The sequence below is a fragment of the Hydra viridissima genome, unplaced genomic scaffold (assembly GCF_058129835.1).
Source record: "Hydra viridissima isolate aposymbiotic clone 2 unplaced genomic scaffold, HvirCarnegie_v1 scaffold_10, whole genome shotgun sequence".
Lineage (NCBI taxonomy): Eukaryota > Metazoa > Cnidaria > Hydrozoa > Anthoathecata > Hydridae > Hydra > Hydra viridissima.
Window position 1 is genome coordinate 11,835,001 of NW_028324309.1, and position 117,913 is coordinate 11,952,913.

The 117,913-nt window shown below is 30.3% G+C and overlaps 13 protein-coding genes across 28 annotated transcripts in view; 8 read left to right on the forward strand and 5 right to left on the reverse strand.

Annotated features, from left to right (window-relative positions):
- Window positions 1-6,329, reverse strand: part of LOC145180877 (adenylate kinase isoenzyme 5-like) — a 15,289-nt gene extending 8,960 nt beyond the window's left edge. Inside the window, exons 1-13 of the mRNA XM_090099704.1 lie at window positions 6,197-6,329; window positions 5,487-5,856; window positions 5,155-5,318; window positions 4,940-5,053; window positions 4,658-4,843; window positions 4,464-4,572; window positions 4,197-4,360; window positions 3,998-4,111; window positions 1,614-1,799; window positions 1,429-1,498; window positions 1,133-1,300; window positions 857-1,020; window positions 650-760 (exon numbers count right to left, since the gene is read on the reverse strand). Coding sequence (XP_089955830.1) covers window positions 650-760; window positions 857-1,020; window positions 1,133-1,300; window positions 1,429-1,498; window positions 1,614-1,799; window positions 3,998-4,111; window positions 4,197-4,360; window positions 4,464-4,572; window positions 4,658-4,843; window positions 4,940-5,053; window positions 5,155-5,318; window positions 5,487-5,856; window positions 6,197-6,283 — 2,007 coding nt within the window. The 5' untranslated portion in view covers window positions 6,284-6,329. The remainder of the gene's footprint in view (window positions 1-649; window positions 761-856; window positions 1,021-1,132; window positions 1,301-1,428; window positions 1,499-1,613; window positions 1,800-3,997; window positions 4,112-4,196; window positions 4,361-4,463; window positions 4,573-4,657; window positions 4,844-4,939; window positions 5,054-5,154; window positions 5,319-5,486; window positions 5,857-6,196) is intronic.
- Window positions 6,330-15,489: 9,160 nt separating this feature from the next.
- LOC149883135 (uncharacterized) lies at window positions 15,490-16,362 on the forward strand. Its single transcript, XM_090101018.1, has one exon. The coding sequence runs from the start codon at window positions 15,490-15,492 to the stop codon at window positions 16,360-16,362; it is 873 nt and encodes a 290-aa protein (XP_089957144.1).
- A 10,317-nt stretch (window positions 16,363-26,679) lies between these two features.
- Window positions 26,680-30,739, forward strand: LOC145181106 (vesicle transport protein SEC20-like). 3 transcript variants are annotated; one of them, XM_090099921.1, is made up of 4 exons: window positions 26,680-26,817; window positions 27,122-27,291; window positions 27,475-28,143; window positions 29,355-30,739. In XM_090099921.1, exons 3-4 carry the CDS (start codon window positions 27,545-27,547, stop codon window positions 29,392-29,394), a joined length of 639 nt encoding a protein of 212 aa, XP_089956047.1. In that variant the 5' UTR covers window positions 26,680-26,817; window positions 27,122-27,291; window positions 27,475-27,544; the 3' UTR covers window positions 29,395-30,739. The 3 variants fall into 3 exon arrangements, with proteins under 3 accessions (XP_089956047.1, XP_089956046.1, XP_089956045.1); XM_090099920.1 differs by lacking the exon at window positions 29,355-30,739 and having other exon boundaries at window positions 27,475-28,266; XM_090099919.1 differs by lacking the exon at window positions 26,680-26,817 and having other exon boundaries at window positions 27,251-27,367.
- A 205-nt stretch (window positions 30,740-30,944) lies between these two features.
- On the forward strand, window positions 30,945-33,357 carry LOC145181776 (uncharacterized). 2 transcript variants are annotated; one of them, XM_090099914.1, is made up of 2 exons: window positions 30,945-31,721; window positions 31,910-33,357. In XM_090099914.1, the coding sequence occupies exons 1-2, from the start codon at window positions 31,070-31,072 to the stop codon at window positions 33,241-33,243; spliced, it is 1,986 nt and encodes a 661-aa protein (XP_089956040.1). In that variant the 5' UTR covers window positions 30,945-31,069; the 3' UTR covers window positions 33,244-33,357. The 2 variants fall into 2 exon arrangements, with proteins under 2 accessions (XP_089956040.1, XP_079913064.2); XM_080056938.2 differs by having other exon boundaries at window positions 30,950-31,721; window positions 31,853-33,357.
- Window positions 33,358-33,738: 381 nt separating this feature from the next.
- Window positions 33,739-43,376, forward strand: LOC145181924 (dol-P-Man:Man(7)GlcNAc(2)-PP-Dol alpha-1,6-mannosyltransferase-like). Of its 5 annotated transcripts, none has more exons than XM_090099915.1 (10): window positions 33,766-33,929; window positions 38,589-40,241; window positions 40,499-40,631; window positions 40,811-40,972; window positions 41,071-41,265; window positions 41,368-41,471; window positions 41,621-41,853; window positions 42,725-42,894; window positions 42,982-43,060; window positions 43,145-43,376. In XM_090099915.1, the coding sequence occupies exons 3-10, from the start codon at window positions 40,583-40,585 to the stop codon at window positions 43,359-43,361; spliced, it is 1,209 nt and encodes a 402-aa protein (XP_089956041.1). In that variant the 5' UTR covers window positions 33,766-33,929; window positions 38,589-40,241; window positions 40,499-40,582; the 3' UTR covers window positions 43,362-43,376. The 5 variants fall into 5 exon arrangements, with proteins under 5 accessions (XP_079913247.2, XP_089956042.1, XP_089956041.1 ...); XM_090099917.1 differs by having other exon boundaries at window positions 40,499-40,627; XM_090099918.1 differs by having other exon boundaries at window positions 33,778-33,929; window positions 39,550-40,241; window positions 40,499-40,627.
- A 9,460-nt stretch (window positions 43,377-52,836) lies between these two features.
- Window positions 52,837-55,702, forward strand: LOC145181464 (endosomal/lysosomal proton channel TMEM175-like). 4 transcript variants are annotated; one of them, XM_090065429.1, is made up of 3 exons: window positions 52,837-52,934; window positions 53,250-54,263; window positions 54,924-55,702. In XM_090065429.1, exons 2-3 carry the CDS (start codon window positions 53,260-53,262, stop codon window positions 54,931-54,933), a joined length of 1,014 nt encoding a protein of 337 aa, XP_089921555.1. In that variant the 5' UTR covers window positions 52,837-52,934; window positions 53,250-53,259; the 3' UTR covers window positions 54,934-55,702. The 4 variants fall into 4 exon arrangements, with proteins under 4 accessions (XP_089921555.1, XP_089921553.1, XP_089921552.1 ...); XM_090065427.1 differs by lacking the exon at window positions 54,924-55,702 and having other exon boundaries at window positions 52,839-52,934; window positions 53,250-54,919; XM_090065426.1 differs by lacking the exon at window positions 54,924-55,702 and having other exon boundaries at window positions 52,845-53,139; window positions 53,250-54,919.
- Window positions 55,703-58,809: 3,107 nt separating this feature from the next.
- Window positions 58,810-65,833, reverse strand: LOC145180851 (SCY1-like protein 2). 2 transcript variants are annotated; one of them, XM_090100361.1, is made up of 19 exons: window positions 65,337-65,833; window positions 65,021-65,178; window positions 64,525-64,624; window positions 64,377-64,421; window positions 63,951-64,082; window positions 63,528-63,755; window positions 62,905-63,021; window positions 62,650-62,775; window positions 62,194-62,370; window positions 61,916-62,038; window positions 61,586-61,699; window positions 61,302-61,434; window positions 61,068-61,186; window positions 60,835-60,935; window positions 60,581-60,669; window positions 60,331-60,362; window positions 60,021-60,240; window positions 59,481-59,609; window positions 58,810-59,280 (listed from the first exon to the last, which is right to left on the reverse strand). In XM_090100361.1, exons 1-19 carry the CDS (start codon window positions 65,499-65,501, stop codon window positions 58,955-58,957), a joined length of 2,634 nt encoding a protein of 877 aa, XP_089956487.1. In that variant the 5' UTR covers window positions 65,502-65,833; the 3' UTR covers window positions 58,810-58,954. The 2 variants fall into 2 exon arrangements, with proteins under 2 accessions (XP_089956487.1, XP_089956488.1); XM_090100362.1 differs by lacking the exons at window positions 64,525-64,624; window positions 65,021-65,178; window positions 65,337-65,833 and having other exon boundaries at window positions 63,951-64,078; window positions 64,377-64,403.
- Window positions 65,834-65,924: 91 nt separating this feature from the next.
- Window positions 65,925-77,501, reverse strand: LOC145180850 (RNA polymerase-associated protein CTR9 homolog). 2 transcript variants are annotated; one of them, XM_080055784.2, is made up of 29 exons: window positions 77,207-77,501; window positions 77,013-77,111; window positions 76,508-76,571; window positions 75,938-76,125; window positions 75,549-75,638; window positions 75,341-75,368; window positions 74,781-74,870; window positions 74,458-74,606; window positions 74,256-74,363; window positions 74,072-74,179; window positions 73,720-73,839; window positions 73,351-73,467; window positions 73,188-73,277; window positions 72,803-72,931; window positions 72,272-72,455; window positions 71,980-72,068; window positions 71,372-71,645; window positions 71,212-71,267; window positions 70,995-71,087; window positions 70,751-70,867; window positions 69,894-70,039; window positions 69,712-69,783; window positions 67,610-67,745; window positions 67,384-67,527; window positions 66,992-67,062; window positions 66,821-66,877; window positions 66,470-66,613; window positions 66,139-66,360; window positions 65,925-66,048 (listed from the first exon to the last, which is right to left on the reverse strand). In XM_080055784.2, the coding sequence occupies exons 1-29, from the start codon at window positions 77,252-77,254 to the stop codon at window positions 66,033-66,035; spliced, it is 3,249 nt and encodes a 1,082-aa protein (XP_079911910.2). In that variant the 5' UTR covers window positions 77,255-77,501; the 3' UTR covers window positions 65,925-66,032. The 2 variants fall into 2 exon arrangements, with proteins under 2 accessions (XP_079911910.2, XP_089956486.1); XM_090100360.1 differs by having other exon boundaries at window positions 74,036-74,179; window positions 77,207-77,327.
- A 5,171-nt stretch (window positions 77,502-82,672) lies between these two features.
- LOC149883136 (E3 SUMO-protein ligase ZBED1-like) lies at window positions 82,673-83,509 on the forward strand. Its single transcript, XM_090065442.1, has 2 exons — window positions 82,673-82,856; window positions 83,198-83,509. The coding sequence occupies exons 1-2, from the start codon at window positions 82,842-82,844 to the stop codon at window positions 83,507-83,509; spliced, it is 327 nt and encodes a 108-aa protein (XP_089921568.1). The 5' UTR covers window positions 82,673-82,841.
- A 1,497-nt stretch (window positions 83,510-85,006) lies between these two features.
- Window positions 85,007-87,036, reverse strand: LOC149883137 (uncharacterized). Its single transcript, XM_090065614.1, has one exon. It carries the CDS (start codon window positions 86,883-86,885, stop codon window positions 85,101-85,103), a length of 1,785 nt encoding a protein of 594 aa, XP_089921740.1. The 5' UTR covers window positions 86,886-87,036; the 3' UTR covers window positions 85,007-85,100.
- A 1,304-nt stretch (window positions 87,037-88,340) lies between these two features.
- LOC149883138 (E3 SUMO-protein ligase ZBED1-like) lies at window positions 88,341-89,515 on the forward strand (the record flags this gene model as incomplete). Its single annotated transcript, XM_090101019.1, has 3 exons — window positions 88,341-88,674; window positions 88,867-89,171; window positions 89,368-89,515. Coding segments are annotated over exons 1-3 (678 nt in total), but the record flags the coding sequence as incomplete, so codon positions are not given.
- A 1,069-nt stretch (window positions 89,516-90,584) lies between these two features.
- On the forward strand, window positions 90,585-92,027 carry LOC149883139 (E3 SUMO-protein ligase ZBED1-like). The gene has a single exon (XM_090101020.1). It carries the CDS (start codon window positions 90,585-90,587, stop codon window positions 91,440-91,442), a length of 858 nt encoding a protein of 285 aa, XP_089957146.1. The 3' UTR covers window positions 91,443-92,027.
- Window positions 92,028-101,038: 9,011 nt separating this feature from the next.
- Window positions 101,039-113,007, reverse strand: LOC145181607 (uncharacterized). 4 transcript variants are annotated; one of them, XM_090100150.1, is made up of 4 exons: window positions 112,893-113,007; window positions 112,617-112,698; window positions 104,639-104,735; window positions 101,039-104,398 (listed from the first exon to the last, which is right to left on the reverse strand). In XM_090100150.1, the coding sequence occupies exons 2-4, from the start codon at window positions 112,686-112,688 to the stop codon at window positions 101,532-101,534; spliced, it is 3,036 nt and encodes a 1,011-aa protein (XP_089956276.1). In that variant the 5' UTR covers window positions 112,689-112,698; window positions 112,893-113,007; the 3' UTR covers window positions 101,039-101,531. The 4 variants fall into 4 exon arrangements, with proteins under 4 accessions (XP_089956276.1, XP_089956277.1, XP_089956275.1 ...); XM_090100151.1 differs by having other exon boundaries at window positions 112,804-112,917; XM_090100149.1 differs by having other exon boundaries at window positions 112,842-112,911.
- Between the last annotated feature and the right edge of the window lie 4,906 nt (window positions 113,008-117,913).

The following is a 117,913-nucleotide window of genomic DNA, read 5'->3' on the forward strand; positions in this document are numbered from 1 at the left end:
ATATGGAATTTTAACAAACAACTCAGTTAAAAATGCTATTAAGTGCAATTTAAAAGCATGTCTTTTATTGAAAACTGCTTGAAAATAAAAAAGGAAAAAAAACCCTATTAAACATAAATTCTATGTGCCAAAAAAAAGGAATATATCGTGGTCTAACCTACCAAAGTCCTATTCTTTAAGAAAGTCCTAATTTAAGAAATGACAAATTTTGTATATATAAAAGAAACATTTGCCGAAAATAACTTAGTTGTTTAAACTAAATATCTAGTTAAATAAAATAACTAAATTTTTTTCTCTAAATGTTTATTTTATGCATACAAAATTTGTCATTTCTTAAATTTGGACTTTTTTAAAGCATAGGACTTTGTTAGGTCACACCACGGTAACTTTGCTACAAAATAAATCATTTGGGAAAAAACTCCAAAAACTCTGCTTAAAAAAGAAATCTCAGTAATGTATAAACTTAAAAAACTGAAAATTTATTTAAATGATTCAAATGTGATCAGATATGTGCAACATTATTCATGTGTATGTAACTATAATCAGATGCATTCAATTAAACAGTCACAGCGGAAAAGATTTTAAGTCTGAATAATATTTAAGTCTAACAAATTATTTAAGACAATACAAAAAACAAGAAAATAAAAACCTCTTCTTCAAACTGAATGGCTTGTTGAACCTCCCTTGGAAATCCACTAATCAAAATAGAGTTTCCATTGGTTCTCAGCATTGCTTCTCCAAGTAGGTCAATAAGTACAGCCTTTAAATTTACAAATACTCATTAAAAAAAGGTTTATCAAAAACAAAAACAGCAAAATTTTGCAATAAAAAAATATGTTGAATCCTAACCATTCACCTGAGAAACAAGTTCTTTTGCTTTCATTACTTCATTCAGCATGATACCTCTGCTGCTCCCTGACATTACTTCATTTCTTAACAGTTCTCCAACAGGAATGTGAGAGTATCCAAATTTTTGTGCAATTTTTTCACAGAGTTTTTTTTTTCCACTTCCAGGCCCACCTAAATTTTATCTATAGTAAGATTTCTTTTAAAACAATTATTGACTCTTTAATTAACAAACAGGCAAATCAAATGGTCAAACATAAAATATTAAGAAAGATAAAATTCTTACCAATGACACATATAACAATTTTGTCTTTAAACTCTCCTTTGAAGAGATGGCTCCTCTGAGAAGTACCTTCTATAATCTGTTCATTTGAGGGCACCAGAACTTCTTCTTCCACAACATTTTGAAATTTTTGAGAATGAGACAACTTAGTATTGAAGATAGCAGGTGTTCCTGGAAAAATACACTGTATTAAATGAAAATATACTGTATTATATGATTAACATGACACTGTCATGAACTTTTTCTAGGTTATAACAGTAAAAAAAGATCTCTAAATGGAAAAAAATAAGTAGTTTTACCTTCCAACAAACTTGATACAAAGCGACATGACTCAATAAAAACTTCCTCAATAGATTTAGTGGAGTCAATCTATAATTATAATTTTAAATTTAATGAAAGTTTTTTTAACAAATATAAATCTATATATGTATACAATAATTATTATTTACTCAAATTTACTATCAAAAATAAGGAAATTATTTACAATTTGGACTTTTTCTTTAAACTCTACCAACAATGGGGTTGTCTTTGTATGAAATAATTGTAAACGTTTTTTTACTGACTCTGCATTATCAACAACTTTACCCTTCTGCTGTCCTCGAGAAAAAACTCTTTCCGTCAATATTTCATCATTGCAGTCATAATATAAAATAAGAGAGCTTGGACACACCTAATATTGAAAGATAAACTATATCAGTACAATAGTATTCAAGTCATGTGCATATAAAATAATATATACAACTTTTGGTTTTAAGCTTATATTTCTTGTTGCTTTTGTATTTTTCCATGATGAGAGATATTGCATACTAATATATCTGAACTTTAAAGTAGTTAACTGGTGTTGATGTTAAAGTTTCACTTTATGCTCAGGATTTGTAAGTGACAGCTGTTTAGTATACAAAATTTTCAAAAAAACATTCCTGATTTAATGGACAGATTATTTTATTGATGTAATTTACAAGTTTTTTTTTATTGATAACCATGCTGCTGTACAAAATTTAGAAGTTATGAGAAGTGGTGATGCACTTTTTTTTACTGTTTTTTAAATTTCATGACAATCTGGGAAACTCTAAAAAATGTTTTCCTATATTAGCAACAACAATTGTATAGAAAATAAAAATTAACCAGGATTGGCATTCAAAAAAACAATCCACTAAAAAATAAAATAAAAAACCACCAAAAAATGGGTTTCTTTTAGTTATTCATAGTTCTTTTACTACAAAAATCAATTATTTTTTTTGTACTTAAACTTTAAACGCTATCTTTTGGCTGGTATTAACTAATAACATTTTATAAAAATGAGGACACTTGGCAATTAAATCAGTCTCTCTCTTTTAATGCTTTAACTTTTATAAAAAAGTTCAAAATAAAAGTGAAATACATTGTGCTTTCATAACAAATGAGTTGTATTTTTCATAACAAATGAGTTGTATTTTAATTTGCCAATCTTTCCAAGATATCATCTTTTTCTTATGGGATAACTGAAAACACATTAAGATTTTAATTTTAGTATTATGCATATTTACTGTTGAGTCCATTTCATACAAAACTTACTATAACTTTTGTACAGTTGCAACTTATATATTTATTGATTTGTTTATTTATGCATTTAACATTTTAATTTTCAAAATGTTTACCTACTCATCAGAGTTTTAAAGAGTTTTATAGATAATTAACCACTTCATCTTTTAGCCCACCCAATTCATGATGTTTGTCCAGACAAATCCAAATTTTGAGAATCAGCTCTTAATGGGGAATGAAGCGGTCAGATATTCTAAAAACTCATAGAGTTTATATAAATTCTCACTCATAAAGGAGAATTTTTCCAAACTCTATGAATTTTGAGCTAAATTCTCCTTTATGATTGAAGATGACTGAGATGAGCTAACTTCTCCTTTATGACTGATCACCACTGAGATGTAGAAAGGCAAAGGAACATTTTCTGATCCTTAAGAGTTAGATTATACAGTAAGTTAATGAATTTTGAGTCTCCACTAGCCACTCTTTAGCTGCTGTTCCACCAGATACTCCTCAGCTGAGCTCTCATGTACTAGATCCATTGACACCTTCCTTTCATCAAGATAATAGTGATCTTTTACTTAAGCCAAGAAGTGAAAAAGTTACATAGATAAAAAAAAACCTCTTTTTAGTTACATCATAGTTGTGGGCAAATCACAATTCTTCATCAATAGTACCAGATGTGAACAGCAAAGAGTATGATAAGATTTCTCTTGCATTTTTTCAAGGGCAGTAAATGTCTTTATTTATAAAAAAACAAAAAACACTGACTTCTTTATATAATCCAAAGTTATTGATTAGCTTCCCAATGTTCGGGGAGACTTTTTTATGTTATCTCAGAATAAATGTTGTAGAAAAAAAATAGATAGCAAATATCTATACTTTTATCAACATACTTACTACAATAATGGCAGACATAAATATGGCATACTTCTCTATAATTATGCTTAAAGTTTTAGGAGATTTTAAGATGAATTTATATTCTACATTGTTATAAGCAAAAACATGTTGCAAAAGTTATTACTTACATTAATGTTGTATACAAATACATTTTTTTCACTTTAATGTAAAAAAATAGTATAGTATTTCTCATTTCATAAAGTAATTAGATATGCTTACTTTATCAGGTAAACCTACTGGTATAAAAATTTGTTATAAGTTAAAGAAATGCCTATGAAAGGTAAAAAATATTATGGTAATAATAGAATTATGTACATACAGGCTGCTTATTAAATATCACACATATATTTATTTATATATTTAAATTCAAATTTCTTTTTGCTTTATGACTTTTAATGATGCTTTATAAGTATTGTTACTATTAATAGTTGTTATATTTAGAAGACATACTTCAATTTCAAACTGTAAGCCTTGAGCATATTCACGAGGAAAACCATCAATCAAGAACCCATTTACTTGTTGCGCTTTTCTTATCGATTCTTTTAATAGGTTAATTGTGATTTCCTAAAAATTATAATTGTAACAACAATAATTATGATAAAAAAAACACAGCTGACAAAAGTCAAAACTTATAGTGGTAAAAATTTACCTGAGGAACTAGCTGGCCTTCTTTCATAATATTTTTTATCATTACACCAACATCTGTTTCTTTTTCAGCTTCCATTCTTAAGAGGTTGCCAACTGAAAAGTGAGCCAGATTAAATCTTTTTGAGAGCAGGGAGCATTGGGTTTTTTTTCCACTACCTGGACCACCTAACAACAAAAATATTATACTTTTTCTTAACTCATTAGATTTCATACACATTTTTTTAAATCAATAATCATTTTCAAAAGGAAAAAAACAAAAACAGTTTACCTAAAACAAAGATAACAGGTTTTTTAACTTCAAACTTGTTAAATATTCTGTAATCAACTGCTTTGCATGAATTGGTAAAAACCTCTTCAATGGTACTATCTGCACAAATCTATGAAAAAGTTATTTTATTAATTTAATTTTTAATTAAAAACAATAATTAAACATAAAATGACATTATATGAAAGCCTCTGCACCTTTTCTACAATATCTTCATAGTGCTTAATAACAGGTTCAGTTTTGTCATGAAATAGCGATAACCTTTTTTTAATTGTGGTTTCATTATCATCTAATCGACCACTTGTTGCCCCACGAGATAACAACCTTTCAACAAGAATATTGTCTTTGCAATCAAAGTAAAGAACCATTTTAGCCAAACAGACCTGTCAAATATAAAGTTTCATTTAGAAAATGATAGTAAAAAGATGAGGAAATTTATTTCAATAAAAATTTTCTCAATTTTAAAAAGTCCTGGTTACCATCCTTTCAAACTTATTGCCTTGCTGTATTTCTCTTGGAAATCCATCAATTAGATAACCTGAGCATTTTGAATTCTCAACCATAGCTTCCTTTAGCAAACATATAGTTACATCCTAAAGCAAAAATGTATTAAAAAACTATAAATTAAAACCCTAAATTCAATTTAAATCATTACTATAATTTATAATTAGATAATTTTAACAATAAGCAATACTTCTGGTACAAGTTGCCCTTCATTCATTATAGCATTAATTTTCTGTCCGATATAACTGCCTTTCTCAACTTCTTTCCGAAGTAAATCACCAGCAGATAAATGCTTAAAATCATATTTTTCAGACAACTTTGCACATTGGGTACCTTTTCCACTACCTGGTCCACCTAAATTTGAATAAATACATAGAGATATATATAGCTGAAAAAGATTAAAAAGTAAAAAAAGTAAAAAAACTTAATTCCATAAAAACAATTACAATAAGACATCACTCAATTGTAATAAGTAATCAAAGCATAAAATATAAAACTGTAAAAAAAAAAAAAATCAAATACCCAAAACAAATATCACTGGTTTTTCTATGATTCCAGAAACATCAATTTGACGACTGGTATATTCCGAATACCAAAGATCAGAAGAATTTTCTTCAAAACTTAGTTTATGCTTAATAACTAAACTTTGCTTCTTTTGCTGAGAAGTAATTGGAGGCAGAGGACTTTCTACTTTTTTAAGGGGGGTATTACCAATAGTAACTGGTAAAGTAGATTCAGATCTGACTTCAGTATTTCTTTTAACAATTGGGGGAAGAGGTTCACAAAAGGAATGCCATTTTATAAAGGGATCATCCTTAGCCTTCACAAGACACTCAGTAAGAAACTTTATATGATCAGGTGGTTTTTTGTACATCAAAGCAGTCATCATGCTCTATGAATAAAATTAATTAGTAAATAATTACATCAGGAGATTAAAAGTACCATTTTACTGTAAAATTTTAAACTTGAAAAATCATTTCAAAAACTTTCTAATACAACTTAAAATCTTTAAATAAATATTACTTGTTTTTCAATTATCTAAAAAAAAATATGAATTTAAAAGTATAAGAAAAGGAAATTTACTTTGTTAATAAGTAAACTACCCAAAACTTATGAAATTTCAGGAAATATATTAATAGCACTTTACATCTATCAAATGTATCATAACTCTTTTTAGCAACTTCTTTTTTAAATCATCAAAATTAGCTTTAAAAAAGTAAATAGAAAAGAACCTCAAAAAGCTGTGGTATTTTTTTGTTGTCCATATATGCTCTCACTTCCTCTATACCACCAATATTTTTTTGTTTATCAGAACTCATTCCAATATTGCTTTAACAAATAATATCAATGTATATACTAAGAACATTATTATTATTATTATTATTATTATTATTATTATTATTATTATTATTATTATTATTATTATTATTATTATTATTATTATTATTATTATTATTATTATTATTATTATTATTATTATTGTTGTTGTTACTATTATTATTATTATTATTATTACTATTATCATTATTATTACTATTGCTTTATATAATCATACGTTGTAAATTAGTACATATAATTAGAATTTTTATAGTACATAAACTTACATGAATGCATATATGCAAGTATATATGCATATGAATGTCCATATATACATATATATATATATATATATATATATATATATATATATATATATATATATATATATATATATATATATATATATATATATATATATATATATATGCATACATACATGCACACATACATGCATACATACATACATACATACATACATACATACATACATACATACATACATACATACATACATACATACATACATACATACATACATACATACATACATACATACATACATACATACATACATACATACATACATACATACATACATACATACATACATACATACATACATACATGTGTGTCTAAACATATGTATACATATATATCTACATATCTATACACATACATAAGATATTAATTATAAAAATTCGAAAAAGTATGATAAAATAAAAGAATAGGAATAAGCAGTTCTTTATCAAATTTTTAAAGAGTTTTATATTTGAAGAGCCTTTTTAACAAATCTATCATTTATAAACATCTCCATGCTAACAATCAATTATGATTTTCTTTGACTTGACTTGAATCTTTATGGTATAAATGATACCATAGAAACTATGTAAATATATATTTTTATTCGTTGTCTCTATCCAGTCGTGCCGCAATTAGCATGAAGAAGAAAAAAAAAGTTTAGGTTATATGCGGCGGAGAGGGGTAAAGGATGAGTGATGATTGTGAAGGATGCTGTGTATTTTTCCTAGACATCGAGCCATGTAATTTATCTGAAAACATTTTAATTTTCTCAAAAAAAGAGTTAGCATTAGTATACCCTAACACGCAGCAGTCGAGTTCGCTCGATCCCAAAAAGTATTTCAACATGCAAAATGTATTTTTGTATTATGTATGTATTTTTGCGTGGGCATTGGTTCTAAATTATGTAAGAACTCCCTAACTTTGATGAAATATATAACAAATACATAATTAAAACAATAAAAATCCCTGCACGCACGTGACTGTGAGGTGAAGCAAGGTGTTACCGTGGCTTACAACTTAACACGGCCGGATTTGTTTCCTTGAAGGCAAAAAATTAGTTGGCCGAAAAAATTTGTCCGAAAATGTTAAATAAGATTTCAAAATTTGCAAATAAACAAATTTAACAATATTTAGATATAAATTACATATTTTATTTAAATGTTAAGTATAATTTGTTTCGCAATACCGAAAAAGTGTTGCGTTGCAAGTTGCAGAAGAAGTTGTAAGCGAAAGATTGAAGAATGCATCAATCATTTTGAAGATAAATATTTGAAAAGAAGTAAACGTTTAATATTGAGCTGTTTCAAAAATTCTACACCAACAATTATTATCAAACAAAACATCTCATCAAAGCCACCTCTAATTCAATCAAGCTCAGCTTTACGTAAGCCCCCGACAATTCGTAAATATAACCATTATCTATCCGAAAATCATTTAACTAAAACAGAAATCTCAATTTACCAATTTCCAAATGATCCTCAGGAGAGAAAGAGATGGATTTCTTTGCTAGAGATAACTCGATATATTTGGAGTTGTAAATAATTACTTTATAGAGATACGCACATAAAAGGATTTTTTTTTGTATAATGGATTCATATTTTTTTAGCCACTTTCATTGTTATGTTTAGCAACCTGTTTTATTTCGGTTTATATTTTTAATCTTTTAAGTATTTTAATTACAGGATTGGGTTATATTTTTTATTATCTATATTTTATATCTTTTACTATTTTTTATCATTGTGGCAAAAATACCGCAAAAAAGATGTGTCATGACTACTACAATTTGCGGGTTCTGGCTCATGGGCATTTTTGCGCATGCTCATGGGCATTTTTTGCGCATGCTCATGGGTATTTTTGCGCATGCTCATGGGCATTTTTGCGCATGCTCATGGGTATTTTTTGCGCATGCTCATGGGTATTTTTTGCGCATGCTCATGGGTATTTTTGCGTATTTCCATTTTTGTGGATTTTCATAATGAGATGACATAATGAAAAAAAGGTTATGAATGACTTAATTTATTCTTTGTAGTTCAAGTATGGAAAAAGATGTTTATATTTTTCTCTTCGCGTTTCTCTAATTCTTTGTGCATGTTGTTTTTGTGTTGATCATCGTATTTTTCTATTCTACAGTAAACGATAGTGACGTATATATTGTGAAGATGTAAATTTTATATATCTGAAAATATATAAAATAGTTTTTAATGTGAATCTAAGAGTTCAGACGGGGCAGGTTTTTTAATTATATATTTATAATGTCTTGCTAGCATTTGTTTTTGATAATTTAAATTTTGTTCTTTTTCTTCAATTCTCATTATGCGCATCTGATCATATTTCCACGACTCTATTTTACCTTTTTTTAGTTCATTTAATTTTTCTATTTCTTTTAACAATTTTTTATACCGTAGATATGCTTTAAACTCTATACAAACTGCTTTGGAATCTTTATCAAGATGAATACGTTTTCTGATATATTGATCATAATTTTCGGAGCTGTATGTATGGTAGCTGTTTGATCTTTTATCAAAATATTTAAAGGAGTATGTCATTTTTTATAGCAAGAAAAAATTTATTTATATCATTTTAAAAAGTTTTTTTTCTTTGTACAATTTACAAGAGTTTATTCATAGAATAGCACCTAAAAAGGGAATGCTATTAAAGGGTGAGTTTGGTCCGAGAAGCAAACCAGCTCCGATAGATTCATATCCTCTTCCGCTTTTAACGTAAACTCCGTCTTTGAATGATCCTCCTTTAGGCCAGGGTGTTAAAAATAATCCGTTTCCTCTGTGCGTTCCCATTTTCATTCCATTTCCATTCTTTTTCAAATAAACGATACCTCTTCCTGCAATTTTATCAACCATAGCAGAACCTGCAGAAGATCCTACGCCTGCTAACAATCCGGTGGCAAGAGCTGGAACTACTCTTGTTGCAAGTGTACTACCCAACATACCTAATAAAGGTAGAAGAGCTCCAATAAATCCTCCTTTCACATTTGCGTTATGCTCCAATTGGGTTTTGCTCATTTTAATGGTGACTCCAACTCCTCGATGGAGAGCATCCAAAAGTTTTCGATGTTGATTTTGTGTTACAAGTAAAACGTCGTTTCCATTAAAATCATCTTTTGAAATACGGATGCTCACAGGTTTACCTGCTATCATTGATTTTTTTATTTTTTCAATCTGTCCCTGAGACACATTTAATTTAACACTAACATATTTGCTCATTTTTAAATGTGAGAAAAAATATTTATTTCACTTCTCGAATGAGATAACGGATTGTAATGTCCTCTCCACGAAAATCAACCAAATTTCCATTTTGATCAACAACGCGAGTGATCATTGTAGAAATTTCTGGAACCTTAACAGGGAGGAAAGTCAAATGAGTGGGTCTTTCGATGATTTTAAAACCAGGACCAACAGCTGGATAAAAAGAGTAGATGCAATTGAGTGGGGTTCCGTTGACGTAAGCAGACCCGATGACGTTGTTGAGGATTCTGATCGTGTTGATGCTTGAAATTCTAACAATATCGTCAGACTCGTATGTTGAATTGGAGTCCAATTGTCTTTTTGTAAATCCTAAAAGTGGGGCGATGCTGTTATCCACGTTCAAATCCATCAAATAATTCATTCCAAGTGTGATGCTTGATTTTAAAGTGTTTAAATTGGCTTCTATTTTTATGTTATCGGGAGAGTAGCTGATTTTATTTGCTGTGACGTAGCTGGAGCTTTGAGACGCATAATTTTTTATTGTGTTTGAGACAGTCTTTTGTAAATAATTGTTGATGTCTTTGATGTCGTAGCTACCGTCTGGAATGACGACGTTTTCCCAATGAACTCCATTGTTCATGCTATACCGGAAAGAATTGTTTTTGCTGATGATGTTTGGAAAGCTGTTGTACGTCTCAAGCCCAAAAAAAGCCATTTCATAAGTTTTTCCTTTGTCAAAAACGATTTTGTCTAAAAATTCTGTTATGATTACGTTGGAATTTCCATCCACGTCGATGATTATGCTTGACATTTTTTATTATGTAACATTTTTTAAATGGCTTCTTTTGGAAAATAAAAAGTGTCAAATCCGCTTCGATATTTTCCATTGTCTTTTTTTGACGACAAATCAATCACCGCAAATCCGTGAGGTTCAGACCAGCAATGATTGCAAAAGGCTTTAAAATCTTCTATTTTCATATCGGTAGATACATGATCTCGATAAATGCGACCAACGTTTTGTAAGTCTTGAGGAAACAAGCAAATAAAGTTAGAATTTTCTCTGATCGTTTGTCTTGGGAGCATGAAATAATTTTGAGCGAGGTAAAAGCAGTCGACGTTAGAGTGTCTTCCTTGGAGGTAATATTTTTCACATTTGTTTTGTTTGGTCAATTGCAAATCGTCAAAGATCATTAAATTGTTTTTGGATGAATCAAGATCTTCAGGATTAGGCACATCGTCAGCCGTTTCAAAAAATTCACACTCCATATCCTCGGTTTCGGAAAAGTTTTTTGAAAGATCTTTGATAACACATTCAGGATCTAGTTTCAATTTTTCAATTTCGGTTTGTACCTTGAACAAGTCGAGAATTATTTTTTTTGGTAATTTTTTTTCGAACGAACTTTTTAGTATTTTGTACTCGGGTTGGAAAAGAGATTTTCCAAAAACTTGCAAATGGTTATAATCCAACCATCCAGGCCTGAGCAATAAATTGAGAAGCAACGTTGTTTTTCCACATCCGGATTTCCCAACGATGATTCCTCGAATGCTTCTCGGTAAAAGCTTGTTGTTGTTTCTTTTGATTTTTCCAATATTCCATGACAAATCAGACACTTCCATTTTTAGTTTAAAAATATTTTTTTTTAAATAAAATGTATTGTGTTAAATGCAAAAGGAAAACAGAAACGAATCATTTGAGAAACGAAATCACAAAAAACAACAGGCATATGGTTAAAGGGGCTTGTAACGTTTGCGGAACGACCAAATGTAAGTTTGTTTCTTCACATGCACTCAAAGGATCATCTTCGCATACGACAAAAGGAGGAGACTTGGTGGAAACGATTAACAATTTTTCAAAAAAAATAAAGCTTCCATGGGCAAAATTTCCAGGAGAAATGCACATTCCAGGAATGAATTTTGCAGGACCTGGCACAAACTTGGACAAAAGACTCACATCCACAGACATGTATCAAGAGTGGAGCAAACCGGTAGATCGAGTGGACAATGCAGCATACCATCACGATTTAGCTTATAAATATTTAAACGACGTTCAAAGCAGAAATTTGGCAGATCAAATGATGCTTGAAGAAATGAACTCCATTCCAAACCCAACTCAAAAAGAGATAAACGAAAGAAAACTGATCACTCCCATCATCAAAGCAAAAGCTAAATTCGGATTAGGTCTAAAAAATCAAAGATTTTCCATGGATTCGCAAGCGAATCTAAAAAAAAAGCACCGGAGAACCTGAAATGGACGGATCAGCTTGCAAACGAGCTTCATAAACCAGTCATTCATCATTTTAAAAGAAGAAAAGTGTTTGTGAACGACATGGATGAAATATGGGCTGCAGATTTGGTTGACATGCAATCGTTTTCAAAATTCAACAACGGGGTAAAATATTTGCTCATGGTGATCGACGTGTTTTCAAAGTATGGATGGATTGTTCCGTTAAAGAGTAAAACTGGAGTTGATGTAGCTAACGCTCTAAGCAAAATATTTGAGGAGAGAAGGTGTACAAAGATGTGGGTGGATAAAGGTAAAGAGTTTTATAACAAGCATGTACAAGCTCTAGGCGTGCAATTATACTCCACTGAAAACGAGGAAAAAAGTTCTGTTGTCGAGCGATGGAATAGAACGATGAAAGAGAGAATGTTTAAATATTTTTCATCCAACAATACCAATAAATACATTGACGTATTAGATGAAATGGTTGATAACTACAACCACACAAAACACTCTTCCATTAAAATGACACCAGTGGAAGCCAGGGATAAAAAGAATAAATATAGGGTTTGGATGAACCTGAATGGAAAGACGCAAACAGAAAGAGCAGAACCAAAATTTTCAATGGGAGACAAAGTGAGGATCGTAAAAAAGAAGTCTCATTTTGAAAAGGGGTATACACCGAGATGGACTGAAGAGGTTTTTACCGTGTCAAAAGTTCAGCATACGAATCCAACCACGTATAAAATCGCTGATGCTAACGGTGAAGAAATTAAAGGTACGTTTTATGAACAAGAAATGCAAAAGACCAATCAAGACATATTTAGAATTGAAAAAGTCATTCGAAAGCAAAAGAACAGATCTTTAGTCAAATGGAAAGGATATCCAGATTCATTCAACTCGTGGGTGGATAATGAAGAATTGATACGTTTGCAAAAATAGTCGTTTTGTATGGCAAGAAAAAAATTTTTGATTTTGAGTTAAATAAAATCTTGTATATAGAAAAGAAATGAATGCGATGATTGAATTAATAAATGTGTCTGAAATTGCTATGTATAAGCGCATGAGAGATAATGATTTGCATATGTTCATGTCTAGGTATCAATTGTTGTTGAATGAATTACGTTGTAGTATGTATGAAGCAGAGAATTTAGATGATATGAATGATATCCTTAAAAAGATGAATTATTTAGAAGTAAAATTGGTTGATGATTATTTAGAAGTAAAAGATGAATATCGTTGGAATAGAGAAAATATGAAATTGAGAACAACCAAGAATAACTTGAAGTTTTGCTGTCGTAAAATGAGTGAAATAATTCAAATGATGATAAAGTTAATTCCTTAGTCAAAAGGTTAGGATAATAAAGAAGTGAAAAAATTTTTATTTTGAGTTAAATAAAAATCTTGTATATAGAAAAGAAATGAATTTTATTACAATTGGAAATTTTGATGAGAGCAAATTATCAGTTGGAGAAATTTACGCAGCGACAAAACCAGTAGTCTATCAAAAAGTACCAGTAAAATATTCTTATCCAAGTGGAGATGGTCCTCTTGTATTACGAACACCTATATTATTTTCGTATGGTGTGTGTGAGAATAAAGATCCGACAACACAAAAATTGACTGGGTATTCCATGTCCTTTGTTTGCTTTGATGCTAAAAAGGGTAAAACTGAAGAAGAAGCAAATTTTATTAGTACAATGGAAAAGATTACTTTGTTTATTAGAGGTGAAGTAGATAAATTGTCAGCCAAACTTAAAAAAGGAGGAAGAAAAAAGCAAATTAATTCAGACGAATTGAGTATTTTAAAATATAAGCCTGATCATCCTGAAGCAGCGCCAGTGTTTTATGCTAAAATGTATATTACTAAAAGATCTAAAAATTTCCATGAATCCGCAAGCGAATTTAAAAATGAAGACGAAATATTCATTACTTCTACATTTCATAGAAGGAAAACAGCTCTTGATATAAAAAATGGAGTCAAAGGAGAACGTAGTAATAAAAATTTGGTCAACTCTTCTGGATATGATTTTATCAACCAACGATGTTACGCTATTGGAGGACTTAGAATTGAGGGGGTGTATATTGGTCCTTCGATTGTGTCTATTCAAGTTAAACTGGTCGAGGCAGTCATCGTGAAAAATGCATCTTTGTCTCATAGCATCATGATGTGTGAAGACTTGGATTTAGAGGTAAAAGAATTAGACGAGGAAATGTAAAAGCACAAAAAACTGAAAATAAAACGACTTAAAACATTTTATTTTCATATTAAAAAATGCATGCCCCACACAAGTTGCTTAAAAACAGCGCCTCAGTAGAGATTCACAATTTTAATTTCCAACTGAGTCATTTAGAGGATAGAATCAAAGAGTTGGAACGAAAAAATACGAAAAACATTATTGTAACAAAGAAAAAGTTGGATTATCCCACCTATTTCAACACCAACAGACAGCACGAGATTTTTGCTCAACAAGACATTAAATTTCTTCCTGTATCTCACAAGCAGATATCGTTGTCTGTAGGTTTACAATTAGAAAAAGGAATTGCTGTCGTCACTTTGATGGATAAAATAAGCAACCAATTGAATTATTTCAAAAACGATGCTATTTTTTCCGAGTCTGTGGATGACATAGTTATGACCATACACAATTATAACAACCAGGAAGTCACCGTTAAAAAAGGTGAAAAGCTTTGTAAAATAAACTACATCGATTCGAATTAAAAAAAATGTGTCTTTGTTAAAAAGATGGAGATAATCAAAAACACTGAAAAAATTTATCCAGTTCTTCCAACGGCACCATCAGATGGAGGGCATTTATATCGACTTCAAAAAATCAGTGAGATCCAAAAAGAAATAGAGGATGAAAAAGTGAAACGAATGGCTTTGAGTAAAAAATACCATCGAGCGGCAAAAATAATTCGTTTCACCGACGACGGATTGCAAACGGTATGCATTGGTTTAGGGGTTACAGGGATTGCACTTTTATCAACCGTTGTTGCTACTCCAGTTTCGATTGCGTGTGAAGGGGTTGCTGTTGTATTGGGAGCTTTATCCATTTTCGGAAATCATCAGAACAAAAAAATGATGATAAAGGCTGAAAAGCATGAAAAATTGAAAGTTCTTTCCGAGTCAAAATTGAATACGATTAGTGACCACATTTCAAAATCTCTTATGGATGGATTTGTGAGTGATTCCGAGTACGAACTCATTCTCAGCGAGCTTCAAAAATTCAAAGTCATGAGTGAAGAAATCCGAACCAAGACAAAAAGCGTCATTGACGAATTGACTAAAGAGTCGTTGATCCAAAAAGGAAGAGAAGACGCGATAAAAGCATTCAACAACCTGTTTAAAAAATCATCATAATTTTCCATGGATCCGCACGCGGATTTAAGAAAAATTAAAGAATCAAAAAGAAATCGTAAACGTAATCGTAAACGCAATCGAGTTTTTGTTTTAAGTTTTTTTCTACGTATTCTAAAAATGTCTTTTTTTAGAATACAAGATCCTGAAAAGCGAGATGAGATTTTGAGAGAATATAAAACTAATAGAGAAAAGCTTTACAATGAGAGTCTCAACACCAGCATTTCAGATGCAAATTATCAGACTGATTTGAGCAAGTTTTTTAAACCTCTGATTGAGAGCAATGAAAATATAAAAAACGAACTAAAAAGCATCACATACAGAGAGGTTGAAAACACTCCACTTGCTTTGACTTATCCAGAAAGCAAGCCGTCTTTTGAAAGTCTAAAAAGTGATAAAACTTTTGGAAAAATGAATGTTGGAGATATTGCAAAGAAATATTTATACACTTACGCTGCCAAAAAAAATTCATCAGACAGAGTGTTTGGAATTCACACAAAAGAACACGGAAAAATGTTTATTGGAGACAAAGAAATTTTTATCGACAATAACGACGTTACTATTGATGGAGAAAAGTACGAGGGGACGTCAGGTCTTTGGGAGTTGATCACAAGATCCAAGCCTGATAAAACAAAGGTGTCAGACGAGGACATGAAAAATTATGAAGATATACTTATTAACACTCATGCAATGGAGAAAGAAGGGAGGTCAACCGTGCCAAAATCTTCGAGAGGTGAAAAGTGGGGAACGATTGTTTCAGAAATTTGGAAAAAAAATTACACAAAAAAGAGTGGAAAAAAAGGTCGAGGAGTGATCTTTCTTCCGAGTGATCTGAATGTGCTTGCGCAAAGACTTAACTTGAGCATCGCCGCAGTACATTCTGGAAATATAGCATCGAGAAACGAAGCCGTTGCCATTTGTGATGAGCTTTTGAGACAGGGGGAAATAAACAAAGAAGAATACAGAGCGATTCAAAAATACATCGAGTCGTGAGAACGGATTCACTTGTGAATTTCCATGAATCCAAAGGATTTAAAAAAATATTTTCTCATTTTAAAAAATGCTCATTGTGAACAACAGAAGATATTTTAAAAAGAACGTTGTTGGAGGTGGAGGAATCATGGACGCGATTAAAAATTTTTTGAGGAGAATGGCAGCTTCAAACGCTTCACGATCGTCTCTTCATTTATTGAGAAAAGCAGCCGCAAGCGAAATTGGAAGAGAAGCAATCACAGCCGCCAAATCAGCTGGAAAAGAATTAGCCTCTTCAGCTATATCCACTGCTAAAGACGTTGCCATCGACAAAGGAAAAAAAGCGCTTGAAAAAGTTTACGCCAAGACAGGAACAGTGAATCCAAACCAAATACTAACCACGAATGTAAACGAAGAGGTAAAGACTGATCATTGGATTAATCCAATGGAAGAGCTGTATAAAAAAATGCTTGGTTCTTCCATTCAAGTGAAAAAGAAAATGACGAAAAAGAACGCGGCTAGAATCCAAGATCTCGTTAAAATGGGGAGCGGGCTTTTGATTGCTTGATTTTTTTAAACCCTTCATGTCCATGGAAAAATCTTTGATTTTTTTAAACCCTTCATGTCCATGGAAAAATCTTTGATTTTTTTAAACCCTTCATGTCCATGGAAAAATCTTTGATTTTTTTAACAAATCAAAAATGACATAAATTTTTTTTTCTCATTTTAAAAATGATAAACACCGATAGATTAAGAGTTGATGAAATGCCAGAGTATGACACTGGAATTGAAAAAATCAACTTTTTCGAGTACCACCCAACAGTCCTCGATTTAAATTCTTCAGGATCGATCAATTTTGAAATTGATTGTCAATCTGTGCATACAGTTCCGTCTGAGGCTTACATACTTGTTGAAGGGGTTCTCAAAAAAGCGGATGGAACAGCATACACAGCAGCAGACAACATTGCTCTGGTAAACAACGCCATCATGTATTTGTTTAGCTATGTCACCTATGATTTAGAAGGGCAACAAGTGGAAAAGGTCATGTATCCAGGTCAAGGAACAACCATGCTCGGATTGTTGAAATACCCTTTTAGTTTTCAGCTTGCAGATGGATTGAAGCAAATGTGGTATAAAGACACTTCAACCGTCACCGGAAATTCAGGATTTGTTATGAGACGAGACCACTTGTTTGCAGACACGACATCCATTGGCGCATTTTCGTTCAAGATACCATTAAAACACATTTTTGGTTTTTGCGAAACTTACGACAAAGTTGTTTATGGATTCAGACACGTCATTAAATTTGCAAAAAAAGATTACGACGACGCCATTTACAGAGCTGAGACTGTTGCCGCAGGAATGATCGACCTTAAAAAATTCAGACTTTTTATGCCTAGAATAGAGTTGGATGTTTCGAATAAATCAGAATTCTTGAAATTAATGGCAAGTAAAATTAAAATCCCAGTAGCTTATAAGTCAAACAGAGTCGAAAGACAGGTCGTTCCTGCTGGTCTTACAGAATTTACTTGGACTCTTGGAAGAATCGTAGACAAAAGCGTTCCGAGATATATCGTGTTTGGGCTTCAAACAAACAAGAATTCCAGTCAAATTTTAAATCCAGCCATTTTCAACCATTGTGATGTCAGCAATTTTTTCGTAACCGTCAATGGAATAAAATATCCATATTACGATTACGATTTGAATTTTGGAGAAAAGAGAATTACCATGGCTCATTCTGACGCGTTCTCTTTTGACGATAAATATTACGGTACAAACGAACTTGTTTGTCAATCTGGTTTGACTCTGCTTGAATATAAAAATTTGTATCCGTTGTTTTTTGTAGACATTAGCAAGCAAAAAGAAAGAGTTGTTTCTGAAACGGCAGAATTGGTGCTCAACCTCAAATTTCGAACAGCAGTACCAGAAAACACCGTTATTTTTGCAGTGATCATTTCAGACAGATTGATCACTTTCGAATCCAACGGAACCAGCATGAACGTTGTTTATTAGGTTTAAAAGACCGTCATGAGATTCTTAACAAAAATGATTTAAATAAATTTTTTTCTTTTTAAAACTAAAACATGAGATATACAAAAAATTATCTGAAAAATTTGCTTATGGAAAATGGAATCACATTAACCTCAAACAAATTGTTACCTTTGATGATGATTGCGATTGATAATAATCTAATAAGTAAAGATTCGCTTTTGAAAGGTGTAAAAGAACACAGAGCAGTGGGTCGACCAAAAAAAGAAATAAAAATGAAAAATGAGAAAACGGAAAAAAAACCGATCGATCCAAAATACGAGAGGCTTGCTTCAATTCGAAATAAACCTGTGTCTGTGAAAACAACCAATATGGAAACCGGGGAAGTGATTGAATACAAATCCCTTTACAAAGCAATGAAAAAGACAGGACATGGATGGAGATATTTAGAACGTCGAAATGGAAAAGTGGAAGATGGAATAAAGATTGAAATTTTAAATTCGGAAAAGCTAGAAAGAAAAAGTCAGTGAGAATTTCCATGAATCCGCGTGCGGATTTAAAAAATTTTTTCAATTCTTTTTCAGAGAATTGAAAAGAAATAAAAAAATATTAGAAAAATGATTTTGAGTTAAATAAATTTCTTGATATATTAAAAATGGAAAACAAAACGTTGAAAGAATTGCGAGAAATCGCTAAAGATCAAAAAATAAGAGGGTATTCTAAAATGAGAAAAGGTGAGCTTATAATGACTTTGCAACCTTCAAGACCTGTGGTAAAACCTCCTATTGCTCCGAAACCAGCAATCATTCCACCGAGACCTGTGGTAAAGCCTCCTATTGCTCCTAAACCAATTCATTTGCAAAAACACATCCTTGATGAACCGGTTTCAGATTTAACACCTGTCATAAGACCAAAACCAGTCATTCCACCGAGACCTTCATTTATTCCAAGTCTGAAGGCAGCTGCAAAAAGTGTAGCGTCGTATGTTAAAACTAAGTTTAATGATATTAAAGAATGGATAGAACCCTACGTTCCTGAAATAGTCAAGGAGAAGGTAAGAGAATCAGTGGAACAAATCGATAAAAAGATACAGTCTATCAAATCACTTGTATTAAAAACAGTGTATAAAAAGCCCTTGCCAAAGCCTTATAAAATAAAATTCAAGTTGACTGAAAACGCGTTGGGTAGTACTGCTAGGTTATATTCTTACGAGCCTTCTTCTCAATATCAAGACATTGCATCCTTTTTTAATTTGGTAAGAGAGTCTGCCATTCAAACCATGGAAGGAGAAAGGAATACAAAAGTAAGAATTATTTTAACATGCAAAATGAAATCTGTAAGCATGATGACTGGTGAAGAAGTGACTCGTGAAGCAAGCTTTTCATCCAGCTCGGAAATTATTCTAGCAGCTACAGATGTAAGAGAGTTAATGAGCGAAATGGAAGAAAAAGTCTTGGAAAATAGTGTCAAATACAATGCTTTAGGTTCTAATAGCATCCTATCTAAGATTTTAAGAATGGATATAAACTTTATCGAATACACACCTCTCAGCGGTGGATCCCACATTGAGCTGACTGACGATCTAAAAGACAAAAAGGCAATCATCAACATGAAAAACAACGACAATCAATGCTTTAAATGGTCAGTTACCAGAGCGCTGAATCTGAAAAATAAAAACAACGAAAGAATTGATGAAGACTTGATTGAAAAGTCGAAAAAGCTGAATTGGGATGGGATGGAGTTTCCTGTGAATTACCATAATATTAGCAAGTTTGAAAAAAATAATCCAGACATTAGTATCAACGTTTTTGAGTATGAAAATGAAAAACCCAACCCTTTGAAAATATCTGACTTTCTCGATCGAAAGCATAATGTTGATTTGCTGTATATTAAAAACAAAGACACAGAACATTACTGTCTCATTAATAGTTTCAGTCGATTTGCAGGCTCCTCAGCAACAAAAGGTAAAAGAAAACAACATTTTTGTAGAAGGTGTCTTCAATGTTATGATCAAGAAGAAAAGCTTCAAAATCATCGAGAAGATTGTTATAAAAACGCGCCAATGAGAATTGAACTTCCTAGAAAGGGTTCAACTCTACAGTTTAAAGGCATCGGAAAGTCAATGAGGGTTCCATTTATCGTATATGCTGACTTTGAAAGCTTTATCAAGCCGATAGACTCGTGCGTTCCCAACTCAAACCAGTCTTACACAAAAAAGTTTCAAAGACACATTCCAAATTCCTTTTCCTATTACATCAAATGTTTTGATGAAACCGTTTTAGAGCACGATCCAGTCATTTCCGTATCGTCAAACGAGAACCAAGACGTGGCTCAATTTTTTGTTGAAAATTTGGAAAGCGCAATAAAAGAACTTTTTGGAAAAATCGAGAAAAAAAAGATGGTTTTTACAAAAGAGGACAAAAATAATTTCAAATCCGCAACAGTTTGTCACATTTGCAATAAAAAACTCAAAGACGACAAAGTACGCGATCACTGTCATTTTACTGGAAAATATCTTGGAGCGGCTCACGACGAATGCAATAAAAAATTTCAACTTCCAAAATTCATTCCTGTTGTCTTTCATAATTTGTCTGGTTACGACACTCATTTGTTCATCAAGAAATTAGGTGGAAAGATCACCTGTATACCCAACAATGAAGAAAAATATATCAGCTTCTCGAAAAAAATCAAAGTGGGAGAGTACATTGGGAAAGATGGAAAACCAAAAAACAAAAAAATTGAATTGAGGTTCATCGACAGCTTTAAATTCCTTTCCTCCAGTTTGGATACTTTGTCTAAAAATTTAAAGCCAGAGCAGTTTAAAAGCCTTTCATTACATTTTGAAGGTGAAAAATTTAATTTGCTTTGTAAAAAAGGTGTGTACCCTTACGATTGGGTGGACGGATTCGATAAATTTCAAGAAACGCAATTACCTCCAAAAGAATCGTTTTTCTCAAAACTTAGACACGAGGGAATAAGCGATGAAGAATACGCGCATGCGCAAAAGGTTTGGAACACGTTTCAATGCAAAACGTTCAGAGATTATCACGATTTGTACAACGTGTCGGATGTGCTAATACTGGCAGATGTCTTTGAAACTTTTAGAGACACTTGTATGAAACATTACAGTCTTGATCCTGCTTGGTATTACACCTCTCCTGGTTTGGCTTGGGATGCTATGTTAAAGAAAACTGAAGTTGTAATAGATCTTATAACCGATATTGATATGCTCAACATGATTCGAAAAGGAATACGCGGTGGAATCTGCATGATCTCCAATCGACATGGAACTGCTAACAACAAATACATGAGTGATGATTATAAACCTTCAGAACCTTCGAAGTTTCTTCAATATTTAGACGCCAATAATCTTTATGGATATGCTATGAGCAAACCTCTTCCAGTTAGAGGATTTAGTTGGATGACTGAGGATGAACTTTTAAATTGGAAATCCATGCCTTGCATTCTCGAAGTCGATTTAGATTATCCTGAAAGTCTTCACGATTTAATCAATGATTACCCTTTAGCTCCTGAAAGAATGCTCGTTGGAAAAGTGGAAAAGTTAGTTCCCAATTTAAACAACAAGGAAAAATATGTCATTCACCATGAAAACCTAAAACTCTATGAACGAATGGGGTTGATCACTACTAAAATTCATCGAGGTATCACCTTTGAAGAAGAACCTTTCATGAAAAAGTACATTGATCTCAACACCGATAAGAGAAAAGAAGCTACAAACGAATCTGATAAAGAATTTTTCAAACTCATGAACAACTCTGTCTTTGGGAAAACCATGGAGAATATTCTAAAACGCGTTGATGTTAGACTCGTTACCACGAGAAAAGAAGCTATAAAATTATCTAAAAAAATTAAATATAAACGAAACACCATTTTTGATGAAAACTTAATCGCGGTTCACATGGAAAAGGCAGTTGTTTTTTACGACAAACCTGTTTTCTTGGGAATGAGCATCCTTGACATCAGCAAAACACTCATGTATGAACATCACTACGACTACATGAAACCTAAATACGGGGATAAGCTGAAATTACTCATGACTGATACTGACTCGCTCTTTTATGAAATAGAAACGGAAGACTTTTACAAAGACATTGCTGATGGCGTTGAAAGCAAGTTTGACACGAGCGACTTTCCTAAAGATCATCCTGCCGTTCAAAACTTTGCATTTGACGTTGGGTTTAAAAATAAAAAGGTTATCGGTAAGTTTAAGGATGAAACAGGTGGTAAGCAAATTAAAGAGTTTGTTGGGCTTCGTCCTAAGCTCTACTCTTATGAGGTCTTTAATGAAAAAAAAGAACACAAAAAATGCAAAGGAATTCAGAAATGTGTGGTTGAAAAGCACATCACTCATCAAGATTATAAAGATTGCTTAATGACAAAAGAAAATCAGCTCAGAAAAATGAACGTCTTACGATCTCATCATCACGATGTCTACACCGAAGAAATCAACAAAGTCGCACTCAGCTCTAACGATGACAAAAGGTTCATTTTGGAAGATGGAATACACACGTTGGCTTATGGGCACTACAAGTTGAAAAAATCGGCAGAGACAGAGGTAGAACATGAGCCAGAGGAAGAACACGGTGTAGAGGTAGAAGCAGAACCAATGACAGAGGTAGAACATGAGCCAGAGGAAGAACACGGTGTAGAGGTAGAAGCAGAACCAATGACAGAGGCAAAAAGGTTGATCGCAGAGTGCAGAAAGATAATCGAGGAAAACAAAGAAATTTCAGGTAAGTCAAAAATGTTGATCGAAGAGTGCAGAGGTATAATCGCAGAGACAAAAAGGTAAGTGACAAAAATGAAGAATTTTTCACGGATCTGAAAGATTTAAAAAAAATAACAAAATAAAAAATGAGAAACAAAAAAATAAATGTGGAGGGAATTGTTTCACCAAACGAGGCTTTATCCACTATTCAGTTGATGGAAGCAGCAAAAAAACTAAAAATAAAAAACTTTCGAGGAGTTTTTGTCAGAGACGCGTTGCCAAAAAAGCCAAGAAAAAAAGAATGTGGAATTGTCAACACGGGTGATTCGAGCACAGATGGGTTTCATTGGGTGTGTTGGTTCAAAGACGGAGACAAAAAGTTCAGCTTTGACTCTTACGCTCAACCACCTCTCGTCGAGCTCGTTGACTATTTGAAAAGTCCTGTCTTTTACAACAGTGAAAGGGTACAATTTGGAAACACGTCTTATTGTGGTCACTTGTGTCTTTACGTCTTGAAAAAATGCGAAGAGGGAGACAGCTTTCAAGACGTTGTCAACACCCTTTGGTGAATTTTTTTAGATCTGCAAACGGATTTAAAAATTCGAAGAATTTCCATGTATCCAAAGGATTTAAAAAAATTTTTCACCATTAAAAAATGATTGACAAATTCAACAGAAACGAATTCAGTGCTTATTTTGATAATCTTGCATCAGACTCAGCCAGCAACGTTTATATTAAAACGGACGGATCGAGCACCATCACTGCAGATTTGGATTACAACTCTCATAAAATCATCAATTTGGGTGAACCGACTAACGCACACGATGCTGCTACGAAAAATTACGTAGACAATCACGTGACAGGCGGTACTGGAACTGTAGTGGGAACTGCAGATTTGGATTTGAACTTTCACAAGGCGATCAATTTGAACGAACCGACTAATCTTCATGACGCCGCCACTAAAAATTACGTCGATGTGAGTTCGAGCCAGTGTGTTAAAACGGATGGATCTAGCACCATCACAGGGATCATCGACATGAACTCTCACAAGTTGATCAACGTTTCCGACCCTACCGCTTTAAAAGACGCAGCGACAAAAGGGTATGTAGACACCAAAGTCTCTTACAACACTATTTCATACACCGACATTAACATGACAGCTCATAAACTGACTAATTTAGCAGAACCCACATCAGCTTCGGATTCAGCTACGAAAAATTATGTGGACACGCATGCTTCAGGTGGAACGACTGTTGGAAATGCAGATTTGGATTTGAATTCGCATAAATTAATTAATGTGACTGATCCAGTCAACGCGCAAGATGGAGCGACAAAAAATTATGTGGACTTGCTGTTACAAAAATCGAGTTTAACCAGTGTCGTTCCAGGATCCAGTTTTACAAGTTTAGGCTTAAAGTCTCAGACAGTGGCAGCGCTAACCACTTCTCCTGTGTTTGCGTTTTCTGGAAAATCCGGAGTGCTGAGAAGATTGTGGCTGGCTTTATACAGCACCTCTGGTACAAATATTCCAGGTCAAGTTTTCATTCGAATCTTTACTGACGGAGAAATCAATGTAGGGAATTATGCAGAAACAACAGAAGGAATTGGAGTGGATCAAACAGGACTTGCTACTGATTTGCTTTTTTCTCCTTTAGGAGGAGCTTTTTACGCCAACTCTTTGCAGGGATGCAACATGTTTAACACCACTTCCTTGGGAGGATATTTCACATTGGACATGCCTTTCAGAAACGACGTCTCCATTCAACTGGTTAACAAAAATGCAACAGCCATCACGTATTGGATTCAACCGTTCATTTCCACACTTGCTTCCATTCCTGCAACCATCCCTCTTTACAAGCTGTACTGCAGAACGTTTCGATATTTGAATACCACTTACGGCAGCGAATACGTTTTGCTGAACACCAGCGGGAAAGGAAATGGTGTCTCGTTGAAATACATCAGGATGCACGTCATTGGAGCCTCTGGAAACTGGTGGGAGTCCAGAGTCAGAATGTACGACGGAAATCTACCTCCAGGTAACGGCACTGTTCTCACTCCTTGGACACCGTACAACACCAACAATTACACCTACTTTCCTGGTTATGACGGTGACAGCACATGCATCTTTTCCTCCTCAGGATTGGAAGATTTTTATTTGTCCTCATGGAATGGAGCAAATTTGACTTCATTCAACAACAAATCGACTGGACTGCTGTATCAATCCACTTCATCCATCGGCTCTACATCTACCATCTCTTTTTACAGAAATTTCGGAGAAGCAGATTCTATGCCTACTGTCGCAGCTGGTAGAAGACTCGTTGTCACGCTCAACTCTGGTGATGCTCAAGTCGGTCAATCCGGAAGCTTTTACCTTCTTCTAGGACAAGTCTATTACTACGCTTAAAAATCACTTGCGAAATTCTATGGATCTATTATACAGATGAAATAAAAAAATGAAAATGACTTAAATAAATTCTTCTTGCTATAAAAAGATGAGTATTACAGAACAAGAAGAATTTGAGGAATTCCTTTACAGTGAACTACCGGAAATAATTAATCCCACTTTTGATCCAGAATTACACAGAATGGCCATACAATTCCACGATGATCAACACAAAAACAACATGCACAAAGAATTAGAGAAACGCGAAGAGAAAAATATAAACATCTTTTTCCATACTTGAACTACAAAGAATAAATTAAGTCATTCACAACCTTTTTTTCATTATGTCATCTCATTATGAAAATCCACAAAAATGGAAATACGCAAAAATACCCATGAGCATGCGCAAAAAATATCCATGAGCATGCGCAAAAAATGCCCATGAGCATGCGCAAAAATACCCATGAGCATGCGCAAAAATATCCATGAGCATGCGCAAAAATGCCCATGAGCCAGAACCCGCAAATTGTAGTAGTGTCATGAGTGATTTAAATGATAAAACATCTCACTCTACCATTAGTTTGATCTTAACAAACATAACAGTAGCAAAACGTTTAATCGGCTTTCAGTTTTTAAGTCTCTTGTGCGATATCAAGGCCTTTTATACAGTCACCCTCACCCCATTACTTTTATACAGCCACCCTCGCTCCTTTACTTTTATACAGTCACCCTCGCTCCATAACTTTTATACAGTCACCCTCGCCCCATTACTTTTAGGAGCACGCATGTATTAATAAAGTATTGAATAGTTTTTTTCAAGTAAAATTTAAGATTATTAAGATATTATTTTTTACTTTTGATGATTAGTAAAACTTGTTTAATTAGCTACTGGGTGATGTACAATTTTATCAAAATTTATAACGCTATCATAGTTTAAAAAAACAAAACAATGTGCTTAGCAACTGTAGTTCGAGTTGGCAAATAAAGCAGTGAGTTAAACTATAAAAATAGATTAAAAAAAAAATAGTGTTCCAGACATTCGGAATAACATGCATAACAAGGAGTTGCAAAAAAAAAAAAAAAAAAAGTCGGTTAATCAAATAAATGCGTGAGAACAACAAAAATAAACTATGAAACTACAAACACTGTAGGTAATTCACCAAGGCCTGGCTGGTCCCAGAAGTTGAGCTACCTAGACGTCAACTACATTAATAATTTCGATAGAGTTAATCCTAGGCTGAGTAATACCAGTTTAGCCTAGTTGTTGCACTGAGACAATAAAAAAAGAGCTTAAGAAAAGGAAAAAAAAAAAAAAAAAGATCGAATACAGCACTTAGAGAAGCACTTTTATCAGTGACAGATAGATCAAAACAACGTAAGTTCTCTAAAGATAGATTGGATTTGTCTGCAGAAGATTTGTCAAATTTTGTTTTTAGTGGTTGAGTTGAACTTCGAGTTGTTTAACTGCTAAACACAAGTGTCAAAGGTTGAATTTTTTTTATGAAATAAACGTGCGCGTCCAAATATACTGAAGAAAGTGCAGAAGTGAACTTCACTAAGTTAATTTTTTAAAAGTCTCACAAAGTATAAACCGTTAGCACGGTTTATATTTAGTGAAATTCTAGAGAAAATCCATATATCCTAGTCAAAATGTAATACCTAAATACTTATTTCCTTAGGAATAAAGACTGGAGTACTTATTTGGAGAGCACTATTTGGCTACTATACCCTTTCTTATTTGGGCTCAAGAATCTCCAGTCTAATTTTCTCGTATCGTACACGTTATCGTTACAGCCGACTATACCGCCATTCCGCTATTTATTAAAATCACCGTTTGACCTGATGCAAAGTAAAGAATTTTCTAAGTTGTTTTAAAGTTCACTTCAAAAACTGTTTAAAAAACTTATTTCTCTCAGGCACAAAAAGTTTGTCACTTAAACTTTTAGATATTGCTTAGTTAGCTATATTGTTTATATTAGCAGGTGTAGCTATGTATCTAGTATTTCTATAAAATTTTTTCTTTAATTCCTAGCTACACTACACATAACCACTTCCTCTGTATATGTAAAAGACATCTTTTTGATCAGAAGAAAGAAGCCATAATGGAAAGTGAGATTCAAGATATTCCAGTAGAATTAGCAATTGATCACCAAAAGTTTATTAAAATAGAAATGGAAATTCAAGAGATGTTATTTAAAATTGAAAATGAATATGCAGCAGTTGATAGTTTTGATGAAGCTATCAAAATAGTACGGCAAAAAATCAATACATTCAAAGTTGCTTTTGCAAAATTTGAGCAAACTGTAACTGAATTTGATGATCATATCAACTTTAAAAAAAAAATATTGCCTATTGTAGAAGGCCATCGGTCATTCATGTTATCACTTCAAAAGAGTTTTCAAAAATCTTGTTTAAGTGGTCAAAATAGAATAGAAAAGATTGAGAAATCAGAACTGCTGAAAAATGCTAAAGAAAGCTATTTAAAGCAAAGAAAGAAAAGTGGAAAAGCAGATTCTGTGAAGAAATCTGCAGACATTACAGAGAATCTTCTAAATATAGCACGAATCATGGACAGCCAGATAAAACAAGGAGAAGCAACAAATTCTGCTCTTGAAGATTCTTCAACATTGATTGTAGAAACACATGAAGAATTTAAAGGACTTACAGGCATTGTGAATATGTCTCACAAACTTTTAAATAAGTATACCCGCAGAGAGATGACTGATACATTATTGATTTTTTTTGGCTTAGTCTTATTCTTTGCAACAGTTTTTTATGTTATTTCCAAAAGGTTTTGATAGATAGGCTCTCTATTATAAATAAAGTATTTATTTATTTAAACTAGTACAAAAATTAAATCTATAATACTAGTATGTGTGTGTGTGTGTGCGCGCGCGCGTTTGTATACATACATACATACATACATACATACATACATACATACATACATACATACATACATACATACATACATATATATATACATATATGTATATATATGCAATATATATAAATATACATACATATATGTATATATATACAATATATACATGTATATACATATGCCTTTATGTATACATAAATTAGGGTTATGGCTTTTTTGTAACCCAATGTTCCTGTGTCATGAATCCAAACTAAAAATCTGATTTTTATCAAATGCCTTCAATATCTTTATGATATTCTTCTATAAGAAGTAGAAACGTAAGTTTTAAATTAATTTTATCCTAAAAAACATGATAGTTGCACAATATGCTGTAATAATGCTAAATACCCTGCAATTACCTTGTTGTTACATAAGTTTCTGTCAAAATCTGCAAGAATTCTATTTATGTAACAAAATTTTTGGAGTAGTTATTTAGGGGTGACCTATTCAAATTAATATCTTTCTAATCAATTTTGAATTTATGACACATGAACATGAGATTACAAAAAAACATTACAACCCTAACATTATATACAATTTATTGCATAAATATTTTTTATAAAATTAACAGAACATGCAATAATTTGAAAAGAAACCAACATTCAGGTTTCTTTTTAGTTTTTTTTTTTTTTTACAAATTTGCTAGACTTAAATTTTCAAATTGGAAGTGATTCAGCAAAATTATTTATATCAGATCAAATTAGGCTTGTTTATCATTTGCAGGGTATAAAATTAAATTGGAAGAAAAAAGCAAAAAATATTTTTCTCAATCTTTTGTATGCTACTAAACCAAAGACCAATGTATCTAGTGAATTATAAATAAAAAATAAGCAATTAAAATATGCAAAGTGTTATAAATTTTGATTAACTTAATTCTCCTTTAATTCTTTTTAAATAGTTTAAGAAAGTTCATAATTTATTGTGTTTTATTTAAATAGGTCATGATTAAATCTTTATACTTATAAATGCAAACTACTTTTTCTTTCTAGAGTTTGGATAGTACAATGGCTACTTCTCAGTCCAAATTAGAATATTTAAAGAAATACATTGATAAACCAGAATCTTCTACAAAGAAGAAGAAGCGTTTTAAAAGCGAGTCAAAAATTAAGATAATAGATCATCATATTTCTTTAAATGATATAGCTCAAGGTTCTGATGAAGATGCTGCAATTTATGACACTCAAGAAGAGAAACCTTTGTTGTTAACTAATGATGGTTTGACTGTCATTACAAAAGAATATGCTGAAGAACAAAACAAAAAGAAAGCAAAATGGGCCCCATTAGCAGCTAATAGTGATAAGGGTTCACAAAGAAAAAGACATGATTCAAGTGGCAGTGATTTGTCTCCTGTAAGAAAACACCAAAGGCATGATTCTAGCTGTTCAGACCAATCACCTGCACGTAAAAACAATAATGTGCATAATAGTGACTCTGATTTGTCCCCAGTAAGATTACCAAATAAGAAAAACAAAGAAAGAAATGATTCAAGTAATTCTGATTTGTCACCACCAAGAAGAAATCAAAAAAATAATAGTGATTCAGATCTATCTCCTGTAAGATTATCTAATAGTTCAAAGAAAAACACAAACATTAAAACTTTAGTTAAACATTCTGGACTACAAAGCAAGGAAGAATTACAAAAAGAAAATGAGAGAAAACGAAAGCAAGAGGCTAATCTTTTTAATAACATGGACAAGTCTCTTTCTGGAAAAGATGCAAAAACAGTTTATAGGGACCATAAATCTGGAAAGCAAATTGATTTGAAGGCAGAAGAGCTTAAGAAGAAACAGCAAGAAGAAGAAAAATTAAAAGAATTAAAAAAATATGCTGAATGGGGGAAGGGTGTAGCACAAGGGAAAGAATATCAACAAAAACTTAAGGATGATGTTGAGGAGATGCAAAAACCTCTTGCAAGATACAAAGATGACAAGGATTTGGATACTCTTTTAAAAAATCAATCACGAGATGAAGATCCTATGCTACATTATATTATTAAATCTAAAAGTAAAAATAAACCCCAAAAACCCAAGTATAATGGTCCTACACCACCCCCAAATCGGTTTAATATATGGCCTGGTTATAGGTATGATGGGGTAGACAGATCAAATGGTTTTGAAAAACGAAGGTTTATGGAGATAAGTAAAAGAAAATCTTTTGAGACAGAGCGATATAAGTGGAGTGTGGAAGACATGTAAAGATGTTTTTTAAATTTTGTATAAAAGATATTATTTTTTCTCCAGGTTTTTGTGATATAATGACATAAGCACTCCTTTTTTTAAATCAGAGACAAGTATTTAAAATAGAAATACTTTAATTTTGTTAATAATAGAACAGGTAATAACATTTAACTAATCTTGAGATGATTTTGTGATTACTACTTTGTATTCTTTGGAGTTAATTATTAGATACTCCTTTTTTTTAAAACTTTGTTAAATACTTTTGTTTGCTGTAACATAATAGGCAAGTCAGATTAATATTTATACATATATTGTTACTCTATAAATTGCCTAAATAGTTATGTTTATTGAACTGCTGCTACTTAGTAGCTTAAATTTGAAGTTTCTACTGTTTATCACTTCCAGTTAAATTTTTAATTATTAGAAAAAGCTGCTTAAAGTATTGCTTCTTGCTTATTGCATATAAGATAAATTTTGCTTTTTGTGTATTAGATAAATTTAAACAGTATTGCAGTGAATCATAATTCATGTGTGACACAAAAATATTTGTATTAGAAGAACTTAGACTTTGCAGAAACGCATCAGTAGATATTTTGTTTGGAAATGTTGAGTACTATAACAAAACATTTATTTCTGCTCTCTACTCTTCCATTGAAAGTGGTACAAAAGCCACTGAAGTTTTTTCCCCTGCTGATTTCCAAATCTTTTTAACAAAGCTTCTCTCTGCATCCTTGCACAACTCAAATGATTTGTCTCAAACCCTTTGGACTGCTCACCTATGCAATTTGTTTGCCGAAGAATATCGTGTTGCAACCTTTTTGAATAAAGAGTTTTGGGATACCATTGTTACTAGTGAATTACCTGATGTGCAATTTTTTGAAGCATTCCTTGTTTATGTAAGCTGTTCATCTAAAAAGACTCAATATATGGACAGAGTTATTGATTCTGCTGGTTTTGTTGCTGTTTTTAAGAGGTTGCTTGAAATTCAGAAGAAGGGCATTACTTCTAAAGATACGTCATTTGCTTTGGAGTTCTCAGATTTTTTTCGAGAAAGTAAAGAACTTCAATTGTGCTATGATTTTTATGAGGAAAATACGCCTGTTGCTGTTTTATCTTATATTCTGACCAGTTGTTTAAGAGTTGATTCATTTCTTAAGTTTTTCTTGAAGACTGGTGGAGGTTGGTATTTTATTTCTATTCTTCGAGCATTTTTAAAATAATCAAAAATTCATTTTGTGAATTGAAGTTTATGTGTCATATAAAATTAAGGAAAAAAAAAAATTAAATATATATTTCTTTAAAATATTTAGGTATTGAAATTGTGTTTGATGCTTTAAAAATGCCTTGCTGTTCTTTTATGCATCCAGCGTTTGTTTCCTTACTAATGAAGACCACAGATCACATACTCTTAGAAGGAGTAAAGGCTGATATTGATAACTTATTGAAAGACTTTGACTTTAAACATGTTGGGAAATTAGTAACTTGTGAAAATAATATTGTTCGAAGAAATTCACAGTTGATTGTACAGAAAGTATGTGATGCAAAAATTTACTACAAAGAGATTAAGTTTCCTCCTTGGGAAAATTTAACAATGTTTTCATATGAATGCCTAAAAGAACTTCTGGGAAAAAACATGCATGACCAAGCTTTTAGTCTTGATCTAATTGGTTACATCCATAGGCTTCCTAATTACAGTATTGTAAAACCACAGCCTAATGAGTTTAGCAATTTTGCAAAAGATTTCCTGAAAAACTTTGATATTCAAAAACAACCTCTTGAATGTGGTGATTTAGTTATGGCTGCATTGAAAGTAGTTCTTTATTTGAATGAAAAACTTAGTACTGAATTTAAGCTAAGTGCAATAAGAATCTGCTTGCCATTTACTCACTGCAATAAAGGAGAAAAAAAAGTATTCGATATTCCTGGAGTAAAAGAAATTGCTCTGTGGGCATGCTCAAGGTTAGCAGAAAAAGATGAAGACTGTATCATAGAGTTGTATCAGCATATTGACTTACTCCTTCTTGTAGAGGAAACCTATAAGCTTGGAACAGAATATATAACTGAAACTCTGCATCCAAGAAATTGCAATCAAAATATGTTTACTAACTTTTTGTTACTGAACCACATGTTTGCAGTTAACGAGGTTTTAAAATATACTCCTTTATCAAACTGTGACCCCCTCAAATTATCATCAGATATGATTACAAAACTTTGTCAAACATGCTCTCTGTGCATTGAACTACCTTTTTTAACAAATGTATTAGGGAAAAAGGTTATATACATGCTATCTATGTTAATTTTAGAAGATCAAAAACTTGTTAAAGAGATGATAAGTAATGACACTGTTCATCTAATACAGCGTCTTTTTACTACATATGACACCTATGATTATCCTTACCTAATTAAGTGTCGTCTAATATTCAAAAACCTCTTTCCTGATCTTCATTGGATAGGATTTTATGATTATGATAATTTTCGTCAAAAACATCTGAAAGTCCAATCAGCAAATAATGATAAAGAAACATTGGGTTTGTTCAAAAGTAAGCAAAGGTTGAAAGCGTGTGCTTGGGACTTGTGTGAAAATGATGCTCCCTTTTTATTCAAATGTGGGCGATGTTTTTTAACTAGTTATTGTAGTCAAATTTGTCAAAGAAATGATTGGAAGAAACATAAGCTAGTTTGTGCAAAGGAGGTTCAGTAGAACAAGATTAAAACCCTGGATCTCTAAAGTTACAAATTCTGTTGCCTGCTCTTATTTTATTTACTCTTAGTTTTTGTTTGAAATTTTAAAATGTTAATAAAGGATTTTAATATATATTTTATGATTTTATATTTTTCATACAATTTGTGAACTAAATTTTCTTAAGAATTAATATGGTCTGTAATTGGTAAATTAAATTTTAAAGTTAAATGATCTATTTTGCTTATTGATAAAACTACTTTACAGTTTTCTAATTACAGTTTTTTTGTTAATGCAAGTATTTATTTAGGATTTAAAAAGTTGTAATTTTAAATATTCCTTATTTATTATTTAGCATCTGTTCAATACTTTTATAGTTGTAAATAATCTATGAGCAATCTCTTAATATATTTTCAAATATATGTCTACACTCAATATTTAATATTTGTATTTACATTCTACATTTTTTTAAATTAATTATTTATTTTATAAAAAAGAAAGTTATTTGTGCAAATTTAAAAGTTGTTGAATAGTCTTCTTTGCAGTTGATATTTCAGGTTTAAAAAATGATAGATTTTATACTCAAGAGTCTATTGGTATTAGTCATGATGTTGCATATATTCAATGCACCTTACACTAAAGTGGAAGAGAGTTTTAACATACAAGCCGTGCATGATATTCTGTATCATGGAAGACATTTAAGCAAAGTAAGTTTAATTTGCTTTCAAAATTAAATACCAAATATAAAAAAATAATTTGAAGTCAGTTTTTGTTTTAACATTCATGAATTTTCAAAAGTATGTAACAAAAATGACAGCTAATTTCCCTTCATGCATAATGGCAGTGTTATATGAATGTTTGCTATAATATCCCAACTTATCTGATTTTTTAAATATATTTTGTTTAACCAAACACATGCAGTAAATAAAATCTGTCAAAAAATATTAGGTCTGTTAAAAAATATTAAGTCTGTCAAAAAATATTAGGTCTGTTAAAAAATATTAAGTCTGTCAAAAAATATTAGGTCTGTTAAAAAATATTAAGTCTGTCAAAAAATATTAGGTCTGTTAAAAAATATTAAGTCTGTCAAAAAATATTAAGTCTGTCAAAAAATATTAAGTCTGTCAAAAAATATTAAGTCTGTCAAAAAATATTAAGTCTGTCAAAAAATATTAAGTCTGTTAAAAAATATTAAGTCTGTCAAAAAATATTAGGTCTGTTAAAAAATATTAAGTCTGTCAAAAAATATTAAGTCTGTCAAAAAATATTAAGTCTGTTAAAAAATATTAAGTCTGTCAAAAAATATTAAGTCTGTCAAAAAATATTAGGTCTGTTAAAAAATATTAAGTCTGTCAAAAAATATTAAGTCTGTCAAAAAATATTAAGTCTGTCAAAAAATATTAAGTCTGTTAAAAAATATTAAGTCTGTCAAAAAATATTAAGTCTGTCAAAAAATATTAAGTCTGTCAAAAAATATTAAGTCTGTCAAAAAATATTAGGTCTGTTAAAAAATATTAAGTCTGTCAAAAAATATTAAGTCTGTTAAAAAATATTAAGTCTGTCAAAAAATATTAAGTCTGTCAAAAAATATTAAGTCTGTCAAAAAATATTAAGTCTGTCAAAAAATATTAAGTCTGTTAAAAAATATTAAGTCTGTCAAAAAATATTAGGTCTGTTAAAAAATATTAAGTCTGTCAAAAAATATTAAGTCTGTCAAAAAATATTAAGTCTGTTAAAAAATATTAGGTCTGTCAAAAAATATTAAGTCTGTCAAAAAATATTAAGTCTGTCAAAAAATATTAGGTCTGTTAAAAAATATTAAGTCTGTCAAAAAATATTTAGTCTGTCAAAAAATATTAGGTCTGTCAAAAAATATTAAGTCTGTCAAAAAATATTAAGTCTGTCAAAAAATATTAAGTCTGTCAAAAAATATTAGGTCTGTTAAAAAATATTAAGTCTGTCAAAAAATATTAAGTCTGTCAAAAAATATTAAGTCTGTCAAAAAATATTAAGTCTGTTAAAAAATATTAAGTCTGTCAAAAAATATTAGGTCTGTTAAAAAATATTAAGTCTGTCAAAAAATATTAAGTCTGTCAAAAAATATTAAGTCTGTCAAAAAATATTAAGTCTGTCAAAAAATATTAAGTCTGTCAAAAAATATTAAGTCTGTCAAAAAATATTAAGTCTGTCAAAAAATATTAGGTCTGTCAAAAAATATTAGGTCTGTCAAAAAATATTAATTCTGTCAAAAAATATTAAGTCTGTCAAAAAATATTAAGTCTGTCAAAAAATATTAAGTCTGTCAAAAAATATTAAGTCTGTCAAAAAATATTAAGTCTGTCAAAAAATATTAAGTCTGTCAAAAAATATTAAGTCTGTCAAAAAATATTAAGTCTGTCAAAAAATATTAAGTCTGTCAAAAAATATTAAGTCTGTCAAAAAATATTAAGTCTGTCAAAAAATATTAAGTCTGTCAAAAAATATTAAGTCTGTCAAAAAATATTAAGTCTGTTAAAAAATATTAGGTCTGTTAAAAAATATTAAGTCTGTCAAAAAATATTAACTCTGTCAAAAAATATTAAGTCTGTCAAAAAATATTAAGTCTGTTAAAAAATATTAGGTCTGTTAAAAAATATTAAGTCTGTCAAAAAATATTAAGTCTGTCAAAAAATATTAAGTCTGTCAAAAAATATTAAGTCTGTCAAAAAATATTAAGTCTGTCAAAAAATATTAAGTCTGTCAAAAAATATTAGGTCTGTCAAAAAATATTAAGTCTGTCAAAAAATATTAGGTCTGTTAAAAAATATTAGGTCTGTCAAAAAATATTAGGTCTGTTAAAAAATATTAGGTCTGTCAAAAAATATTAAGTCTGTTAAAAAATATTAAGTCTGTTAAAAAATATTAAGTCTGTCAAAAAATATTAAGTCTGTTAAAAAATATTAGGTCTGTTAAAAAATATTAGGTCTGTTAAAAAATATTAGGTCTGTTAAAAAATATTAGGTCTGTTAAAAAATATTAAGTCTGTTAAAAAATATTAGGTCTGTTAAAAAATATTAAGTCTGTCAAAAAATATTAAGTCTGTCAAAAAATATTAAGTCTGTTAAAAAATATTAGGTCTGTTAAAAAATATTAAGTCTGTCAAAAAATATTAAGTCTGTCAAAAAATATTAAGTCTGTTAAAAAATATTAGGTCTGTTAAAAAATATTAAGTCTGTCAAAAAATATTAAGTCTGTCAAAAAATATTAAGTCTGTTAAAAAATATTAGGTCTGTTAAAAAATATTAAGTCTGTTAAAAAATATTAGGTCTGTTAAAAAATATTAAGTCTGTCAAAAAATATTAGGTCTGTTAAAAAATATTAAGTCTGTCAAAAAATATTAAGTCTGTTAAAAAATATTAAGTCTGTCAAAAAATATTAAGTCTGTCAAAAAATATTAAGTCTGTTAAAAAATATTAAGTCTGTCAAAAAATATTAAGTCTGTCAAAAAATATTAGGTCTGTTAAAAAATATTAAGTCTGTCAAAAAATATTAGGTCTGTTAAAAAATATTAAGTCTGTCAAAAAATATTAGGTCTGTTAAAAAATATTAAGTCTGTTAAAAAATATTAGGTCTGTTAAAAAATATTAAGTCTGTTAAAAAATATTAGGTCTGTTAAAAAATATTAAGTCTGTCAAAAAATATTAGGTCTGTTAAAAAATATTAAGTCTGTCAAAAAATATTAGGTCTGTTAAAAAATATTAAGTCTGTTAAAAAATATTAAGTCTGTTAAAAAATATTAAGTCTGTTAAAAAATATTAGGTCTGTTAAAAAATATTAAGTCTGTCAAAAAATATTAAGTCTGTCAAAAAATATTAGGTCTGTTAAAAAATATTAGGTCTGTTAAAAAATATTAAGTCTGTCAAAAAATATTAAGTCTGTTAAAAAATATTAAGTCTGTCAAAAAATATTAAGTCTGTTAAAAAATATTAAGTCTGTCAAAAAATATTAAGTCTGTTAAAAAATATTAAGTCTGTTAAAAAATATTAAGTCTGTTAAAAAATATTAGGTCTGTTAAAAAATATTAAGTCTGTTAAAAAATATTAGGTCTGTTAAAAAATATTAAGTCTGTCAAAAAATATTAAGTCTGTCAAAAAATATTAGGTCTGTTAAAAAATATTAGGTCTGTTAAAAAATATTAAGTCTGTCAAAAAATATTAAGTCTGTTAAAAAATATTAAGTCTGTCAAAAAATATTAAGTCTGTTAAAAAATATTAAGTCTGTCAAAAAATATTAAGTCTGTTAAAAAATATTAGGTCTGTTAAAAAATATTAAGTCTGTCAAAAAATATTAAGTCTGTTAAAAAATATTAGGTCTGTTAAAAAATATTAGGTCTGTTAAAAAATATTAAGTCTGTTAAAAAATATTAAGTCTGTCAAAAAATATTAAGTCTGTTAAAAAATATTAGGTCTGTTAAAAAATATTAAGTCTGTCAAAAAATATTAAGTCTGTTAAAAAATATTAGGTCTGTTAAAAAATATTAGGTCTGTTAAAAAATATTAAGTCTGTTAAAAAATATTAAGTCTGTTAAAAAATATTAAGTCTGTCAAAAAATATTAAGTCTGTCAAAAAATATTAAGTCTGTTAAAAAATATTAGGTCTGTTAAAAAATATTAGGTCTGTTAAAAAATATTAAGTCTGTTAAAAAATATTAAGTCTGTCAAAAAATATTAAGTCTGTTAAAAAATATTAGGTCTGTTAAAAAATATTAAGTCTGTCAAAAAATATTAAGTCTGTTAAAAAATATTAGGTCTGTTAAAAAATATTAGGTCTGTTAAAAAATATTAAGTCTGTTAAAAAATATTAAGTCTGTTAAAAAATATTAAGTCTGTCAAAAAATATTAAGTCTGTCAAAAAATATTAAGTCTGTTAAAAAATATTAGGTCTGTTAAAAAATATTAGGTCTGTTAAAAAATATTAAGTCTGTTAAAAAATATTAAGTCTGTCAAAAAATATTTAGAAAACTTGCAACAAAAATTTGGTTCAACTTCAACTGAATGCTGTTCAGGCAAAAAAGTTGAGTTTTATGCTTATTCCAAAACATATCCTTGTTGGTTTGAATGGATCAACTGTAATTATATTTCTACAATTTTTCACAAAACTGTCCAGTATGTGACAAAATTATTCATATCCTTATTACAAAATATGTAGTACCGATAAAATAATAACCAAATTGATTTAGATATTTTTAATAGATAAAAAAAAAAAAATTATTATTATAGAAACTATTAATAATATAAACTAAAATATTTGCAAATAAAACTCTTGTTAAACCTTTAAAAATTTTATTAATGATAAATATAATAATAATCAAGTTTTTTGTTTTGTAGTTAAAATTTAGTATGAAGTCCTGAGGCATCACTTGCTGCTTGCAAAGAACAAGAAATACTATCAACTTGGTTTTTTACATAGTTTTTTGTCTTGTGCTCATCTCTATTAAATTTGTTATCCAAATAATATCACAATTTTTTGTTCGGATTGGTATCAGGACTAATCCAACAGTTCTATTTCTATTTCATTTTTCTTGGCAAACCTACTGGTTTGTCAGTGTCTTGTTGGAAGAAAAAATGATCTGGTAATCCTAATCTATTGAGGGAAGGTATAAGGTTGCTTTATAAAATATTTGCATATCCAGCTCCTGTTAATTTTTCTTCAATTTGAACTTACCATTTCTATTTTAATTGAAACATCCTCAAATAAGTAGATTTCCACCTCCGTGTTTGATGGTTGCTTTTAAAGTTTTTTTTTGTTCAAGGGTTTCCTTTTTTTTCTTTTTCTTTTTTTTCTTTTTCTTTATTTTGAATTTACTTACATTTGACCATAAAACTGATTTCTAAAAATCTAAAGGCTTTGAACAGGTACTTTTTTTGCAAAGCAAGGTGTTTTATTTTTTCTTGAAATGAAGGGTTTATTTGCAATATGGGACCCATAAAACCTTTCAGAGCCAACTCTACCTTGCATTGTTTGTTCAGAAACTTTCTCTTTGATAACTGAAACAACAGGTTCTCACTTAACTCTTTGTGCAATAAGCTTATATTCTCTAGTTATTGTTTTTGATGGATGGCCTGAATGTGCAAAATGTATATTTGGCACACTTTCAATTTTTTTATATTTTTGTATTGTTGATGGCATTTATTGCATACTGTATCAGACAAGAGAACATTGTACATGACCTAGCTTTTAGTCTTGATCTAATTGGGTACATCCATAGGCTTCCTAATTATGGTATTGTCAACTTTTCACTTTGCTTAAAAATAAAGCGAGTGACCATTTTTACTGTTGCTTCTTCAGTGTAACAAAAGATGGAACACAAATGAGGAAGTTTGAATGATAAAGAAAGTATACCCTGATGTCCCCTTAAGCATAACCATCACTTTTAGCTGGTTTGAGAAATTCAGTGAGATCAAAGTCTGCAAGATGAGCCATGTTTAGATCTACATTCTAGCAGTGATAATGGCATGCTGAAATTTATGCTGAAAGCAGGTTTTCACCTGAACACCTCTAAATTAGCAAGCAAATTATGTTGCTAATGAATTACTATTGCCAACCATCTGCATGTGATAAGAAAAGTGAGAAAACTGGAAAGAATGGTTTCACGCAAGTTGTTGAAGAAAAACAAAATCCAGCCAGCCACTATTTGTGCATAGCTGTTCTCGTGACACAAGAAAGGCCTTCTTTAGATAAATTCTCACTTCAATCCTCCACTAGAATGTCAGACCACACATTGGAAAAAAGGTTCAACTGAAGTTGATGGAGCTGGAATGTTTTGCCTCACCCTCCATTCTTACCAAACAACTATCCTACAGATTATCATTTATTCAGAGCCACTGACAACTTCATAAAGAACAAGCAATTTTATAATGAACATGATCCCAAACAGAAGAATTATGTATTTCTCACCTCCTAAAATAGATAGAGAGGTATTTTGGGAGAGAGGCATGATTCTTTGAAGGATCAATGGCAAAAAATCATTACTTGTAAAGGTGAATATTTTAACCAATAAACCTTTATTAATAAAATGTTGCACATTTTGTCTATGGGACATAAATATTTTTTTTCTTCCAAATACTTTTTAACAGACCTAATAAATATAATTCAAACATGGGTCTGGTAATTAACTTAGTAGACTTCCCATTGTTATTTCAATATAATGCAATGTTATTGCATAATACAAATAGCACTTTATGTTTTTCTTTATGTAAAAATCATTGAAAAAACTCTTTTTTTTTGTTTTGTTTAGTATGACCATCATGAATATCCGGGTGTTGTACCACGCTCTTTTATAGGACCACTTGTTCTCAGTGCTCTCTGTTATCCAACTTTTATGCTAATATATTTTTTGGATCTACCAAAGATATACTCTCAATTTGTATGTATGTTGATGTTCCTTAAAAACAAACTTTTGGAAAATAGATCAAGAATCAATTCTTTCTTTTAAAGTTGTTTGGTTAGAGTTATGATAAATGTTTAACTATTGTAATTCTACTGCTGCTGTGGTGATCTTTTGATCTTTTTATTCAACTCATTGTAGAGTTTACTTTTTTCCATTTAGGTCGTTTTGGACTAGGACTTATGGTATGTTTAGCTTTAATAAAACTGGCAAAAAGTTTGCCAAAAAAGAAAGCAAACTTATTTCTTTTGCTGACAATGTCTCAGTTTCATCTAATGTTCTATTCATCAAGGACTTTACCAAATATTTTTGCTTTAGTCATTGGTAGGTTCTTTTTAAACATTTGTTAGTATTTTGAAATATTTTTTGGTATTCTTCAGAGTATGTAACTGTTAAAAAATGGTTTGGTGAATTTCTTTTAGCACTCTTTGCAATTTCTTCTTGGTTAGAGAACAGAAATGCAGATTTTATTTGGTATTCTGCGTTTGTGATTATCATTTTTCGTGCTGAACTGGCATTGTTTATGGGTGTTTTGTTGCTGATAAAGTTGATTGAAGGAAAAATACAGTTTTTTATTTTAGTAAAACACTGCTTGATGGCAGGACCTGTGGCACTAGGTGTGTTTGTCTATAAATTTTTTTTGCTGTTGTGTTTGTTGATTAATATTTAGTAAAAATGTTTTGCTTTTATGACTTTGGTTTTAATTTTTTTTTTTTAAGTTTTAACTTTGGTAGTTGATTCATATTTTTGGCAGCGCTGGCTATGGCCAGAGGGTGAGGTTCTCTACTATAACACGTTGCTGAATAAAAGTTCCAACTGGGGTGTATCTTTTGCTATGTCATTTTATGAAAACTGATGTTTGTTTTTTAAAATTAACTTTTAGTTACAAAAGATAACTGTCAGTTTGGATTGGTTCAAAGTTACTATGCTGCTTCCCACAATAGAGCATTTTCTTTGACAGTTAAATTTTAGACTCAGCCCTTCTTTTGGTATTTCTACTCTGCGATATCTCGTTCTTTATTTTTGACTTATGGACTTCTTCCAATGGCTATAATTATTAAAATTCATAAAGACCTAAAGCAGTTGTTTTATGCTGCCATTTTGTATGTTTTTATGTATTCCTTTCTGCCTCATAAAGAGTCCAGGTTTATTATATATACCTATCCTGTATTTAACATGGTAGCAGCAGATGTGGCATCAAATCTGTAAGAATTGTTTTTATCAACTTTTTAACAAGTTATGTTGCTATTCATAACTTTTGTTATTAAAATTTTAAGGGTATCACAAAATTTCATTATATAAACCAGGGCTGTGAAGTGTGAACCATAATAGTTCGACGTAATAGTGCGGCACAGTATGGCACAAAGTTTGTAATATTTATATTCACCTTAATCTTCCACAGTTATTCAAAGTTTTTATCTTTTCATGAAAGAAAAATAATAACTTTTTGATAAATAGCACATGAAAATACTGTGATATATCGTTTGTATATTATTAAATGCTATTACTACTGCCAAAGTCATTAAATGTTATAGAAAGCTAGCAGCTACTATTACTAGGCTACTAGCTAGCAATTGATTTAATTATGTTTTTTGTGATCACCACAGACTAGATTGACTATTAACTAATCACCTCAGTCCTCATTGGTTTATAAATATTTGTAAGATAATAAATGTCAATCACATGTGGTACTAGCTACAGGCTATGGTGTATTTATTTTATTACGGGTTTTATATACAAATACAGAGTTGATTAGTAACTTAATATAGGCTACCTGAGCACACCTCATTTAAAAAAGCCACTTTGGTATCTAGTTACAAGTTATGGTGTAAGAAAGTTATTTATGTACTGTATGTAGCACCTTTTTGGAAATCTTTATTTAGTAATATATGCCATATATTCATACATAAAGAAGAGTTGGGGTTGAGATTGGAGTTTGAGTTGGATTTGTTGAAAAGAGTGGAGTCAGAACTCCTGTCAGTCGACTCCACAGCCCTGATTAAAACATGAGGATGTGTTTAAGTATTTTAACTTATATGTTTATATATATATATAAAACATGTATAAATTTTTTAGTATGGAATGGTGTAGAAGTAAACGTCATTGGAGATATGCGATCATTCTATTTATCAGCTGTTTGATAGTTGGTAATCTTTGTTTAACGATGCTCTTTAGCACTGTTTCAAGTTACAATTACCCAGGCGGTGACGCGTTTCATCAACTTCACGTTATTAATCAAAATAAACGTAAATTTATCATAAATTATCTTAAATCATTTTCACTTGTGTGTTTTTTTTTTGTTTAAAATTTAAAAAAGTTTATTTTGACATTAGATAATGTATCTGTACATATAACAAATGCCGCTGCCCAAACTGGGGTCACAAGATTCGGGGAACTTTATTCTACCTGGAAGTAAGAAATCTTTTTGTTAAAAAAAAATGTTTTGCTTTATCTCAATCGTTTTGCTTTATCTCAAACTCTTTTACTATTGTTTAGATATTCAAAAGACGAGCAATTTCATTGGTTAAAGGGAGACGAACGCACCTACACTTTTTCTCACGTGATTATTGAAGGTCCCTGCAATAACGATGATGGTCTAACTCAAGCCATTGTTTACAGTTTTAAAAAACTGTCTTTTTCTAAAGCTTTCCCTTTTTTATCAATTTTGAAAGATGCAAGCTTATGTGTATTACAAATTAATAATAATAATTAGTGTTGGTATACAAAATTAATTCCATTATTTTCTTTGATTCCCAAAGAAAATTCTTCAGAAAAATTCCGGTAGCTATAACTCACCTTGAAACAAAACGGGGAAATAAAATAAGATTGACAAGTTAAAGAATTCGGGATTTCTTTTTTTTTTCCGATTTGTTTCAATAAAACACAAATCAAAGGGGGCATCCATAAAGTACGTACGCAGGTATGGGGGGAGGGGGGTTACCAAAAAACGTACAAATGCGTACAAGGGGAGGGGGAGTGTTCAAGACAGCAAGTACGTACGTGGTTTGACTATCTTTCTCAGGAATTATTTTTAAAACTTGATCTGCATAAAAAGCAACGAACTTTTCGAATGTAAAAAATCTTTTTTTTAAATTACGCAACCTGCTTTTTATCTTTTCAATTAAAACGTTATAAGTTAATTTTTTATTATTTTAAATTAATATTTTATTATTAACTTTTTATTAACAATGTACTACTTCAAATTATTGTTAAAGTTTAAATGTATTTTATCTGATTATAAAAAACAAATATTTTTAAAAACAACAATGTTAATGCTAATAGAGACCAACACCTTTCATTGCGAAATGTAACTCCAATTAATTTGAGTCGGGTTATTTTTTTACGTTCTTCGCTTTAACGACACTGAATCTTATGATTAAATCGTTTATTTCCAAATAAACAAAAACTTTTATCTTTCTAATCGAATAATTGAAAACGTTGCAACAAAAAAGAAATTGCTTACTCCCAGAAAAAGTATCTTCAACTCCTTGAGTTATATAAGAAAGCATATTCAACACTTGAAAAACAAAAGCAGTATCAGCACGCACAGGAGTTGTGGAAAATAGTAAAATATGATCAGTTTTTGTATGAAAAAAAAGTAAACGAATTAAAAGTGAAAGCAAAAAAGTCAAAAGGATCAATCATGTCATTCTGGGGAAATGCTTTATCACCGCCTAGCAAAAAGAAAAATGATATCCATCCAGTGCCGTCTTCGTCAAATAAAATACAAAGTTTTCCGAACGCAACAACGACAGAACCTGAAAGGATTGAACTTAGTAAGCCATTTCTTGTAATAATTTACAAACTTTTTCTCTCGTGATTTTCTATATATTGATTTCAACCGAATTGGTTATTAAACTACATTGTACGACTATATTGCAATTGCATAGTTTTATTCATCATAATTGGACAACTTGACCATTTTCTCTACATCCAATCTCTATAACTGTCAAGAATTTATAATAGTTTATTTTTGGGTATTTCCTAATTTAGATTTAACATCAAACGAGAAGGAAAGAGCAAATCCGGCGCAAGTTAAAAGTCGGAAGAAAATCTCAGATCTTGAATCATAGCTTTCATCCTTAATAATCTTACGCGATTCTGGTTTGTCTACTGTAACGAGGAAACAATTAGACAATGTGAAAGAAAGCATAAGAAGAGAAAAAACAAACTTGGACAGGTAAATGTTAAGAGATATATCGAATAGAGCTAAGAAGTATAGACAGACGTCTTGGCCATAAAAACCAAACTTTTAAGCAGGCAGTAACTTTCAAAATTTTGTTTTTCAAATTGTCAATAAGAACTTCTAATTGAGGATTTACAAAGTTCGCAGAATCCAGGAAACCTTAAGTATAGAAGGTTTTATAACGGAATCAAAGATTTGTGTAATATTTTGTTTTCAGATTGATTCGTGAATCGGCACGACAAAGAAAACGGAGACAAAAACTTAAAGAGGGCATCGAAACAGTTTGTCAAAACCACCCTGAAGTATCAAGTGCTTTGAAACAGTTTATGCGAAACCATCCTGGACGACCACGGCTCGAAATTGATCAACCAGAACTTTTATCAACAATCATAAAAATTGTGCAAAATTCATCAGCAGCAGATGAGCGTCGAAGAAGAGAATATCTTCACAGTGTCTCCACTTTGGATGATCTTCAGAAAGAGCTGACGAAAATAGGCTTCAACTTGAGTAGAAGTGGTTTGTACCTTCGTCTTTTACCACGACGTGAAAACACTCATGAAGGAAAAAAGCATGTAAAAACAGTTCCTGTGAAGCTACTACGTCCAGAAAATTCATTGCGAAAAAGAAATGATGGTAGAATGTTTGCCAAATTTTTTATTGATGACATGTTTGAAGTTTGCAAATTGTTTGGGCCAAAAGCTGTGCTTTTCATGTCCAATGATGACAAAGCCAGGGTACCGTTGGGTCTTACTGCTACAAGCCTTCAAGCGCCGTTGATGCATATGGAATACAAGGTCAAACTTATGGATCATGACTTTGTCGTTGGCCCACAGCACAAGTTAATCCTATCGGTGTATGTCATATGCGAAGTTAACAATAATGGAAATGTATCCTACAGTGGAGACACTTTCATACGCATAAGAAGTGGGAAACACGATACATCGAATGCTTTTACACATGATTTTGATGTTAGGGATCTTTTTGAAACCAAGATGGTTAGACGTAAACCAATTATGTTAATGGAGACTGATGGAGCTCAAGATGAGGCACCACGCTTCCCTAAAACGTTAGCAACTGCTGTTGATCTCTTCCGCTTGCTGGATTTAGATGTCTTGCTTCACGGTGTGAATGCAGCTGGGCTTTCAGCCTTCAACCCCATTGAAAGAATAATGGCATCTCTTTCTCGTGATTTGGCTGGAATAGTTCTTCCCCATGATTATTTTGGCGATCGCCTTGATTCTTCTGGAAAGACAATCAACCAAGAACTGGAGGTAGAAAATTTCCAAAAAGCGGCTGACGTTTTACCCCAAGTTTGGGAGAAAACCGTCATCGACGGTTACCTTGTTAATTGGCGGGCAGTACCAGTTGGAAAAGCATATAAACCGCCGAATCCTGATCCTGTTTGGGCAGAGAAACATTGCCAGCAATCGCGATACTGTCTACAAACTGTGAAATGCCAGGACAAGTTATGTTGTTCATTGTTTGAAACAAGTTGGCTGAATACCATCCCCAAACGTTTCATTCCATTTCCGGCCATCTACGAGTACTGCGAGAATGGTTACAAAGCGATGGAACCGTCTCGATATTTTAAAAACATATCAAACCATTCAAACTTTGCACCTCTGCCGCATAGGCTTTTGCTACAAGATATACCTACAGAAGGCTTAAAGTACAAAATTATACCATTTGATTTCAATTGTCCTTCATTAGAAAAAAAGCTTTTAAACGGAATTTGCGACAAATGCAATAAATACTGGCCGAGCGAGGCAGCAATGAAACGGCACAAGAAAGCTTATAAAAAACAAAAAATAAAGAATGATATGGAGAGTGATTTAAGTGAAAGTGAAGAAGTCAGTAAGGAGATTACTAATGAAAGATTAGAAGCAGAGTTCATGCCTGTTTTCCATAACATTTTCAATTTATTTAAGTCAACATTTATGGAAATATAAATAGCTAAATTGATCTTTTTTGTATTTAATGATTTGAAAACATTCTTTTTTTGGTTGGGGGGGGGGGAGGTCATACTTTTTAATAAATAACGCGTACGTACGCAGAGGGGGAGGGGGTGTTAAAAGCGTACAAGTGCGTACAAGGGGGGAGGGGGGGTCCAAAAGCATTGGTTTTACTGCGTACGTACTTTATGGACGTCCCCAAATGTTGTACGTTACTGGTTGAAAAGTTAATTCAAAAATTTCAATTGCATATACACATACATACATACATACATACATACATACATACATACATACATACATACATACATACATACATACATACATACATACATACATACATACATACATACATACATACATACATACATACATACATACATACATACATACATACATACATACATACATACATACATACATACATACATACATACATACATACATACATACATACATACATACATACATACATACATACATACATACATACATACATACATACATACATACATACATACATACATACATACATACATACATACATACATACATACATACATACATACATACATACATACATACATACATACATACATACATACATACATACATGCATGCATGCATACATACATACATACATACATACATACATACATACATACATACATACATACATACATACATACATACATACATACATACATACATACATACATACATACATACATACATACATACATACATACATACATACATACATACATACATACATACATACATACATACATACATACATACATACATACATACATACATACATACATACATACATACATACATACATACATACATACATACATACATACATACATACATAAATGTATATATGTAGTTGAGTCAACTTGTATAGAAGTCCATTTTGTATAGAAATAAATCCGAATAATGAAAGCTCTATCTTTCCTCTTTCAATTAGCATATAAATTCTCTGATTATTTTTTGTTTAGATAACAATTTAAAGCCGTGTGTATAATTTTTATAAAAAAAAACACGAAGATGGAAAACACGTTGTTTGGAACCATTTCAAGATGGAGGGGTACTTAAAAGCTACAATTTATAGATATATGAACAGTTACGATCAAAATAAATAATTGGGTCGCAAAGCTGGAAGTGAAAGAAGGCCTACTCTTAAAACACAAAACAACCGCATCAAATTAAGGAAAATGTGTAACAATCGAAGAGGTATTTCACTTTCAAAGGCTTCTAGAAGACTTGGTTGTAGCAAAAGTATCATCGGACGAATCTTTAAATGCTTTAAAAAGCCTATTCATTGTTGTAAAAGAATAAAAAGACCAAGCAGAACTCCTGAACAGAGGCTTTGGGGTCGCCAAAAATGTGGTCGACTTTATTCAAAATATCGCAACCATAAATTTATTATTGACGATGAGTCATACTTTACTTTGTCGAATAGCACACTGGCTGGCAATAATGCATACTTTTCAAATGATCAAAAATTGACACCAAACATTGTTAAGTATTTTGATGTTGCAAAATTTGAAAAAAAATTACTTGTATGATGCCAATCTTCCCTCGAGGGGTCACATCTATTTACATTGTTCCTTCTGGCCAAGCGGTAAACCAAGAGATCTATTTAAAAGAGTCTTTACAAAAGTGCTTGTAACCTTTTATTAATAAATATTATCGAGACACCAAGTATATATTTTGGCCTGATTTAGCAACATCTCACTATGCTAATTTGGTAACAAAATGGTTAAAAACCCAGAAGATACCATTTGTTCAAAAAAAGACAATCCAGTAAACTTACCAGAAGCTCGTGCTATAGAGGATTTTTGGGCAATGCTTAAGCGGGATGTGTACAAGAATGGATGGTCTACGAATAATATATCAAACCTTGAGCGTCGGATTCGTTATTGTGCCAATAGACTTGACCTAAATGCTGTACAAAAGCTGGTACAATGTACCAATACCAGACTTGATCAAATTCGAAGATATAGAGTCTTGTGATAAATTTATTTTTATTTTCCTATTCTACATATTTAATTCTAAGAACATACCAAAAAAAAAATTTTTTTATCGTTTTTATTTAAGTTTTTATTCAAGTTTAAAGCCAGTCTCAAATTTTATGGAACAGGTGTTAGCAAACAATGTATTAAAAAATTCATTTGTTATCAAATAATTGGAGTTGCTTATTTCATTCATAAGACAAATTTCAAAAGTTTAAGTTTAAAAAAATAAGATAAATTTCAAAATTTTAAGTTTAAAAAAAGTAGAACAAAGTCCTCTGCAAATTTATAAAAGAAATGCAGCAAGTTTGAAACATTCATTTGGGAGAAAATAAAACATTGTCGAAAGATAGGATTCCCATAGGTATATAGAATACTATAGAAAGCCGAACTTTCTAAAATACATAGAGAAAGCATAATCTGTTAGATTAAACTATGACTACTACGCATTAGTAAGTATGTACATCAAAAAAAGAAATGTGGATAAAGTTATTATCCACCTCTGATTCCCTGTTAGCACGGCAATAATGGTCATAGACCCTTGAAAGATGTTAATAGATGTAGACAGCAGCTCTACAAGAATGTTATACATTTATGTTTACTTGATGATGATCGAGATAAGCATGTACTTTGTGTAACTCCTCCACCAAAACTTCACTTGAAGAATGTGACAGATTTTAAGTATGTTGTGCAAGTTAAAAATTTAGTTTTCATTTAAAAATTTTCAAAAAATTTACCAACAACAATTCTCATTTACAAGTTTTTTATGTAATAGGCGTACAAAACTATTTATTTTTTAGCTGTTTTTTTGTTGTTTTTTTTAATTTAATAAACTAAGAGTTATGCGGTTACTTCAATCAAAACTTTTCAATGGAGTAAAAAGGTCACATTGAACATCACCAAGTCATTTTTTTAAAACAAATCTAGGATACCACTAGAATTATTTGCTGAGCTATGTTTTGGTTCTGTTTATCACAACATGTTAAAAACTTTGAGTTGGTTCTTAACTTGTGAGTCCAGATGAATAATGGAGAGGAGAGTGATGTTAGAATACTCAAGCAATAAAATTTAGATGTCATTAATTCACATAAATTAAAAAGCTTGATGTATAAATTTGCGTTTTCAACATAATATACAGTGGGTTGCATAAATATCTCTACTTTTTTATGCGAAATTTCTGTTTTTTTTTCAAAGTTTCTTTGAAACCAACTAATTATACGATTAAAAGCGTATTAAATGTGTTAATTAGTTGATTCTCTATCAAATGGTATATAACTCGAACTCGTTAGATTTACCAGTGTTGAGTAAATATCAATCCAATTAGAACATACCTGTATTTCTAATGCAGCAAGAGTATACAGCCAGTTAAAATTTAACAACTTAAGTTGAAATATCTCAACGAAATGTTATCCAAACGGTCTAAAATTTGGTGGTTGATTTCTTTCGAACGACATAAACGTTCTTGTGAAAATAAAAGTAAGTTATCATTTTTATGTCTTCAGTTATTCGCATTGGTAATTACTTGGTAAAGTAAAAAGACAAAAATGGGCAGAAAAGCTGTTTCAGACAACGTATGATGGCAAATTGTAGGTCAGCTAAAAGATAAAACAAAAAGCCAACGAGAAATAGCTCGAATGCGCATTGTTTCGCTTAAATGATTACAAACAATATTGAAAAACCACGAGCTGCATAATGATGTCAAAGATTTACCAAGACTTGATAGGTGTTTAAAACTAACTTCAAGAGACCAAGGTTATCTCTATCGAAATGTTAGACAAGACCCTAAAATTCCTTACCGCGAACTTGCTGAAGGGGTCACAAATACGCCTGATAACGTTAGCGTTAGTAGATGGACTGTTCGAAGATGCCTAAATAAGAAACGCTTAGATTGCTATGTCGCTGCTCGAAAACCACCTTTGCGTGTCTCAGATTGCCTAAAAAGATTAAAGTAAAAGATTAGAGAAAGACTTTTCTGGTCTGTAGAAGACTGGTCTAATTCATTTTCAGCGACGATTCCAATTTTGAGGTGATAAATCGCAAATCAAGAGTAATCATCAAGAGGCTGGCTAGTAAAATGTTCAAAGAGCTTTTTTGTGCAACAAGGATACTAGGCGGAGGAGGATCAGCCGGAATATGGGGATGCTTCTCCCATAAAGGAACAGGGTCATAAAACATTTATAGCGGCAGAATTAACCAGTACAACTACAAAGAGACCCTCGAAAGTAAACTTTTACCAAGAGCCAGAGCTTTTTACGGAAAACGACAATGATGGATTTTTCAGCACGATGGCACAACGGCTCACACTGCGATCTCGGTTAGAGAGTGGCTTGATCGGAAAAACATTACGGTCAAACCTCGGGCAGCTCGTTCTCCAGATCTCAATCCCATTGAGAACATTTGGGCTTGGATAAACAAGAGATTGGTTAAAGAAAGCATAAGCAGTGTTGCGCAATTACAGCAGGGGTTGGAAAAATTTTGGAAAGAATTTCTAAGAGAATTATGCATCGGACTAGTTGAATCTATGCCTAGACGTGTTTGTGCATGTGTGAAAGTTCGTGGTGCGCATACAAATTACTAAAATCCACCCTGACTCTATATTTTTGCTCTGTTTTTTTGTTTATTTTTTTAAACAGTTGTATATATTTTTCATAAAAAGTATCTGATTTACTTCTTATTTTGCTTATAATACCACCGTTAATAAAATTTAAAACAATTTTGAAAGAACATTAAAAAAATCATATTAAAAATAAGCTGACTCTATATTTATGCAACCCACTGTATATTCTATTTATGCTTGTCTTGTACATTATATTTTGTGTACTATTTTGTATGTAACTATGCATATTTTTTATTTTGATCTGTAAAATCATATAATTTCCTATGTAAAGCCCTCTCAATTTATGGGTTTCACTTGCGTTTTAACATTTTTTCTGAACACCAAAATGTTTTTTTTTTAAGAACTTTGATATTTACAAATGAGTTTTATTCTCGTTTAAGAAAGTAGATAAGTTTTTACGAAAAATATTTCAGTTGGCTTTTTTTTAGGAGAGGGGGTCAAATTTTCCCCAATCCCCAAAAGGTTGGCTTTCTCATTAGCATATGCACCAAACAATTCGCTCTTTTCATAGTTGAGTCTGTTTATTAGTACTTAATATCATTCATTTGAAATTTTTAAATTCATCAATTTTTCAACTTAAACGTATTATATTAGGTTTGTGAAAAATAATGTAGCAACTCCTTATTTCATTTCCATATTCCCTCGAATCTCTTTCCAAAGTTCAAGATGTTATTACTATTAAGTTAGCACAGATCAAGATATTACGATATGTTTATGATAAATACACTTTTCAGAAAAATCTAAAGTAGATCAAAGCCCGACATAGATCTTTAATGGATTGATAATGGTTAATGAATTGATGATGAATGGTTGATATTTGATGAAAGTAAGGATGATACAAAAAAGTTTTTCATTTTTGCGAACTTTTGATTAATTACAGTTAAAAATGCAATGTTGAAAGTGCATAACAACTAGAAACCTTGGATATCCAGATAAACAGATCTTCCTTTTCCGTCGTTTTTTTTTTTTTAAATGTAAGTTTTTTAAGTGAGAAGAGGGGGCTGGTTAGTGAAAACATTAACATTTAATTGAGAAACTATATCGGATTTATTCCTTAACAAATTTTTCTTTTGCTTTTAACTCATTAAGGAAAACGAAGTTTGTTATTGCAAGTCGTTTTACTTTATCTTTTATCTAAACAAGAATATTTGTTTCAACTTTTTTTCACTTAAAATATAAAAGTTCTACATTTTGTTGAATTGTCCATAAAAATCTAGACTCTGTTTTTTTTTTAAAAATTAAGATTTATGTTCCTTTCAGTCCCCCTGAATTTAAAACTAAAAATTGCTTATCAATGTTAACAACCCCAGGGTATCAAACGAGAATAGTTGATATATGCATAAGAATAAATACAAGTTCGGGACCTTTTTCCAATTGAAAATAGTTTTAGTATTTTGACGTCATCTATCACAATGTCGTTTTTCGCTTACAAAAAGAAAGTTTAAAGTTCATTTTATTTTGAGATTTTTTTCTGATTGAGCTTTTATGAAAGTAATTGGTTTCCATGGTAAAATATGACTTATTTACTTTTAAATTAATAATCATTAGTTATTATGATTCAAGCGAATGTAAAACTTCATTTGTAAATAAAAACTAAGAGAAGGAAACGATGTTTTGAATAATTGTTTACGTTAAAATTTCAAAACAAGCTTGCCGTTAAATAAACGTGTAAATAAATGCGTTTTTCCTCGATGATGTGAAAGAATTTATACGTAAGAGAAGAATTATTTCTCATTGAATTTAGCAAAAAATTTTTGCATTTAATGCATAGGTGAGTCCCAACAGTGAGTTGTAGTGAAAATGTAGTCTTGTTTTTATGTAGCGATTTAAAAATGAAAACCGAGGAGAGCAACTGTGAAGAAATGGAAAATGACAAGTTCAAATCTACACTTAATGATTTAGAAAGTCATTATGACGAGCATCTAAACGAGATAATGCCAGATTATATCCACCGAGGGGACATTGCTTCAGCCAATCGGATGCTCGGTTTGATTGACTCTGTCGTAGCTACAAGTGCAACGTTTCTTATTATACCCATCAGAAATTTAAAAAACTTAAGGGAAGGACAAAATTTGGCTGATTTTTTTTATGAAAATCGAATGGAATTTATAATGTTTTTCTTGGGGTTTATGGTGGTATTGACAATTTGGGAGAATATCAATATTCGAACAATGGTGATCAAGCGTGTAGATGATTTATTCCTGTTTTTTGTTTGCTTAGAGATGTTAGGTACCACTGTGCTTCCGTTTTCATTAGCCCTCCAAGGTCATTATCCGAGTGAAAACTCTTCTGTAATATTTACATGTTGTTTATTGGCATTTATCAATATCAATGACATAATTTTAAGTCTTTATGCAATGAAAACTCCCAGAATTCTACACATAATGATGCAAAAATGGTCAGTTTCAGACCTAGAGAAGTTTCGTAACTGTTTTATTGTAAAACCAGTGTTTAGTTTGATATTAGTTACTTCCAGTGGTTGTTTTTGCTTGTTGAATTACGGTGTATCTTGGGCTTTTATCTCCTTACTTATATTAATGCCGGTAATCAGCAAGTTTTATTTCTATGTTCTTCGAAGAGTAGTGAAGCCAACCAAGATAAATCAATGTCGCTTTTATTTCAGTTTCACAAAAGGAAATATTGCAAAAGAGCGAGTGGAAACGATGAGCGACGCAGCAGTAGCAATAATTGCCTGTATATTGATACTTGATATTACCGTAGAAGATTTTCCTGCTAAAGACAGCGTCAGTCAGTTTGGACTCAATTCAGAATTGCATAAAATGCAAGCCAAGTTTTTCACTTTTCTGGCCACATTTTCTATGGTTTTATTCATTTGGTATGTAAACCATACTGTGTTGCATTTATACAGATCAATTAATGCTATCACATTTTACTTACAGAAAACACTTCTCGCCTTTGCTTGCCTCTGCCCTTTAGCAGGCAACTTAATTTTAAAACTTTCGACTAAAGGCAATAAAAGTTCAAACCACAGTATACGAGTTTCTTCTCTCATAATATTTTTTTCCAGCTTCGCCAACCTGTTGATTTTGTTATACGGTTTGTTCTCAGGGAAAAGGTTTTTGCATCGTTGGGCAGTGTTTGGGTGTTTTAAAGTGAATGCACGGCAGCACTTGTATACTATAGTTAAATCGTTCAATCTCCCGTTCTGGTCCTTATTATGCACTCTAGGGACTTTCGGTTCTCCAAAAATTGCACTTTATTCAATGTATGCTTGTTATGTCGGATTACTTGTCACAGCTTTCTCCTCAAAGTTGCTTTTCATGAATCACATCGGTAAAAAGGCAATTTTAAAGGATCGTCTAAGTATCAAAGTTAAAATGACAAACTAAAAAAAATTCTATCAAAAAACATGAACATCTGAAAGTAATGTGCTGATTATTAAGATGTTTCTTTATCATATAAGCTATCAATTATTATTTATGAATATTTGTAAAGATGCATAATTTAGCAAAATAAATTTCTTGTAAATCTTTAGGTCATTCTAATTTTTCCTTAATCAAGCGAAACGTTGTATTTCATCAGATTTTAACTACAAAATCTTTAACAAGAAGAAATAAGTCATCAAATAGATGAATTCGAATTTCAATTCGAATTTGATGCTACAAGTTAGACAAACCCCAGACGGAAGGAAAATTTATTAGGTTAACGTTTTCTGTTTATTCTGCAAAATGCTGTATTCTGCAAAATTATATTCACATGGTTCACAAACAAACATGTTTTAAAAACATCCTAATATGATATTAAGATGTTTAAATTTCCAATTCAGTAGCAAAAGTCGCTTCTAAAAGTTTTAAAACTCCTACTTCTTTCAACGCAGCTTCATCGCAGTATTAACGTTGTTCATAATGAATTTCATGCTGCTGCTCAAAGCATCTAGCATTAAGCCATTACAGATAATGATTAGAGAAATTTATTTCCAGAGAATCGAAGAACTAACTATCAGGAACTTACTGTCGAGTTGTTTTGGTTTATTATCAAGTATTGCGTGTCGAAGTTTCCCGAGGTTCCAGAGAATGAATCCGAAAACGAAGCAAATAATTATCTGATATTTTTAGAAAAGATTCACGACACAGTTAGCAATCCAAAAATAATAGCAATACAATAAAACATCACAATAATATGTTTATGTAACCAGAGACAAGTGGACATAGACTGATTTAACAGTTTTTAAGATAGTACATAAACTATAAAAATGTGTATACATGAATCCCAATTATTTTTAGTTTGAATTATTTAAATATATACATTTATGTAGTTAGAGTAGTATTTTACTTTTTCAATATTTAGGAAAATGAACACAAAAACACAATATTTCAATATATTTGCAGAAGTTTCAAAAATAAACAAAATGTATCATTTCACAGATCAGAACTGAATACTTTCTTAAGTAATTTTTTTACATATATAAGTGAACTTGACGATTTGAGTGCACTTGATGAATTTGATTGAGATGCTGAGCCTTAAAAAAAAAAGAAAAAGTGAAAGCCACTTAATGAGGCGGAACACATTGAATACATCAAATTTAATTACAAAAGTGAATGTAAAATATAATATCTGATAATTATGGGCCACTTATGAAATAAACTTTTAAGATAATAAACAGTTTTCATTAAAAATAATGCTTAAATCACTTCAGTTTTAAAAATACTTTTAAAACAATTTTTAGTTTAGTAAAACTTGGTATTACAGGAAAAAGTTGTCCTCTTTTGCCTTGACTGAGTCGAACACTTCCTCTTGATGATGCCTCATTTGCGGTGATGATGGTCGATGCAATTTACTCTGCTCCAACTGGATTTGCTAGAACCAAACCCTGAAAGATTTGATATTTTTTTATAATTGCGCATTTTTTCTCAGTTGATGTCCGTGTCATTAACACTGGATACCCGTGTCGTTATCAGCGATTGTGGAAAAACTGTAGAGATTTGGTAGTGTAAAACTCGAGGCACTAATCTCTTCTTTATAAGAGAGATCAACAAATTGCAAATACCGCGTGGAACACTTTCATCACGAAAGTTTATTTCACTTTTCACCAATTTGTGCATTCTAACAATGGTCAAGTCATTTAGAAAATCTTGTGAAAAAAAGTACACTGATTTTCTGCAGTCTTTATGGCTCGTTTCTTAATTTGGCATTGTATTTTTAATATTAAACGCGTTTTCTTTAAAATTAAAATAACCCTTGCAATTTGAATGAATTATTATTAGTGTCTTAAACATTAATGATAATTTATACTATCCTATGTAAGCTGAAAGATTTGGACGAAATTGATGAGTTTAAAAACACACTTAGTGTTTATTTAAGGCCTATATATATAATGCCCCCTCCTTTACCCCAAGCAAAAACAATATTTTAGCATCTTACTAAAATTGTCCGTTTGCTTCTCATTCTAAACATTAAAATAAAAACAGGCAAAAATCAAAATAAAATTTTGAGAATTTTTGCGGTGTTTTGTTCCTCTGTGGAGCCTTGGCTACTTCTAAGTTAAATTGACTCGTTTTAAGCGTTTTTCATTATTCTATGAGTGTAGGAATTTAAAAAAACAAGACAAAGCAGGAGACAATAGAGGTCAAAAAGCAGGAGAAATTGGAAAAGTCCCATTCAGGGCCGGTTGTAAGGCAGCGCAACCGACGCAACTGCGCTGGGCCTTCAGCTTTTTAGGGGCCCCCAAATTTACCGGAGGTGGAAAAGGTGAAAAAATAACTTTACACAAATAGAAATACCGTTACTAGAGTGGAATTTTACTCAAGTACAAGTAAAAGTGGGGTTTGAGAAAAATCTTGCCGATGCCACTGCGATCACAGAAGAGCTTGAAATTCCTTGTGTATTCCCTACAAAGAGACAACGTCGAGCTAGACGACAGTTTGATTATGAAATTTCTAACGAACAAATTGCTGATGCAAAAGAGCAATTTCGAATTGAATTTCTTATTCGGTTAAGGTGGCTACCCACTATTAAAATCTGAAAAAATAAAAAAAAAAGTGAAATTTTTTTTTTTCTTATTTGTGGAAGGTTTAACCTTTATAAACAATAAATAACGTACAACAATGGTATAAAAGTTTTATAACTTACCCTAAATTTGTTTTTTAAAAAGGGGCAAACTTCTAAAATTTTAAAAAATTCCATAGCAACGGCCTTAGCGACAGTTGAAACCTTTTTGAAATCTTCTAACAAATATCTTTAGTTTGGTTTAATATTTTTCTTTGAAATTTTTTACAGAGATAAAATGTAGTTAGGTGAATGTGCTGAGTTAAAAATATTTACACTATGGTATCCTATTCAAATGAAAATTTGGGTAACTTGGGCTATTTTGGTATTTAATTTAAGCATTACACTAAATTGCAAATTCCAGAGCATTAAAAAAAACATATAATTTTTTTTTTTGACTCAGCACATAGTTCATACAATAAACAATGTTTTTGAAAAGTTTGACTTAATTTGAAAAATTTGGCAGTTAGTTATCCTTGTTGAAAAATATGCTGTTTTTAAGTTAATTATGCACATAATTAATGACGTAATGTTGAAAATATGAAAAATTTGTATTTTTTCATCTGTTTTGATTCCAATGCTACTAAAATGTTTAAGTGTGAGGTAAAAAAGCGATTCTATCAATATTTTTTTTAAATAGTGGGTAGCCACCTTAATTGACGTGGCTTAACAACAGCTCAACGAATGATTTTCGATGTTAGAAGACTTCAATGTCGAATTCAGTCTCTTGTATGATTTTCAGCAAATGAAAACTTGCTCAAATATGATATCATGAACTTTTCCACAAACCTGCAAGTTACTTTAACGGACTATACGTTCAATAAATTAGAAATAAATACAACATTTGGTTCTACAAGAAGACGTCAGATATCCATTTGATGTGTTAACGTTCATTGAAATAATTTGGTTAAAATCCATTCGAATGCCTCTGTTGCTCTTAAAATAATACTAGGAACTCCAGTATCCGTGGTTACTGCATAACGCAGCTTCTCAAAATTGAAGCTAATCAAAACATATTTGCATTTAGCCATGAGTCAAGAACGTTTATCCGATTTGAGGTTGCTGGCTATTGAACAAGAAGTTTGCGAGCAATTGAACTTAACTTTTTTGATAGACAAGTTTGCTTCAATTGAAAATTTTTATTTTTTGCAAAAATAAAGCCATTGTATTTTGAATTAATCTTAGTTTTCTTAGAGGAACACTAAAAATTAGCTTTAATTGATAAGTGGATGTTGTGGACCCAAGCTTTACACTACCAGTATACTTTGCAAAAAAGGGCCTCAGAAATTCTTTCGTACCGGGCCCCCAAATGTTATAAGGCCGGTCATGGTCCCATCGGACCCCTGATGACGGTTAAGTACAATAACTTCCAATAATGATAATAATAAAGATTAGTAGCTATAAAAACAGTTGTAATATACAGTAAAATTATTCGAAGGGCGATAATGGGGCCAAATACATAAAATGAAACGCAATAGAAATGACCAGTAACACTGAGTTAGCATAAGATCATCAAGATCATCATAGCAGCAAATCAGTTAAATCTTTTGTACTTAAATTTGACTGAGTTGTTTTATTATTCAAACTCGCATTTTGAGGTTGAAGTATATTGTTAACTGGAGAGTTCAGCGCAGAGGTAGCATCATGCGCATTGATATAATTATTTTTAGTGAAGTCGTTACTATAGACACCCATTTGTTGGGGTTGATTTTGAAAAACTGAAAATGATTGGTTTGAATTTGGCGCTATCGACCTGAAAGATTGATTTTGATTTTGAGTTAGCGAACTGAAACCAAACGCTAGATTCGGTTGTGTAACTGGACGCATAGAACTCACTTGATTGTAATCTAAAAATAAATCAAAGAAGCAATGTTCAGCCACTAACAAAAAAAACAAACAAAAAACAAAAAGAAAAACCTTGAATCAAAGAGCAAAAGCTAAAGAAAAAAAAAACTAAAGCATGACACTAAACAAAATATTAAACTTCATTTTGAAAACATCCACCGACTCCGATGAGTTAAACACACCGATGCAGATGATAACTTACTCGTTTGTTTCTGATACACAGAAGTTGAAGGTTTTTGTGGTTGAAAATTGCTCATATCTGACGAAATAGCAAAATTATAATTTGTAGAATTGTAGACAGGTGGCTGTTGAAGACGTTGAGGATGCAGTACTATAATATTCAAGCAAACATAAAACTATTTTATCGATCATTATCCTCTCGTCATCCGTCATGTTAAATTATAACGAATCTGTTGTTGGCAAAGATCGGTTTTTTCTTATGCTTTAACAACAGCTTCGCTATAACAGAACATTCTTAGAGATGAACATAAATGGTTTACTAAAAATGTATAAAAATGATTAAGAGGCGTCTTCTCAAGCGGATAATCAAAGTTTTAAGAGCAAATATGAGTTAATAACGTAAAAGTACACTAACACATATTTTCCCTTAAAATTGTTAAAATAAACAACTACCCTCACTAAAACTTTATTTTAACCGCGAAAATCGAAACCAAATTCAGAAAATTCTTGTTTTAATTATTGAATAAGTCGAGAAATAGTTTTTAATGAGAAATCTACTTACTTGAGTGGTCAGTGTCGATTCTTTGCTGCGATTGGACATTCACTTGAGAAATGTTGATATTGGAAAAACAATCGATTGAATAGTCCATGTTTGCCGACTGTTTAACAGGATTACAAATGGATTTACCGGATGATAAAGTGCCATATTTATCATCGGGTGATACGGGCTTGGTTGTTAAATGATGGACAGAATTCTGATTTATGCCCAGCATCATTTCCAACTAAAGTTGCAAGAATCTCAGTAAAAGTAACGAGTCGCCAAATAGCAAATATCCATAAACATTTTCTTGTTAAAGAAAACACTTTTTTACCTCAGTATTCCCAGAATTTCTTGTTGGTGTAACTGAAAGAAAAATTCAAGAGAGATTAAAACGATTCAAAAAACAATTTAACTAAACGCATCTTGAAGAGAAAGAAAAACTAATAGAAATCTCGTGTTTAAAAATAAGTGCATTTGTAAATACAAGTACAAAAAGTGGGAGGGAGGAGGGGGAAAAATTAATAGAGAAATTGTAGGTTTATTCGCGTAAATAAATCCTTACACTTTAACATACAACATACCCGGATTCCCAGCGACTAACGATTCAGTATTGCTGAGTTCCTTTTGCACATTTACTTTATCTGATGCTTTTACAAAGTTCAAAGATGATCTATGACAAAAATTATATTGAAATGAAATATATTTTGCAAACCTAGTAACAATTAAAACATTTGTAACGAGTTGCAAACTTTATACTTAAATGGGTAACAAACTTTATATTTGAGATTCAAAAAAAATATATTGTGTTAAATACTGAAACAAAAAGTACAAATACCTTTGTTCTTCTTGCATTTTATTGAGTTGCTCAAGCTTGGTGCGGTGTTCTTGTTCAACTCTATCAAACATTTCGCGAATAATGCTCATAAAACTGTTAAACTTAAAAAAAAAAAAAAAAAAGAATTTTTTTCTTCAAATAAGACGTACTTAAACACAAATTCTATCAGCACTTTTAGCTGTATTGATAACATGTTCATATTATCGTAGATGACTTTTTGAAACTTAATGCACCTGCATAACATTGAGTGATGGTTCCACAGACAGTGGCAGTAAAAAAGGAATTGCAACAGTTGCAAGATAATCCTTCTCAAGGTTAATTTTCTTGTCTGATAGAGTCTGTTTGTAAATACCTAAAAAGAAAAACTCATCTAATTAAAAAAAAAAACTAATTCAACTTATTTATACAAATGACAAATTTAACAGACTGAGCAATTAAATGCCAAAATAAGAAAATAACGTTTTCACCAAGTATTGCCATTAACACAGCAGGATCTTTAAAAGGAATTTGAGAGAGCATAGGAAAGACTTCATCAATTAACAAGAACTTGTCAAAGTTATTAACTATTTTCCCCAAACAAACAAGAGCATTAACACAAACCTAAAAATGAGAGATTTCAGTAAGTGGTATAACCCAAGATAATACATCTTCGCACAAAGATTTTTTTCTACGCCTTCAATTAGATGCTTTCAATTAAAGGACAAAAAATAGCAAATAACAGAAAGGAAAAATCAAAGATTAAAACACTTACACTAAGTGAACTACTTTTGGTTACAAGTATTTTTATTCGTGGAACAATAGAGTTCTTTAATGATGAATAATCTATCAAACGAACAAAGTCTGGAATGATGGTCAACACCAACTCCTGCAAACAAGTAACTTAACCAGTTTTTGAACTTGCTTTTAATTAAAGGGCAGGTTTCATGTATATATACATGCCAATTTATCATATATACAATCTAAATACCACTTACCCAACCCAATACATTCTCAATTACTGCCACCCTATCTACTCAAATCTCCTCACACACAATATAAACCACATTAGTTTAGAATTTAATGAATAGAAAAATAAAACCACCTGTATTTGAGTTTCTAAAGATTCAAGAGCACGAAATATAAGTGGTAACACATAGTTCTTCACATCCTCCTTGTCTGTCATTTTTAATAAAAGTTCCATGTTTTGCATAAGTAGTAATAACACCTGGAAAAGGATTTAAAAACTTTAAATATTTGTAACTAATTTCAGGAAAAAAAAATTATTAAAATAAATTTAAAACAAATAAAAACAAAATAAAAACAAGATAAAAATAATAAAATAAAAGTGATAACCAAAATATTGATAAAAAATGTTCTCACCTGAACAGGTTTAGTTACTTGAAACACTTTTTTTAGTTCAGGAAAAATTGTAGTCATATATTGTTCATTGGTAGATTTCTCAGCAACAATGAATATATTAGGGAGGATGAATGGAATCATCATATGATTTGCAAGCTCCAAAAACAGAGGTGGAAGAATACGTTGATGTAGGACACGCTGAATTGAAAAAAAACGTTCTGTTTAAATAGATGAGTTAGTTTCCAAGCGCATTCTTCTTGCTAGCAAGATGAGATTAACAATATAACTAATGAGTACAATAGATTTTCTCACAACAATATTAAAATGTTCTTAAGAATAACTAAAAATATTTCCTAGAAATGTGACAAAATTCACTGAAAAGGCTCCTCTTAAACTTTTGTAAAAAAATAATTTTGTTTAAAAAATATTAAGTTGCTTTTGTGTTTTATGAACAATCTATGAAACAAAAAAACCTACCAGAGGAAGTTTATCAAGAACGTGATGGAGATTTTTGAAGAACTGTGACTTGGTTACATCATCTCTTTGGACCAATGAGTCCATGTACTTCAAGGTCATAGCAGAAACATCATCAAAAAATGGGTGCTACAAAAAATGGGTGCTACAAAGTTTGGGTGCCACAAAAAATGGGTGCTACAAAAGTTTTAAATGTTACACAAGAGCTTCTTAAAAAAACAAAAGAAAAAAAGATAAAAAAACAACATATTTAATTACACTGATCATTGAAGCTGCATCAGGTCTTGCTTGTGAAGCAGGATTTAGAAGTAGAATGCAATGATCACGCACATTTAAAGGAATGTTGCGCAACTGATCGCTCCCTAACCGACTCAACTAAAAAAAAAATGTATGTATGCATGCATGTATAAATGTATACATATAAGGATGTATATATGGATGTATGTATGCATGGATGGATAGGTATGTACATATGTACAAATGTACATACATATGTATGCATGCATGTATATACAAGTTTCAGAGAATATTTTTCATTTTCCTCAAGAGGAAAATGAAAAATATCCTTTCCAACTTAATTCCCATAAGAAAAACAAGCAACTCTGCTTTTCAACTGACATATGCAAAAATGTGCCCTAAATATTTACTATAAATATTTATCTGAACTATTTTTTGAGTCTCTACCCAATTTTCAATTTTTTTTGTTGTTTTTTGAATTAGCTTTTTAAGCTTGAAAAAAATTGCAAAAATTTGAAAGTAAAGCTTAATTATTTATTGTTTTTATGTTTTTTTGATGGATTGTTTCACTCTCTGCGCTAGCTAATTATATAATCAAAATGTTAAACACACTTTTATATTATTGTTTTTATATATATATATACCTGTTCAAGACATTTTTTATATACTGCAATACTATCTCCTGTATCAAAAGGCGTTTTTAAATTATTGTACAAAGCACTGATTAAACAGCCAAATGAAAACATGTCAGACCCACTTAAGTCAAGATACTCATCATTAGGCTGTCGAAAAATATGCTCTGGTGCCAAGTAGTTTAGCTCAGGACGACCAATTACTGGAATCCGACTTGAATATTCAGAAGTCAATTGAGACTAAAAAAAAAAGCAGTTCATCAGTTTAACTATTTATACAACATTACCTTTTAAGCTGTTTTATTTATTTTCTTAGTCATTTGCCAAACACAAGAATTTTAGGAAAAAAAAAAAAAAAAAAAAATTGGTAAAGACAGATCAACTGCGCATTTTTTTGCTAACTAATTCGCTGTGAACAATTTAACAAACATTTACCATTTTTGGAAGAGAAAAGTGAAATCCAGCAAGCTTCCATTGTCCTCCTTTTGTAATCATAATATTGTCACATGTTAAATTTCCTTCAATGATATTTGCATCATTATGAACAAATGCTAATCCTTCAGCTATCTAAGAGAAGTAGTAAATTTAAATACATAACAAATCATTTAGACAATAAAAATTATTAAAAAAAAATGCTTACAACATTTACAAAACTAATGAATTAAATAAAATATTATAAATTTAATGAATTTTACAATTGCAAAATTCATTAAACTAGTTTTGCAAAAAAGCATTTCAAATATAATACCTAACAATAAATTTATAATATTTAACAATAAATTTATAATATTTAACAATACATGATTGTTCCTTAAATGACTTATATTTGTCAGTTCATAACTTTAGAATGAAAAACATTACCTGCAATAGTCCATAAACCTTTTCAACAGAATATAACTCAAAGTCCTAAAAAAATCAAATACCTTTTGCATTTTTTAAATATACACTTAATTATCTGTAGATATTCTTAATACTTTGAGTTTTTCATGCCCTAAGAATAAAATCTTACTTTAAGTCCCTTAGGTAGAGGATTAGGAAGATTATCATACTTTCCAAGAACATTTGACAAACAACTAAACACTGGTTCTGTAGCAAATGCAAGTGAATCTCTAAAAAAAATCATCATTTTCTTTTCCATATAAACAAATAAGTAATTAAATGAATATTTAAATAAATACACATACAGTTATAATCTGAGACTAGCAAAACCTCCATTTTTATGAATATTTAACTTGCAAATAAAAACTAGTTAAGTATTTAGTGTAGTTGTTGTATTCTTCAAGTAAGATTACTATTGAAATTTAGTTTTTTAAAACTTTATTTTCAATAGCAAATTTTTAGAGAGCTGGTTGGTCTTTTAAATCATGTAAATATTTAACTAAACTTGGAATTTTGTTATTTATTTGGACATATAATATACTACATGAAAAGTTTTTAATATTATAAATTATTTGATGTAAGCTAATATCACCATATAAAAATATCAGAAAACTATTTGAAAATACCTTGAATCTTCAAGTGGATGTTGAATGGTAAGAAGACGAGGATGACGAAGTTTTGTAAGCTGCTGTGGCCCATGTTTCATTTTTTCAATAATGATGTCACGATCATGCCTGTCATATTTGTCAAGTAAGCTCTTTTCAAAGATGAATACTGAAACTTCCTGAAGGAAAATTGCAAAATACAAAATGTAAACACAAAAAATATGATTTACAAGATTAGTTAATAACGCTTATACAATACAATGTAAAAAATTGCATTTTTTTTTCATTAAAATCAATTTAAAAAAACAAAGCAAAACAAACAAACAAAAAAACAAACCTGGCCTGTTGATTTTTTTTTTCCATCAAAGACTTTCCAAAGAAGTCCAGGCCCAAAACTTGCAACTTGATCGCCAACATTAAAGTCTCGAGTAACTGGATTTCCTAACACAGCCTTTTTGAGATTTCCTAACATTGTAGATGACTGCTGTAAAAAAGCTGCCATTTTATTAAGTCTAACACAATTTTAAGTTTCTTTGAGAAACAACTGAAAATCAGCTTTATCAAAATCAAGCCATGAACACCATCTAAAAAATTCCTCAAAATATCAATTGTTTCTATGTCAGCAATGTGCAATTATTAACTCCAGTGAGATTTGTTTGATTATGAAACTGACAAGGTTCTTTCACAACTTCTCTACTAGATAGAGATGCATGTATTATATACTAGAGAGAGAACACATATTTTTACCTTTATATTCAAGCAACTTTTAAAATTTTCTTTTTTGTCTTAGTTAAATCCTTAATACACATATTAAAACTAAACAAAAAGTAACTTTATATTTTTAAACAATTAAAGAAATATTACAAACTATGTCATAAGTTTGAGTTATAAAAGAGTTATGTTTGAATAATAAAAGTACAACAAGTCAATAATTTTAAAATATTTTCCATAAATACAAAAGCAATATTAAAAATGTGGTTCACATTCAGTCCAGCATAAAGTTTTTTTTTAAAAAAAAAAAGTTTCAGCAAAATCACTCTGAATCAGACCTAAAATAACAAAAACAAAATGAATTAAAGATAAATTCAAAAGGTTAATAGAATAACATTAAAAGTTTAGTAAATATTAGTATAACTTACGAGCTAACTATTCTGGCTTTTCTCTTTATCTTCTGTGATGAGCTCTCTTCATTTTCAGGAATAGGTTTTTTGTCTTTGTCATCATTCTCTTGGAATTGTTGTGGTGTTTGAGGATTGCTTTTTATTTTCTGTGTTTCTTCACCATCAGAACCAGATTGGTATGTATGTGTAACAACATTCTCATCAGAATCAGGTGAGTCACTTTCTATCCCGGACATTTTGCTTGAAAATGAAAAAAGAATTTTCTCATCTCAGACAATTAGAATCAACAAAAATAGAATTTATCTGTCTTTTAATACCACAGTTCCACATCCTACAAAAAGACACTTACACATCAATTTGACTTTTTGTAGGACTTTCTTCATCTGAACTTGATTCAGAAGATGAAACTGTTGCTTTTGATTTTACTCTTGTTTGTTGCTTTGTTGTCAATTTCTGTTCTTTAACTTTCTTTGGCTTTGGTTCTTTAGGTTGTCTAATATTTACAGAACTAAACTTATAAGATTAGGTAAATATGGTAACACTAACACTTGTATTTAAATTAATTTCATATCTTTATGCATCATACCTTTTGTATCAAAAAAGTATTATTCAAATTTTATTTTCCCTTTATTTAGGTAACAATTGTAATTATAAGCAATAATTTTATTGACTACAAAAAGAAACAACAACAATAAAAGACCTTCGTTTTTTTGTTATTGGTTCACCATTTTCATCATACTCAACCTTTTTCTTCTTTCTAAACCAAAAAAAACTTGAATTGAAAAAAAAAAAAAAAAAAAAACCTTCATGAAACTTTATAAATTAATATTTTTTAAAGCTTTTTACATGTAAAACAATTTTAAGTACAAACCTTTCTTTCTTTTTAACAGTGGATTCCTCATCACTGCTACTTGTAGCAATCAGTCCATCCAGGTCAGCTTTCTATAAACAAAAAATTATATTAGCAATTAATTACATTACCAACTAAATTATACTACTATAGAATGAAATTAATCAACTTTCTTTATTACCAAAGTAAGTGGTACATTCTTAAAATTTTTTTTTGAGTTATCGGCAAAATTTATTCTAATTTAGATTATCAAAAAAATATGTCTGACAGCATCAGTATATTCATCATTAACTATACATCATTAATTTATGATTTAAAATTTATTGTAATCTCATAAACAACTAGTAGGGTTTTAGAAGCAATCCTGGCTCATCATGTATTTAAAAAGTTTCTTAATTTACATAAACACCTACCTTTTTATTTTTATTTGCAGCCTTTTCTTTAGCAGCCATTTCTGCAGCAGAAAATTTTAACAAGCTCTTTGTTGCTTCTTTATATTGTGCTCTTTTTTCAAGCAGTTGCTGCTTCTCCACCTCTTTTTGTTGAAAAAGTTTACTCTGCAACATTGAAAAGTTTAAATTTTATTTAGAAATTAAACAAAATTGCAATAAATTAACACCCAAATGGAAACATTTAAACCTCAGCTTCTAATTGCTGCCTACGTAACAGTTCTCTCTCTTCATCCTGTTTCTTGCGTTGCTCCTGTGCCTCTTCATCTATTCTTCTAGCACGTTGCACATGGTATTGAGCCTGACTTAACAAATCTGAACATCGACTAAAATAAAATAACTGTTAAAAGTTTTTTCAAAACTAAAATTAAAACGCAAAAATTTAAAAAAAGTATTTTAATCATAAAACTATGTAAATATGTTATACATTATATATATAAATACATTATACATGTAAATACATTATATATATAAATATATTACATATATAAATACATTACATATATAAATACATTATACATATAAATACATTATATATATAAATACATTATATATATAAATACATTATATATATAAATACATTATATATATAAATACATTATATATATAAATACATTATACATATAAATACATTATACATATAAATACATTATACATATAAATACATTATACATATAAATACATTATATATATAAATACATTATATATATAAATACATTATACATATAAATACATTATACATATAAATACATTATATATATAAATACATTATACATATAAATACATTATACATATAAATACATTATACATATAAATACATTATACATATAAATACATTATATATATATAAATCTTTAAAGTGTAAGCTAATTATTAGATCAAAAATAAAATAAGAAAAAATATAAATGATAATAAAATAATCACACATAAGTAGATATCAAAAAAAGACTTTTTTAACCTTTAATCATTCAATTCCTATTCAAAATGTTAAACCTTATATTGTTATGTAATGTAATTATTAGTTTAGACAAATTTAATGGAACCAATGTGTATTAGTTACTGATTTCTTGAAATATGAACTATTTATAATAAACTATTAATATAATAATAGCTACATAATATAAACTATTTGCAATATAAACTATTTATTATAGGATAGAAAAGTATATAATACAGTTTATAACTAGTATACTTAGTATGTATAAAATGATATACTGCTATAGCTTTAAACTTCTCTCATTTTCACTTATCATTCATCCAGTGATGTCACAAAGCAGTAGGTGACCTGTGTGCAAAAATTCACGAGGCATCTCCCCTATTTAAGACATTGATGTAGCTATTATTGGGAAATGGTAAATTTAATTTTTAAAACACTCTATTTTTTTAATTTAAATGTGAGATATAAAAGTTTTGCAAACAAATAACTTATTAGGTAACAATTGAACTGTGTCACCAAATTTATTCAATTTATTAATTTATTCTCACCTAACGATTACTTAAATATTTTTTAATGCTGCATGACTAAGTAAAAAAGTAAAACTCTTATACTTTACAACAAAAAAAAAATGCAATGTTTGAAGGTTTTTAACAAAAAAAACATTTTTCTTTGTGCAAAATCATTTATAAGTTTTTCCATTTTTTTGGCTTCATCACTTTAAATAGACAATAACGCCAATCCATCCAATCTATTAAGTGATATTGTTGACAGAAGATAGAATATTATTTTCATCTTTGAAAATAAGCATTCTGCATTAGCCACAGTTACAAGTACAACATTTGCCAATCTGAGAATATCAATTTTGCACTAGCAAAAAATTTAAAATAATTTTTTTTTTATATAGGCCAGGCCCCTCATTTTGGAGATCCTTGGAGGCCTGTAGCAAATCACTAGCCAGCTACCCGGTCAATAACGCCACTGCATTTGTCCCTATTTCACCCTAGCCCAGGACAAAGTTTGTATTTTTTATGCTGATTGAAAAAACTTTTATCATGCTTACATACATCAACCAAATGATAATTACATAAAATATTCCTGTTCACAAGTAATTTGTGCACTTAAGCAATTTGCATCCAATTTTTTTACAAAATATAAGTTACAGTTTCCCTTACATTTAATTTCTTTAAATAATTTATTGTATACACATTTTGTGTGCATTTTTGATTAAGAAAAAAACTGTTTATAAAAATTTACAAGATACAAATATTAAACATTTATACACCATGTTCAATATCCAAACCTACTAACAATTATTATGTAAATTGAACATGAAAAACTGGATTCTAAATTATTACCCAGCTTCTTGACGAGCTTGAGCTAAATCAAATTTCATCCTGTCACCATGTCTTGAAAGGTAGTCAAAATTCCTTAAATACAAAAAAAAAAAGAAAAAAAATTAAAGAGAGAAATTATAACCAATATCTAGTCTACCTTTTCAAAAAAAAAAAAAAAAAAAACAAGCCACAGCTACAACAACCTTTGTGCTAGTTCAAGATCAGCAACAGCTGACAATACTGTTTTTAAGCTGCTTTTTTCATTACGCAAAACACTGGTAGCTAATCGCTGCTGAACAAGTGAGAGATTAAACATCAGCAATGTATCATGAGGGGCAACATGGCGAGTCTAAAAAATAATCATATAAACCTATCTATATGAAATATAAATATTTATACTTCAGATGCTTTTCCTAGAATATAAGATTGATGTTTTGATTAGTGCACAATATCATCAGCTAAAATTCAACCTTTTTAACTTTAAAAATATCATGAGCTATCATTTAGTATCAATTCAGTTATCAATATAAATAAAAACATCATGAGCTATCAATCAGCCTTTTAAATAAAAATATTATTGACAATAAATCATCCCTAACATGCTGGGACAAATGATCTGAATACCAACAGCGCATATTGTTTATAATCATAAATGTTATGCCCTATTGTTATATTAAAAAGTTAACTAGATACCTTATTCTGACTTTAATAAAACCAAAATTTCTTATAAAAGCGAAAGCAATCTTATCTATTTCGCCTGTTATACTTATTTTAAAGTTCTAGCATCAACATTAAATTGATCTTGTAAGCAGCCAAAATTTCTTATATAATAGAAGACAACCTTATCTATTTTTTCTGTTATACTTATTTAAAGCTTCTATGATCAGCATTAGATTGATCTTGTAAGCAGTTTTTGTGATATATAAATTGTTTGATACTGCTTAGTATCAAACAATTTATACTGTTGTGTTAGTTGGAAATTTGTTTTAGATGATATAAAATATATTACAACTTAATTTACTAAGTAAATAAAACTTGCTAAGTTATTTGCTAAGTATACCTTCAAGAGAAGCTCTTTACAATCTTCTAATCTTCCAGCTTTGTAATAGGCACGAGCAAGATAGAACATCACTTCAACACTGTATGACTTAAAGAACTTCTTCAAACAATTTTCATACTATTTGAAGAACAAAAAAACAAACAAGAAAGAGATTTTAAATTATTTAGTAAATGAGAACTTCAATTTTGCAAGACTAAGTGTACGACCATATCTTACACAAAACACTATTGTAATATATGGTTACCATTTGTATTGCACTGACAAACTGTTTTTGCTCAACATAAACATGAGCTAAATTTAACCAAATGTCTGGTACTTCAGCTGTTGCCTCACGAACCTGAGATATAATCATATTATAAAAATATTAGAGAGTATAATCATATTATAAAAATATTTTTTAAAAAGAAAATCACTAAAAAAAAGCTAAGTTTTTTTTTAAAAAAAGATTTGCACAGATTTACCTGCGAGAATACATCACGAGCTTCTCTAAAATGCCCTTTATGTGCCAGTACACATCCTGTACAAATGATAACACTAAATGCATTTCAAGTAAACCAAAAAAATACAACTTTACAATGTTAGCATTTTAAGTACAAAGAAAGAATAAGAGAAAAATCAGACCTATGCCATTTGCAGCATATATGTTTCGTGGATCGATACGAAGCACTTGTTTGAACATGGCTATTGCTCTTTCTTGATGTCGTTTTTCTTTTGATTTGTCACGTAATGGTGTATGCAAAGTTTGCAGCCAGACATTTCCAAGAGCCACAAGTGCATAAGTATCACTTGAAGTAGATGGCTGTTTCAATATACGCTCAAACTTTTTTTGACCAGGTCCCCATTCTTGTTTAGCAAGGTGCAGATTTCCAATCAGAGTCCAAGCATCTGGATGATCCTAAATTGTTTTAAAGTAAATAAAATAACCAGTGTTTTATCATTCATATTTCCAATGCATTTCTATTAACTCAAATGAATATTTACTTAAATAAATATTTATTACAATAAGCAAATATTCCTTTAAAATAATTTTTTATGGAATCATATGAAGATTGTTTTTAAAAACCTTTTGGTCAAAATCCATATCTGCACTTAAAGATTATAACCCAGGCCTCTTAATATCATAGATAATATATTTGTTTTGATTTTGTTTAGTAACAAAACTGGACTTTAATGATGGGAACCATTAAAAGCTGAAAAAGTAAAAAATTTTATTGTGAATAAACAAGTACCTGATCTATTTGGAGGGCCATTTTAAACCAATCTGAAGCTTCATAAATTTGTCCTTTATCTCTTGCCATGCAACCCAGCCTTAGATAACCTAAAATTTGAATTAATATAACATACATTCATACATACATACATACATACATACATACATACATACATACATACATACATACATACATACATACATACATACATACATACATACATACATACATACATACATACATACATACATACATACATACATACATATATCTACATATATATTTTAAAAAAGTAGATTTAGCATCTTACAATCTACATAACTTGGATGTTCTCTTAGTATATCTTTATAAACTTTTTCTGCTTTATCAAATTCGAACTGTGCTTCCATTAATCTTGCCATGTTATATTGCATTGAAACTGAAATTGCACGATAATATGTTTCTCCTTGCATACTTTCTTCTTTGCAATGCTCCATTGCAGCTTCATAAAACTTCTATTATAGATAAACTTAATCAAATGTATATTAAAAAGTATATTATATGTATATTAAAAGCTGTTATTTAAAAAATATTGTTTTATATATAAGTTCTATCAATAAAACTCACAATCAATTTTACAATCAAAAAAGTTTACCTAATTCAAAACTTAAATCTCGAATTAATTAGAAAATTTAAGAAAAGTTTAAGAACTTTTTTACAAAACCTTATTCTATGACTAAAAAAAAAGCAAACAATTTTAGCAACTCCAATCAATTTCTGACAATTGTTTCCTCATTAAGAATTCCTAATTTCATCAAATCCAATTATAAATAAAAAACCAAAATTATAAAAATAAACTCACCTTTGCTTCATTCAGATTCCCTAATCGAAAATGTAATGCACCGACATTGTTTAGAATTTCTGGTGGCACATCAGCTTCAACTTTTTCTTTGAGAATTCTTGATGCAGCACCATATGCAGACAGAGCTGCCTAAGATATTTTTAACAGTATTTACAATAATTACAATTATGTTTTTATTAGAACTTTATAAAAAAAAGAACACTAAGATTTTTAGCATTAATTTTGTAAAGTTTAATAGAACAATGGCTGAGAAGACTGGTGATCAACCATGAATAATTAATATAGATTTAATACAAAGTTTAAAAAAGATCATAATATCAGTTTCTTCTAACTGTATTTTCTCACAGATAGAGAAAACTTTAAGGAGACATCTAGTCTCACTTACTTGGACATCTGCTTGCTCAAGTATACCAGCCAACTCAATCCATGCTTCGACATCATCAGGAAACTGTTCTGTGACTTTTTTGAGATGTTTCTAAAAACGAAATTCACCAAAATACTAACCTTCATATTACTAGACTTAATCTTATAACAATTATAAAACTTACTTTAGCTAATTCACGCTTATCTGCTTCACTAGATGAACTGTATAATGATCCAAGAATTTTCATAGTTTCATAATTGTTTGGTTGGTGTTTTAAAACTTTTTCAAAGCATTGTGAAGCCTGAGGAAAAGGAATTTAATGATTTGTAATAAGCAGCCATATTTTCCAAGATTTATTACTGAAATGCTGTTGGACACACACGCACTTATAATACTATTATTGTTTTAATTAAATATGTACTGAAAAATCAGCAGATTTTTAATTAAAACAAAATTCTAGATAAAATTAATGTAATGAAAACAATTTTTGTATTTCCAAAGCATTAACAACAAAACACAATCTAGATAATAAACACAGTAGAAATGGCATTACATTGATTGTATCACCTCTAGCTATATACATTTGCCCTAATCCAAACCATGGAAGAACAAAGTTGGGAGCTAAAAACTGAGTGGCTTGATAATAATACTGGAATGCCTGATCATAATCTCCCTATTATAAAAATATGGCATTTTACAAATTATGTAATCCATTTAAAACCTAATAATATGCAATTCAAAATTGAGAGTGTATTTTCTTGTTTGTAAAAATGTTAAAAGATAACAAATTCTACATAAGTGCCAAAAATACTATAGAAATTTTTCGAAGCTTTTTTTCAATCATCTGATTTTGCAGGCCAATTAATTACCTTAACTTCTCTCCATTATTTTTCAAGTTTTCTAACCTGCACATGAAATGAACGTGCCAGTTGATAACAGCTTTCTGCCTGCATGGCTTCAACTTCAGTTCCATGGAATGCGTGCAATGCTAAATGTTGAACTTTAGTGTAATCCTGTTAATTATAAAGTTAAAAAACTTTAATGTTTGCAAGAATTTTATCATACAGAATAACCACAAGACAAACTTACCTTTTTAAAGAAAAAATGATTTGCAAGATGGTTGAGCACCATGGGATTTTGATTATCAATAGCATATGCTTTTGATAACAATTGTACACCAACTTTAATGCTGTCAGGCTAAAAGTAAATATTTAAATTAAAAAAAGAATGACAAATTTAACTAGAAAAAAAAAAATAATACCTAAAAAATGCCTTGGATTGTTTCACATACTTTTTTTGAATTAAGTTCCAGTATAGCAAGCCCAACTAGAGCACCAATGCACCGACTATTTAAAGCTAATGCCCTTTCAAATGCCAATCTAGCTTTTTCCATTCGATTTAGACGATAAAAACAATGACCCATGCCTAAACGAACTTCGGCTAAAAACAATATTTATAGAATATTGGTTGCACCATGTATAAAAAATATATCCAATAGATATAAATATCTATTGGATGCACATTTGTTATCAATAAAACATAACATTTTTAAAAAATTATTATTTAAACTTAAAAAACAAATAAATAAAGCCTAAACAAAATTTGAAAAAAAACCTGGGCAATTTGGGTTTGTTCTGAGTGCTTTTTTATAATATGCTAAAGAACTTTTATAATCCCTTTTCTGGAAGGATATGCATGCTTTACCTATAAGATTAATAAAAATACAACAATTTAACTGAATATAATTTATTCATTTTAAAGTATTTAACAACTAAAATAGAAAAATCATACACACTAGAATCCCAAGACAAAAATGTGGCAGAGATGTTATAAATTTAAAAAAAAATAATTAAAAACTAAATTTTTTCTTTAATTTCCAAATAAGGACCACTTATTTCAGTTCTGTCAAGCAATTTACTTTCTTTCATACTAACATTTGTAAATTGCAAACTTTTAGTAATTATAAAATGCTTTAGTTTTCATTTATAAAATGTATTTTTGAACAGAAAAAAAATCTGTCAATATTGCAGATTTATAGCAAAATCATAATGATAAACTAAAAGCTTGTATTTATTTGAAAAAAAAGGAACATGTGTAAACTATACAAACAATACTATTTTACTAAATAATTTTGGAAAAATTTAAAGCCAGAAAAAGTGATTAAAAAAACTTACCGAGCAAAGCAGGGATATTATTAGCTGACTGGAATAAACAATAATATAAACAATATTAGCAAAATTATTTAAAAATATGAGATAAATATTAATTCTATTCTCAGTAAAGTATACTTTACTGAGAATAGAATTAATAAAATTTTCACAATTACAAACATAGTTTGTTTAGTGTTATTTTAAAGTTTGAAGGACAAAAATTAAAACAAACCTGAGCCAGAACGAAGTTAAACTGTGCATCAGCCTGGTCCATTTTATCTCCTTCTAACAAACAAAAGTATGCTCGACCAAGCAAATGGTTCTAAAGAGATTAAAGTTTAATTACTTTAAGTACTAAAATTAGTATTACAAATTTAAGTATTTTTAAAAATTGAAAACCTGTTTAGCAACATGGTACAAAAAACTTAAATGATGCTTTTAAAAGGGCTTCCTACAGCCATTTAAACCATTTGTTCTTTTATATTTTAGGAATTGTAAGTGATGATTATAAAATGAAAACTCCATGCAGTGCTGTGGAAAAGCAACAGTAATCTCATAAAATAAAGAAAATTTAGATAAAACAAGAAAATTTCATTAAACTTCTTGAAATGATAAACAGACCTGGTCCAACATTATAATTTTATCTGCTGTTGTATATAACTGTGTAGCTTTTGTGAACAACTCTCGCTTTTTTTCTATTTCTTTTTCTTTACGCCCTTCTTGTACATAATATGCAGCAAGGGAATCCAAAACCACCATTTGGTCTTGCTGGAATTCTTTATATTCAAGATTTGGTGTTGCAAAGTTATCTTAAAAAGCATAGTTTAAAAAAATTTACACTACTTTATTAAATTCAAATTATATATAAATCATATGGGATTACATATAACTCTTGATTAAAACATTACATTTGATTGGACATTACCCTGATCATATCCCCATCCCCTAACTTATCACAAAAGAAAAACAATAAAATCACTCTAAAAAAACAGCAAAATATATAACTTTAAATTTAAGTTTTAAGAGAAAATTTTTAAAACCTAAAATATTCGTATCACTAACTGTTTTGGCTTTAAATCCTCTTAGAAGTACATAATTCTCAAAAAGAACACATCAGTAAAATCCTCCAGTCCCCCCCCCCCCCTTTGTCATAGAGTAAGACCTTAAAAACCATTATAAAAGAGTATGTACCTGCACATGCAGCTTCATAAATCTTAAGGAAATCATCTGTGTTTCCCTGCTTGAAATATTGTTGCTAAAACAGAGTTAACGCTTAATAAAAGTTAAATACCAAAGGTAAAATCTCTTTATCATCATTAAGAACACAATAACATTTAATGACTAACCAAAAATACTTAAGAAGCATTTTAAAAGCTTTTTTTTAGTTTTATGCTGTCCTTAAAAGAAAAAAAACTAAAGCATTTTACATCTTTTAACTCTAAAGATGAGTGATTTTTTTTTTAATTAAGAGCTTTAATAGTAAAATAACAATTTTTTAAAGAAAATATTAAAATGAGCGATACATACTGATCTTATATAGGTGATATAGACATAAAATTAGAAAATTTCACTTTTTAAAATTGACAAAAACTTATTCTAAATTGCATAATCTTTTTAATAGCATGCCTAATATTTTTTTTTAAAGTATACTTGTTTTTTTTTTTTTTTATTTTTTTATAGGAACTCAATTACTTACAGCAAGTGTAATCCAAAGATGAAGAACAGCATTTTCCTGCTCAAGGATACTCAAGACTTCTTCACCGTCAGGAAGTTGATCAAAATCTAACTCAATAACCTTTAAAAATTGAGAGAAACATTTTTAAAATAAAAAATATGTTTTTAAAATTTATTTTGAAAAAATCCCATATATAAATAGTGAGCTGTTTAAACCTCATCTGTATCACGAAGAGGAATTTCCACTGAAGTTAATGCAACCATGTTTTTGTTGTCAAATCTTTTCACCCCGTTTTAACCTCAGTGCCCGTGCGTTAAACCGATTATTTCACAGAACAAGTTCTTGTTCAGAGCGAAAAGCTATTTCTTCTTTAAGGAAGAAGTCATGCATTTTACATAAAATATAATTTCAAAAGCCTGAAAAGGCAAATTTCATCACGGTCCTAGAAAAATATATTATGTAAATAGGTCAAAGTTCAGAGGTTGTTAAAAACTTTCCATTTTTTCCGGAAATGAGAATTATCAAAAATAAGTCTGAAGACAGATGAAAATCAACTAAGTAGGTCGCAGCGATTTCGTTAAGAAGTAACAGAATCATATAAAAGAACGAAAACACAAACTAAATATGAAGAAATATCAATGATAACACCACCTGTTCAAAAATCCGTTTCCTAATTAATTTCAATTCAGTACTATTATCTCTTTAAACATTAAAAATTTATTCTGAAAAATATGTACTGATTATTGGAGAGTACTATTTTAATGATAAACAATGGCTGTTCCTAGGCGTTCAGATACTTTGGAATTGGAAATACAGTTCTTGAATATATTATTTTTGAACAGAAATTTTTTGAAAAAAAAAAAAACAAATTGATAAATACAGGGGATGCAAGAAAACTTCTCGGTCTAAACTTGACACTATTTTGAAGATAGCTCTGACTGAAAGTTCTTTTCAAATGTTAACAGAGACACTAGAAAATATTTAATTCAATAACCAACCCGCATTTTAAGATATGACTTGAAAATGGTTTCTCAAAATAAATTAAAACGATTTTTTTCTCGGAATAACTTCAAAACGTGACTTTCCAGTAAAACATTTAGCTATTGAAAATTTCTTGCGCATATACTTATACCTAAAAGTCTAAAAGGTTAGTATACCGATTAAGAAAGGCAAGTAGAAATATTTCAGCTTGTGCTTACAGCACATCTAACATATCTCACGTATCTTATTATTTTTAAAGGCCTTAAGAGAAAAGAGAAAAATATCATAATGTTGATATTAAATAGCAAATATGTGAGAATTTTCTACGGTTATCAAAAACAACGGATACTCATTTTCACCATAAATAACATGTAAAGAATGAAATAAATAGTAAAAAGCTACTTTTACATAAAGAATAATAATAATGATAATAATGATGATAATGATGATGATGATGATGATGATGATGATGATGATGATGATGATGATGATGATGATGATGATGATGATGATGATGATGATGATGATGATGATGATGATGATGATGAAGATGATGATAATGATAATTATAATATAAATAAAGATAATAATGATAATTATCAATATTATTATTACTATATTATCATTATCATTATTTTTATTATCATTATCATCATCATCATCATCATCATCATCATCATCATCATCATCATCATCATCATCATCATCATCATCATCATCATCATCATCATCATCATCATCATCCTCATCATCATCATCATCATCCTCATCCTCATCATCATCCTCATCATCATCATCATCATCATCATCATCATCATCATCATCATCATTATCATCATCATTATTATTATTCTTTATGTAAAAGTAGCTTTTTACTATTTATTTCATTCTTTACATGTTATTTATGGTGAAAATGAGTATCCGTTGTTTTTGATAACCGTAGAAAATTCTCACATATTTGCTATTTATTATCAACATTATGATATTTTTCTCTTTTCTCTTAAGGCCTTTAAAAATAATAAGATACGTGAGATATGTTAGATGTGCTGTAAGCACAAGCTGAAATATTTCTACTTGCCTTTCTTAATCGGTATACTAACCTTTTAGACTTTTAGATATAATTATATGCGTAAGAAATTTTCAATAGCTAAATGTTTTACTGGAAAGTCACGTTTTGAAGTTATTCCGAGAAAAGAATCGTTTTAATATATTTTGAGAAAAGTATCGGCATTTCTTATTACAAGCGAGACTGAATAAGACTCGTCTTGTTTCAAACAAGAAATAACAATATCAAAGCCAACTTTGTCTCGTTTATTTAAATAATAGCTTCTCGTATTGCTATCGTTAAAAAAGTATCTATGACGATATTTTTTGTTTTGAGACGCAGATGCTTCGTGGCCACAGCTGAACGCTCTTTCTATGTGCAGAAGTAGGTAAATGTCACAGGAGCCTTTGAATGGGTTGGCAATGCTCAATATAAACTTTGATCTTGCGCGCAGACTAGATTTTTCATCAATCATTACCTCATTTGCTGCGACTTTTCAAACACATGTAATAAAACGGGGAAATTGTAAATTATGTGATTCAATGTAAAACTTGAATTACAAGTAAAAAGTAAAAATAAAATTGTTATCCTCCATTTTATTTAAAATTTTATTATAAAAGCGATTTTTGGCTGGGTTTCGTATCTCTGCAATCTAAAACTACATTTTACAATGTGAAAAAACATGACAGTGTTGAGAGAGCTCAAATGCTCTCTCTAGTGAACAAAAAAGTTTATTCACTGAAAAGCTTAAAAGCATGTTGGAAAGAATTCAACTATGTTTATCAGAAAGATAGTAAAACTGCTCAATGTTTATAAGAGGACAGTCAGAAGAACTCTAAAAACACTTGAAAAAGTCAGTGGCCTCTAAAAACTTTAAGATTGGAGCAATCAAAGAAGCTTCTGAATCAGCTGAAACGAAATGCTTCATTAAAAGTCAAAACTTTCTCAGATTAAAAACTTTTATTAAAAAGTTACCTCTGATTTGTATATCAGCTTATTAAAACTTTATATAGTGCCATGGTTGAGAAGACATTCGCAAAAAGCAGTTACGTTTTTCAACAATGCACCCTGTCATGGGTCCAGAAAAATCCAACATAATATTCAGGAAAATATACCTAATTTCTAGCCCTAACACTTTTTGACACCATCCAGAACTGACCTGGGCTACAGTGTGTATAGGCCCAATCAAGTGTCAAATCACTAAAGCCATCTAGTGCTTGGAACGCAATGTCAAGGGACTATAATAATCATTACCTGCCAGTCCTTCCGTCTTAGGCTTGAGGCAGAGATCAAGAAAAAAAGACCTCATTGAATGTTAAGATGGAAAAATGATATATTTAAACTTTTCTTTCACTAATATTTCTTGAATATAGTTTTTTAGTGCTTTAAAAATTCATTTTGAAAAATGTTCTAAAAAGTTCGCGAATCGCTGCCACACTCAGTATACCAGTGATTGTGTATAGACTGTATTATCTGTGTTTAGTAACGTTTTGTGTTTTGCTTTATCATTTTAATTGGCGGCCGACTATAGTTCGAGTGCCCAGTTGATATATACGTTTACTATATTGTATAGGTGTTTCTTTTTGATTTGTTGAAGCTTTTAATTTTAAATATTAACCATGTAAATTGTTACATTTTTGGAAACAAACTGTTGTGTTGGTCAATTGACCAATATTTCAGTTTCAAATTTATTGTTTGTAGTTTATTAATGAACACTCTTCTATACAATTTCATGTATATGATTAATAGTCATGTATATGATTAATAGTGTAACACTTGGATGCAGTTTTATTTTAATGACTAGTTGTTTTTAAGAACTTGTTTTGTTCATTTATAGCTTGCATATACACATACATGTATTAAACTATTTGTTGAAATCAATTCGTAGTGTTTCATGTGCATTATAACAATCGCTTTTTCAAAGATTTGAAGGATTTGAAAACGTTTCCATTGGATTTCGGTGTTTGATCTTATTCCACAAAAGCATTCCGTAGATCAAGAAAACACAATAGTATTTTATTTGTATGTTGTATGTTTTATTTGTATGTTGTATGTTGTATGTTTTATTTGTATGTTGCGCCTTAAAATCTAAAGCGTGATGGGTTTGTGTGGTGTTTATATGCCAATTAAATAACATAGGGTTTCAATTAACCAAAAGCTTCCATAATTTCTTATTTAGTTACCATTAGAAACCTATCGGTTTTGACTTTCCAGGGATTTGCTATTAAAATGAAAATTTTTCCGAGGAAAAGTTCTAAATACCAATTGAAATACCGTGGGTTTTTTTCATGGTTTCTTATGGAAAGTTACCGCATGGAAATGTTAAATTGTCTTTTGACAAAATAAAAAATATTTTGAAAAAGTTCATAGTGACCCCTACAGTTATACAGACATATAAAATATAGATGAGACCGATATTACAATTTTGTAACGGCAAGATTGATTCGTCGCTTGCATAACAAAATTGATTCGTCGCTCGCATAAGCATCCCCCGACTTTGATAGTGCAATTGGCAATATTGTTCTCCCATATTTTATCATTTATTTTTGTATTTACATACTCAATTGGTTACGACCATAAATTCACACAAGCGCCAGAGCTGGTTACGGTCTACGGTTAAATGAACATGGAGCAAGGTTCGACAGAAAAGATCATCCCACGGTACTGCAGAGGATTGAACTTTATTAAAAAAACAAACAAGATAATCAGCACCACGAGAAACTCTCATCATTATTTTTATTTTGAAAGCGTGTTAAATTCAACCATTTAATTGCAACAATTAAATTATAAGTGCACTTTCAAATCCTCCTGCATTGTTATGAGAGAAATAGCGACATTGAGAGTATTCAGGTTTTCGTTGACCATTTATTTTAGTGCATAGAATTAAATTGAGTCAATATGGTCGCGTGATTATGTGAAACTTAAAAGACCGATTATATTTATTTCAAACAAGCTCACTTTTACCACATCATCTTAAAACTCAAATAATGACTACGTCACCAACCCTTTTTAACGGCTTACAATCAATACCAATTTTTTCTGTCAAGATTTGCAAAATTGACAGTGTATATAAGTCAGTAAGAGCGTCATTGTTTTAATTCCATTAAAAATGTTTGTTCTAGAATTAAAAAAAAATAACATAAAAAAAAATAATAATAAAATGCCAATATAAATAAATTTATGCAGAAAAAAAAATGTTAACGCGGTTAAATATGGACCCCATATTATAGCAATAGGCTTGGTATTATAAAGAGATGGTTAACGTGAACATAAAATATATGCCATGACATGGACATCCAATCCACTTTCGTAAATCTTATCAATCGTTGCGATTTGCACACAATGAACAAGTGGGGAACTCGAATCGAAGGTCAGACGATGGTTACAATTTCATTAGATAAAAAAAAAACCTCGGACAGCATAGCGCATGTAATTTTAAACATATGTCACCCTAGAAATTGGCACCCTTTTTAACAACAACAAAAAATATCTTTAAAAATATTTAGACAAATATTTGTCAATTCACTATGTGATCAAGTAGAATATACGTTAGCTAACGCGGAATATTGATATGGGCTATGATTAGATTACGTCAGTTGGTGTACGTCAAATGTTGCCTATAGACACCAATAATTACAATCCAGATCAAGCCAGATCAATGCTATTAGAGGCTGTAGTGAAAAATCAATGAAATAAAAATGAACTTTCACCAGAAGTTATTAATATTGCTACTTGTTCCAATCATTTAATACCAAGAGCCAAAAAAAAGAAAGTTGATTTGACGGAAAATGACTTTGATTCTTGCTTTTTAGAACTTGCAGAATATGAAGGAAATGGAGGTAAGAAATTTTTTCTGTTTGTAAGAAATTTTACAACAAACTTGTCGTTTAATAGTACTTAAAGACTAAATAAGAATATCAATTTTTATTATTATTATCAAAACTAAACTAAATAAGAATATCAATTTTTATTAATATTATTATCAAAATTCATTCAATTATTATTTTCTTATGACATATTACTGTATATTATCGATAACAGATGTTAGTGTTATATTTATTTAATACTTCTAAAAATTTTGTAAGTTGTTTATGAAAATTGCTTTGCCAATTTTATCTTATTTCATAAAATATAATAACCAAATTCCTATTTTGTAATTTCATTTGTAATTATTTTTCAGAAAATGATAGTCATAAATTCAGATCAAGTCTCTCTTGTACAAGCTGCTCAAGAAGTTGATGTTTTCTTTAGTCAATCTATTATAGATAAAAACAATGATGCTTTGAATTATTGGAAATATGAAGAAAAGTTTCCGCTGCTAAAAAATTTAGCCCTTAAATTATTAGCACCACCAGTATCTTCTGTATTTTCAGAGAGATTGTTTTCTGAATATGGAAATATTTATGAGAAAAAGCGATCAAGGCTGTTACCTCAACGCGGAGAAATGTTGTTATTTATACATCATAATGCAAATAAATTTACAAATGAGTGATAAAATCTGTAGTTCTTGTGTACAGTTAGTTCTTAATTCAATTTGAATGATATTTTATTGAATCATTTTTTAAATTTAATTTAGATTAATTAATTATCAGATTATTCAAAAAGATGAACACATTAAAGTTTGTGCTCTAGGCTCTGTCATTCTGTCAGTTACCAAAGGATTTGATCATGGTTAAATTGTGTATCTTTAAGACTGCAGCAATAGCTTATATAATTTTTTTTCTTATTATTGATAAACATGAAGTATCCGGTATAACCGACCGGATAATTTTATTATCCGGCCGGATACCGGATAATATACAAATCCGGCCGGATAACCTATCCGGGAAACCCCTAGTAAGAAGAATGCAAAGACATTGAGATGAATTTTTTTTTACTCCTGTAATTAGGTAGTCTGGTCCCTACCTTACAAAAAGATCAGTTGTTAGTACCTTAAGGGCAGCTAGATCTTACGGATTTCGGAGTATGATCAGTAAATATTTGTATTTATACTGTTGTATTTTTTGTAACATAGAACACTTTAGTCATTAAGATAATTGTTTCAACAAAGATTTTATATTTTTTCTTTACAGGGTTGCCAAAAATTTCCCGGACTTAGTAAAACTACATTTTCTCAGTCTCATTAAAAGATATCTATCTGATTTTACTGCCAGTAATTAACAATTACACTTTGTAACAACATACATTTTTATTCAAATCTGCCTCCTTTGCATTTCAATACAGCACGAAAACATTAATTATATTGCACAACATTGTTTTTGATAATTTATTCCACTTTTTGTGTACAGTTGCTTTAAGTGAATCTAAACTGTGATGTTGATTTTTAACATAATATAAATTTAAAACTTAGATACTTTTTCTTCATTACTATTAAACAAAATAAATTTAAAGAAATTAAAAATAAAAATTATACTTCGTCTTACTGAGAACTTATACCTTATTTTATCATATTTTTTCTAAAATACGAAAAACAGAAAAAGTAACATACAACAAATTATTGTATGAACAAGTTTTGTTTAAGGTGGCTCACCCCCTCTAAATCTAACTTTTTATTTATAAAGGTTAAAAACTTGTTTTTTATTTTTTATATAAGGAAATTCTATTAAAACTTTAACTTCTTAAAAGAAAAATGAAATTTCCATTTTTTGATGCTGAGTCAGCATAATTTGTCTAAAATCTTACCTTAGCTAAAACAATGATATCTTGAGTAAAATTTGCACTGAATACACCATATTTTGCCAAATGGTAGCTAAATAGTTGCTCCAGGGCTGGAACTAAAATTTTTTTCAAATGTTAAAAAAAACTAAAATGGCAGCAATAAAGGTGCAGAAATTGATTTAGTGCCTGTGTCAGTCTAACAAACTACATTCAAAGTAATTTATTTATGCTTAAAATGTTATAATTCTAGTCCCAGCCCTCATAAATAAGTTAATCAACATTCTGTGAAAATTTGAAGATAAAAGCTTTAACCAAACTGAAGATATTAACGTTTTCGTAAGAAAAATATATTAAAATAAAAGTCTTAAAAAACACATTTTAAAAAAAACAACATAAAAACAAAAAGTTTTTTTTATAAAAAGTTACTAAAAACTGCCACTAGCATAAGATTTCATATCATCATTCTCCTTGTCAATGTCTAAATAACCTTTGTTTATTGATCTTATATGTTTTCTTCGTGTTTTACTAACATCAGTCGATTTTCTTGACATATTTGATAGTCGGTTTTTATCTTTTTTGAAAGCTCCTTTTTCAAAATAAACACCTCCAGAAAACCCAAGCATTTTAAAAATGCAACTTAAAGAAGAAAATCCATCATTGTAATTTAAAATAGAAGAATAAACAGATATTTCAAGAATTTTCCTTGCAGTAAAAGTAGTTTTAGGGCATCGCTGCCATATCAAACCATTAAATGACTCATTGCAGTTTTGTGTCATCCCATGTAAACACTTTCTTAGCATTTCAGGGTTTGATAATTCTTGAAAAATAGGTTTAATTTCCTCCATAATTGCTACAGGTAAATTTATTTTTTGTCTATAGCTTGTTTTACCCGTAACTTTATCTGATTGCCATTTGCACCAACTGCTTTTCCCTTTTAAACAAAATTGATGACGAGTGACTTCATATGGAAAGTTTGTACAATGGTAAAGTACATCTATTACAGAATTTCTCATACTCAGTAGGTTATTTTTATTTTGTCTTATAGCCATTCCAACAAAGTTCTGCATTGTGTTAATAGTTTTATTGGTCAACCTTCCTTTTCCTGATATTTTTAAGCCATCGCTTAACAACCTGCCTTTAAAATCTTTAATTTTTTGACGCAAACGAGAGCCTACTCTTTTCTGATAATGGCCAATACATTCTAGCTTTTCAATAACATAATCACCGTATGGTTTACTTTTAACAACATTAGAAAATGAACTTGAGTCACCATCTCCAAGGTACTTAGTATATCTTAAATTATACTTTTGTATGGACGAATGGAATATTTCTTGAGCTCCAGCAGCTTCCATTGACCCTGCTGAGCCAAAATGATTTACTTGACAAGTGTGTGTAGCTTTCCAATATTCAAAATCAATAGGATTATTAATTCTTCTATGTACTTCACACTGCATACAAAACTTAGATAAAGAACAAACATCAATCACCTTTTTATTTTCATGCGAAAGACCAGCAACAACACCATTTAGGGAGGAGTACCCACGACGTTGCCATGTTCCATCTATTGATATGCCACAGTCAATAATTTCATCATCAGAAGCATTTGCATTTATAATTTCCCTTAGTTCTGATACAGCAGCTTTCATACTCTGAGAACTGCTTTCTTTATAAACTTTATGTAGTTTATTGTTTGTAATATTATAACTGTGATTCGTAAGAGGTGGAGGCATATTCATTATAGCAGTAAAAGTAGACATAGCTTCTCTACCACGTCCAATTTCACGAAATGCCATAACAGCACGTAAATTTATTTCATATGGTTTTGAACTAGAAACACTTTGATTTACAGGTGGTGATGAATAAAATGTACTTTCAAAGTCACAGTTTGAACATTGTATTATAATTCCAATAGAAAATCCCATACGCATAGATTCATTATGAAAAAAAGTTAGCTTGCTATTACACTCACTGCATGTGGAATACTGTTCAAATATATTTTTAATAATTCTAAAGTTACAAATAAAGAAAAAATTGTCAACTTCGGAATCACAATTTGTTGCAGCACTAAAGTTATGTTTTTTCTTAAGCTTTGATGCACTTGTTGTTTCTGATTTCCTGCTACAACCATTTACTTCCTCTGCTCTCCTTGTATACCTATTTCCATGATATTTTCTCTTTAAATTTCTAATTTTATTCCTTTTGTTCGCCATATCCAGATAGATAGTTTTCAGTTAAATTACATTGAATTAATGATACAGAGCACATTTTTAAGAAATATTACATTTTACAGAACAGTAGAAAAGCATAATAGATCTAACATTGAAAAATAGTTCAAAACTTTAAGTTAAAACTAAGCATCTGCGTATCGTTATCGAAATATCGAAACTAACCGATATTTTTTACGATAATGGGTTTCGATATGAATTGGTATATCCGATATGTTACGATATGATTCCGATAAAATATCGTTTGGGTTCCGATATGCACGATATCATTATCGCTTTTAGCGATAAATATCGCATAATTTGTCGATAAAAATTGTATAACGATATTTTTGAGTTTCGATATGTACGATACGTTCCGATAAAATATCGTTTGGTTTTCAAAACTTTTCAATATTTTACAAAATTTTGTATTAGATATAACTAAATGTTAAGTTGTTTTATATTAGATATTTTACAATATTTTGTATTAGATTTAACTAAATGTTAAGTTAAAATATTTTGCAATATATTTTCTCAATTTATTGATTAAAATATTGATAAAAAATAATAATCGCCTATTTTTTAACACCGTTTTTTAGATTAAGTTGTTAAAAACGGCTCAGGCAGTTAGGAGAACAATCCAACTGTTTATTTTTTTAAATAAAAACATACCGTGGTGTGACCTAACAAAGTCCTATGCTTTAAGAAAGTCCTAAATTAAAAATTGACAAATTTCGTATATATAAAAGAATCATTTGCGGAAAATAACTCTGTTGTTTAAACTGGATATCTAGTTAGATAAAATAACTAAATTTTTTTCTTTAAATGTTTATTTTATGTATACGAAACTTGTCATTTCTTAAATTAGGACTTTCTTAAAGCATAGGACTTTGTTAGGTCACACAACGGTATGTTTTTATTTAAAAAAATAAACAGTTGGATTGTTCTATAGAGATATATAGAGATAAGTTGTTCCGTTGCGAAATTTGTTAGAACGTTATGTTAATAATTTTGATAGTTGTTTGTAACAACTATCAAAATTATTAATTCCGTAATCTTGTTGGTTTTTATGACGTTTTTGAGGGATATTGTCTGGTATAAAAGAAGGACTAAATTTGTAAAGATAGGTTTTTGTTTGAAGAGAATATTGTTGTCATCTCATCGATGTGTTGCGAGAAAACTACAATATCGATCGATATATAGATGCATTTGAATAATATATAAGTTTTTGTAATGAGTTATGAGACACTGTTAAGTAAAATAGTTATTTCATGTTATTTTGATATTGATTTGGCTTTCATGTTTCAGATTGTTTCGATTTCGGCTTCACTCAAACTTCGGTTTCGGTTTTGGTTACGGTTTTAATTACGGTTCTACTGAACCGAAATTAACTAGCTAATTGTAATAAAAACGTTTTTAAAAACTCTCTGGGAAAAGGTTTTTTGGATACTCTTTAAATTACTTAGATGTACATAATTAGGCTCTTAAAATAAATTTTTTTTATAAGGAAAGATATTAAAATTTTAGTTTGAATTAGTATTAAATTTGTAATTGAACAACATTTTGAAGAATGCCAAGGTCAAGGAGCGAAATTTGGGATCACTTTGATGAAGAGGTCAGTACTACACCAGATGAAGAGCGACTTGTTACTGCAAAATGCAAGTATTGTTTTGCAATTTGCAAGTTGGCGGACAGGAACACATCTGGCATGAGATCACATTTGACAAGGAAGCATCCTGTTCAGTTTGCAGCCCTGGAGGAAAATCGCCATGTTGCTTTTGATGAGTTAAAACAGGTGCAATAAAGTTTACAAACGTTTTTACTTTTTTAATTTAAATATTAACTTTTATTTTCATATGTGTTAGTTATTATAACTATTACAATACCAAGATTTAACAAGATTTAACGATAAATATCAATAACTTTTGATAAATTCTGATGAATGTTTCAATATTAGGTATTTTAATGGGTTTCATATTTTTTTTAGACCTACAATGAAGACGAGGCTTATGAGCAGGTCCGAGATGATAAGACACCATTAATGTTGAGCAGTAGAGTTAAACGAGGAAGACTTTCCGGACCATCAGCAGAAAAGGTCCAAAATCTAAAGCATTGGGTCAAATACAAGCCACAAGACAACGAGCAGCTCAGAGGAGACATTGAAATTGTCAAGTTTTTGGCCCGTTTAAATTTGCCATTCTCTTTGGTTGAGCATGAAGCTTTTAAAGATTTTGTTCACTACTGCAACCCAAAAATGAATGTGAAGGCTGCAACAACATACTCCCGGTTCAAGTACGAAAAATTTTAATTGTTTTAAATAAAATTTTATTGTGGGGAGTCAATTCAATGGGAGTTCCAAGAGAACTAAATTTTTTAAAAAGCTACTTTTTTAAGACCAATCCACACCAATTTTTTTTTGGGTTATCTTAGTTGGTAACCAAATTGATATGTAACGAGAAATACCAATAATTTTTTATTTTAACTTTAGGTTGCCGTTGTTGTACAAAAATGTGAAAATCTGTGTGGATGACATTCTAAAGGAGGAATTGCCAAAGACCGCTGGATTTGTAATCTCAACTGACCTCTGGCAAAGTAGAAACAATGATGCATACCAAGCCAGTACATTGCACTATGTGATGAAGGCTTCCGATTAAGGATGTTTGTGATTGGAGTTTCTCCGTTTTCCGGACGACATACGGCTGAAGCCATTGCTCTTCGTCTGGATAAGTATGTTTTAGTATTTAATTTTTATTAGGTTAAAATTTCTGTAAATTAAGTTAATCGTTTGAATTATTTAGATAAGCAAAATCCGCCATTTAGTTTAAAGTTAATGTCACAAATTAATACTTTTATTTATATCTAAAATAACAACAAAAGTATTTGTTTATATTTTAAAACATCAAAAAGCAAACAACTAATTTTACTTTGCTTTTCAGGAATGTCTCAGAGTTGGCCGGAAATAATGGAGTTTCGTCCGTTGTGTGTGTCCATGATTCAGTCGCTAATATGAAGGCGGCAATTAGCAAGTGCAATTTTATAGATGCATCTCTTTTGTGTGCTGATCATCTTTTGAATTTGGCAGTTGAAGCAACTGTCAAAGAAACAAAAGGTTTTGACAGTTTGGATCTTCACGAAGCAATCCAAAGAGCAACTGAATTAAGTTCAAGATGCCACAAGTCATCTTTGAGCAAAGAATTAAAAAAGAGGTAACTAGTTTAACATCTTTTTTCGCTTTTATAGTAATTTAGTTTATAGTTTAATACAATACAAGCGCAATATAAACTTCTTAGTACACTTTGTGTGACAAAATTTTTCAACTGATAAAATGTTAACATTTAAAAAGTAAAAACATAACATAGTTAATATCAGTTTTTTATTATAGTAAATAGTACTAATCAACTTTTATGTTATGTTTCTTATAATTCTATTTTAATTTTTAGCTAAAGCTGTTGCTTGATGACAGTGATGTTGTTAGCAAGGATAAGTTGAAATTTGTGAAAATCATCACTCCTGTGAAAAAACACGCTGGAATTCAACTTTTATGATGTTGGAAAGCATTGTAAAAATGCGTCGTATCCTCAGCTCCATTAGAGACAATCCTGGAAAAGATGACACCAAACTAGCTCCAGTCATTCCTTCAGAAGATGAATTCAATCTTTATGACGAAATTTTGCCTATTCTGAGGAGAGTTGCTGAGATTTCAGAATGTTTCTCTGCAGACAAAGAAGTAAGCATTCACCTCGTTATCTCAAACATTTTTACACACTGAGGCATAAATGCCTGGATTTCATCAAGGCTGGTGCGGGATCACCAACAGCACAAATGTTTCACCAAAAGCTGGTGGAAAACTTGGATGTTCGTTTTCCGGACATTGGTTGTCAAAACCTTTTTTACTCCGTTGCCAACTTGCTTAATCCCTTGTACAAGGGAAGAGCTCTGAAAAAACTGGGTGGATTTGATGAAGCCTATGAGGCACTGATTACTCAATCCAATGCTTATCAGGAATGGATTGCTGCAACAACATTATTTAATGAACGGTTACATGCTGAAGTCCAAGGTCATGTTTCGGAAGATGATCCTTTCTATAATGTTGGAATGGAAGAAGCTCCTGCACTTATGACTTCCTATTCTGGTCCGGCTCCACCTCCAAAGTCGGACATTGTCACTGAATGGGAAATATTTCAAAAACTTCCAGGGGTTATTGGTGTGGACGTGCTGGAATTTTGGAGAGCAAATAAATACAAATTTCCTCTCCTTGCTCAAGCTGCTAAAAAATGGCTATGTGTACCTGCTTCCTCAGCATCTTCAGAAAGAGCTTTTAGTGCCGGTGGTGGAATTGTCTCTTATAAAAGAACAAAATTGCAGCCTGAACAAGTTGAAAAATTGTTGTACATTCAGCAAAACTACCCTAAGGTCCAGATCAAAAGATGGCTTCTAACCAGTCGGGATGAAAAAGAGGAATTGTTTGAAGAGGCTTCTACCAATAACTCTCAGAATTCAGCTGCTTCAAGTCAGGGACTTCCTACTTCAACTCTTACATCAGCAGTTGAAATGGATGACTAACTTAAATTGGTTCATTGCCTTAGTGGCGTCATTGGTTTATTTTACTGCTTAAAGTTTATAAAATTTGCCATATAGTGATTTAGTGATTTCAATAAACCTTGACTTTGAGATTAAATTTTAATCTTTTTCTTATATTAAGTCACAGGCACAAACCTTAACGTGTTAAACATGTCACGTCAACAATTTATCAAGTAAAAAATTATTTTTTGTTTTTAGCTGTTTTTTGCTTCAACTTAAGTCTTGAATAAATTAAAAAATCAAAATTACAAATAAAGTTTTGTTTATTTCTTTTTTTTACATTAAATAGTGCACTTGTCAGCAATTTTATGACAGTATTTAGGTTTTTAAAAAAATTATTTTTTTAGTCGGAAAAAATAATATCGAAATGAATCGATAAGTATCGTTATCGTTTGAGTTACGATATGAGTTACGATATTTAGGTAATTGACCGATAAATATCGTAATGAATCGATAAATATCGAAACTTTATCGTGCAAACTTTTTGGGTACGATATTATCGTAATATAAAAAAACTTACGATATGCACATTCCGATACCTTATCGTATCGTATCATAATACGATATGTTTCGTAAAAAGCGTAAAAATGCGTAATTACCGCGGTAATTTTGCGTAAAAATGCGTAATACGCAATTTTACCGCATTTATCACTTTTTACCGTTTTTATCACTTTTTACCGCATTTTATCACGATTTACCGCATTTTATCACAAATTACCTCTTTTTTTGCTGATTACCGAAAAACTAAAAAAAGATACTTTAAATTGCTTTTTGTATTTCTATTAGTAAATATTACATTTACAGTTTTAAACAAACAAGTTATTGATAAAAAATTAATCATCAGATATATCATCATCTGTCTCTAATAAAATGTTTGCAAGCTCAGATGCTCTGTACTTTTTTTTCTCATTCCCCTTCCAATTCGACTTCATTATATTACCTAATTTTGCTTTTTTGATTCTACTTTGATTGTGCTGGAGTGTCATTGGAATAAACAAAGAGACACTTTGAGTTTGGTCTTTACCTTGAGTCACTTCATACCCTTCTTGTTGAGCTAGAGTCCTTTGACTCTCTTGAGTATCTAACTGTAGCTGTTGTTGCTTATTAGGTTCAGGACCAGTTTGAGTATCTGATAAAGTTGGAGAAGCCTTTTCAAGTGCACCTCTTTTTTTAGTTTCAGTTTGACTATGTGATTTTCCCTGTTGGTGAGTCTTCTTAGTTGGTGGTGTGACATGTGGTAATTCATACGGCTCTTCTTCGCAAGTTTTTTCCCAATCGTTGAGGTTAGAAGGAACCCTTGCGTAATTTTGACTCACAAAAACTAACATGCTAGTGTTTTCTGGTTTTACATTATGTCTAAAATCAGTAACTGTCCTACCTCCTACTGAAAACATTCTTTCTGATGAAGCAGAAGTCACAGGTATAGCCAAGTAACTTCTAGCCAGACCAGCTAGCAAAGGTAACTCATTTTTATTTTGCTTCCACCATTCTAAAGCATCCACATCCCTTTCAGGTAAGGCCATAGTCTGATACTTTTCAAATTCAAGCATCAAGGGTGGCTTGAGCTTTGATTGGCTAGGCTGTGAAGTCCCAGGGCGATGCGCTGAAACCTGCCTCCTGTCTTTCAAAAACTCAAGGTCCACTGGATCCATAGTTTCGTCAAGATCTGATGTTTCTAGCGAAGTATGATCATCAACCAATGACTCGCAGAACTGGATTGTGGTTGGGTGATTGTCAACCAATTCCTTGATGGCGGCTTCCCTCCCTTCCTCACTGTTTGCAATATTTTTGAGTGTATATCCTCTATAATATGGGTGCAGAAGTGAACCCACATTATAGTATTTGACTCCAACGCCATAATTAGGTAAACCCTTCTCAAATTCTTTCATGAAGTTGTGTAGGCACTCTGCAACTTGAGGGTCACGCTCTTCAATGTCATTTATGGTTCTTTTGCAAAGCAAGTGGAGATTTAATATGTCTTTTTGAACTTTATGCAGTCACTAGATTTTCAGAAGACCAGGAATCAGAGCATCGCTTACATTCTGCCAGAAATGGTAAAATGTTGTAAATACTAATAAACTCTAACTCATCCGGAATCAAACTTTGAAGATCTGGTTTGTTTAGAGTTTCTAGAGCAACCATTAAACCAGCCTTCAATCTGAGGATTGACTTAAGCATCATAAAGTTAGAATTCCATCTTGTTACAATTGGCTGAATGATCTTGACTGGTTCTATATTTGCTTCCACGCACGCTTTCTTGATGTCCTGCCAGTCTAATGAACTTTGGTGGGTCCTTTGAGCAAGTCCTTTACATTTCTTAATTATACCATTGATTCCTTCTGATTTTTCTACAGCCTTTGTTAAACAAGTGTTGAGCAGATGATCGGCACAGGTTAGATGATCACTGATCTCTTTGCTTTCCGTGATTGCTTTCTTCATGTTGGCTGCAGCATCAGTAACACCCACTTTGTAAAGGTCTTCCCTCTGAAGACCAGGAAATTGAGAAATCATGTGGTCTATTCCTTGTGCAAGCAAAACCCCTGTATGTCTCCCAATAAAGTTTTGGTAATCCAAAGATAAGTTTTTGAGTTCAAAGTCTTTGGTAACATAATGCAATATAAGGGAGACGAAGGGATCACCATTTCTTGCAGTCCATCCATCTGTAGTGAAAGCTGCCATTTCGCAATGTCTCTCTCAATTTTCATTTTTACATCACGTCTTAGATTGCGATAAATCATTGGTAGCTTGAATTTGGATAAGGTGGTTGGACTTTTTAGGTTGGCTTGTGGACAAAGATAATTCAGCAGCATTTTGAAGCCATCAGTTTCAATAACGTGAAACGGGAGGTTAGAGAGAACTAGTGAAAGGGTTAGGATGGTATCAAATTCCAACTGTTGAGCACTTTGTGAAGGCCACTTTATTGTTTCAGTAAAGTCGTCCATTTTTGTTTGGTGACTTGATGATGCATCATGTGGGAGGTTATCATGCCTTTTGTTTTTATTAATAGGACCAAAATATCTTCTTTTGGTACTGGACTTATCAGCCTCTGCCTGAGCATTCCTCTTTTCTTGAAATTTCTTCTCTTTATTTTCGTTATCGACTTGCAGGATCTGAAATAAAATAGTGGAATTATATATGTTTAAAAGGATGCGAATTACAATGTTTCAGTAGTAGATAGTTCATAAAAAATAAATACATGAACCACAAGACACATTAGTGTTTTTTTAAAAATTCTAAATAATTTTTTTTTTATCATGTTGCATTTTACCATGGACATATAAGAAATGGACGTGCAACCTATTGTTTTTTTTGCGAACCATGCTCGTTGCGCATAGTTAGAAATCTTTTGTTTTAAGCAATAGAAATTAAATTATATTAAAGTCTGTCGGATTTAACGAAAATTTTTGGACTCGTCTAACCAGTCATTTCAACTTCCTCTCATTTATTAAAGATAACAGCAAAAGAACCAAGTTTTAAGCTTAATTTTATATAGATAGACATTCTTAATACCTTAAGAAATAACGCGGACAATGAAAAGAAATTGAGATCATTTGCTTGACTACCTTAGTACATGTATAACTTGAGATAAAATAAATAATACAAAAATCAAATTGTTTTGTAGCTACCTAGAGCACAATGGTTTCATGTCTAGGGAATTACTCCATCTATTATATTGCTGTAGACATCCAGTTTATGAATATTATAGAATTTTCTATTTTTATGTTTAACAACAGAAATATATACAGTAAAGGATAAATAACTTATACATAAAATGAATGTAAATACAATAAAGAAAAAAATAATTTGTCACAGTTTTAAAGAATTTAGCAAAGTCAATTTATGGCAAACCGCAAGAATAACTAAGTATTTAATATTAACATAATATGATTTACCAGCTATATATAAACTAATTTTTATTTGACAAAAACAAATGGGTTATTATGAGCTTATTATGACAATTGAAATAATATATGAAATATGAAAAGCGAAAACATGAAATATCTGACCGCATTTTGCAAGATAATTATAAATTTGAATAACTTTTTAAAAGGTTATGCTTTATCAAATGAATTATAAAAAAGCCTATAAGAAAATACACCTACTAAAAAAATAATGCATTAAGGAATATAAATTATGGAGCTTATAAAGTAGCCGAGGCAAAAAATGGCGACATGTCGGAAAAAATACTAAAAAAATACACAAAATTAAGGCTGGTGAATGAAGGACCAAGGAGTTGAATGAAACCAGATCTTAATAAAAAATTTAATTTAAGCTTTTTTATACTTCGCTATACTTTTTTTAGTCATTTTAAAATTATCCATACAGATCTATTTTATCATTGACAGATTTTGTTTACACGAAAAAAGTTCCCAAATTTACAAATATTTATCTTGAAAAAATGATGAAAATCTGTTCGTGCCGACAACTAATTTCCTTTACCTTGGTGTAATTTGTTTAGTAATTTGTCAACGCGTGAAGTAGTTACTTTATCCTGAAGTACAGTCTTATTAAACAAATGCTATAAAAGTTTAAACTAATACCACGTGATCAGAGGTTCTGTTTTTAAACTGTGGGCAGCCATTTTAATAGATTTTTTTGTTGACTGGTGAAAATTTAGAGTTAGGGCCTCTTTAAATGGAAAGCGGGCTGGCTCGGCAAACGAGCCAGCCCGTTTACCGAGATCTCGACGTTGTCCTTATTTCAACTTAATTTTATTTTGCGTTAATATGAATAAACAAACTAGCCCGGATCGCTATCCGGGCCAGCTCGTTTATTCATATAAACGCAAAATTTTTCGAAGCCAGTTTTGGCCTCTCAAGAAGGCGGCGGATACAACGAACGGCTATATGAAAATTAAGAAACTAATGATAATCAAATTTTATATCTTAAGCTCAAATATTGATAAGTTTCAAATAAAAATCTATTTTTTTGTTTAGCATAAGATTTTTTTCATAAAAATAACGGAATATTACATAATTACATAAACTTCAAGTATAAATATTTTTTTATTTAACAAAACATATTCTTACAATAGCTTGTTGTATGTTAACTTTCTGCTTTTCGTTTTTTAGAATAAATATGAGCCCATAATTATGAAAGTGGTCTAAGTCATATTTCTTATTTCGAGATATTTAATGATTCGCATTTGAATAAATTAAAAATTCCGTATAACGTTGTAATTACAACTACTTTTTAAAGGTTCATTTTTGACGATATCGTAAAAATTACATTGAATATATTTAGTTTAAAATCATGTCGTGTGAAATAAGTGATAAATTCATTTTTTTTTTAATTTTGACTTAGACCACTTTCATAATTATGGGCACATATGATAAAATACAGATTCTCAGTAAAACTAAGTAGGAGTTTTAATTTTAGTTTGTTTCAATTTAGTTTGTTTAATAGTAGTGAAGAAAAAGTATTTGTTTACTTGTGCAGAAATCTCAAATTTAAAATAATTAGCATTTGCAATATAACTTATGTACCTTTTAGTTCTTAACTACCCAATGCTTGTGCTAGAAGCAGGGGCCTGTACAGGAATTTTTTTGGATAAGTCGCAATTTTAACCCCTTCCCAAAAATGTTAAATTTTAGCATCCCCCCCCTTCCTCATTGAGAAACGCATATATGAGGTAAGACGGCTTAGTGTATGTACAAACGTAAGTCCGAATTTAATTTTTAGTGTTTAAAACCCTTACTTTCTTTTTATATTGTTCAAAATGCAAGTAATTAAAAAGATACACAGCTTTGTATAAAACAATTGGGGATGTCCATTGATATATTTTAATATATGCTTGTTGTTAACTGTAGTCTTCTCCTCCTGATGATAAATATCAAAAGAATTTGACTAAAACTTTACTAAGGGTGTAATTGAAATGGAAGTCCGGAATTTGTTCTCTAAGAAATAATAACTTTTATTTTTTTTTAAATTAACAAAAGAAAATATTTAAAAAATGAAGTACTTTATAACTTAATAAAAAAGGTATGCCCATTCAAGTTTTTTATTAATTTGTTTAAGTCAAAAATTAAAACAACCTCCGTTTAATATATAAATCGTTTTTTAATAAACTTTAGACCGTTCTCGATTTGAAAAGCGCTATAATAAAATACCAAATCGTAAATCTAACTGTTATCCCGGATTAATAACTTCTTACCATCCGTTCGAACAATTAACCTTGTATAGTTTGCTTAATTATTGCTTTAGTTTGCTATAATTATTCGCTCTGTTTGCTTTTATCTACCGACGCATCATATTTATTCAAAATATTGAAGTTGTGAAAAAATATATAAAGATACATATTTTGGGTATGTCCAGCGACGTAGCAGACATCCCCTAGACACGCCCTGAGAAGGTTAGTAGCACAACTGCATGTTGCGTTATTGAAAATATAAAATTTGTCAAAATTGTAGGTAGACACCACTGCCGCTTACCATTCAGTTGTGTTATCAACCTTCTAGCACACTGTATTGGGTAACTAAGAACTAAAAGGTACATAAGTTATACATAAATATTAATTTAATCGTAAATTGCACATAAAAAAATTATATCGAATATTTTGAACTTTAACATTTAAATTAACAATTTCTTTAATTGTCTAATTTTTTAAAAATCATTTCATTTCTATAAACTTTTTAAAAATTTGTTTCATTGTCTTGTTTTTCTTTCAAAACTGTTTAATTATTTTCTTTCATATTGCAATAGTCTTATTAGATGTACATCGGTTCACCGCTAAGAGCTCTGATCGCCGCCATCTTGGAAGGCCAATTTTTGCTTCAATATTTTTTCGAAAACAACAATAGAATACGCTATCTAGTTATATTTTGAGATCAGTGGTTTAAAATATACTAAATTATAGTAAGAGTAAAACACTTACTTTAAATGAGCTTTAACTCCACTGGTGCTATCTTGAGACAGCTTAATCACTTTTTTGCACTTATTGCACTCAGCAAATCCTGATTTTCTGCCAGAGCCAGAGATGTTATCCTCTTCTCTGTCTAGCTTGGTAAAATAATTCCAAAGAGACATTGTTTCTTGAAGATGGTTTGATTCGGTAGTGATTTTGGTATACTAATCAGATCACTGAAGAACTTTGAGGTTGGTAGTCTTTCTTGACTTTTGTCAAGCTTATATAGGAGACTAATTTAATTTTAGAGGGTAATTAATTATTTAACAACTATCTGACTTGATAAAAACAAAGTAATTTTTTACCATAATAATTACCGCTTATACAAACTTTTATCACAATTTACCGAAATTACCGATTTTTACCGCTTTTACGCAGTTTTACCGTATTTACGCAATTTTACCGTTTTTACGCATTTTTACGCATTTTACGCATTTTTACGCATTTTTACCGATTTTACGCATTTTTACGCAATTTTACCGTCTTCTGTTACAAGAAAGCGTAAAAATGCGTAATACGCATTTTTACCGCATACGGTAAAAGTGCGTAATACGCATTTTTACCCCACTGCGGTAAAAATGCGTATTACGCGTTTTACCGCATTTTACCGCATTTTACCGAAATTTTTTTACCGCCGGTGCGGTAACGCCGATGCTTAGTTTTGTTAACCAAAAAATATATATTTATATTTGAAATTTATGTAAATATTTTGGCAAAAAAAAAGTTATGTTAAACAAAAAAATAGATTTTTATTAAAAACTTGTATATTTATCAATATTTGAACTTAATATATAAAACTTCATTGTTATCAGTTTTATAATTTTCATATATTTTCATATAAGCTTTTATCCCGCCGTCATCTTGAGAGTCCAAAACTTGTTTCCAAAATTTTGTGAATACGCTATCAAGTAATATTTTGATAGCAGTGGTCCAGTTGAGGCTAACCAGCTCTGGCATGCAATCTGTGTATATATGTCGGCCCGTTATTGGATCTCCAGGACTGGGATGCCGCAAAAGGACCACATGACAGTTGCAATCGGCAAACCAGCTCTGATGAATCTTTTACGGTACAACAATGGTTCATATCGGCTCCGGCGTGCTTTTAATGGAGATTTAATGTCCCGTAATAGTATCGCCAGAACTGGCGTAGCCGGCACAGGCCCATATGAGCGCTGCTACATGGACCTGTTAAATACTAATTCCATTTAGTTCACACGGCGAGTAGAAAGTGCTTTTCATTAGATTTATGATTTGGAGAAATCTTAACATTTGCGTAGAAAATCGTAAAAAAAATAGGTAAAAAGTTTAAATTGATAAACTGTCTTTAAACATAGTTCACAATAAACCTTTTCTTTTCTTTATCGTAGGCTTGAACGTAAACCAAGACACCAAGATCAGCATTTTTGATTGTAAATCCATAGTATTTTATAGTAAGATAGCAAATAAAGTTCATCGCAAACCAAACATGCTATATTAGATTCAAAATCAATTTTGCTGTTACTTGCATTATTGTCATCGCTGTTGTATCTTTTTTGCAGCTTCTTTTTTGCTCTTTTAAAAACTCTTCTCCTTTTCTTGGAATCTTTTTCCAAGTTTCCAATTCAGACTAACCAACCCAACGTATGTAACCCTTTTTTAACGAAGCTCATAAACTTTATTTTTAAAATCGCTTTTCGTCCTTTATTCAGCACCGATCGCCATGTAAGTGATAATTATTCGGGTGCATCCTTTCTTTTCTACATTAATTTTATAAATAAACAAATACGTTAAATACCTAACTTAAACACTTTTTAAAAAAGGATATGTTTGCTTTCTTTTTGAGTGGAGCCATTTTTGGGCTAAGGCAATTTAATGACTTGAATTTGTATATGTAATGTTAAACCGGCCTAATTTATTCCATGTTTAGATATGAAAAACCTTTATGTAATACGATGAACTTTCTCCACTTTAAAACAACGAATAAAATCCGTCATATAACAGATAAAATCCATTACATAATGACAAACGCACGATTGTCATATTAGAATTTAGCCCGCAGACATAATAAAGAGTTTAGAAAGAGCCAGATAATTTAACATTTAATTTTGTAAGTAAACGGGCTGAACTTGTTTGATACTTATTATTTAACAAATTATTTATTTTGTTAACATTGTTTTTTTTGTTTTTTTTTTCATAACGGTTATAATTGGTAAATAACATTTACTTACTTTTCTAGTTTATTATTTATTCTTTGTTTTCATTAATTCTACAAACTAGTTCATTCGTACCTTGTAAACGACAAAAATGAAAAGTCGATTAAATAGTCCTCACAGTAATCTCAACTCATTCTCAATGCAACTATTTCACTCCTCCATTCCTTCCAGTCCTAACTTAAACATACCATAATACAATATTTCACAGCTTGAAGTAACTGCAATAGCGATAAAACCGAAAGTAAAATATTTCTTCCAAGAAACAAAACACTTGGAAAGATTACTGAGCAACCTTGGTTAAACATATATATGTTTAACCAAGGTTGCTCCAGTTAAAGGTTTAACCAAGGTTGCTCCAGTTAAAGGTTTAACCAAGGTTGCTCCAGTCAAAGGCTCCAGTTAGATACTATAGTATCTAACTGGAGCCTTTGACAGAACAAAGGATCAAGGTTTCTAAGGAGAAAAAAAAAAAAAAAAAGAAATTGCGAACTATTGTGCACTTTTTCTCTCATTCGAAACAAATTAACATCAATATTTTATTAATCTTTTCCAAAAAAAATTAAACAAAATATAGATTATTTGAAGTAGCCCTTGAAATGCCAACCACCTGAAAGAAAACAATACTTTATGGTATGAAAAATATAAGGTGTGGTAAAGATCTTTTGCTCAAAAGATCAAAAGAATTTTTTTTTAATTCCTCAAAACAGAAATTATTACAACTATAGTTTGATGTTGCATGTTGCTGGAGTCAATCATATGTAGGCAGAATCGAAGTTATGTATATTTGTATTATCCTTTCGAAACTGTGACAAAAATTATTACACATATAATTAGTTCCAGTCCAATAACATGTCAGTTATATATCGAAAAACGATCTCAAACTAAACTAACGTTCTAAAAATAAAGAGCAATTGTTTCAAAAAGCTATTTTAAGTTCCAGGATGAAAATATAGCAATGAAAATGAAAATGTTTATTTAACTCATACTGTTTTTTACTTTTAAAACTGATTGACAAGAGGTTGAGCCTGTAAAAGGAGCTACTTCTCCGTTTGAACAACTGATGCATTTTCCTGGCCCACCTTTTTCTTTAAAATGGTTGATAGCACATGGTTTGCATCCGAACAAACCACTTTTATTTTCATAACCAGCAGGGCAATACTCGCAATAAAAATCGTAGAGTCGCGCTACTCCATTTGTGCAATCTTCACAAACTTCTCTTTGTGAATTATACCATTTACCTGTTTCGCAACATTCACGAGTTTGTGGAGCAACCGATCTTCGACGGGCTCTTTTCTCTCCAATTATTTTTTTAAAACACATTTTTACACTTCCGTAGAGATATGTTATGTCTGCAGGAAAAAGTGAAGTGAGGTTCTCCTTGCTTTCTAATGATAGTTTCCAAAGCGTACTTTCTAACTTTGGTAAGAGATCTGTTTGCTCACTAGGCATGTAATTTCCTGAAGTTTCTAAGCATATTTTTTCACTTTTATTGTTACAAGCCATCTTGTAGGGATCGTTTATAGGCATTTCATTGCAATTATCATTATATGAATATCTGTTAACAAATTCCGTTCCTTTACTATTAAGTAAGTATGACTTTGAGTTTAATTCCATTTCTAAAGCAGTAATTTTCAACTGCATTCTTTGTTTTTTAGCTGAAAGATAGGTTGGTATGTAAATATTCAAACTTTGTAAAAAAAAAGGACCTTCTCCTTCATATTTTTCAAGCCAGCCATTTTCAATCAGCCAATTTTTATCAGGAATACGAAAATAGGTAGTCCCTTTTGTACCCTCTTGTTCGTCCATATTGAATAAATCAAATAAGCTAATTGCATCATTACCTTTACTGATTGTTCTTGCAGGGATACGGACAACACGGTTTATGCTATCTGCTATTTCACTGCTGCACATGCTCCTGATTTTATAATTACTTAGTATCGTCATATCACCATCTGGATTTGCACGCAATGTTTTGCAAACATCAGGCTCTTCTCCAAAATACATATATGTGAGATAGTTGCAGGCTTCATCAATTAAACTAATTCTATGAGTGCGATGAAAAAAAATCGCTTTGTACGTATTGATTTTCTTCATTACCTCGTTGTGCTTCCAGGTTTTTTTGAACGAATCTCTGAGATTTTTTGCATTTTTTTCAGCAACCCTGGATCTTGCCGCTCTAGAAAAACTGTCCATTAAAGCAAATTGTTGTGTAACAATGTCGAGATAAAAAGCTTTAACTGATGCAAAACTAAGCTTTGCTTTTGGACACATAGGTTTTGCCTTTCCAACGATTGTTGTAAATGCTGCCGCAGCAGTTTCTGGATTTTCAATAACTGAACAACAGGCTTCAATTATTTGTGACATATATTCATTATAACTTTCTATATCTTTATTAGTTAATGCAGGCTCAAAATCGTTGTAATATTTGAGAAAAACCTTCGCCTCTTTAAGTGTGAATGCGTTTTTTTGACCATTTTTTATAAGTTTATCTGTGAGCTCAAACATATTCTGATTATTACTTACTTTACCTCGTATAATTTCAACTAGATCTTTTAGACCGTTTAAACTTTCCTTAATTGCAAGCACAGAGTGGAATTTATTCACTGATGCCGCAAACGTATTAAGTTTATCCATCACGTCATTAATGGGACCAGCAGTTTCAGTAATGTATTCTACTGGATTAAATAAAGAGAAGGTTGAAAGTATCAATTGAATAAAATTAGATGCTATATCAACACCTGATACAACAAGGGCAGCATTTAAAATTACTTCCAAATGATTCTTTAATTCTTGTGTTTTTTGAGCTAATGCTGCTTTAGCAGAATTCCAAACTTGGTAAGAATATGAAATATCAGAAAAAGCAATTTGATTATCATAGTACGCCAACTCACCAAAATATATACCAAGTTTTTTGGCAAGTTTATCACTTACATTCTCAATTTTTTTATGCAGGTCTTTGAACTCTTTTTGAATTGAATCATCTTTAATGATTTGAAACACGTCAACTTCTGTATTGATGACTATTGTTTTTCCTTTTTGAACTGTCTTTTGATATTCTACGTCTTCAAAAAAAGAGTTTAACTCTTTTAGTGTATCTGTTAATTGTTGTGCATCATTTGATTCCTTACAATCGTGTGTAAACATTTTGTGTGCATTTTGCACTGCATTAATTTCATTCTTGACAGCATCGCCGAGAATAGAAATCAATTTTCCAGGCGAACATTTTTGGCATTGAACCGTTAGAACCTTATATTTATCTTTATCATTTTCTTCAATATATTTTGAGGATTTGTAATGAGCTTCTACACATTCTTCCAAACTTAAATGAATATTCAAACATTTACCAATTAGAAAGAGCTTTTGTTTTTTGTAATTAAACGACTCCACACTTTCTGAAATTAATGTACTTCCCAAAAAAATTGTATTATGATAATGATTGCACACTAGTCTAGCAGTGTTTTTTATATATTCTACATCACCGGTTGGTACTACAATTTTGGTATCCATTAACAGAGGCCGAAGATATCGATGGTTTGTGTTTTCAAGTTTAAGAGTTGCAAAATCTTTACAAATTATAATGGGCACTTCGCTACATTCAAAGTCTGTTTCCCTAAAAGTGAAGTTACACTTTGCAATATGATCTTCATCACCTTTACATTTAACGAAATCAACTTTAGCTTTCTCGAAAGGTGCATCTGCTACAGAAATTACTTCCGCATATGTTGTGTTAGTAAGACCAATTGTTCTGCACATAACTATAGCTTCATCATTTGTCCATTTTGTCATATATGCATTACAAAATGGTAAACCATCACATAATGGATAACCAAAGTAGTTTGAATCTAGATTTTTGAAACAAAGTTTAAAAGTAGAAAAGAAAAAAAAAAAACGAAATCCATGAAAATTAAATAACATAAAACCAATAAAAGTGTTAATGAAAAAACATAAAATACCATAAGTAAATTAAAAGCAATAAAAATTTTAATGACAAACCATAATTAAATAAAAAGGGAAAAATAACGACGTTTTTAATGATGAAATTTAAGTGCTATAAACAACTTTTTAAAATAAAAGTTCCTTACCTTGGTTATTTAATTTTTCAAGTTTAAAAACATGAACAGTTGCCTCATCCTGATTATTTTGATTTCTTTTTATTGTTGACCTGTTTTTCCTTGGCACCTAAAAATATTTATCCAATGTTATTAAATATACTACTTTACATATCCTGCAATAGACAAATACTTTTAAAAAATAACAGTTATTGCGCGTAGGGTGAACAAATTTAGACGCTTTTTTTAAAGAAAAAGACATGCTTTCTCAATTTTGCGAAAGCGTAACACTAAAAATTGTTCAGACTTAAACTCTTTTTCGCTAAAGACGTATTTTAATGTGATAAACCAAATAAAAAACGGTTACCAAGCTGGGCGCATTCGTAGTTTCATGGCATCCTCTTACATTAATTGATAATTAAGAAACTTTTATCATACTCTAAGCTTTTTCTTCATTTACCTGTAAATCTGCAATTGAAAATTCAGATTCTACAGACTTTACATTATTGTACAAGATATTTTCGAAATTGTCAACTTTACTTTCAATAATTGCAGCTTTACTACTTATATCATAAATTCTTTAAATTGTCTTTATCAGAAGAAACTAAATTTTTTCAAACAAAAAGTTTTACATACTAATATTACTCATTGTTCTTTTTCGATAGTCTATTAAACGTAGTTTTGCAGTAATTTTTAGTTGGTGATTTTCTGAGAAGTTTCACTCCCCTTCCATACTTTTGTAAATAAAAAATTTAGTTCTACGTTTTGTTGAACAATTTTAGTTCTATACATTCATACATGTATGCATGCATGCATGCATGCATACATGTATGCATGTATGTATGTATGTATGTATGAATGTATGTATGTATGTATGTATGTATGTATGTATGTATGTATGTATGTATGTATGTATGTATGTATGTATGTATGTATGTATGTATGTATGTATGTATGTATGTATGTATGTATGTATGTATGTATGTATGTATGTATGTATGTATGTATGTATGTATGTATGTATGTATGTATGTATGTATGTATGTATGTATGTATGTATGTATGTATGTATGTATGTATGTATGTATGTATGTATGTATGTATGTATGTATGTATGTATGTATGTATGTATGTATGTATGTATGTATGTATGTATGTATGTATGTATGTATGTATGTATGTATGTATGTATGTATGTATGTATGTATGTATGTATGTATGTATGTATGTATGTATGTATGTATGTATGTATGTATGTATGTATGTATGTATGTATGTATGTCTTACATGTCTTTCAGCATTTTGGCTGTGGCACTCATGTCTCAACTTAAGTGGTATTTTAATAAACTCAAGTATTTTATCTTCTTCAACCAGTCTAAAAACCGGTGGTGTGTGCCATCGGGAAATTGGGGTCATTTTAAAACAACATACAACTTTGAAATTTATCAGCTTTAGATTACATAATAAAAAGGCCAAATCATCCTTTATGTTCCCTGTGATTACACCCCAACAGATGCGATAAGCATAGTAATATTCAGTTGATAAGTCATCAATGACTTTATTGTCTAGTATGACAAATTTTGGATTTGGATATTTGAAAACCTCATAAAACTTTTAATCTTCATCTGTAATTTTTAATAGAAACTTCTTTTCAATTTTTGCTTCTTGTGATCTTTTTGATGTACATCTAATGAATGACTTTCTTCTTCTATAAAACCTGCTGCATCTGTTTCATATTTTTCTCTTCTTTTCTTTTTGTCATAGTTCACAAGTTTGCAAAATGTTGCAATCTGAAAATCAACTTAATTGATATTAAATGAGTTAATTTTTGGAAAAATGTTCATTTGTTTTTAGTTTTCTGTAAATAACTTTTAAACGTAGGTGTTTCAAGAAAATTTCGTAGAACAAACATTATTTAAAATCAAACTCTGCATCTTTTAGTGTATTAAGTATTTTATGAAGAATTTAAGGATTTTTAACCTAAGAAATTTGACAATTTTTTTAGGTTTTTCATATAAACTCAATTGGGTCGGCTGAAACTGGTAACCACAATTTTTTTTGTGATAATTCTTCATGCTGCATAAAAAGCCAAGTAATCAGCGGGAACACTTTTTTTATTTTTAGGTTTAGACCTACCCTAGTAATACATATAAAATTTGATAACTGGTTGACACTAAGGGTGATATCTCTTAGAAATTTTAAAAGTGAGTGGAGTTATTTTTTAGAGAGAGAGGTTGTGATGACATAAAAGTGTGCATGTAAGAATAATGATATAATTTGAATATGGTGTTAATAAGGTGTATTTATTTTTATTACCCTCATTTAACCTTAAGCTTTTCAAGTTGCCAAATATGATACATAAGATGTCCTCACTGTCTGGTATGTATGTGGGAAGGAAGGATGTAACCATTATAAGAACTATATTTTTATTAGGAAGGAGGTGGGAGAAGGATTCATTTTTCCCATAACAGGAGTAGGTGAGATCTAGATGGAGATATTGCAAAACAATTCTAAGATGAGGAAGAGAAATGCAAAATTATTTGTTTAATTTGACAGAACAAATTTATTCTCCTTTTAAAATTAGATTTTTTTAATTTAATTTATCATTATTTTCAATTTATCATTATTTTCTTTTTTTTTATTCTTATATGCGTCAGAAGGGAAATTTCCTTAAATTTCTTTATGAGGGAGAGAAACATTTTTAGAGGAGAAAGATAGTAGGGGTATTGACGAATTCGGAGACAAAATTATTTTCCGGATTAATAACTTTATTCCGGGATAGTTTTTTCCTTTTTCTAGTTATTTTTTTCCGGGACATTTCTTGTCTCGTTATGCTTGTCTCGGTTCATTTCGAGAAAAGATTCCGAGACGCAGACTCTTACCTTAAATATATCGCTTGTTTTTCTTCCATGTTTTTTTTACTAGGTTTAAGTAATAAAGTTTGTAAAGAAATATCGATATAAAGGAGAAACGGGAGAAGTGTTAGTATAAACAGGAATGGAGAGGAGGAGGTTTTTTCATTTATAGTCTGGGCGGAGATTGAAACACTTTAAAAAGAGCTGAGAACGGTTATTGAAATGTATTAAATTGAACAAGAGGATGCTAATGTGTATCATCCTTAAACGTAATAAATCAGATACTTTTAATGATCACTTGTCATTTTTTTCTCAATTTCTATTGCCCTCAGAATTTTTCAAAACCATCATTTCGTAGTAAACTTCGTTACTTACAACATTTTCCAACAGTAGTCAGAGTTAAACAGTAGATAAAATGAAAAGTAGAAATTTTAAGAGATAAGAAAGTACGAAGAAGTAGAAAAAGTTAAAATGTTGATAAAATTTCAATAAAAAAAGCCTAGAGTGACATCATATAAATTAACTGTTGTAAAAAAAGTTTATAAACAAAAACAAACAAAAATTACAAAAATGGTAGATTTTAAAGATTTTAATCATTCAATCATATCAAAGCTGATAATAGTGCAATCAATTTTAAAAGCATTGGGAACAAAAATTCTTCAGGCAAATTACGAAGTTCGCCTATCAGAAAGACAATCACCTGATATAAAATACATTTGTGGACACTTGAGAAAATCTTGAAGAAGTTTTGGATGCAATCTTAGGGAAAAGAAGAGTTTTGATGAGATTTTAAAGATAAAGATAGAGATAAGTTAATTTAAAAAAGTTTTAGAAATTTTATGTTGGGAATGGTTTAATATTTTGACCAAGTTTTCCAAAGTCGTTAAGAGAACAGAATTTGATTAACTACTATTATTTGTAAAATTTTAACAAAGTTGTTTATGTAAAAGATGTAGAGCATTTATTAAATGTTCAAAAGAAGCGAAAATAGAATGTTAAATAGAATGTAAAAGAAGCGAAAGAACAACATTTAGAACTTTTTTTAAGTAGATTAAGAGATTTTCTAAATAGAAAATCAACATTTAAAAATTTTTTTAAGTAGAAAGTTAACATTTGGTTATTATAAAATTAAGAAAAACTTTAACACGAACCATACACAGTTACCATTTAACAAGATATGTTACTGATACACATACCAGACTGACACAAAATAAATTGGCATCTACAAATAAATATACATGGACACTAAATGTTTGTAAATTGGATTTAAAATGTGGTAATAGCTTAGAAGCATTACGAGTATGCCAAGCACGAAAGCTTGCAAAACAAATACACACTTGATATCAAAATAATTGCACGCTTAATATCAGATTTGGAATAGAGTAGAATGTTTTTCTTCTGTCATAATTTTAAACGTATGTGGAAATCAACATCAGGGTTAAAATTTTCTACATTTATCAAACTACTTACAATAAAAAAGAGAATATCCATCCAGAAAAGAGAATATCCATCCAGAAAGATCATCACAACTTTGATTCCAGGATTTTTTTTTTTTTTTTTTTTACTTAAATCTTTCCAGAAAAGAGGAACTAGTTGAATAGAATTCACTTCAGTTCATAATTCTTTTAACCAAAAAAACAAAATTTTTTCACTTAAAAATGAATGGGTATATTTTTAAAAGCTAACATTATTAAAATTGTTTATAGAAATACATGGTTCAGATCTGTGGTTGCAAAAACATCCCTGTAGAAACGGTTTTTTTTTTGAATTTTTTTTTTTTAAACAAGCTAAAAAGATAACCTTTTTTACGTTTTTTATACATTTTTTATTGTTTTGCATGATACGAATAATGGTAATTGTCTTTAATTGTCGTTTGCTGTCAAAATAAGCGTGTTCAAATCAGTTATTTTGTGTTTACCAAAATCTACAACTAATATAACTAAAATAAGTTAATTATGTGTGCTTAAAATGTAAAATAGATTTAATTTTAAGCTTCATATGTAACTTACAATTATAGTTAACGTATACTTTATATTTTAGAAATGTCAAGAATAAGCTCGCAGATAGCTGAAAAACCTGAAAATATCAAAACCTGGTCTCAAAATCAAGTCCACTTTTAGAAATCAAAATCAACAAGATCTCATAAACCCAAAGTTGTAGAGCCACTTGATAATTTGAATAAAATGTCAAAAGCTTATTCTGTTATTGGTCGGTTTGTTTGCTTATCAAATTTAGAGAAGTCAGTTTATTCAAGATGTAAAAGAGTTGGCGCAGAATTCTCTGATTTATGGCTCAAACCAAAAACAAATGAAAGGTCTATAACAAAAAAATTGGAAATTCTTATTAACAAATATCATTCAGTTCAAAAATTTAAACAATGTCTTGAAGAAAAGTGGGATTATTTATTTGATATAATTAAAGTAAATGGTAACTGGCTTAGCAACTAAAACGAAGCATTTTATTTCTTACAAGTGGATACTAATGGTCAAGTTGGTTATTGTACATCAAAAACTGTTAAAGTACATCCATCTAAGGCTGTTAGGAAGAGATCTAGCATACCTGAAACAGATACAGTAGAGGTCAGTGATAACAATGAAGAAGGCAAGGAGCAAAATGAGAAGCAAGATTCTAATTATATTCCTCCAGACAAAAAAGTTAAGAGAAAATATGAGAACACCGCTGCGGCTGTTAACTTAGTTAAGAAGTCAGAACTAAGTATAAGGAAATCAGCAGAAGTTTTCAAATATTTATCTGAATGTGGTGTCAATACAAGCCCCATCTAAATCTGGGGTTTATAGAGCTACAATGTCAGCAACTCAAAAAATGGAAAAGCACATGATAAGTAATTTTCAAAATGAGAATTGGGTGTTATATTTTGACGGTAAAAGAATGTCAGAGAAGGAGTATCAAGTCTTGGTTTTAAAAAGTCCAGAAAAGGAGGTGAAACTAGCCATTTAAAACTAGATGATGGGAAAGCTATTAGTATTTACAGTGGAATAGTTGAATTATTGGATAAATTTCAATTATGGAGAAGTTTTAAAGTTATAATATTTGATACTGCAAGTGTGAATACTGGGAGTATATGGAGATAATTCAACAGCAAAGAGAACTTGAAAGAAAAAATCTTGAACCATTTCAATTTATTAGTTGTCAGCATCATGTGTTGGACAAAATTTTTAAACATACTATGAAGGAAATTCTTAACAAAAGAGTGTCAAAATCGTCAGAATTACACTACAAATTTATTGAAAACCTGCACAAAAATTATGAAAATTTGAAGTCAAGCTTCAAGCAAGGTGAAAAAATTTCTAAAGTGAAGACTAATAAATGGAGAGACGACACGGAGTTTTGTCTTGAGTTGGTACAAAATTACCTATACATGAAGGTAAATGCCAGCTTTCCAGCTATAAACTTCAAAATTCTGTCATCGTTGCACAATGCCAGATGGAATTCATGAGCAATTTATGCCCTTCTGGCTTTTATTTTAATTGAATCGGATAATAATCAATTGCGCTTGATTTACGACTTGATTGCATCAACTTGGTCTGATATTTGGTTTTCTGACATGCAATACTCAGAACATGATTTTAAAAATTTAGAACAAGCAATAACTTCAACTTCAGCCATGAAGACCTTAAAAAGATTTCGGTCACAGGAGCCCAACAGAATACAAGGAACTCAGAGACCCAATATTTGTACTGAAAGAGCCATAAAAGTTATTCAAGAAATTCATGCCAGAGATATAGACAAAATGAGCTATAGATTTATTCTGCAAAAACAACTTTTAAATTGTATCTTGTTTAACTTAGAGTTTTAGCTTGTTGATTTTTATGTATTTCTCAAACAGAAGCATATTTTTCTAATTACGGGGGACGTTTTTGTAACTTGAGTCAATAGAACTTTTAAAATCGGTAATCTAATGTAGAATGTCATATTTTGGCACTATGCCCAAGTATAGTTGTGAAAAAGTCAACCCCCTAATATGTAGTAGTTAATTCATTGTGTTTTTTTTAATGCAGCAAAACTAAGATTGCTGTCACCGGAATCAATAAGATTATCTTCCAAATCTAATTTTTTTTGAATTTTTATTTTTTCATAAGTAAAGATGTCAAATTTCTCTATAGTCACCATTTTTTTTGTAAAACCTTTTGTTAAAATATTGATGAGGAGAAATGTAATTCTTATATTCTTTTTAACCTATTATATCATGTAAAACAGCAAATCCCAGTACTTTTATCATAACGCATCATATATTGTTGGCAATTTTGATGTTAATTCGAAACAACGGAATTGCGATAATAAAAAACTGGTGTTCGATGGTTGCGAATGCCAGTTTTAGAAAATATTCACTTCTTCTGTTCTTCCCCGAAATCTTTAACGGTTGGTGAGATATTACTTTTATCTAGAACAGCCGTCATTTTATTTGAATATTACTTATTAGCCAGTTTACAAAAAAAAAAATTATAAACTGGCTATTAAGATATATTTAAATAAATTGCCGGCTCGTACCAATATGTTTTTTACAGTCCTTAGACTGTAGCGTACTAAAAACTTAGTCTAAAGGTGTGTTTCTAATTAAAACTATTAATGATACACTGTGAAATAGACCATATTAAATGCTTTTCATGAAATTTATGGCTGTGAGAAAAATAGTTTTGCCAAGGAATTGCAAGTAGGAAACTTTTTATTTGTTTAACTTATTATTGCTTTAAACATTGTTTTAAAAATTTATGCGAGAACCAAAAATTCATATGCAAATTTATTCAAATTTATTCAAACTCATTCCAGTTAAAATAATTTTTTAGTATTTATTTTTTAATATTTTGCACTTATTTAGGCTATTAATCCTTGAACAAGGCGCTTAGTTAAAAAAAAAAAAAAAAAAATGTCACTGTCGAATTGAATAAATGTAGAATGGAATTTGTTTTGGTAATAAAAATTAATTTTCCACTTTAGTGTCAAGAAATTCTTACGCGGATATTTTAGAGCCAAATTACATTTATTAGTTAGTAAAAAACGTTAAGCACAGAATGATCCCAGATAAAGTTGATAAAAATTTTAATATTGCATCATATTAGTACATTAAATCCAACTTAAAACTAATGATAGCTCAACGCTCAACTAGTTTAATGGCTTATAAAGACTTCTTTACTTACATCAACATCACCTGAGGTCAAAATTATCTTTAACAAACAAAAGCTTATTCCAAGCCATCCAAGTTGAATCATCTTCAGATCTCTAAATAAATCTAATACAATTGACAAAATACATCGCTTTTTAAAAAAGTTGCTAATAGTAAACATATGAATCGTCAATAAACAGTTTACTTTACCAACAACTCACGGTTAAGAAAAAAAAAAGATACTAATAAAGAGCTTAGCTGAAAAATAGACTTTTTGATATTAGATAGCAAGAGACATAACAGCACATACTTGAGAAAAACAATTTTTTTTTACTGAGGGTTTTATGTATATTGACACTGATCATTGACTTCAGGTTCAAATATTTTTCACACATGAGTACAAAACATTCGTTTTAGAAAAAGAACAAGCAGAAAAGTAAAGATGAGCGCTCTCTGAACCGATGTATAACCAGCCTATAATCTGTATAACCTTTATTCAACAAGAGTTGTTTAATAATGTAATTTTGAGTATAAAAGTACGTTTTAAAGCCTATATATATATATATATATATATATATATATATATATATATATATATATATATATATATATATATATATATATATAGAGAGAGAGAGAGAGAGAGAGAGAGAGAGAGAGAGAGAGAGAGAGAGAGAAAGAGAGAGAGAGGCTCTATTCATTTGTTTTCATATTTTATTCATAAAGCCTTATATTGAAAAATAGAATAAAATTAAAGATATTTGGTACCAAATTAGTTTTTTAGCTTATGCAGTTTTGGTCTCACTGCACGTTTAATCAGTAGTCAATCTAATAAACACCAAATTTGCTTAAATTACTTTTACTTCTTTGTAATTAATAAAAACTTTTTTAAAAAATCTGACTTTTATCTAAAAATATACATCTCTAACGTAGCCATAATCAACAAGATGACTATTCTCAAATTCTTGCAAAATTCATTGAAGTAAAAATGAAATTCTTTAGCTTAGTCTTTCTTTATTTGTAACTCTCTTTTGCAAATTTTTATGAAATATTTCAACAATAAGTAATGCATAATTGATTCCCCATGTTTGTTACAAATAAAATCAACACTGCTGGAATACTGATTAAGATTTGGTCTGAAAATTTTTAATTATTACAAAAAATAGTGGAATGTGTTAATAACATCTGTTAAAAACATAAAATCCGACAGAGCTTGAATATATTACTTTTAGCATAAAAGCCTGGACAAGAATTTAAGAATACTTATCAAAAACATCTTGATTTTTAGAAACCACTTTTTGACCAGAAATTTGATATTCAGATTTCATTTAAATTTTTTTAGCCGTAAAACATTTGTAGCAGCAAATATATGTAGATAGCAAAATAATGATTCTCATGATCTTTTAAGAGTAGAGTTTTCGAAATCGTTTCTTGCTAGAAATCGTTATCCTTCTTTAACAGATTTCTCACAAAATCTTCTCACTATTACAGACTTATAAACTTACACAAAATACTTTGCAGCTACAATTAATTTTCTAATACCTGTAAATACACCACCACTCATTTATCTATACTGGAGAGGGTCAAAGTGGTCAAAAACAGCTCGTGCAACAAACTCAGACAAAAAAAAATTTTTTTTGAGATGGCAAATTAGGCTTTTTTCTTTTTACTAAATTTGAAAGGTTAAAAAGATAAAATTTTGGCAATTTTTAAAAATTTGCCCTCAATTTCGAATCAACAACAAATTTTTGTTTTTTTTTGTCGAACAGGTTTTTTTTTTAGCATCATTTGACAATCTTAAAAATAATAAAGTTTTTAGTTAATAACTAATTTAGAGAAAAGTTACTTCTAACAAAAGTTGTTAAAGGATGTAAAAAAAAAATTTTACTATGAACAAATATGTTAAAAGTAAATTTAAGTAATTTTTTGATTTTTTCAAATATTTTAAGGACTTAAAAAAAGGCTCAGTTTTAACGAAAACTTTAACTTTTTGGAAGGTCCTGACTTTGAATAAATATTCACTTTATATGATAATTAATTCACTTGTTTCCTCAATAGTAATAATTCCAAAATACGCAAGTTGTATACATTTAAAGTCTGTTTCACAAATGAGGCTCGATATCTTGTGCATTTTTTATGATCTTTTTAATTATTTATCCTCCTCTTTCTTGATTTTTCAGTAGCAGCAGGACCAAGGCAATTTCAAAATTTTTTTGGATCCTCAACCCTTTTACTAAATATCCGATAGCCCAAATACCCGAAGCAACGACCGAACGAATTAACGGGCGAGGACAGTTAAGGAACCGAAGCCGATAAACTATCAGCCACTCGTTCGAGTATTGAGTTTTTTAATACCCGAAAACCGGTTAGTTTACCAATGTGCTGGATCTCTTTTTCACTTGAATCTCATTTTTACTTGACATCACTTCATAGTTTGACATCACTTTATCATCTGACATCTCAATTGGCAAAAATCCTTCATTCGACTTTGGCTGTTCATTATCACTGCAATATGTTTCATTTGGATCAGTTTGTTTATCAAACTTCAATTTCTTATCTATAATCGGTAAATTTCATGTTTTACTTCCTCTTTTTTCTCTCTTCTGCAGCTTAATTGTTTCTTTAATGCTTAAAGTTTTGCCAACTTTAACTTGAATTTTAATATGTCAGGTCAAAATGATGACCAGAAATTGTGAAGTCAAAATAATGCTATTTTACAACAGTCGTATAATTGCAGGATAAAAGCATTAAGATTTAGATTTTTTGATGATTCATGTTAATGATATTGTATTCATAGTTAACAGAACTTTGCGAAAGTTTAGAGCACCCTACGAAATATAAGACAAAAAGCTGTTGGTGTTGTTTGTTGACTTCCGATTAACATGATCCTGCACTTCATCGTAAGATATATACTTGTATATACTACGTTTAAATTACATTGTTTTTTTTTTTTTAGTTTAATTAGTTAAAATTGAAATTAAAAATGGCTACTGTTAAAATACGAAGTGAAAGTGAACATGGTATGCTTAGACAACCTAGACCATTCCAAACAAATCAACCGCCAACTTCTGCCTTCTGCTGATGTTTTTAAAGCGTACGACTATTTATTAAAAAATAACAATTGCGCAAGTGTTGCTGAAAGAGCAACAGTCATAGTTAATGAAATTAAAGCACTGTACAAAAAAGCAAGTATTCCTACCATTGCTGTCAGCAGCTTCGTTATTCGCATAGAAACTAATTAACAAAGTATATGAGCTTGGTAAATACTCTGATGGCAAGAAGTCCTCTGCAACATTTAAATCAAGTTTACAGATGTTAGACCAGCTATTCGATATTTGTCTGTGTAAGTGTTTTGATAATGGTGTTCGAGAAAGGTCAGCAAAAAGAAAAAAGAAACAATTAAGCTGCAAAAGAGAGAAAAAAGAGGAAGTAAAACATGGAATTTACCGATTATAAATAAGAAATTGAAGTTTGATAAACAAACTGATCCAAATAAAACATATTGTAGTGATAATGAGCAGTCAAAGTCAAATGAAGGATTTTTGCCAATTGAGATGCCAGATGATAAAGTGATGTCAAACTATAAAGTGATGTCAAGTAAAAATGAGATTCAAGTGAAAAAGAGATCAAGGTTTCCAGCACTAAATAATATCCTGAGTTGGGTAAAGGCCATGGATAGGTGGAAAATTAGTAACAGGGATGCTTACCTAATAGCAAATACCGAACTAAAAGATTTAGATCTTCTAACACCAGAGAATAGTATTGATCCAGCAAAACTTCGTCATCAAAGAAATATGTGAAGCAAAAAGGAAGTTAAAAAGCATGCTGCTGAAATCCAAAAAGTAATTTGCATTGGATTTGATGGGAAGCAGGATATCACTTCTGTTAAAACAAGTGGCGTCCGACGAAATTTCAAAGAAGAACATTATGTGATATTGTCATTTCCGCAAAGAAGTGTGTCAATTATGTCACGCCACAAAGCAGTAAAGCTGTTGGTATTGCACAGGAGATATTATTGAGCACCAACAACATCAAATCATCAGACACTTTAGCAGCAGTTGTTTGCGATGGTTCTCTAAATAACACAGGTCAACACAATGGAGTAATCAGAAAATTAGAAGAAGGTCTTGGGAGAACACTGCAATGGTTGGTCTGCTTGTTACATGCAAATGAACTACCTTTTAGAAAATATTTCTCCGTTCTGGTTGGTGGACGTTCAACAGGTCCAGCTACTTCAACAGGTAAAATAGACATTGCACAAAATTTTGATCCAAAAGATTTAGATATTGTAAACTTTAAACTTATACCAGGTAAAGTTGAGGATGTAAGTGTTGATGTTAAGAAAGATTTAAGCTCTGATCAGATATACTTTCTAAGAGTTTTTTTCATAAGTAGACTGTAATGCAATATTTTAGTAATGTTTCACAGCCCCGACTTAACATTTACATCATAATGACCCACCCTAATATATATATATATATATACATATATATATATATATATATACCATATTGGACAAAACATTTACAAAACAAATAATGCTAATTTAGTTTCTTTATATAAAAGTGCTGCATTTTTTCAATTTAGAGAAATAACTATATAACTGTTTAGAGATAAAGCTCTTTAAGTTTTATTCATCACAAAGTTCATTATTTGTACACGAAAATTAATCAATTAATCAAAAGTATTAAAAAAAGTTGATTTCCTTCTGGACAAAACAAATGCAACTCGACAAAATGTTGACCAAGCTGTATTTTGCTATCAATATTTTGTGGCGAATCCTTTGTTGTCGATCACAGCCTTGCATCTTCGAGGCATAGATTCGATGAGGTGATCAATAAAACTTTGAGGAATCGCTGCCCAGGCCTTTTGGATTTGTTCAAACAGTTGATCCTTATTACGAACACCTTCACGATTAATTCTGCGGTTGACGATCTCCCACAGGTTCTCGATAGGGTTGAGATCCGGAGATTGAGACGGCCAATCCATCACCGATAGGTGGTTGTTTTGAAACCACTGCTTGACTACTTTTGCAGTGTGTTTCGGATCGTTGTCTTGCTGAAAAACCCATTTTATTGGCATGTTCCATTCAGCATGAGGTAACATAACATCTTTCAGGATATTTTTATGCATGAAACGGTCCATTATTCCATCGTTTCGATGTATTGGACCTAGACCGTTAGCAGAAAAACACCCCCAGACCGTTACATTGCTTCCACCATGCTTCACGGTCTTATGGCAGTAACGTAAATCGAGGCGTTTTCCGGCCGGTCGACGTACATGGCAAATGCCATCGCTCCTAATGATGTTGAACTTCGATTCATCACTGAA

Bases quoted from the DNA above. Each gene is read 5' to 3' on its own strand.
- LOC149883135 (XM_090101018.1), top strand. From the start codon at position 15,490: ATGTCTTTTTTTAGAATACAAGATCCTGAAAAGCGAGATGAGATTTTG.
- LOC145181106 (XM_090099919.1), top strand. From the start codon at position 29,370: ATGGCTACTTCTCAGTCCAAATTAGAATATTTAAAGAAATACATTGAT.
- LOC145181776 (XM_080056938.2), top strand. From the start codon at position 31,070: ATGTGTGACACAAAAATATTTGTATTAGAAGAACTTAGACTTTGCAGA. The intron at 31,722-31,852 runs GTTGGTATTTTA...TAAAATATTTAG, and splicing joins TTTCTTGAAGACTGGTGGAG to GTATTGAAATTGTGTTTGAT.
- LOC145181924 (XM_080057121.2), top strand. From the start codon at position 33,789: ATGATAGATTTTATACTCAAGAGTCTATTGGTATTAGTCATGATGTTG. The intron at 41,472-41,620 runs GTATCTTTTGCT...GTTAAATTTTAG, and splicing joins ATAAAAGTTCCAACTGGGGT to ACTCAGCCCTTCTTTTGGTA. The intron at 43,061-43,144 runs GTAAGAAATCTT...ACTATTGTTTAG, and splicing joins GAACTTTATTCTACCTGGAA to ATATTCAAAAGACGAGCAAT.
- LOC145181464 (XM_090065427.1), top strand. From the start codon at position 53,260: ATGAAAACCGAGGAGAGCAACTGTGAAGAAATGGAAAATGACAAGTTC.
- LOC145180851 (XM_090100361.1), bottom strand. From the start codon at position 65,501: ATGGCAGCTTTTTTACAGCAGTCATCTACAATGTTAGGAAATCTCAAA. The intron at 65,179-65,336 runs GTTTGTTTTTTT...ATTTTCCTTCAG, and splicing joins AAAAAAAATCAACAGGCCAG to GAAGTTTCAGTATTCATCTT. The intron at 59,610-60,020 runs GTAAGTAGATTT...TGAATATTATAG, and splicing joins AATCGACACTGACCACTCAA to TACTGCATCCTCAACGTCTT.
- LOC145180850 (XM_080055784.2), bottom strand. From the start codon at position 77,254: ATGGTTGCATTAACTTCAGTGGAAATTCCTCTTCGTGATACAGATGAG. The intron at 71,646-71,979 runs GTACTTGTTTAT...AAAACAATTTAG, and splicing joins TGGCCCTCCAAATAGATCAG to GATCATCCAGATGCTTGGAC. The intron at 66,361-66,469 runs GTAAGTGTCTTT...TTCATTTTCAAG, and splicing joins ACAAAAAGTCAAATTGATGT to CAAAATGTCCGGGATAGAAA.
- LOC149883137 (XM_090065614.1), bottom strand. From the start codon at position 86,885: ATGGCGAACAAAAGGAATAAAATTAGAAATTTAAAGAGAAAATATCAT.
- LOC149883139 (XM_090101020.1), top strand. From the start codon at position 90,585: ATGTTTCTCTGCAGACAAAGAAGTAAGCATTCACCTCGTTATCTCAAA.
- LOC145181607 (XM_090100148.1), bottom strand. From the start codon at position 112,763: ATGTTTACTATTAGCAACTTTTTTAAAAAGCGATGTATTTTGTCAATT. The intron at 104,736-112,616 runs GTAAGTAAAGAA...AAATATTTTTAG, and splicing joins TGACCTCAGGTGATGTTGAT to GTGCCAAGGAAAAACAGGTC. The intron at 104,399-104,638 runs GTAAGGAACTTT...TCAAAAATCTAG, and splicing joins TGAAAAATTAAATAACCAAG to ATTCAAACTACTTTGGTTAT.